Raw genomic sequence first — 118,129 nt, 5'->3', positions numbered from 1 at the left:
GGCAAGTCACTTAACTCTCATTTCCCTGCCCCCTCCAAAACATAAAAACAAAAAGATACCTTGGGGTAAGTATTTTTTTTTGTGGGGCAATGAGGGTTAAGTGACTTGCCCAGGGTCACACAGCTAGTGTCAAGTATCTGAGGCTGGATTTGAACTCAGGTCCTCCTGAATCCAAGGCCAGTGCTTTATCCACTGCATCACCTAGCTGCCCCTCCCTTGGGGCAAGTAGAGGAAGGGGGTATTAATGCCAGTGCCCTATTTCTCATTGATCCAAAAATGAGTGTGGGGAAAGGACACATTTGTGGAATTCAGCCCACATTCCTTCCATGTTAGAAGGGGCATGGTGACAATGGCTGGCATGAGATCCATCAGGATGGCCTATTGCTATCAATCACATCCATTTCATTCGATAAATATTTTGTGTGTGTGAGGCCCTGGGCTAGCCCCAGGGGAGGCAAAGATGACTAAGCCAGGGTCCCTGCCCTCATAGAGCTCATCATTTAAGAAGGAAGATGGGACACGGGTATGGTATCAATGCTCCAAATATTGGCCACGCCTCTATAAAAGGAGATCTCTTTGGAAAGAAAGAAATAGGAAGTGATTCTTGATCTCATAAGTCCGGGAAAGTTACATTGTAGTCTCACATCTAACACATACTCATTGGGTGACCCTAGGTAAGTCACTTGCATCCTCAGTGCTCTTGACCATGTAGAGAAGGTGCTGACCTATCACCCTAGGGGATACTCAAAAAGTTAGAAACAGCAGAATAGGCGCTGACCTCCATTGGTAAAGGGAGTTTCTGTATTGGGAGGTCCCAACGAAAGCACAGGATAGATCCAAAGCACAAATCTACCGGAAAATCACACCAGTTAGACTTCACATTTAGATAACTTAGGTTCAAATCTGAGTCCTGACCCATACCAACTGGGGGGGGGGGTCTCTGAGCAAGTAGTCATCTAGTGTCCCTTGAAAACCTGCAGTGAAGAGGTGCTACACTCCTTCTTGAAGTCGCCACTGGTGGTGGCTCAGACCGTTAGGAAGTCTTTTCTAACCTCAACTGTAAATCTTTCTCACATTTCTACTTGTTTGGCCCTTTGAGGCCAAGGAGAACAAATCAAATCATTCTTTCCTACATAAGACCTTCTCAAATAATTGAACACCTCACCATGTCTTCACTGAGTCATCTCTTCTCCAGGCTAAAAAGCCCTATGCCTTCAAGCTGTCTGCACAGGGCATAGACTGAAGGCCCTTCTAATTTCCCTACCAACTCTAGGGTTAGGCCCCTATGACTAGTTTATATTTGAGAACCTACAAAATGATGGGACATGAGGGAAGGGTCCAAGATGGTGCTGACGTTCTGAGGCCAAATGATTAAGAAGGATGAGAGAGGGGCAGCTAGGTGTCGCAGTGGATGGAGCACCAGCCCTGGAGTCAGGAGTGCCTGAATTCAAATCTGGCCTCAGACACTTAACACACACTTACTAGCTGTGTGACCCTGGGCAAGTCACTTAACCCCAATTACCTCACTAAAAAAAAAAAAAAAAAAAAAAAAGGATGAGAGGGAGACTGACAGAGAGTGGAACCTGAAGGAGAAATTGGTTTGGTTGAGGAAAGGTAATGTTGAATTGGATGGGATGGGATGAGATATCCAAGGGGAGTTGTCCAGAAGGCAGGAAGATATGTGAGTGTGGGATTGAGGAGACAGGACAAAGACAGATACATGAAGCAATGGGAGCCGATGAGTTCACCAAGGGAGGTCACACCAATGATTTCCTGTTTATCAATGTATTTAAACTCAAGTCCCAAATGGGACTCAATACTTTGGGTGTGGCCTGACCTGCTATCACCTCCCTACTCCTGGAAGCTCCATCCCTCAATGCAATTCTTTGGGTTGTCATGTCACACAACTAATGAGACCTGGGTTAAAATCCTGGCTTACATTTACTGTCAGAACTTGGGCAAATTATTTTCCCTCTTGGGGACTCAGTTTCCTTCTCAGATAGTCTGATTATATAGGACTTCTGAAGAGGGAGAATCTAATTGATGTTCAGATAACAGCAGACACACCAGTGTAGCTGAAACAGAAGGTTTGTGTAGGGGAGCCAAAATGCCCTCAGAGGGCATCTGTTTCAACTTTCTGCTTCATAGAGGAATCCCTTCTAAAGCAATCCTGGAAGGGTTATGCTTAGCCTCTGCTTGAATACTTTCAGTGACAGAGAGCTTACTACCTAAGAAGGAGCCTGTTTCCACTCAGATGACTTGAATTGGTAGATAGCTCTTCTTTCATATAGAGTCAACATCTATCCCTCCTCTTCTCACCATTGCTTCTCTTCAGTACAGCAGATGCATTTTAATGCTGCATGCTATATTGTACAGTCTTGGAGTGGGAGAGCACAGCGGATGACACAGAGTCTGTAATGCCAAATTGAGGAATTCAGGCTTTATGGGGAAATCACTAAAAGTAGTTGACCGTGTGAGTAATAGAATGGAATTATCTGAAGAAAATTAATCTGACAGTATGTGTGAAAGGCCAAGGGTTGGAGTTCAAGAGACTGAAGGCTGGAGATGTCAGATAGGAGTCTTTGGAAACAGTGCAGGTATGAGGCAATGAGTACCTGTACTTGGGTGGTGATGCCAGGAGTAGAGAGAAGGGGAGGGAGATGTGCTAGAAATAGTGGTGAGGTTGAACTGTTAAGACTTAGCCATTGAACAAATGCCAGCTCTTCCACTTACTTTGTTGCTGTTCAGTTGTTTTTCAGTTGTGTCTGACTCTTTGTGATCCAACTTGGGGTTTTCTTGGCAGAGATACTGCAGTAGTTTGCCATTTCCTTTTGGAGAAATGAGGAACCTGAGGTCAACAGGGTGAAGTGGCTTGTCCAAGGCCACACAGTTAATAAGTGTCTGAGGCCAGATTGGAACTCAGGAAGAGTAGCCTTCCTGACTCCAGGTCCAGTGTTCTGTACACCTAGCTGTCCCCTTCCACTTACTACTTACTACTGGTGTGATATTAGCATTAGACAAGTTGCTTCACCTCTGGGACTCAGTTTCCTTTTCTGTAAAAGGAAGGGGTTGGAATAGATGGCCTCTAAGTTCCCTACCAACTCTAGGGTTAGGCCCCTATGACTAGTTTATATTTGAGATCCTACAAAATGATTGGACATGAGGGAAGGGTCCAAGATGGTGCTGACGTTCTGAGGCCAAATGATTAAGAAGGATGAGAGGGAGACTGACAGAGAGTGGAGCCTGAAGGAGAAACTGGTTTGGTTGAGGAAAGGTGATGAGTTACATGTTGAATTGGATGGGATGGGGTGGGATATCAAAGGGGAGCTGTCCAGAAGGCAGGAAGATATGTGAGTGTGGGATTGAGGAGACAGGACAAAGACAGATGCACGAAGCCATTGAGTTCACCAAGGGAGAGAACACAGAGGACCACAGGCAGCTGAATGCTGAACCAAAGAGATCCTCATGGCTTCCTTCATATGCTATTTGACTCCCACTCTTCCACACTGCCCACCTTCTAGAAGGGCATCTCCCTCCCCCAAGAAGCAGGAGTTTATCTACTCTTCTTGGTTTATTTTTTATTTATTCATTTTGACAGGGCAATGAGGGTTAAGTGACTTGCCCAGGGTCACACAGCTAGTGTCAAGTGTCTGAGGCCGGATTTGAACTCAGATCCTCCTGACTCCAGGACTGGAGCTCTATCCACTGCGCCACCTAGCTGCCCCTACCTATTCTTCTTGACAGTGGCTCCAGAGTCATAACAAAGCAGGTGTGGAGGACTCTTCTCTTTCTAGCACTATCAGAGTTCTCTTGCAGGGTCAAAATGGCCAGTAGCACATAGTATTATAAGTCTAAAACTAGAAGGAATCCCAGAGGCGATCAATTCCAACTCCCTCATGTTATTCAGTCGTTATTCAGTCATGTCTGACTATTTATGACATTGTTTGGGGTTGGCTTGGCAAAGATACTGGAGTGGTTTCTATTTCCTTCTCCAGCTCATTTCATAGATGAGAAAATTGAGACAAACAGAATGAAATAACTTGCCCAGTCAGTAAGTATCTGAGGCCAGATTTGAACTCAAAGCCCGGTGCTTTATCCATTGCACCACCTAGTTGCCCCTCACTTTAGAGACAAGGAAACAGAGGCCTAGAGATCTGCAATGATTTGCACGAGGTAATATAGACACTTCTGTGTGTCTGAGGTGGGATTGTAATGTTCTAACCACTACACCATGCTATATAGCATACATTATATTAAGAAAGATTGTCGGGGCAGCTAGATGGCGCTGCAGCGGATAAAGCACCGGCCCTGGAGTCAGGAGTACCTGAGTTCAAATCTGGCCTCAGACACTTGACACTTACTAGCTGTGTGACCCTGGGCAAGTCACTTAACTTCCAATGCCCCGCAAAAAAAAAAGAAAGATTGCAAAAGACTGGTGAAAGATGTAGGTATGAGAGTGCAATAGTGCACTCCCAGTCTTCAGCAAGCTTTCACTGTTTTCCTTCTTCCCCTGTCTCTGTAGACTTCCCTCTACTCACCAACTTCCCAGGAACTGGTCCTTAAAATGAGCCTAAAATAGTTTTCTGAGAGGATGTTCCACCAATGACTTGCCATCTCTGGGTGTCAGTTTTTCCTTCTGGGTCAACATAAACTCAATCCCAAACCATACAAAGTAATGGAAATTATGAACTTTCGTGCCTAAGAGCCATAATAACAAAGAACAAAAACATTGTGGTGAGAGCTATACTTCCTGGCCCACAGCTTGACTTGTCAAGAATGGGAAGTAGGAGCATGAAACAGTCAAACACACACACACACACACACACACACACACACACACACACACACACACACACACAGTTAAACTAAGGGGCTGGGGCAGAATCTATTGTACTTCATCTGAATTACAAAAATCAGGGGTATCAATCATGATCTCAAAGCAACAACAAAAATAGATCTAATTAAAAGAGATAATTAGGGAAACTACATTTTGCTAAAAGGTACAATAGAAAACAAAGTAATATTTTTTTAAATTACAGTAGTTCCTCTGATAAAAGTCTTGTTTCTGAAATATATCAGGAACTGAGTCAAATTTATAAAATAAGAGCCATTTCCCCATTGATAAATAAATGGTCAAAGGGTATCAATAGGCAGTTTTTAGAAGAAGGAATCAAAGCAATTGATGTGTTGTTGTTCATTCCATCTGACTATTTGTGACCCCATGGCCACACCAGATACTTCTATCCTTCACTATCTCCTGAAGTCTAACCAAGCTCATCTTCATTGTTTCCATGACACCATCTATTCATATCATCCCCTGTCATCCCATTTTCTCTTTGCTTTCAATCTTTCCCAACATCAGGGTCTTTTCCAACGAGTCCCATCCTTTCATTCTGTAGCTAAAGTATTTAAGCTTCAGCTTTAGTATTTGAACTCCCAAGGAAATATTCTAAATTAATTTCTTTAAGTATTGACTGATTTGACCTCCTTTCTGTCTCAACAGTCTTCTTCAGCACCATGATTCTACAATGCTCATCTTTCCTTATAGTTCCAACTCTCACAGCCATATAGTGCTACTGGAAAAACCATAGCTTTGACTATATGGACCTTCCTCAGCATGGTGATGTCTCTGTCCAGATTTATCATATCTTTCCTTTCAAGGAGCAAGCATCTTTCAACGTCATGACTGTAGTTGCTGTCTGCAGTGATCTTTGAGCCCAAGACTATAAAATTTGACACTGCTTCCATTTCTTCTCCCTCTGTTTGCTAGGAAGTCAAGATCTTAGTTTGTTCAGTGTTGAGCTTCAAGTCAACTTTTTCAATCTTCTCTTTCTCCCACATCAAGAAGCTTCATAATATTCACTTTCTGCCATCAGAGTTGTATTGTCTACATATTTCAGGTTGTTGATTCTCCTGGCAACCTTAATTCCAGCTTTTGATTCCTCCAGTCTGGCGTTTCATATGAGGTACTCTGCATATAAAATTCCATGTTTAGTTCTAACTGTTGCTTCTTGACCCACATACAAGTTCCTCAGGAGACAAGTAAGGTGATCTAGTACCCCCATTTCTTTGAGGACTTGCCACATTTTGTTGTTATCCATGCAAAGACTTTAGTGTAGTCAATGAAGCAGAAGTAGATGTTTTTCTAGAACTCCCTTGCTTTCTCCATAATCCAGATAATGTTGGCAATTTGGTCTCTAGTTCCTTGTCCTTTCAAAAACCATCATGCTCTTCTGGTACTTCTTGGTTCACACACTGCTGAATCCTAGCCTGCAGAATCTTAAGCATAACCTTGTTGGAATAAGAAATGAGTGCAATTATTCAGTTATTTGAAAATTCTTTGGCATTTTCCTTCTATAGGATTGGGATATAAACTGATCTTTTCCTGTCCAGTGGTCACTGTTGAGTTTTCTAAGTTTGCTGGCATATTGAGTGCAGCATTTTGACAGCACCATCATTTAGGGTTTTAAATAGCTCAGCTTGAATTCCATCACCTCCACTAACTAGCCTTACTGTTTTTAAAAAGTTATTATTTTCCAGTTACATATAAGGATAGTTTTCAATATTTGTTTTCACAGGATTTTTAGTTCCAAATTTTTTTTCTCCCACCCTCCCTTCCCTTCCACCTCCCCAAGACGGAAAGCAGTCTGCTATAGGCTGTATATGTACAATCACATTAAACATATTTCTACATTAGTCATCTTGTGAAAGAAGAATCAGAGCAAACGGAAACTTCAAAGGAAAAAAACAGTCCAAAAGTAGAAACAGTGTGGTTCAATCTGCATTCATAATTCACGGTTCTTTTTTCTGGATGTTGAGAATATTTTCTATCATGAGTTCTTTGAAACTGTTTTGGATTGTTGCACTGCTTAGAAGAGCCAAGTCTATTGTTCATCACAAAATGTTGCTGCTACTATGTACAATGTTCTCCTGGTTCTGCTCCTCTCAGTCAGCATCAGTTCATGTAAGTCCTTCCAGGTTTCTCTGAACTCCTCCTGCTCATCGTTTCTTACAGCACAATAGTATTCCATTACATTCATATACCATAACTTGTTTAGCCTTTCCCCAATTGACGGGCATTCCCTCGATTTCCAATTCTTTGCCACTACAAAGAGAGCTGCTATAAATATTTTTGTACATTTTGGTCCTTTCCCCTTTTCTATCATCTCTCTGGGATACAGACCTAGCAGTGGTACCACTGGATCAAAGGGTATGAACAGTCCCATAGCCCTTTGGGCATAGTTCCAAATTGCTCTCCAGAATGGTTGGATCAGTTCACAACTCCACCAACAACGCATTAGTGTTCCAATTTTTCCACAGCTTCTCCAACATTTATTATTTTCCTTTTTTGTCATCTTAGCCAATCTGATACATGTCAGGTGGTACCTCAGAGTTGTTTCAATTTGCATTTCTCTGATCAATAGTCATTTAGAGCATTTTTTCATATGGCAATAGATAGCTTTGACTTCTTCATCAGAAAACTGCCTGTTCATATCCTTTGACCATTTCTCAATTGGGGAATGACTTGTAGTCTTACGAATTTGATTTAGTTCCCTACATATTTTAGAAATGAGGCCTTTATCAGAAATGCTGGCTGTAAAAATTGTTTCCCAGTTTTCTGCCACCCTTCTAATTTTGGCTGCATTGCTTCTGTTTGTACAAAAACTTTTAAATTTAATGTAATCAAAGTCTTCCATCTTGCATTTCATAATATTCTCTATCTCTTGTTTGGACATTAATTGTTTTCCTCTCCATAGATCTGAGAGGTAAACTATTCCTTCCCCTCCTAATTTATGGTATAACCCTTTATGTCTAAATCTTGAACCCATTTTGACTTTATTTTTGCTGGTCTATGCCTTAACTAGCCTTATTGTTAGCAGTGCTTCCTAAGGCTCACTTGACTACCTTCCCCAGGATGTCTGGCTCTAGATCAGTAACTACAGCACAGTGGTTATCAGTTATGTTAAAATCTTTCTTGTATAGTTCTTCCGTATATTCTTGCCACCTCTTCTTAATCTCTTCTGCTTCTCTTAAATTCCTATTATTTTTGTCTTTTATCATGCCCATTTTCTGTGATGTTTCTTGAAGAGCTCTTATCTTTCCCATATATTGTTTTCTTCTATTCCTTTGCATTGCTCATTTAAGAAAACCTTTTTATTGCTCCTTGCTATTGTCTGGAATTCTGCATTCAGTTGGGTCTATCTTTGCCTTTCTCCTTTCCCTTTCCTTCTTTCTTCATCTATTTGTAAAGCCTCATTCTTTGGAAGGCCTTTTGTCGATGTCTCCTCTACAACATTGTGAACCCCTATATATAGTTCTTCAGACACTCTGTCTACCAGATCTCATTCCTTAAATCTATTGGTCACTTCCACTTCATATTTATAAGGGATGTTATTTAGATCATACAGGCTGATTGTTTTCTTTACTTTCTTCAATTTAAGTCTGAATTTAGTAACAAGAAGCACATGATCTAAGCCACAGTCAGCTCTGGGTCTTGTGTGTGTGTGTGTGTGTGTGTGTGTTTTCTTTCTTTCTTTCTTTTTTGCTGGGCAGTGAGGGTTAAGTGACTTGCCCAGGATCACACAGCTAGCAAGTGTCAAGTGTCTGAGTCCAGATTTGAACTCAGGTCCTCCTGAATCCAGGGCCAGTGCCTTATCCTGTGCCACCTAGCTGCCCCCACAGGTCTTGTTTTAACTGACTGTATAGAGCTTGCCCACCTTTGGCTGCAGAGTATAGAATCAATTTGATTTTTTTTTCACCAAGGCCGACTTTATTCAATCAACCAACATGGAGTTCTGTGCTCTTTCTTTTAGTTACTTGGGTTTCCTGCCCCCCAGATGAGTCTATTGAGTCTATCAAGATGCCAAATGCAAAGTCTACCAACAGGGGAGGACAAGAGGCAATTTCCAAGGCTCACCTTTCCCTTCCTGTTTCTGGTGCCATTCTTTTTGAATCGAGTCATGGGGTCACCTGTGGATTCTGGCATTCAGACTTCTGCTCAGAGATGGCTGGTGTCCCACCAGGGATCACACACCCTTCAACTTCTAAAAGGTAGTTGAACCACTAGTCCATTTCTTTTTCTTTTTTTTTTTTTCCTCAGGGCAATAGGGGTTAAGTGACTTGCCCAGGGTCACACAGCTGGTAAGTGTCAAGTGTCTGAGGCCGGATTTGAACTCAGGTCCTCCTGAATCCAGGGCCGGTGCTCTATCCACTGCAGCGCCACCTAGCCGCCCCTTCGTCCATTTCATCAAAACCTCTCTCCTCCTCAAAGTAGTCATCTTCAACGTCACTGGAGTAGTAGTTGGGCCCAAAGCAGTGGCAGAAGCAGCAATCCTTGCAGGGCTGAAGGGCTTCTGTGTCAGGATCAGGGTCAGGGCCTCCACAGAGTCGCAGCCTTCTACACTCGGATATCAGAGAACCACAGGGGCAGTATAGAAGTGTGCAGATATCAGCGCCACAGAAGCAGCAGACTGACTTACGACTGGTTCATTTTCCTCAGGCAGGAGGATGAACTGCTATCAGCAACTGAAGAACTGCTGTTTTCTGACTCATTCTCTTCTTCCTTCTTTTCACTGAGACTCTCAGGCCTCTTCCCTGCCATAACCTTAACAAGTTGGACATTTTCACTCACTGGCAAAGGGAAGGAAGACTCTGAGCCTTCTATGTGCTGGTCTCCAAAGCAGTCTTTTTTTTCAATCAATTTGATTTTGATATTGACTATCTGGTGATGTTTTTTCATAGTCTGGGGTTGTAGAAAAGAAGTGTTTGCTATGGCCAGTGAATTATTTTGACAAAACCCTATTAATCTCTGTCCTGCTTCATTTCAAGGTCAAATTTGCCTATTATTCCAATTATCTTTTGATTTGCTACTTTAGCATTTCAATTCCCTATGATGAGTGTGACATCTTTTTGGGGGGCGGTTATTTCTAGAAGATGCTATAGGTCTTCATAGAACTGATCAACTTTGGCGTCTTTGGCATCGGTGGTTAGATTTGTACAGATTTGTATTAATGTTATGTTGAATGGGTTGCCTTGGATTAAAACTGATATCATTCTGTCATTTTTTGAGATTATACCCCATTACTGCTTTTCTCACCCTTTTATTGACTATGAGGGTTTCTTCATTTCTTCTTCTTCTTCTTCTTCTTCTTCTTCTTCTTCTTCTTCTTCTTCTTCTTCTTCTTCTTCTTCTTCGGGGCAATGAGGGTTAAGTGACTTGCCCAGGGTCACACAGCTAGTGTCAAGTGTCTGAGGCTGGATTTGAACTCAGGTCCTCCTGAGTCCAGGGCTGGTGCTTTATCCACTGCAGTGTCACCTAGCTGCCCCTCTTCATTTCTTCTAAGAGATTCTTGCCCTCATGTATATGTAATGATCACCTGAATTAAATTCACCTGTTTCCATCTAAGTTCACTGACTCCCAAAATGTCAATGTTTAATTTTTCCATCTCCTTTTTTTTTGGATCATATCCAGCTTATCTTAGTTCATAGATTTTATATTCCAAGTTCCTGCACAATGTAGATCTTTACAGCATCGAACTTGCCTTTTGTTACCAGAAGCATCCACAGCTGAGCCTCCTTTCAGCTTTGGCCCAGATACTTCATTGTTCCTAGAGCCAGTTGTCATTGTCCCCTGCTCTTCCCTAGCAGTGTATTGGACACCTTCCAACCCAAGGGGATTATTTTCCAGTGTCATATTTTTTAACATTTTAATACGACCCTTGGTGTTTTCTTTTTTTGTTAAGTGAGGCAATTGGGGTTAAGTGACTTGCCCAGGGTCACACAGCTAGTAAGTGTTAAGTGCCTGAGGCCGGATTTGAACTCAGGTACTCCTGACTCCAGGGCCGGTGCTCTATCCACTGCGCCATCTAGCTGCCCCTTCTTGGGGTTTTCTTGACAAAAATATTGGAATGGAGGGGCAGCTAGATGGCGCAGTGGATAGAGCACCGGCCCTGGAGTCAGGAGTACCTGAGTTCAAATCCGGCCTCAGGCACTTAACACTTACTAGCTGTGTGACCCTGGGCAAGTCACTTAACCCCAATTGCCTCACTAAAAAAAATATTGGAATGGTTTGCCATTTCCTTCTGCAATGGATCGCTTTTTGTCATAACTCTCCACTGTGACCTGTCTGTTTTGGGTAACCTAACATAGCATAGCTCATGGTTTCAATGAGCTATGTAGGCCCCTCTGCCACAATGAGGCAGTGATCCAGGAGACAATATGAAAAAAAATGCTCTAAATCACTAATAGTTAGAGAAATGCCGATTAAAACAACTCTGAGGAACTGCCTCATACCTGTCAGACTGGCTAATATGGCAGAAAAAGGAAATGACAAATGTTGCAGAGGATGTGGATAAATAGGGACACTAAGGCACTGTTGGTGGAGTTGTGAATAGTTCCAACTGTTCTGGAGAGTAATGTGGAACTACACCCAAAGGGCAATAAAGCTATGTATCTTTTTTTTTTTTTGCAGGGCAGTGGGGGGTAAGTGACTTGCCCAGGGTCACACAGCTAGTAAGTGTCAAGTGTTTGAGGCCGGATTTGACTTCAGGTCCTCCTGACTCCAGGGCCAGTGCTCTATCCACTGTGCCACCTAGCTGCCCCCTATGTATCTCCTTTGATCCAGCAATACCACTACTAGGTTTGTATCCCAAAGAAATTAAAGAAAAAGGAAAAGGAGCTCTCTCTATAAAAATATAGCAGCTCTTTTTGTGGTGGCAAAGAATTAGACATCAAGGGAATGCACATCAATTGGAAAATGGCTGAACAAGTTGTAGTATATGATTGCGATGGAATATAATTGTGCTGTGGGAAATAACAAGGTAGGTAGTTTCAGAAAATCATGGCAAGACCTATATGAATTGATACAGAATTAAATGAAAAGAACCGGGAGATCATTGTTCACAGTGACAGCAATGTTGTAAGGATTATCAACTGGGCAAGACTTGGCTACTCTGACCAATACAATGATCCAAAGCAATCCCAGAAGACTCAAGATGAAAAATGCTATCTACCTCCGAAGAGAACCAATGAACTCTGAGTACAAATTGCAGCATAATTTTCTCACTTTATTTTTCTTGCTTTTTTGTGATATGGCTAATATATTTTACATGATTTCACATGTATAATTGATGTCCTATTGCTTGCCTTCTCAGTGGGTAGGGGAGTGGTTGGAGGAAGGGAGAGAATTCAGAATTCAATTATTTTTTAAAAAATGTTAAAAACAAAAGAAAAGATGTGACCACAAAAAAGAATAGGAAGTAGGGCCAGGCATGGTGGTACTCCTCTGTAACCTCTGCTGCTGGGGAGACTGAGGCTAATGGATCTCTTGAGCTTAGCTGTTCTGAACTACAATGGGCTAAGCAGATTGGGTGTCCACAGTGAGTTTGACAGGGGCATCAGGCTGCCTAAGACGAGGTGAACCAGGACAGCTTGGAAATGGAGCAGGCCAAAGCTTCTGGGCCAATTTATGATGATGGTTATTACTATTCTGGCTTGCTCTACCTTGCTCCATTCCACATCTGGCCTTATGATCCACTCCCCACCATCTCCAGGTTCTACTCCACTTGTCCTAGAAGCTAGAATTCCAGTTAAGGATGGTACTTGGTTTCTGGTACCCTTGATCTCAGGGGTGTTCCCCAGGCACACCCCATTTGGGGGATGGGGAAGGGTGGCTGTGACCACTTTGAGGAAGGGTGACAGATTTCACGTCAGAATAAGGGAAGATTTCCTAACAATTTGAACCATCCAACAGCAGAACAGGTTGTCAGTGGTTTGGGTTCAAATAGAAGTCATCTTAAACTTGTCACCCATCAAGTAAATTCCCCTTAAAGCTTCTTCTATTTCATCTCTCTACCTAGCAATGACCTCTGTGCTCTTGGGACAAGAATGTGTCCCCAAAAGGAAGGGGAACCTTTTGGAGGGTAGCAGGGCCCAAGCTCTCATTACTGGTAGAGTGGGGAATGTTTGGCTAAATGAGACCCCAGCCCAGCTAGCTGGCTGCTGTGTTAGTAAACAGAGGCCTTGACAGGGTAACCATCACTAGCCATAGAGCATCACATGAGAAGCAGCGATCAGATCAGAACTAAAGATGGCTGTGGAATTTAAACCCTTCCTGGGACAGAGGAGGTCAAGAGGTCAGGGGACTTGCTCTGGGAACTGTAGAAGCACACATTGGAACCCAGATTTTCCTGATCCTGAGTCTAGCCCGCCACCCGTTAATGTGGTTGGGAGTATGAGGAACCTACTGGGGCTAAAGGGCCTGACTCCTGAGGAAAAAGAGGGGACAAGTGACAGCAGCACAAGGTGGAGTGGCTGGGGGCTACAGGGAAGAAGTCATGAAAGGTTTGCCTTATAGGCTTGGCTCCAGCTTAGGCTAGCAATGGGGCACTGGACAATTTACTGCCCTTCTCCAAACTCTGTTTTCCTCTTGTGTAAAGTGAAGGGACTGAATGAGATGATTCTTTTCTTTTCTTTTTTATTTTAATAAAGTATTTTATTTTTTTCCTGTTACATGTAAAGATAGTTCTCAACTTTTGTTTATACAAGCTTTCCAATTTCAGATTTTTCTCCCTCCCTCCCCTCCCTCCCCTCCCTCCCCTCTCCCCCCTCCCCTCAATAGCAGGTAATCTGATATAGGTTTTATGCATTAGTCATATTATAAGAGAAAAATCAGAGCAATGAGGAAAAACCTCAAAATAGCACCAAAAACAAAAGAAATGGTATAGTTCATTCAGCATCTCTACTCCACAGTTCTTTTTTTTTTTTTGAATGAGATGGTTCTTAAGGCCCCTCCAAGTCCTGACATTCTCTGTTCTCAGGCCCCTTCCAGCTTCTTCCATATTCTCTCTTCTAAAGACCTTCCCAGCTCTGACTGTCTGCCTAGCTTTCAAGTTCACAAGTTATCATTTCATTGTAACCTGTGGCTTCCTGGGAATAAGATTTGAATTCCTTGAAATTTGAGATGGGGCCTTCTCTGAATCTCCCAGAGTGTTGCCTAGCATAGGACTGGGCACGTAGGAACTACTCAGGCCAGGTTTTCAGGATTCTGCTGGAGCTCCACCCAGCCCAATACAGTTTTCCTCTGGCCGAGGCCAAGGCTGAGGGCACTCCCAGCTGGTCCTCCCTTCTCCCTTCTCCCTTCTCCCTTCTCCCTTCTCCCTTCTCCCTTCTCCCTTCTCCCTTCCCCCTTCCCTTCCCTTCCCTTCCCTTCCCTTCCCTTTCCTTTCCTTTTTTTGCACACACTGATAGATTTTCCCTCCTGAGGTACACTAGGTTATTGCCAATCAATATATCATCTCCCCTGGAAGAGAGAAGGTGATGCAGTGGATTGATGACTCAAGTTCTGGCCCTGAAGTCAGCAAGACTTGGGTTCAAATTCTGCCTCAGATACCTAATAGCTGTTTGATCCCATGAAAATTACTTAATCTGTCAAGCCTCAGTTTCCTTTTCTGTAAAATGGGGATAATAATAACACCCATGTCATAGAGTTGTTGCGAGGATGAAATGAAATATGATTTGTCAATCACTTTGCAAACATTAAAGGGCCATACATATATTCATTGTTCTTTTTATTATGACTTTTTTTGATTATTGGCTCCTGGCTTATCTCCTGTCTGTTCATACAACACAGCCATTCTCCCCTCTTCACATAATGCCTGCTTCTCCCAACCCTCCCAGCCAGGTTGGGCCTTGGCCATGAAGGGGATGAAGCCTACCAACCTGTGACCACTTTGGAATCCCATTTCCTTTGCCCTTTGGAATATCATATTCCATGCCCTCCTGTCCTTTAAGGTAGAAGCTGCTAGATCTTGTGCTATCCTGACTGGGCCTCGACAGTACTTGAATTCTTTCTTTTTGGCAGCTTGCAATATTTTCTCCTTGACCTAAGAGCTCTGGAATTTGGCTATAATATTCCTAGGAGTTTTCTTTTTGGGATCTCTTTCTGGAGGTGATCAGTGGATTCTTTCAATTTCTATTTTAGCTTCTTCTTCTAGAATTTCAGGGCAATTTTCCCTGAGAATATCTTGGAAGATGGTGTCTAAGCTCTTTCCTTGATCATGGTTTTCAGGTAGACCAATAATTTTCAAATTATCTCTCCTGGACCTATTTTCCAGGTCAGCAGTTTCCCCCAGAAGGTATTTCACATTGGCCTCTATTTTTTTATTCATTTGGATTGGCTTTATTGTGTCTTGGTTTCTCATAAAGTCACTGCCTTCCATTTGTTCAATCCTCATTCTTAGGCAATTATTTTCATCAGAGAGCTTTTGTGCCTCCTTTTCCATTTGGCCAATTTGACTTTTCAAGCTGTTGACATTTTTCTCATGTCTTTCCTGCATCACCCTCATTTCTCTTTCCATTTTTTCCTCTACCTCTCTAACTTTATCTTCAAAGTCCTTTTTGAGCACCTCTATGGCCTGAGACCAATTCGTATTTTTCTTGGAAATTTAGATATAGGGGCCCTGATGTTGACATCTTCCTCTGAGGGTGCCCCTTGATCTTCCTTGTTACTGAAGAAACTTTCTATGGTCCTCACCTTTCTCTGTTGGCTCATCTTGCCTTTCTTTTACTTGACTTTTAGCTCCTTAAAGTGGGGCACTGTTTCCAGGCTGCAGTATCCCAAGCTTCAGAAGTCCCAGGTGGTATGATTTAAGGAGAATCAGGTTCTTCACTCGCCCAGCCTGTTCCCTTGTCTGTAGATGACCCCAGACCAACTTGCTAATCAACCAGCTTTGTGTGTTGTGGTTGTCAGCTCTGACGAGCCTGTGCCCCTCCCCAACGTGGGCCACTGCTACTCAAGCCTACCTTCTGGTTCTCAGCAGGGGTGTAAAATCCAAGTTCTGCCTCAGCACCAGCATAGGCCCCTGTAGCCTCCCCCCTGCCCAGGGCTCAGCCCTCTCACCAGACTGTGAGCTTAGTTCCAGATGACACTGGTGCTTCAGCTGATTCAGAGGCTCTGGGGGTCTCCTTCTCTGGTGAGGCCTTCCTGGGACTGGATCTGTGTAAGGGTGACTGTGGGGTTGGGCTCAACTCCTGTATCAGCACAGCAGCTCCCTCCTTCTGACCTTCCAAGCCGTTCTTGGTTAGAAGATGATTTCAGCACATTTTTATGTGAGTTTTGCTGCTCCGGGCATTTTCCTATGGCGTTATTTGGATGTTTTTTGGAGTGATCGTGCCATGAGTTCAGGAGCTCACTCCTGTGACCACTTTGGAAAGGCTCTACCCTTTTGAGGAATCTCCTACCTTTGACTGATAAAGAGTCCATGCTGATTTTTCTCCCTTCTGAATTGGACACATTGATGGGACTACTCATTTGTCCCTTAGAAGTCAAAGAATCATAGAATGTCAGAGTCGGGAGGGATCTTAGAACAGGGAATGTCAGAGCAGCAAAGATGACCTCCTCCAACTCCTCATTTTATGGAGAAAGAAACTGAGGCCCAGAAAGGAGAAATCACTTGTCCAGGGTCTTACAGTGAGGTGAGGCTTGATACTCCTCCTCCCATCCCCTCTCTTTGTGCTCTGCTTTTTTTTTTTGGTGAGGCAATTGGGGTTAAGTGACTTGCCCAGGGTCACACAGCTAGTAAGTGTCAAGTGGCTGAGGCTGGATTTGAACTCAGGTACTCCTGAATCCAGGGCCGGTACTCTATCCACTGTCCCACCTAGCTGCCCCTGTGCTCTGCTTTTGACTTGAGTGAGGGGAAGGCCACACTGCCCCATCTCTTGGACTGAATTTTTACCCCATCTCTTCCTCTTATATTCACAAAGCTGCTGGTCACCATTGTATGCTTACCAGGCCTTTGGAGACTATTAATTGGATATTAAAGTGTTCTCGGGGGCAGCTAGGTGGCACAGTGGATAAAGCACTGGCCCTGGATTCAGGAAGACCTAAGTTCAAATCCAGCTTCAGACACTTGACACTTACATTGCGCACTCCCACCCCCCCCCAAAAGGTGTTCTTTTCCCTCTAACAAATAGCCCAAGTTATTAACCTTTACTAGTAGGTGGATTTTTTTCCATCAGCCTCATCACATTTTTCAGAACCATCTCTAGGTTTTCCAGTTGTCAGCAAATCTTAAAGAACAAATACATGATTACAACTGACCCCATGACTGTACCATTGGGAAATCCATGTACCCCAGGGAGTGGGCTAACCCAAATGGAGCAATGCTTTCATCATGGGACTGACACTGGCCACACCCCCTCCACCCTCATGGACAGCTTCCTTGTGTCATGGTAGAACTAGGGTGGGGCAGTCCAGACAGGGCACTGAAAGAGTAGGGGGTGGAATGGTTGGAACTAGAGGAAGTCTCCAAGAGGTATAGAGGACACAGGGAACCCTTTTCGCTGTACTCTTTCCTTGGCTTGAGCAGTGACCAGGGGGTAAAGAGGCCGGATCGAGGTTAGAGTTGGCACTCTCTATGGTCCCTGGGTAATGGTCATGGGACCTCAGAGTTGGATGGGACCTCAGAGCACCTAGGGAACTCTGGAGCCAAGCAGGAATCCCTTCCATGACATCAACAAGTAGTCATATACCTTTGATCAGAAGACGTACAGTGGTCCTAGGAAATTCACTGCCCCCACCCCCACCCCAAGGCAGCCTACCCCACTTTTGGGCCAATCTAAGTGTTAAGAAATTGTTGTTCTTTTCTAATACCTAGTTAACATTTGTCTCCCTGCAATTTTAGTGAACTGCTCTGAGTCCCACCAACCAGGATTAGTGGTGAGGAACCTGGATTTAGAGTCAAGAAGACCATTAAAATCTTGTCTTTATAGATACTGAGGAAGTTTGTGACCCTGGACAAGTCACTTCCCTCTGGGACCTTGACTTCCTCATCTATACTTGTAGATGACCACTCTTCACAGACCTACTGCTGGCTGCCATGTCCTCCCCTCGCCCTTATCTTTTCTCTTGGCATGTCCATTTCCTGTAACTGATCCTCTTCTTGAAGAGTCCTCACCATCTTGGTCCCCCTTGTCTCCAGCTCATGTGTCCTTTAATCAAAGGTACCCAAATGGGGCCTAAACAGGGCCAAGTTGGACCAGTTGGCCATGGCCTTTTAATTAGAGATCCTGTGGCTCCATGGCCCGTGAAGGGGTGACTTTGCTTACTTGGGATAATCTACATTCCTCTCTGCACTCTAAAATCATGCTGTAGTTCCTGGGTCAGGCCCCAGGTGTTAGAATTGGTTACTGGCTCTAAGTTACGATCACCGGGAAACTTCAGAGATGCCCAAGGCCCCCAAAAGTCCCTCCCTCTGGGCATTCCTATGCCCATCTTCTGCCCTATTCTCTGCTAGAGATCAACTCACCGAGATGCAGGATGACCGCTTGTTGGTGTGTTGGCCAGGTAAGGGTCAGGCTTCCTAAGGCCTCTGAGGTCCCTCTTTACAGGTCTAGATCCAGAAGTCTATGTGTGAACTTGGACAAGTCACTGCCCCACTTGGGGCCTCAGTATTCTCTTCTGCTACAGGGTTGGTCTAGCTGATGTCTAAGGGCCCGTCCTGTCAGGATATCTGTGATTGACTCAGGGCTCCTGACTCCAAACCCAGCTCTGCTTTGGCTACACAAGGCACAACTTTGAAGACAAAGAGAGCTTCCAAGGACTGGAGGATTAAAATTCTAATAGATAAATGAGTGATACTCAGGGACTGTGGCTCCTGCCTGGTACCCCATCGAGTAAGAACTATTTTTGAGGGGCAGCTAGGTGGCACAGTGGATAGAGCACCGGCCCTGGAGTCAGGAGTACCTGAGTTCAAATCTGGCCTCAGACACTTAACACTTACTAGCTGTGTGACCCTGGGCAAGTCACTTAACCCCAATTGCCTCACTAAAAAAAAACAAAGAACTATTTTTGAGGCATTTGATAGCATTTGAGTGGTTGTGAAGTCAGAAGCAGTCCCCCACCCCCACACCACCCCCCAGCTCTGCAGGCCTGGGAGTGGCACATTTCATACTGGAACACTCTCTCCCCTAGTCAATGTGGAATGGATGGATTCCTCTTTTTTTTTTAAATGGACAATTATAGTACAGCTCAAAGCAATAATTAACAGCTGGGGTTTCACCCCCAAGTGCTGCTATCTGAAGAATGCCTTTCCTCCCCCAGCCCCTTCTCCAGGTACTCAATGCCTTAAGCCTCTGAAGAGTTGGGGTAGTGGTGAGGTAGGCCCCAAAATAAGGAAATGGATCAGAGGAGACAGGACAGCCCCTCTCCTTTCATAAGTGAACTCCCAATCTGCCTCTTTCCAAGGGTGCTCCTGCATTCACTCACCCACAAACCACACTGGGGGTTAGAGAGCAGATCTGGACTTTCTGAGAGGTGGTGCCTCCCTTCCATCCCCTGCTCAGCTTAATTTGGCCAAGGCGCCAGGCCTCCAAGTTACAGATCTGGCACAGATGAAATGTTTATGTTAATTCAAATATTCACTCAACAAATATTTAGAGTGCCTGCTATGTACATAAATCTGGACCAGTTGCCTTGAGGCATACAAAGGGGAAAGTGTATGAATAGTGAAAGAGTGGAAAGAACACTGTATTTAATGTCAAAATACCAGGCTTAAACCCTGCCTCTGTAGCTTACTAGCTGTGTGGTCTTGGGCAAGTCACTTCCCCTCTGTGGGTAGAGGAAGGGAATAAACATGCATCTGTGCCTACTCAGTTCCAGGCACTGTGGTGAGCACTTTTCTAAACATTTTCTTACTTGATCCTCACAACATCTCTGGGAGGGAGGTGCTGTTATTATCCCCATTTAAATATTGGGGAAACTGAAGCAGACAGTGGTGAAGTGACTTGCCCAGGGTCACACAACTAAGGAAGTGACTGAGACAAGATTCAAACTCAGGTCTTCCTGACTCCAGGCTCAGCACTCTATCCACTGCAGTGCCACCTAGCTTCCTTTGTGGGCTTTAGTTTCCCCCTTACAGCAGTTCGACTAGATATCTGAATAGATTATAGACCATAGATTTAGAATTGGAGGACACCTCAGAGGTCATTTATTCCAACCCCCTGACTACAGAGATGAGAAAACTGAGGCACAGAGAAGTGATTTTCCCAAGGTCTCAAAGATGACAGAGGGGCTCATTGAGGAGACAAGGCCAACACATGAAAATATCACTCCACATATAATACAAAACAGCACAGCAAAGTACTAATGTGTGAGAAAGATTGTAAAGAAGTAAAAAAAGAAAGGGTGCTGGGCAAGGACATGAAGGTTGAGGCAGGATCATTTCTAAGCCTTAACTGACAGGCAGGATCCAGAGAGGCTGAGACCTCCAAGGCATTGAAAAGAGGGAAAAAACAGAGTCAGAGAAGAAGAATTGAATATGGTGGGTTGCATGGAAGGGGAAGCAAGGAGGAGACCCATCACCTAGAAGAAAAGGGTTTCCATTGGGAAGTAATGGAAGATTAGAAAAGGGTTGATGGGATCCTAGGTCTTAAGCTGGAAGGGACCTCTGAGGCTATTGAGCCCAACACTTTCATTTATAGATGAGGAAACTGAGGCGCAGAAATGGGAAGTGACTTGCCCAAGGTCTCACATACAGGAGCAGAGAGCAAGAACTGGCTTTTACTGATCACGTGACCTATGCTCTCAGGAAATTGGTTGATGAGGCAACATTTCTTAAGAGTTTACTCTGTGCAAAGCACTGGAGATACAAGTCTAGTAGCTCACATTCTAGTTGGGAGATATAACACATAAAGGAGATTTCAGTTCCTGGAGGATAGGATGGAAAGGCCCAGGGTCCAGCAGCAGAGAGAATGGCAAGTCCCAACTGTTCCTACTGAAAGCTCTCAACATTGGGGGCAGCTAGGTGGCACAGGGGATAAAGCACCAGTCCTGGATTCAGGAGGACCTGAGTTCAAATCTGGACTCAGACATTTGACACTTACTAGCTATGTGACCCTGGGCAAGTCACTTAACCCTTATTGCCCTGCCAAAAAAAAATTCTCAACATGAAAGTTCCAAGGAGATATAGATGAGAGAGAGAGAGAGAGAGAGAGACAGAGACAGAGACAGAGACAGAGACACAGAGAGACACAGAGAGACACAGAGAGACACAGAGAGACACACACACACACACACAGAGATATTCACTAAAGTCTGCTCTGATACCTCCTCATGGTGTGGAGGTGACCCTCTTTTTCCTTTTTTCTTTTCTTTAATCATAAAAGTATTTTATTATTTTCTAGTTACATGTAGAGATAGCTTTCAACATTTGTTTTCATAAGATTTTTAGTTCCAAATTTTTCTCCCTCCCTCCTCCCTCTCCCCCTAACCAAGACAGCAAGTAATCTGATATAGAATATATATATACAATCACATTAAACATATTTCTGCATTAGTCATGTAATAAGAGAAGAATCAAAGCAAAAAGGGAAAACCTCAAAAAAGAAAAAGAACAACAACAAAAACAATAGAAATAGTATGGTTCGATCTCCATCCAGATTCGACAGTTCTTTTTTTGGGGATTTGGAGAGCATTTTCCATCATGAATCCCTTGGAATTATCTTGGACCATTGTATTGTTGAGAATAATCAAGTCTACCACAGTTGATCAACAAATAATGTAGTTGATACTGTGTATAATGGTCTCCTGGTTCTGCTCATTTCATTCATCATCAGTTCATGCAAGTCCTTCCAGGTTTCTCTGAAATCTGCCTGCTCATCATATCTTACAGCACAATAGTATTCCATTACATTCATATACCACAACTTGTTCAGCCATTCCCCAACTGATGGGCAGCCCCTCAATTTCCAATTCTTTGCCACCACAAAAAGAGCAGCTATAAATATTTTTGTACACAAGGGTCCTTTTCCCTTTTTATGATCTCTTTGGGAAAAAGACCCAATAGTGATATTGCTGGGTCAAAGGGTATGCACAGTTTTATAGCCCTTTGGGCATAGTTCCAAATTGCTCTCCAGAATGGTTGGCTCAGTTCACAGCTCCACCAACAATGCATTAGTGTTCCAATTTTTCCACAGCTTCTCCAACATTTATTATTTTCCTTTTTTGTCATCTTAGCCAATCTGATACATGTCAGGTGGTACCTCAGAGTTGTTTTAATTTGCATTTCTCTAATCAATAGTGATTTAGAGCATTTTTTCATATGGGAATAGATAGCTTTGATTTCTTCATCAGAAAACTGCCTTTGACCATTTCTCAATTGGGGAATGACTTGTAGTCTTACGAATTTGATTTAGTTCCCTACATATTTTAGAAATGAGGCCTTTATGAGAAACGCTGGATGTAAAAATTGTTTCCCAGGATGCATTGCTTATGTTTGCATTTCATAATATCCTCTATCTCTTGTTCGGTCATAAACTGTTCTCCTTTCCATAAATCTGAGAGGTAGACTATTCCTTTCTCTACTAATTTACCTATGGTATCACCTTTTATGTCTAAATCATGTACCCATTTTGACCTTATTTTAGTATAAGGTGTAAGATGTTGGTCTATGCCTAGTTTCTGCTATACTATCTTCATTTCCCCAGAAGTTTTTGGGTTTATCAAGCAGTCCATTACTATAGTCATATTCTACTGTGTCTCCTGTGCCTAACCTATTCCATTGATCTATCACTCAGTACCAAATAATTCTGATGACTGCCGCTTCAGTAAAGCTTCAGATTTGGTACAGCTAGCCCACGTTCCAATGCATTTTTTTCATTAGTTCCCTTGATATTCTTGAACTTTTGTTCTTCTAGATTAATTTTGTTATTTTTCTAGCTCTATAAAATAATTTTTAGGTAGTCTGATTGGTATGGCACTGAATAAGTAAATTAATTTAGGTAGAATTGTCATATTTATTATATTAGCTCAGCCTATCCATGAGCAATTGATATTTTCCCAATTATTTAGATCTGATTTTATTTGTGCGAAAGGTGTTTTACAATTGTGTTCATAGAGTTCCTGGGTTTGTCTTGGCAAGTAGACTCCCAAGTATTTTATATTGTCTACTGTTGCTTTAAATGGAATTTCTCTTTCTATCTTTTGGTGCTGGATTTTGTTGGTCATGTATAGAAATGCTGATGATTAATGTGGATTTATTTCATATCCTGAAACTTTGCTAATGTTGTTGTTTCAAGCAGTTTTTAGTTGATTCTCTAGGATTCTCCACGACCCTCATTTTTCAAAGATTTGCTAATGGAATACAATCTTTGTTGGGTTCTACCAAGTTGGAAAGGCTTTGAGCACAGTCTTGTCAATAGACTATGTCTCCGGTCCTAGGGCCAGCCTAGGTAAGCACAGAGAGGCCCATCACCAGTAGGCCAAATTCCTTGGCCATTTCAAGTCATTAAGGAGACAGACACTGTGCAAATTCCAAGTAATAATTCAGTCTTATAAACAGCTACTTTCATGAAAGCCATGGCAAATTATTCAGAAAAGAATGAATGGCTTCATTCAGAGAACTTCTGAGTTGGAAAGGACCTCAGAGGGCCTCCAGTCCACCCTGGACCTGAACAGAAACTCCCTGTACAACATCCATGACAAGTAGTGATTGATTTTTACTAGGTATTTCATGGAGGGCATAACAAATCATCGGAAAGAGTGCAGCAGGAATGGGAACGCCTCTGAGGTTCCTTCCATCGAAGGGCTCAAGCAGATGGTGGAAATTCAGCTGCACTGGAGAAATCTGTCCAAGTGTCAACCAAAAATGATCATGCCAGGATTTGAAGGGGAAAAAGGCAATGTGATGGTCTAGGTAAAAATAAATGATGGGATAATTTGCCCCATGGTCTTTTCTTGGCTGTGAAAAGAATGGGAGGGTCTCAGGTCAACTGGAAAAGATGGAATAAAAAAAACCACTGCTGCTGTAGCAAAAAATAATAAAACTTGATGTTGCTCTAGAGTTTTAAGGTTTCTTTTCCTTATAACATTTGGGGAGGGGGGAGAATTCCAGTTTTATGATCCTCATTTTACTGATGAGGAAATGGAGGCTAAAAGAGGGGAAAATTCATAGTAGAACACAGCTAGGAAGTACTGAATCTCAGGCATGAACCCAGGTAACAAGATGTAGAGGTGGACCTGAGAGATCATAGGAGCATAGATTTATGGTTGAAAAGGATCTTGAAATTAGGGTTAGAGACCATCAAGGCCAACTCTCCCATTTTACAAAGGAATCCATGGAAGCTGATGAGGTCACCAAGAGAATGTATAGAGAGAGAAGGGGACCCAAGACTCAGTTGGGTGTTGTCCTGCATTCTCAAAGGGGACCAAAATGACATCACTATGCTGGAGTCAAGGTACAGTATGTTCAACTGTGGCTGATCAGACCAGTACAAGCTCAGAATGCTCTAACAGGTCGGGCACAAATAGTTCACGTGAACATTGGGAGTGGAGATGTCTTTAAATTTGTACATCTCACATTTCTTTTTTAAAAAATAAAAGTATTTTATGATTTTCCAGGTACATGTATGGATAGTTTTCAACCTTTGTTTTCATAGGATTTTTACTTCCAAATTTTTCTCCCACCCTCCCTTCCCTCCCACCTCCCCATGATGGAAAGCAATCTGATATAGGTTATATATGTACAATCACATTAAACATATTTCTGCATTAGTTATATTATGAAAGAAGAATCAGGGCACAAGGGGAAAACCTCAAAAAAGAAGGGAAAAAACAGCCCCAAAGTAGGAACCATATGGTTCAATCTGCATTCATAATCCACAGTTCTTTTTTCTGGATGTTGAGAACATCTTCTATCATGAGTTCTTTGAAATTGTTTTGGATCATTGCACTGCCGAGAAGAGCCAAATCTATCACAGTTGATCATCACACAATATTGCTGTTACTATGTATAATGTTCTCCTGGTTCTGCTCCTCTCAGTCAGCATCAGTTCATGTAAGTCTTTCCAGGTTTCTCTGAACTCCTCCTGCTCATCGTTTCTTACAACACAATAGTATTCCATTACATTCATATACCACAACTTGTTCAGTCATTCCCCAGTTGATGGGAATTCCCTCGATTCTCAATTATTTGCTACCACAAAGAGAGCTGCCATAAATATTTTTGTCCATGTGGGTCCTTTTCCCTCTTCTGTAATCTCTTTGGGATACAGACTTGGCAGTGATATTACTGGGTCAAAAGGTATGAATGAATTTGAATGTAAGTCATTCCCAAATTGAGAAATAGTCAAAGGATATGAACAGGTAGTTTTCAGATGAAGAAATCAAAGCTATCTATTGACATGAAAAAATGCTCTAAATCACTATTGATTAGAGAAATGCAAATTAAATGAATTAATTTGATTTAGTTCCCTATATATTTTAGAAATGAGGCCTTTATCAGAAATACTGGCTGTAAAAATTGTTTCCCAGTTTTCTTCCTCCATTCTAAACTAAAAATTAGAACTCAAAATCTTTCAAAAAATGAATGTTTAAAACCAAAAAAAAATGTAAATACCTACTACATAACAGGTACTGTGCAAATATCTCATTTTATCCTCATGACTACTCTAAGAACTTGTTGTTTAGTCATTTCAGTCATGTCCACCTTGTCGTGACCCCATTTGGGGTTTTCTTGGCAAAGATTCTGGACTGGTTTTCCATTTCCTTCTCCATAGCCCTTTGGGCATAGTTCCAAATTGCTCTCCAGAATGGTTGGATCAGTTCACAGCTCCACCAACAATGTATTAGTGTTCCAATTTTTCCACAGCTTCTCCAACATTTATTATTTTCCTTTTTTGTCATCTTAGCCAATCTGATAGTTGTGAGGTGGTACCTCAGAGTTGTTTTAATTTGCATTTCTCTAATCAATAATGATTTAGAGCATTTGTTCATATGGAAATAGATAGCTTTGATTTCTTCTTCTGAAAACTGCCTGTTCATATCCTTTGACTATCTCTCAATTGGGGAATGACTTACATTCTTATAAATTTGATTTAGTTCCCTATGTATTTTAGAAATGAGGCCTTTATCAGAAATACTGGCTATAAAAAATGTTTCCCAGCTTTCTTCCTCCCTTCTAATTTTGGCTGCATTGCTTCTGTTTGTACAAAAACTTTTTAACTTAATGCAACCAAATTCATCCATCTTGCATTTTATAATGTTCTCTATCTCTTGTTTGGCCATAAATTGTTTTCCTCTCCATAGATCTGACATCTCACATTATTTTGAGTTACTGCAATTCTGCTTTGCTCGTAGAGCACAGCACCTTCTTAGCATTCAAAATTTCTCCATTTGTTGTAACTGATGGCCCTGCATATGGATAGTGTGGAGTTGCTGGTAGAGCACTTTTGCTTTCTTGGTGTTCATTGTTAGGCCAAAATTAGCACAAGCATCAGAGAATCAATCCATACTTTGTCGCATCTCAGCTTCAGAGGCTACACTGAGTGTACAATCATCTGAGAGCAAAAAGTCATACACCAACTCTCCTTCCACTTTAGTCTTACCTTGTAGCCTTTTCAAGTTAAATAATTTACCATCAGTGTGATAGCTGTCCTTGATGCTGTTCTCATCTTCATTGAAGGCATCTGATGACATCAATGAAAACATCATGCTAAAAAACATGGGAGCAGGGGGCAGCTAGATAGCACAGTGGATAAAGCACCGGCCCTGGATTCAGGAGTACCTGAGTTCAAATACGGCCTCGGACACTTGACACTTACTAGCTGTGTGACCCTGGGCAAGTCACTTAACCCCCATTGCCCCACAAAAAAAAAAGAATTAAAAAAAAAACATGGGAGCAAGCATCTAACCCTGCTTCACTCCATTGGTGACTGAGAAAGCATAAGAGCATTGTCCATTATCCAGAACCCATGCAGTCATGCCATCATGAAATTGACATACAATACTGCTAAACTTCTCTGGGCAGCCAAATTTTGGACCTAAGACTGAGCCTTAGAGAACTCCCACAATGATGGGTTAAGTATATAGATGATATTCAGTCTCCTTTAGATGAGAAGTCAAGGGAGGGAGGCGGCTAGGTGGCTCGGAGGATAGAGCACGGCCCTGGAGTCAGGAGGACCTGAGTTCAAATCCGGCTTCAGACACTTAACACTTACTAGCTGTGTGACCCTGGGCAAGTCACTTAACCCCAATTTGCCTCACTAAAAAAAAAAAAAAGAAGTCAAGGGAGAAGTCAGATAGGTAGGAGAACCCAGAGAGTGAGCAGTGTCATTAAATCCCAGAGAGGAAAAAAATATTAAAGATAAGAGAATAATCAAGGAATGAAGGAAGGAAACAAACATTTATTAAATACTTCCTACAAGCAGAACCAGGAGAACATTGTACATAGTAACAGCAACATTGTGTGATGATCAACTGTGATAGACTTAGCTCTTCTCAGCAGTGCAATGATCCAAGACAATTCCGAAGGACTCATGAAGGTTAATGCTCCCCATATCCAAAGAAAGAAGTGATGGAGTCTGAATGCAGATTGAAGCATACTATTTTCACTTTTTTCATGGTTTTTCTCTTTTGTTCTGTTTTTTTTCTTTCACAACGTGACTAATGTTTAACATGATTGCATGCCTATGACCTAAATCAGACTGTCTGCCATCTTGGGGAGGGGGGATGAGAGAAAGAGAGGGAGAAAAAAAAAATTAGAACTCAAAGTCTTTAAAAAAATGAATGTTGAAAACAAAAAATTTTAAATCCCTACTACATGCCAGATACTGTGCACATATCTCATTTGATCTTCATGGCTACTCCAAGAATTTATTGTCGTTGTTGTTGTTGAGTCATTTCAGTTGTGTCCACCTTTTCATGATCCTATTTGGGGTTTTCTTGGCCAAGATACTAGATTGGTTTTCCATTTCCTTCTCCAGATCATTTTACAAATGAAGAAACCAAGGCAAACAGGGTAAAGTTACTTGTCCAGGGTCACACAGCAGAGCCTGAGATCCCATTTGAATGCAGATTTTCCTGACTCTGAGCTCAGCACCCTATCCACTGTGCCACCAAGCTGCTTCTGTCAATAATCAATTATGTCAAAGGTTGAAGAAAAGTCAAGGTGGATGAGGATTGAGAAAAAAAAAAAACTTTCATATTTGGCAATTAAGAGATAACTGGTGGGGCAGCTAGGTGGCGCAGTGGATAGAGCACCGGCCCTGGAGTCAGGAGTACCTGAGTTCAAATCCGGCCTCAGACACTTAACACTTACTAGCTGTGTGACCCTGGGCAAGTCACTTAACCCCAATTGCCTCACTAAAAAAAAAAAAAAGAGAGAGAGATAACTGGTAACTTTGGACAGAGCAGTTTCAGTTGATCAATTAAGTTGGAATTCAGATTGCAAGGGACTGAGGAGTGAGAGGGAGGGAAGAAGAAGCAGAACATAGACAGTTTTTTTTTTCAAAGTTTGACTGGGAAACTGAGGAGAGACACACACTAGCTTGACAAGATTGTAGGATTAAGTGAGGAATTTAAAGCATGGGGATGGTGGCAGCTAGGCGGTACAGTGGATAAAGCTCCAGCCCTGGATTCAGGAGGACCTTCAGACACTTTACACTTACTAGCTGTGTGACCCTGGGCAAGTCACTTAACCCTCATTGCCCGGCCAAAAAAAGCATGGGGATATCTTGAACATGGCTGCAGGCAGAGAGGTAGGAAACAAGGTGGTAAATAGGGAAGCACTGAAGATTAGGGGCAGAGAGGGGAACATGGCCAGAGCCATCTGTTGGAGGAGATGGGATCAAGGATACAAGTAGAAAGGTTGGCCTTGGCAAGGAGAGCACCTCTTTATTAGAGACTGGAGTTAAGGAGAGAATGGGAGATGATAGTATGAGGTTTTGAGTTACAAAGTAAGGAGGAGCAGATCATGTCCAATGGCCTCTGGAAAGTATAAGGTTAAAAGTCCTCTGAATTGTGGTATGGAAGGCATGAGTCTTCAGGTCAGGGTCAACAGGGAGTATAATAGAGAAGCATTTAGGGAAGAATATACAGATTGTTTGGCTGCAGTGAGAGCCCAGCTGAGATAAAAACCCATCAATCAGTAGTGAGCCATGACAACATGGTTATAGGACTTTCTCCACGATTGTCAAGCAGCACATGAGTAGAAGTGGGGGAGGTGGAAGTTAGGGTTAGGGTTAGGTGCACTGCAGGGTTGGAGTTTGCCAAGGCCTAAGTGTTGACAGGACAAAAGGCAAGGGAACTGGTTAATGGGTTTTACAGAGTGAAAATTGGTAAGGGAGGAAAGCAAACCTAGAGCTGGGGTGCTGATCTGGGAGGGGACAGAAGTGGGAGGGGGTGGCAACAATGAAGACCAAGAATAGGTTTAGGAGGATTGAGGCACAGAAAGGAGATGGGATGATAGGGTGGGAGAGAGGAATTTCGGAATTCTTGATCATCTAAGTGGGATAAGTGATTGGGAAATCCAGGGAGTGACCATAGCTGAGAGTGAGATGAACTGAGGCAACTGACAAGAGGCCAGGGATGCGGGTAGGCTCCTCTAACTGAATCCAGTGCCATTTGCTATCTCAAGTACCAGTGGCTCTAGTTCAAAAACTCTAAGTGGGGGCAGCTAGGTGGCGCAGTGGATAGAGCACCGTCCCTGGATTCCAGAGGACCTGAGTTCAAATCCAGCCTCAGACACTTAACACTTACTAGCTGTGTGACCCTGGGCAAGTCACTTAACCCCAATTGCCTCACTAAAAAAACAACAACAAAAAACCTCTAAGTGGTCCTTTCCCTAGGAGGGAAGCTCTCCCCAGCTCACCTCTCTTTACTTGCCCCACCACTGGCTATCCCCAATGGGAGGTGGCTGTGCTTCCTTGATCCTCCATATCATGGGGTCAGGAGGCCATGTTTGAATACTGAGTCCTTCCCTCCCCTTTGTCAACTGACAGAGAGGGCAGAGACCTCAGATCCAGACAGGTGGGTCGCTGGGGCACACACATGCCCACAGACCAAAGGGAAAAGCCATCTCTGTCCTCTTTCTGTGTGCAATCACTTTCACTCTATTTGCCAAGTCTTGTTCCTCTGCTGTTGCATCAGGGTTGCGGGAGCTAGCAAGACCTTCGGGTCATTTAAAAACTACCTTATAGATGGGAAAGTCCAGATCGAATGAGGTGTTTGGAAAGCATTTTGCAAACCTCAAAGCACTGTGTAAATGCCCCTATTATGATGATATGGTGATTAGTCAATCAGGATGTGGATTGCCCATGTCTTTGCCTTTTTCCTCTCTAATTTTAGATTTTCTAGTTCTCATTTTTGAAGAATGAGCCCCCTGTCCAAGAAAAGGAAGCGAAAGGAACAATGTGAAAGGGATTTGTGTCAAAGCTTTCTATTGTGATGGGACTTGGCCTTTGAAGTCATATGCAAATACCAGGGACAGTTGTTGACAACCTGAAGTTTCTCCGAAGATCAGGAGAACTGCCTGTCCTGGCAACCGTAAGCCCTGGCTTCAAAGCCCAACTCCGCCACTTACTGCCAGGGGGACATTTGGCAAGCCACTTCCTCCTCTGGGTCTCAGTTTCCTTATCTGTAAAATGAGAATTTTCCCTAGACGCTTGAAGTTCCCTTAAAGTTCTAACTCATATGGCCTGGCTTGGTATGTTCAGCCAGAAATGATCTCTTTCTTTGGCCTTCATGTAGGACTCAGTACTTTGTGGATCCCAAGCCTTAGAATCATAGTGGGCTTTTGAGGAAGCCCGGTGCAAAAACATTATTTTATTGATGGGGAAAGTAAGGCTTGGGTAGGGTCATTGATTTGCCCAAGGACACATTCAGGCAGGTAAATGGCAAGGCTGGGACCTGAAGCCAGGTCTCTTGACTCCAAATTCAGAGCTCCTCCCAACACACCTCTTATGAAACCCTATAGTTATTTTGCATCCCGCTCCTCCTAGACTGGAAGCTCTCTGAGGACAAGGCGTCACAGTCTTATGTATCTGTGCATCTCCCCTTGGGCCTGGTACAACTCCTTACACATACAGGAGCTTAATCAATGTTTGTTTAACACTACAGACCCTTTTCATGGCAGCTAGGTGGCGCTGCAGTGGCTAGAGTGCTGAGCTTCGGAGTCAAGAGGACTCATCTTCCTGAGCTCAAATCTGGCCTCAGACACTTCCTAGCTGTGTGACCCCGGGCAAGTCACTTCACCCTGTTTGCCTCAGTTTCTTCATCTGGAGAATGAGCTGGAGAAGGAAATGGCAAAAATCACTCCACTATCTCTGCCAAGAAAACCCTGAAAGGGGTCTTGAGGAGTTGGATATGACTGAAAACAAATCAAAACTGGCCAGATCCTTTCTTTTCTTTTTCTTTCTTTCTTTCTTTCTTTCTTTCTTTCTTTCTTTCTTTCTTTCTTTCTTTCTTTCTTTCTTTCTTTCTTTCTTTCTTTCTTTCTTTCTTTCTTTCTTTCTTTCTTTCTTTCTTTCTTTCTTTCTTTCTTTCTTTCTTTCTTTCTTTCTTTCTTTCCAACCTACCTGCCCAACCACTCATTCATTCATCTATTGCATGACTTTTTTTTTTTTTTTTTTTTTTTTTTTTTTTTTAGTGAGGCAATTGGGGTTAAGTGACTTGCCCAGGGTCACACAGCCAGTAAGTGTGTGTTAAGTGTCTGAGGCCGGATTTGAACTCAGGTACTCATGACTCCAGGGCCGGTGCTCTATGCACTGTGCCATCTAGCTGCCCCTATTGCATGCCTTTTTTTTTTTTTTTTTTTAGTGAGGCAATTGGGGTTAAGTGACTTGCCCAGGGTCACACAGCTAGTAAGTGTTAAGTGTCTGAGGCCGGATTTGAACTCAGGTACTCCTGACTCCAGGGTCGGTGCTCTATCCACTGCGCCATCTAGCTGCCCCCATATTACATGCCTTTTTAAAAATTTTTGAGTTCTAAATTCTCATCCTCTTGACAGCCCCTCTTGAGAAGGCAAGAAATATAATACCCATTATATGCATGAAGTCATGCAAAACATATTTCCACATCAGCCATGTTGCAAAAACAAAAAATAGTTAAAAAAGATGGAGTGAAAAAAAAAATCTGCTTCCATCTGCACTCAGTCCCCATCAGTTCTCTCTCTGGATATGGATAGCTTTTTTCATCGTGAGTCCTTTGGAATTGTCTACTATAGTAGCATGTGGCATCTCTCTTATATTAGTTTAGTTTTAGTCTGACTGAAACCCTTCTCAGTTTCTGTCACAGTGCTGACTGGATATCCCTCAAAAGCAAAAATGTGCCCTAATATTCTATCTCCCTCAGAATACTACGACTTAAGAAATGTTTCTTTGGATCCCAACCGAGATAGTGTGGGTGGGGGCCTGGGAGATGGCGTGCCTTAACTCCACCCCAAACTTTTTCTTCATCCTTCATACCCTACCCAGCCCACTCAACATTTATAATAATAATAACTAATATTTCTAGAACAATTATTAAGTGCTTTATAATGATCTCAGTTGACCCTCGAGACAACCGTGGGAGTGGTAGATGTTGTCATTATCCTCATTTTACAGATGGGGAAACTAAGGCAAACAGAGGTTAAAGTGACTTGCCCAGAGTCACACCACTATGGAGTGTCTGAAGTCAAATTTGAACCCAGGTTTTCCTGACTCTAGGGTGGTGCTTTTATATCTGGCTCTAAAACTGTCACCCCTGTAAGAACCTATCTCACCATCAAACAAAAAACCCAAAACAAAACAAAACATCTAGCCTAATAATTTATTATTTTCTTATTGAAGAATGAATTAGCCCTGAATCCTGATGTATCTGAGGAGAGGCCAAGGTTGGCCATTCTGCTGTGTACTCTGACATTCCATGTCTGTATGTGCTCAGGGGCATGCTAGCAAATGTTGCAAGAGCCTGGGGCACTGGGGGCCTCCAAGTAGTGAGTTCCCCTACTGGAAGGGGGTTTATCAGATTCAGCTGGGGAGGAAATGCATCACTCCCCTTCCTCCACCCCCAGTCCCCAAGTGTGCCCTGAATGGGTGTGTTGTTTAGAGAAATGATTCTCAGAGGTCCATTGGCATGTTTTTCCATTATCTTGATAACTTCGTTTCAATATATCTGGCTTCCTTTGTGACTGTATTATTCAAAACCTGATTCTGAAAAGAGCTCCTTTGGTCTCACAAGATTGACTTCCTAAGGATCCAGAACACAAAGAAAGGTTCAGAGCTCTGGGTCTACAGTCTGTTTATGAGATTATCTCAACCAGCATGTTGTCCCTTGGGAGTGACATTCAGGGCCTCTGGAGATGATCAACATATTGTCATTCTTAAAGGGCATCTTAGTGTGACAAATATGGGATTCTAGATCTACAAGGAACCTTAGAAGGCATCTAGTCTAGCCCCTTCATCTTGCAAAGAAGGAAACCAAGGTCCAGAGGTAGTTAGTGACCTGCCCAGGGTCATACCAATAGTCAGTGTCTGAGCTTTTCTTCTCCTGATAACTACTTTAGTGTTGGTTATTTGTATATGTCCCACATACATATATATCCCTTGATGGATCATTTTGCAATTTCCTGTTAAGCACCCTGTGGTTGATTCACTTGTCTTGAGGTCTCATTGGCTAGAAGGAGCTCAATGCTTCTTCTTCACTGGCCGATCTGCCTGGCCCACTGTTTGTGTTCAATTCTGAGCTCCTGAGGGGATCCAAACGAAGATAATGCTATTCATGCTAATGTAGAACTCAAGGAGTGGTGTGGAAGTTATTGATGCTTAATTGCTATCTGTAATTGAACGCCTCAAAATTCAGCAAACAAACTTTTACTAAACTCCAGGCAGGGTAGAGTTGTCCTTTATGTTCTGCTCCCTATACAGGTGACTGTGAACCATCTCACTCCCCAGTTTTTCTGTATCTCACAAGTATTCACACTCTATGCCCCTGAAATTACTTTGCATGTATTTGGCATCAACTATTCTGTGTAGGTTTCTGCACCAGAACAGCAGCTCCTTGAGGGCTACCGCCAATTTTGACTTGTCTTTGTATTCCTTGCCTGAACTCACAATTTTGCTGGTACAGACAATTTCAGATAAGGACATTCCCTCTCCCAGTACAGACTGGTGACTATTCCACAACTTTAGCTTAGAAAGTAGCCCAGGGGCATTCATGGTGACCTGCCCAGCATCACACAAGTTCCCTGGCTGCTAAATGAGTACTCGATGTTTTGTTGAGTTTTGCTAATCTAACCCACAGCTCAACAGAGGCCCTGCTCCCTCCTTTCACAACTGGCCATCCAGCCATGTCTTAAAGGCTTCCTGGGATGGCAAACTCAGTTGGGATACACATAAAATTTATCGATTTCATCATATTATCTTCTTTCTCCTTGAGGTCCTTCAGTAATTACCCACAAGGATGAATATAAATCCTCATCCACAAACTTGGAGGCACTACTCAACCCCATTCTTTTTTTATTCTATGCATCAGCTAAGCCCACCCACTGGCCATTACCTGAATATGGTTCTCCCTGTTAACTATCCAGTCTCAGGTTCCAAATTGATTTCCTCTAGGAAGTCTTCTCTAATTAATGCACTCCATTGGGCTTCATGGGGAGTAGGGCAGACCGATTTATTATGGATTTCAGATGAGGGAACTCATTTGACCAGTGCAGATTGGCACTTTCTCCATAACTAGTCTTGAGAGTTGCTTGCCTAGGATCACATAGTGAGTATGTGTCCGAAGTAGAACTTGGTCTTCTGACTCAGAGACCAGCCTTCTGGTTGCTTGTCTCATATGTGCTTATTCTTACTACATTTGGCACCAAGCCATGCACCCCACAGTTTCTGAATTGAGAGAAACCCTGTCTCATCAGTTACCCTAGGTGCTTGTGAGGGATGGGGAGTACACAGCAAGGTCAGAGGTAGTTTCTCTTTAAGGTTAGGGTGAAGGGAGGGTATGACCAATCATGACAGAAAGCAAACCATCCAATGTTGGTGAAATTCTTTATTAACCTCGTGTAAAAAAGGTGAAACAGCAATTAGAGCAACACAGCAAGAAACAATCATCTTATCATTGTGTGAATTGTGCCAACTGTACTGAGCCTAACTTTTCTGTGAATCAAAACCCATGGTCTTCGTTTAAGAAAGAAGACAACGTTAGCTTGTTGTGTATGTGTTGTAAGAGAACATGCCGTTTGGAAGGCGATGCAGCTGGAAACCCTAATATTTGCTAAAATACAATTTCCCCAACAGGCTATTATTTATGGGGAAGGCAGCAGAAGCACATGAAAGAGTGTATACAGAAAGCAGCAAGAGAGCTACAAAAACAAAGCAAACCAAAAAAACGGGACTAGAAGAGCAAAGCTAACAGGAAAAAAACGGGGTAGGGGAGGAGGTGGGGGGGACTATTCCCTAGAAAGTAGACACTGTTTGAAGCTTGTATTTCTCATAATGCACACTATGCAATATTTAAAATCTCTTAGATGTTGAAGAAATGTGCAAAATAAAAATGAGATCGTTTTCGAGTTTCATTTCACTACTGGCTTTTTGGTACTTGACCCTTTAGGTAAAGGAGAAAACAAACAGAAAAGTGGGGACAAGTGTTGCCCTCCTTCCCCTCCCACCTCTCCCCCCAACTTTTGAAGCACAATTGCCTGCAAAGGGAGCTACCCAACTGGCCTACACTGGAACACTGAGCCTGACTAAGGTGCTAGAGTGGAGGGTGTGGGCGGGTGGGCAGAACAAGTGGAACAGGGAGTTCGTGAAGCTTCATGCATGTCCTTTTCTCATCTGTCATCCCAGGGCACACTGTTCTGGGGCAATCAGCTTATGGAGAAATAGCGTGGGCTTCCTCAAGTACCCCAGATGCCCACCTTGGTTTTGGCCTGACTGCCAAGTCAGATGTGTAGGTGGGCTCAGCCCCCGGGGAAGGGGCACTTTCAGATTGTCAGGCAATGAATGGGGCAGCCCTATGTAAAAATAACACTTCGTATTAAAAGGTCCGTTTTCCATAGGAAAAGAAAATGGTAAATAACCGAACTAGATTGGAGTCTAAGAGTAGAAAAAGAGCAATACATGGCTATGCAAATAAACCTACTTGCAAACGAGGGGGGGGGGAAGCTTTGTTCCTTGTTTGAAGTACTAGAGAAATAACCTGCTTCTACGACAGACAGACCAAATGGGCCCAGGAGAATCCTGGGATGGGAGATCTCCCCGTGCACAAGCAAATGTTCTAGTCCCTGGATCACAAAAGAAAGAGCCCTATTTTATGACATCTTAGACACAGCTTTTGCACCTATACAAGAACAGCATACCCTAAAAATTGCAGGTTGGAACTTTGGCTTGGAATGAATGGGGGCTTCCCCTGCCTCCAGTGAGTGTAGTGTAAACCTTCCTCCTCATCTATTGCAGATGCTACGGGCCTCCTAGTAACCCACCCACAATACCAAGGGCCTGCCCTTTGGCCATGTGAGGAGGTTAGAGACTAACGGCCCCAGATGGTGATGGGGCCTCACAGACTTGAAGAGGAAGCTAGGCAGGGGGAATGTAAGCCCAGGGGCTCAGGTGGTGTTTTCGATTTCTGTGGCCTCCTCGATGAAGTTGGCGACAGGGCTGAGAAGCAACAGGGGGAAGAGCTTGTACTCCCCATTTGGGTCTTCTGAGAGCAGCGGGGACTGGAAAGGCTCAAGTGGACTCCCATAATGATCTGACAGGTTGTGCGCGACAAGGCAGAGAGGATCATCGGAGTCCTCCAAGTAGGTGGGTATGGCCTCCTCCTCCTCGTCGTCGAGGTCAGGCAGGAAGAAGTCACTGGCATCTTGGGGTCTGTCTTCAAAGGAAGGCAGCTCTTCAAATAACGAAAGCAGAGGGTTGCCCATGTATTGGACCAGCTTCAAGTCTATGGGGAGATAAGTTAAGTATTTGGTTATGCACGAGAGGCACTACTACAACAGACACGCCCTCACAAAGACTATAGGCTTTACCTAGAATACTGTGAGAAGCACTTGAAAGCCCTGGGCTTTTGCCATTGGGGCTAGGTAGGCTCTCTCAACTGATAGACATGCAAGTCAAGAGAATGCACCATGACTCATAGATCCCCAACTGAGGCCTGAAGGGTCCTTGGAGACCACAGTTCAACCTCCTCCTCATTCATAGGGGAGGAAATAGACCTATGGAGGGAAAGTGGCTTACCCCAGGTCATATAAGCGCTAAGTATCTAAGTATCATGGGTAAGATTTGAACCTAGGTCCTCTGATGCCAGTATTACACATTGCCTCCCAGATCAGAGGTCCCCAGTAGGGTCTTTGAGAGCTGCTGCAGCTCCAAATGTCACCCCCTTGGGGTTAAGCTGGTGACAAGCCTCTGAACTTGGCTGGGTTGGACAGAGAGGACTGAACTGAGAAAGTCCCCAAGAGAAAGTAATTTGTAATGATGCTGAACTTCCTCTACTGTCAAGTGACTTTGAGTCTTTAAGGAGCAGGGCATATCATCGCTTCCTTCTATCTGACTGAAGGCCAGCACAGGCTACAAGGCCTCTGAGATGAGACAAGGCGAGGCAAGGCAGAGCTAGCTCCATTTGACAGGTGACAAAATGGAAGCTCCCAGAGGGGCCATGACTTGCAAGGGGTGAACCTAGAAGCCCCAGGGATTCTGCTGCTCACCAGCCCAGGCCTTTCTCCTACCTTTATTTTCATCAGCTTCAAATTCACAGGGCATTCCACCTTCTTCAACACTCTTTATGGAAAGCAGGGTCTGGAGGGGAACAAAGGGCAGTCATGTGTTTAGTGGCTCCTTGCTCCTAGAGACAGAATGAAATTCCTAGGAGTAAAGAGCCCTTCTGTGGAGCCATTATGGGAGCAGAAGGAAGAATCGGTCCATTTTCTTCTCTCATTCCAAGGGTCTGGCTTTTTTGGCTTGTTGCTCCCCAGACAGGGGGAGAAATCAATCAGTGGCCTTGCTGAGCCAAGTATACCAAATGGTCCGGTTGCGATTCTGCCTGAGCTAATATTGACCAATATTTCTGTGAACGGACACCAGCAAACACTGAAAGGGGGACTGAAGTCCAAACAAGCTGACTTGTCAAACATGCCTGCTCTGTCTGACAGGAAAAGGAGAAGAAGGAGGCTTTCAAGTTCTCCTGGCCCGGTCACAACATGAGGTCCAATGCCCTGGGAGGGTCCTGCTACTTAGAGTTTGATCAATGCTATTCATTCCCTTTCCTGGCTGGGAAAAAACAGCTCTAGGGAAACAGGAGAGTGTATGTTGGGGGGAAAAACCCAAAACAAATGAATAATTTCCCAGGCAGAACAGACATTTGATGAGAAGGAAAAGTGGCAGCTTCTGCCCAGGAGCAGGGTCCTCCGGCTAGGCTTGGAAGGGGTGGCAGAATCAGGGGGATTCCCGGGGGTGGGGAGGGTCTCTTTGAGAAGTCCAGTCTTAACCATCACTACCTAGTTCATGTATCAATAGTTCAGGGCTGCTTCTTCCAGTGAACTGAGGTGGGTTTCCAGCCAGCTGGGACTGGGATTTACAGCCCCCAATACTCACAGTGAAATGTGACAGCTAAATGGGAAGAATAAAAAATAGGAGTACCAGAAGGGGAAACCGTGTTAGCGAGACTCAATCAGCTAATGCAGCACAATTTGTGCATGTGTCCTAACTCAGGGGCTGCTCACTTGTAGGAGACCTTCACCTACAACCTTCCTCCTTTGTAAAATGAAGGGGTTGAACTGGATAGTGTCTAAGATCCCTTCTGGATCAAGATAACATTTGGAGTTCTAGTTCTGACACTGTTCTAAGGCCTCTCTCCTGGTTCTAAGACTCTACAATTCCATTATAATATGAAAAGGAGCCCCTAGGTCAATAGAATCAAGTGCTGAAGACTATTTTGTTGTTCAAAATAATAACTACTGTAAAATCTCATTAATTCGAATAAAGACTGGATTAAAGGCCTCATTTGTACAGCCTGTGGAAGGCCTGCTAAGGAAATTATGTCACAGAGAAGAGTGCAGGGAGAATGGCAGGACTACTGAAGAGAAGAGCTTATTTTCAAGCAAACAGCAGCTAATGTTAATTACCAATGCTCAGGAAGTAGGTCCCCAAAGAATCATGACTTGGCAACTGTGTGATTGAGTCTGTGCAGACCTTAAGTTGGTAAAACCACACCTTGAGTTTCTTCAACTCCATTAGTGAAGTGCATCCAGGTATGTGAAATGAGTAAGCAATCTAGGTTCGGTCAGACACTGCCTGGCCCATGAAGACCAAGAAGTTGTTTTCATCATGGTCCTTCTTTGTTCAGAAAGAGGCAGTGCTTCCCTAAGAACTTCCCACCAAAGGCCCTGATGCCTCTACCCGACATTCAGGGACCTCTAAATTCTGTTGCCACATTACCAACTATCTGGCCTTATTTAGTGTTCCTCTCTGCCATGCCCTTTGTGCTCCAACCAGATGGATCTCTATGCCCACCCCCTCCCATCTCTGTTTTCACTCACACTGTTCCCTATGTCCCTCCTTTACCCACCACACCCCTAACCATCCCATGACACCACACTTCCTCTCCCTGCTCACCTCCACCTCCTGGTTTCTTCTTCCCCTCACCCAACCTCCCACCTTCTACAGGAGGCTCTTCCCAGTTCCCCATCCATGATAGTGCCTTCCCTCTGAGTCTGTCTCTAATGGATCCTGTCTAGATCTTGTTCAGACACAGTTGTTTGCATGTTGTCGCCCCCCATAAGACTGTGAGCTCCTCGAGGACAGAGCCTGTTTTTTGTCTCTTTGTATCCCCAGTGCTTAGCACGGGGCCCGATGCATCAATGCTTGTTATAGTGTAAGCTCCCCAGATACTTCATTTCCACAATGTTCCATATCTGGCAAGTACTTCTACCCCTGGTCAATGTGTTCACACCTGTGGACACAAATGGGATGGAATGACCAATGTGAGGAATGAAGAGAAGTCTGGGAAGATGTGCACGAAGTGAAGGTAGATGATCTAAAATGGCCAAAAGCTTCCATGAGCCGTGCCCAGAAGTGGGGCCTGGCAGCGTGGGAATCAGCATCTTCAGCTTGGTTTTGTAAACCTTTGAAATCTGTGTTACATGGCATGGCGGGCTGGGTAAGGGAGGCAGATACCCAGAAATGATGGTGATGCACAAAAGCCGACTCAAGACCAGAGGACTCGGGCACTGCCATCTCTGACTTCTCCATATTAAATCCCAACTTTCCCTTTCCCCTAGCAAATGTCAACTCTTCAGTGGATAAAGCACCGATCCTGGATTCAGGAGGACCTGAGTTCAAATCCGGCCTCAGACACTTGACACCTACTAGCTGTGTGACCCTGGGAAAGTCACTTAACCCTCATTGCCCCACCAAAAAAAAAAAACAACCCCAACGAAACGAAGTCAACACTTCTAGAACAAGGTTCCAAAGCCACTCATATGTGCTTTCTTACTTAACCATGTTAACTGGATGTTCTGGGGTTTGTAAGGATCATCTGATGAAGCAAAACAGATCAATAACTATTTTGTGTGAATAAGTAGATGTGTTCACACTGGACGTTTGCACTGGGTGAAATCCTTCCCTCTGCTCCTCGCCCTTCTCAAGGCTGCCCATGTGAAAGTGATCTCTGTGTGGGGAAGGAGGGGAAGCCTCTCCCTTCTCCAATCCCTCCTCCATCCAGCTGCCTGATTAAGCCAGGCCTGACCATATCACTCCCCGGCTCAAGATGCTCCAGGGCCTCCCTCTTGCCTCTCTGATAGAACAGAGGCTCCAGTCTCCCTCTCCAGAACACTCCAACATTCCCAGGGCATTCCCCTTTTCTGGCTCTGGGCATCAGGCCTGAAATGAGACTCAGTTCAAGTGCCACCCTCCCACCCACAATGGGATTTTGCTGATTCCACTGGCCCTCTGGAGGCCTCAGTTCCTTCAACTGTAAAATGAGAGATTGGACTTGGCAGCCTCCGAGGTCTCTTCTGGCTCCAGCGCCAGGGGCCTCAGATCCTACACAAGAAGCAGAAGTCACCCAGGGAGAGTCAACAAAGTGACCTGTGGGCCTCTTTTGGCCAGCTGGGCTCTAGGAAGCTTGTCTCTGCTCAAGCAGAGGATGCAGAGAAAACCGAGTGGTTTGTCACATACAGCAGTGCTTCCCAATCAGTGAGAGCCTGCTCAATGACGAGAGTCTTCTCTACTATACACTGCCCCCCAGGGGTGCGGGCCCCTCACCTTTAGGTCTCAAGCAGACAACCAGCACCCACCCCCTCCAACTTCTACAATTCCCTTGCTTGGAGCTGCAAGGCACCTCTGTAAGAATCCAGGCCAACTGGACCTGTGTTCAAATCCTCTCTACACTGTCCTTGACAGGTAGTTAGCCAGGCTCCCCAGGAAGAAGTGGAGACTAAGAATCCACAATGGGCAAGCACCTGGGGCCCCACCGATGGGCAATTCTAATCATGTAGGTTGAATTCTGCCTCCCTACAACTTCCCCGCCCCATCAGTGCTCCTAATCTTGAACACTGGAAAGTAGGACAAATCTACTAGTCCTTTTTCCATATCAAGACCCTTTGAACACCCAAGGACAGTTATCATCTTTCCCTCTCCTCCCCTCTGCAGTATTCTCTAAGCTAAAAGCCATCAGTTCCTTGGTCTCCAGTCTTCTGAAATATCCCTGGCTCCTCCCCTTTGGACATGATATCCCTCCCCAAAATGTGGCACCCAAACAATATGGTAGCCCTGCAAAAGACCATCCCTCCTGCCTCTTGTCTACTTGCATTCCAGACCCCAGGAGCTCTTTGGGCCACCACGTCACACTGAGGAATCTTAACAGAGTCCACCAAAACCCCTCAAGTTTTTCATATGGACTCTCAGCGAACCAGGCCTCCCCCATTCAGCTTGAACCCACATGTTCTCTCCCTCCAATCTGTTATCTTCCCCCATGTAGCCTAATAAGCGATAATGATCTTAATTTGTATGGATGTCATAGGGAATCAGGACAATACAGACAAAACATCTCATTCCAATTCTCTTGTTAGTAATCCCACCACTGGATGGAAATACTTCAGCAATGGTAACCAATACAAAGCATCGTAATTTGACAGTAAATACATATATAGAGACCGTCCGAGAGCTCTACCAGATTGCATTCACTCTTACGTCAGCCATGTTGGATGAGGTTCCGGCTTCATTCATGTTCAGGATTGGAAAGTCAAGAGGTGGAGTCTGAGGAGAGAAAAAAAGAATGTAAACACAATCCTTTAAATTCAAGAATTTATGTGCGATGCCCCTGATCCCTATGGTAAACAAAAGGCTTCTGATGGGAACGTTGGGAGGAGACACTGCTAGAGCCAGCTCTTACCAGCTCTCACCAGCTCTCGAGAGCTGAGTTTTCAATTTTCAGTGCGAGCACTTATACCTTGGAAATTGGCAAATGCTACAAATTAGGGCTTGATTTGCTGTTGTTGATTGTCTAGACTTAACAGAGTGAGGAAGAAAATGTTAATGATGCAGATTAAACTTTAAAAACTTGTCTTGCAAAAAACAAACAAACAAACAAGTTGTCTTGCTTGTACAATTTCCCCCTCCCCAAACCATGAGCCAGTTGTTAAATATTCACTCAGCATGCTACCCGCCCCCACCCCCAGCGTTTCACTTTTGGACACAGGTATCATGCCAGCAAGAAGGGAAACTCTGGACACTGGAATTAGAATGCCCACTTCATCATTCAGTCACCCCCTAGGCAATTCTCTAAGGCGCTAAATTACAAATGGGCTGTTGATAATGCAACAGTGAAGGGGCTTTCCATTCTGGGAGTTCCCTATCATGTAATCCGGTAACTGCACCAAGAAAAAGGTTGTGGTCTAGCGTCTATTGTTCACATGCAACTGTTGCTTTTACAAGGACTGTTTTAAGTGAATCAGATAACAGTGAGAACAATGATAATAAAGATTACACTGCCAAGACATGTACATTAGAATGGCTCAAAGAAGGTCTGTATCTTCTTTTGATTTTCTAGTTCAGAGACGGAAGATTAAAAGTCACCTTGCTGTGCCAGGAGCCAAGAAGCCTGGGCTTAGCTCCTCAGTTTTCTTGATTATCAGCTGTTTGTGCAGGACGGGGTTAGGAAAATGATCACGTGGAGAGAAGAGTCAGCGTGTTATTCTTCGAATATAAATGTTTGTGAATCCTAGGCCCAACATTATCTGTCCCTGTCCCAGAATAAATAGCCACCCTTACCTCGATCAGGAAATCAGAGTCCTGGTTCAGTTTCTTCCCAGATAGCATTGAGTGTAGCTCCTCCAGATTGGTTTCGATACAATTCAGAAAATCCTGCATTTCATTCCTTAAATGAAGAGAAGAGGGAAAGTTAAAACTCTGTGCTGAAAAGCAAATAAAAACCAGTGGAAAACATGGGGGTTCATAAGGCTTGAGCCCAACACCACAGGATATCCTTGGGCAAATACCACAAAACATAAATTTCACAGATTGTGGCACGTCCTAGAACATGAAACCACCAGCCATATGGCCTTCTCCAGTCAAAGGGATTTCATGTCTAGCCTACAAAGCCCACTGCTATTCAGGAGGATGGCAGCCCCATCACTCATTGGTTAGAACCGAGACATAGTGGGCCCCCCAACCCCCGACTCCAGGCAACATACCAGAATTCTGAAGTCTGAAAGAGGAAAGGGAAAATGTGTATGTATGTGTGTGTGTGTGTGTTCACACATGCATGTGGCGTGCATGTGTAGGCACATGGTGTCTGTTCCTTAAGAATTCTAAATGAGAAGCTGTGCTCAATCTCTTCCAAAGGGAGTCTTTATTCCCAGGTTACAGTTGAATCAAAGTATTGCACTGGCCTAAGAAGAAGGGAGGAAGGAGCTGCTAGGAATTTCAACAAGCCGGTCAATTTGGTAAAACAAATGAGATTTTGAAATGGCTATATTTCTTCCAGCAGCCAGTAATGTCTTATTTGTTCAGACTTTCTCTCATTAGATAATAGGCATTTAGTGTTTGCAGTCGAATGAATGAGTGACTTGTACTGGGCCTGAAATTTGTTAATAGATGGGAAACATGGCTTTCAGAGAAAAAATAATCAAGCCAATCTTATAAGCACAGAAATATTTACAGCACTTGACTTGGCCCCAAAGTGTAAGCAATTATTCATTCAATGAAGTCTGCTTTTAAAAAATGCTACCTATTTCAATTGGCTAGTTGTTAAGCACCTCTTCTCTATAGGCCCACTGTTTCCAGTACAAGGAACACAAAGTTTCACGAAGACCAAAATGGTCACCGTCCTCAAGTTTTCAATCTATTACTGGGAGGATCCCTTCTGTACACCAGCAAGTAGGACATGAGGGAGAAGCGAGATGGGGCATACTCTGGACATCTGTTCTCACTTAAAAGACTGCTCTGAAAGCCAGCTACCAAGGCGGCAATGCAAGGACCCCAAGCCGAATCTGTGTGTGCAGTGAGAGATGGCTAGGGAGAGCTTTGGACATCACCCATCTCAGTTCTCTCTCACCAGAAAGAAAACGAAGCACACATGTAGCATTGTATGACCTGTGGGACTTGCTGGACTTGATGGTTCATTTGGCCAAACTGCTTTTGTTCTGGTCCTCTTTCATTTTTATTCTTTGTTACAAGGGTTGGTTCAGTGAGTATGGGATGTGAAGGAAACAGAAAAAGCAACAAAAATGTTTCACAAGAATGCAGAAAGGAGGAAGCAGCTAGGTGGCGCTACAGTGGATAAAGCACCGGCCCTGGATTCAGGAGGACCTGAGTTCAAATCCAGCCTCAGCCACTTACTAGCTGTGTGACCCTGGGTAAGTCACTTAACCCTCATTGCCCCCCCAAAAAAATGCCAAAAAGAGATTACATTGAAGCTGGCCCACTCTAAGCCTCAGTTTACTTATCTGTAAAATGGGGGGCTAAGATTGGATGATCTCCAAGGTCCCTTCTGGTTATAAATTCTATACTCTATGATCCTACGTTAGGCTCTGTCCAAAAGATTTTGCAATAAATTTTAAAAAGAAAAAGAAAATCTACAGAAGGCTATGTATACTGCTGGGAAAACCATTCCTTTCCCTGGGCCTGGCAAAATTCACCGTGTGTGTTGGGGGCGGGGGTGGGATGGGGCAGACGAGGAGGGCAGTCAGGAGAACAGAGGCCCAAATCAAATGATAAAGTGCGCCAACACCGTCCAACTCTGCAAAGGCCTGCTGACGGGGCTGAAACCTGGCTGCCGCCTCCCCCTGGCCATTTTCAGCTTTTTCCTGGGTAGAGATCTGCTGACACCAGTGTCTTCACTGCTTCAATTTTGCTGAAGCGCACACAACCTTCTTGCTTCAGGAAATGAAGACATCCTTTTGGTTATTGTTCTGGGGCCAAGCCTCAAATAGCTACTTTCACATGTACGAATTCTGCCGCATATGAATGCCAGGCCCAATGGGATTCCTCTCTGCCTCTTCTGTACCTGCGTCTTCTTATTCCTTAAGCCTGGGATTCCCTCGTTCACTCCCCCTCTCCTCCTCTCTGTCTCTCCCTCCCCTCTCTTTTTCTGTCACTTTCTTTCTCCCTCCTTCCCCCACTGTCCCTCCTACTTTCTGTCTCTGTCTCTCTGTCTCTCTCTTGTTCTCTCTCTCTCTCTCTCTCTCTCTCTCTCTCTCTCTCTCTCTCTCTCTCTCTCTCTCCCATGACCTCCTCACTTAAAGTCCAACTCAAATACCACTTCTCTAATATCCACACCACCCCCTTACCAGCAATCATGTCCTTCCTTCTCCCTTGGAGGCCCAACATGTGAATTCGCTGTACCCCTTACTAGACACTAAGCTCTATGGGGGCAGGCACACAGGTATAGAACAAATAAACTGAAGGGAACACAGAGAGAGGAGTCCAAGAGCTTCCTCTGGGCATCCTTGCTGTTGGGGGTGTTTAGTTGTTATTCTTGTTGTTGGTTTTTTGTTATGGGTGGGGGGGTGAGAAGAAAGGGACAGTCATCTTCCTTAACTGCTTCTTATAACATCACCAAACTTTTTGTGGCCACAGGTAGTCAGACATGGTTTTTTTAGAAGACCTGAATATAGGGGCAGCTAGGTGGCGCTGCAGTGGATAAAGCACCAGCCCTGGATTCAGGAGGACCTGAGTTCAAATCCATCCTCAGACACTTGACACTTACTAGCTGTGTGACCCTGGGCAAGTCACTTAACCCTCATTGCCCCACAAAAAAGTATAAGAAGTCCTGAATCTAGAGCAGGAGGAGCTAGGATCAAATCCTCACCCTGCTATGAACCAGATGCATGACTTTGGGCATGTCACTCTTCCTCTCTGGGCCTCAGTTTTTCACCTTATAAAATGAGGGGGCTCTATGTAATGTTTACTTTGAAAAGGAAGCAATCTATGCATAAGGGAGATTCCAGTCTATACAAGTCCACCTTTCCTGTTCTGTGTGGGAAGGTTCACGTCTGTAACAGGGAAGGGGATGAGACTTGTGATTTTAATGGATACAAAGCATGCCCCCTATCAAATGGCAGTGTTAGAAAGGTGCCTGGGCTAGCATGGGTCAGTGGCAGGACTTAAAAACAGGGCTTTCAGGCCACATTGTCTCCAAAGTTGATAATAAAAAGAGATGATACAGCAAAACAAACACAAAACAATGGAAGGGGCTCAATGGATGAAACAGGCCTGAAGCAGTCTTTCTATAGCCTGTGAGCCCAAAAGGATTCAGGCCGTGAAAGTCTCACTGTCAACTATCCAAGCAGACTCTAAACCCTACCTACCCTAGAATGAGCTCAAGTGAGGAGGGTTCTGAGGTCACTGGTGATTCTAGACTTAACTACAGCGATATGGAAAGGGGGCAGACCCAACTGTGAATGGTGCCCATTCTTACCAGAGCCCCTCATCTCCCTCCTCCAATCTGAGGACTTCAACCCCTTCTTCAACCCTACCATGGTAGCCTTGAGGGCTTTGAAGGAGTGAGAAGGAGAGCCACTTCCTGAATGAGCTTCACCCTGCTAAGGCCTCCCAAGACCCCCACTCTCCCGGCCCTCCCTGATAGGAGCAGAGTACCTGTTGAAAAAGATGCTGCTCTGGCTAGACAGACAGCTGTCATTCAAGATGGAGTCAATAACGGCAGAAGGGTCTTCAGAGTCACTGGCCTGGGAGGAGTGGAAATCCAGAGGAAGGTCCCCAATCTCATCAGGCTCCAAGGAGTCTTCAGTGATCTGAAGTGGGCAGTCAGTCATATCCAAGTCCAACCCAAAGGATGGGATCATGTGCACTGGGGACAGAAGGCTGTTCCTAAGAAAAACCAGCATGCGGACATTGATCAGCTCAAATGCATTAAGGTTTCCTCAGTTATCACATATGCCAAGGCATTTAAAACAAGGCAAATGGTGTCACAAGTGTGTCCAACTGAGGGCATCTGTGACAGGGAACTCATCAGGGAGCAACAAATATTCACAACTACTTTCTGTGGTAGCCAAGAACCAGAAACTTCGAGGACACCCATCGACTGAGCATGTGAATGTCATGGAATGTTACTGTGAATAAGGAATGATGTTTTCAGAGAAACCGGGGAAGACTCAGATGAACTGATGCAAAGCAAAGTAAGATGAAGCAAGAGATTTACCAACAGCAACATTGTCAAGACAAATAACTCCAATCAATACAATGGACAATTGGGGCTCCAGAAGAGCTGTGTAGGTGCACAAGGAGAGTTGTGGGGAAGTTAGGGGGAGCAGTAGCAGTGATACAAAAACAAAGAAAGAAAAGATGATCGATGGCCCATTAAAAATCCACAGAGGAGACATGCAGCAGTAGATGCAGACAAGCAGAGCTGTTCAATCTAGTGTATTCAACTTTATACGCACATTTAAAAAACTGGTGAGAGAGAGACTCCACCTGAGCAGTGCCTCTAACATGTAGTAGGCCTGCAGTGAGGTCAGTCCTTTCTCCAGTACCCAGAGAGAAGTCTTCTTGATGCATTATTCAGCTCAGTACCACCACTGTGGACAGCCTGTCTTTTGCTCCCTCCCTCTACCTTGGTGCACTCTCTAGGGCTAGCATAAGACAAAGACAAGAACTACCAGGTCATGTGGTGGCAGGGGTGGGACAAGACCTGGCTGAGCAGAGAACACACCCACAATGGCAAGAGCCATCTATCAACATGGGAGTGTGGTCCAGGGGGAAAGGCAGTTGCTTTGGAATTTGACAACCTGGGATGTGGTGACATGGGAATCTCAGGTCTGCCATTCTGTACCCGCATGACCTTGGACACGTCTCTTGCCCTCCCCGAGACTCACTTTCCTTCTCTGGAAAATGAAGTATTAGACTAGAATGGTCTCTCACATCCCCTCCAGCTCCCGACCTAGGACACTATGGGTCATGCTGGGCCACTACATGGAAGGCCTAGATAATTATTTAATAGCTTTGGGTGGCTAGGGCACATAAGAGAAGGCAGCCCAGCAGCTGGCACGACAGCTTCCAGGGCTTGGTTTTCCTCTCCTCCTGCTCAGTCCTCCTGGAGGCCAGGCTCCCATCAGCCACCTTGGCTGCTGTCACCATCAGGCCATCCCACTGAAGCTTTAGGGACCACAAAGGGCTTTTCTCACAGCCTTGGGAGGAAGGATGCAAGAATTCTTCTTCCCATTTTTCCTAATGGGAAAAGTGAGGCTCAGGATGGAGAACTGGCTTATCCATGTTGAAGCTGAGATTCCAACCTTTTCCCTTTTCTTTTCCATCAGGAGGCCTTGGGGTTAGAAGGCCCTTCTCTTACAGGAAGTCCCCTGCTCCCCTTTCCCTCAAGGAAGTAGGAAAGGATGAGGAGCTGAAGACCAGAAGGGGAGCCCTTCAGCTGGGGAGGCAGGGGCTAATTTTCCCCAAGGATCAAATCTTCCTTTGTATGAGGCTAATGAAGCTGGACTTCCAAGGCTAATGAAGTTGCCTAAGTAAGTGTGATTTTCCATCTCCTTTCTTACTTGCTCGTTTGGAGAGCTGTCAGTACAGCAGAGCTGCCTAAAACCCAAAGTGGATAATTGGGGCTCCTCCAACTCCATTCACTGTAGACAGGCCCACTTAACAACCATCACTCACTCTATTATCTCCCAGGACATTTTAACAGCGAAGTTGGAACTCCACTTAAATCCTTGTTCTTGCTACTCTGTCTCTGTAGCTGAGCCCTGCTGTGGACAGCCAGTACGTGTTACCCCTCCACCTTCCTCTCCACCACCTACCCTCTGTTATCTGCCAGCACTAAGCACATTTTTTAGGTTGGCACTTTTAGCAGCAATCCCAGCAGACCCAAGTATCACCCTCTTCCTTTTTTACAGATGAAGCTACTGAGGCTCAGCTCAGTGAGATGAGCTGACTCATTTGGGCCCCTCCACAAGCTAGTCAAGGCAGGGTGGGAACCCGCCTCAGGCTCTTTCCACCACCCTGCTCTGCAGGTGGTATGGGAGCAAAAGCCTACCCAGCAGAGGCCAACATCTGGAGACCAGCACCAGGCACCCAGCCATTTTTGACTTATCCCAACCTCCCCAGTCCCTTACACAGGCAAAACTGTCTCCCCTCCTTGGCCCTCCCCCCAAACAATTCTATCCCTTGCCCAATGCCAACATCCTGAGGCTCCTTCTGGGGCCAGAAGCTCCTCCCTTGGAATGTCCTCCTTCCTGAGCCAGCCTCCGCTCAGACCACCCAGACCTCGCCCTTCCATCCCCAGGCCTCTTTGAGCTCCCCAGGCCCTGCTTCTGCCACCACAGACAAACCGGGAAAAGCCTCCCTATTTACGTCTGTGTTTGCTTTGGCCTCATATTCACCAACAGACTTCAGGGCCTTGCCTAGGAGGCCCAAGTTTCCATTTCAATTTAATGGCTCCCTTGAATGATAGTCTTTTAACAAGCCTGACATTTCTGTCCTCTGCAAGACTACTCTGAAACATTTCTTTCTCTGAGAGATTGTTCAATTGAGTTCTTCTTTGGTGTTAAGTGTCTCACCTGCATGCAGAGAGCTCTGCTGGCCCTCTGTGGGTCTCCCCCAGGCCAGCTAGCCGACTCAGGGGACACATCCTTGTGGGGAGGGGGCCCTGGGGGCTCAGAAAGGACTGAGAGGATCATGGGATATAGTGCTGAGCGATCAGAGAAATCCTAGTGCTAGAGGTGGCAGGGCCCTCTGAGAGGCCTTCTGGCTCGGCAGACTCCAGCTCTACCCAATGACTTTGAGAATGGCTTCTAGAATGGGCCTTGTGACTTCCATACTAGGAGAAGGCTCAAGAAAGAGAGGGGCTCAGCAGTGAAGACTCCACCAAGACCCAGGAAGGCTTTCAGTGACCCGGGGTGAGGAAAGAGCCATTCTCTAGAGAAATCCCCAATTGAAAGGCAGAATAACAGCAGCTCACATTCCCATAGCATCTTAAGGTTTGCAAAGCGCTTTTCATGTGTTAGTCCAATTAATCCTCAAAGCAACCCTGGGATGTAGGTGCTATCCTCATTTCACAGATGAGAAAACTGAGGCCCAAGGAAGGGAAGGAAAGGGACTTGCTCCAGGTCACCCAGATAGTAAGTGTCTAAGGCAGAAATTGAACCCAATGATATCTGTAAAGCACTTAGCACAGTTTCTGGTACACAGTAGGCTCTTAATAAATGCTTGTTCCCTTCCTCCTTCCCTAACTCCAAGGCCAGTGTTCTTTCCACTATGCCACTCGGTACTGAGAAAAGACAACAGGGTGGGAGAGTAGATGGACCAGTATAGAACCCATCACCCCCAACAGAGACAGTAATGAAAGATCTCTGTTCCGTTGGCCCCATGACCATCATAGTGAAAAGACTACTGAACTTGGAGTCAGGAAGACCTAGATTCCAATCCCATATTTCCTTCTCTGTAAAATGAGAGGGTTGGACTAAATAGCCATCTGAGGCTCCTGCTAGCTCTAGACCTAAGATCCCATGTATGACCTTAGGCAAGTCCCTTCCCCTTCCTGCAACTCAGTTTCTCCCTCTGTAAAATGAGGGGGTTGGGCTGGACGATGTCCAGGGTCCCTCCCAGCTCTAAAATCAAGGATCCCATGACTTTGGCATACATACAACTTGCCCTATTTATAAATGCCCAAAAGTCACTTGGCACCTTCACAGTACTCTTACTCTTGATCTCGAGCAGAGTTTCTTTACTACCTCTACTAGGCCCCCAAAAATTCCAAAAGGGAAATGTTCATGCTTACCCATCAATTAGGCTTGGCAGATCTCCAGAGAGAGTTGGAGATAAAATTAAAGTGGAAGGTGAAGATGGAACCCCAAACAAACTGGGGTCATCATCCAGAGAAGCTGTGATATCCTGAATCATGACACCATTGGAATCCTGGGTAGTTGGTGAACCAGGGTCTAAGACATCCACCTAAACAGAAGCAAAGGGGAGAGGAAGTAGGGGTAAATAGCCCGATTACTGGGACCTTTGGATAGCTGCATCTCCGACGGTACAAAAGGGACTGAAGAATTCACCAGCACTAACAGATGACCACAACTCAATCCTTCCCTCCCCACCATCACTCTCTCCACATCAAACTCACAGCTTCCCCATTCTCCACGGGGATCGGGACACATTGGCGGCTGAACTTCGAAGGTGGGGAACCAGACCCGTCTGGCAATGACCTGCAAAGACACCCCATTCCCACGTACCATTAGTGATAAGAATCACACAGACTCCAGAGCGAGTGAGCCTGGCCCCAGTTGGAGTAGATTTCATAGAGTTGAGGTGTCTGTCCAATAGATGACCTTCTGGAAGGGCTTACTCAAATTCCATACTCCAACCCTACAAGGGGGAATTCTTTTTTTTTTTTTAAGGTATTTAGGTTTAAATGACTCTAATATCGGGAACGGTCGTTTGTATCGACAGTCTGGGGGACCAGCCCTCCAGTCTGGCTCCAACCTCCTTTTGTCCAACCTTATCTCATGCAAGTCTCCTTCATGTGACAGGCAATATATCCTGGTTCAAAGGGCGATGGCCTTGGGAGTCAGCAGCCCCCTGGCTTTGGATCCCACCTCTGGCACCTACTAGATAAGGGACCATGGACCAAGTCACATGATCTCTCCGAGCTGGCATTTCCTCTCATCTGTGAAATGGGGAGGCTACTGGTGTGAAAAAAGCACCCTGTGATGCTTCAAAGCATTAGCAAAACACCCAGGAAGATCAATGCTCCACAATGGAGAGCTCTCCAACTGCCCCCCCTCCCCCCAGTGAGAGGGAGCCCTCTCCCCTTTCCCCTCTCAGGGCATCAGGCGGGACCCACCACGCCTTCTCACTGGGCCTTTCCTCACAGTTACTGTTGTACAAGCACAGTCTGTATCTTAGTTCTCTGCCTCCTCCGTGCTTACCATAGCGGCGCCTTCCACACAGTTGGTGCTTAATCAAAGCTTGCTGCCTCGAAGTGGAGAGTCAAGTCCCTGGCCTGGTACCAGGGGTCTGGTGAAAAGGGTGCCCTGTCGGGAAGCCCCATGCTCTCTCCTTTCAGGACTAACACAAGCATACCCATAGCCTTGGGGCACCACAGGCCAGGCTAGGGCTGAGGGACACAGACTGGATGTGGGAAGCCCTTGAGAAGGCCAAGGCGAATGCTCTCATGTGTCTCCAGGGTAGTTCCAGGACCGCCTCTGGGGGCTGTGGTGATCCTGGGGTGGGGCTGGGGAGAGGCCGTTTCTCTTTGGGCCTTACTTATTACTCTACCAATGTTCATATTTCTTAGAAGGTTTACCAAGCACTTTCCCCACAACAACCCTGTGAGGTAGGTGGTACACGGGCAGTGATCCCTGTAGGGTCAGAAGAGCAAAGAGGCTCCAAGAAGGTGGTCCTCGGGTAGCAAAGAGCTAGACAGTCTCAGAGCCGGAAAACAATCTTTTCCTGCTTCTCCATCATCCTCTTTGGAGCTAAGCGAAAGCCCTAGGGGGTCTGGCCACTCCCCAGGCTACCTCCAGGTCTGGGATATCCTAAAAGATAAACTGAGCGCCGGCAGGTGGGGCCTGGAGTCACCTTGCCATTACCCCACTAACCCATCTAGTGCCACCTTCAAAACCACGTACTGCTGTGGCCTGTGGCAACTCAGTAAGGGTCTGGGCAGCTCTCCTGGGAGGTGCCACTTCCCACCCACAAAGCACACGGGCCATGTGTGGCCTGACCAAACACTGAACCAAAAACTAAGCGGTACCCTTAGGAAGGCTCGAGGCTAGTGGGGAAATTCTGGCCGCTTACAGAGAGAATACTCGGAACCAACCAATAAGTTCACCTTTTTTTCTTGACGCCCATAATGTAGTTTCCTCTCATCAAACCAAGTAAGAAGTGGAAGATCTGAGAAGAACACAAAGTATATTTTGATCAGCACCCCATGCTTCCCTTGAACAGAGACTCTCCGAAGCACTCCGAGATACAACACATTCACTCCTAGATACCGACACGCTCTCCTCGCCTTCCGATGATGACAATTTGGTGGCAGCCCAAGGGCCCAAGGTTCTGGTAGGGTTACTCCTGCCAGAAAGACTTTGAGCATGGCTCCAGTGGCAGAGGGAGCCAATGGCCTCGGGGCCCAGCCTGACTGAGTCAGCACCCAGAGGCTCACTAGCAGTAGGCAGGCCACCGAGGGAGGGAAGGAAGGAGGGAGGGAAAGAGGGAGGGAAGAAGGGTTGAAGGATAGGAGGAGTTCTTTGGTTGGGGCAACCCAACCCATGAAATCATGACCACACCAAGCTCAGTGCTGATGGGTGCTTTCTGTCTTAACATCAAATCCGAGAAGAACAAAAAGGAGAAGCCTGCAGAGGCCAACTGCTACCTTTGATAATAGCTGCTGCTGTTGGCCGTGCTTCTGTCTTAGGCTGCCCAATTCCTTCCAGAGAGCTTTATTATTCCTGTAACATATAACAGACCCCCAAAGTGAAAAGGGGCAGGAGGAAGCTGGGCCTCTGGATGGGAAGCCTGCTGGCACCCTGGGTAGGTACATCATTGATGCTTGCCCTTGCCCTTGCCCTGACTGGTACCCGGGACCTTGTACTTGGGCCTCTCTTTACACAGAGTCCTGTCTATTCTCTCAGCCTCTCCTTCTCTCCCACCCCCTCTGCCCCCTTCATCATAAATGCCCTATCTTGGGGGGTTGCCATGTGCCACTCTGGATGGAAAACCCTCAACCAGGCATTCATATTTAGCTCCATTTGGCCTGACTACTTTAGGGGATTTGTGATCATCTTCCCTTATGAGTGGAGGTTTCCAAGGGGTTTTCTAAGACCAAGAAGACCAGGATCATCTCCCCAGTCTGGGGAGTGGAAAGAATGATGGAGTCAGAAGGCCTGGGTTCAAATCCTGTCTCTGCCACTCACTGGCTGTGTGACCTTGGACAAGTCTTTTCCCCTTTTCTGAGGTGGGCTTTCCCCTCCTCTCAGGGGTTGGACTAGATTCTACCTAAGGTCTCTTTCACGTCTCAAACCCCAGGTTTTTTGGGCATGTGTCACGTCTGGTGGCAATCCACAGAATGCCAAGACCACAGCAGAGAAAGGAGACTTTCTCGCTAGCCTTGTGGGCACACAAGCACAGACGCCCATTGCTCCAGTACCCTTAACGACTGGCCCAATTGGCAGGGAGGGAGGTAGGCAAGCAAAGGGGCAGGAAAGTCCCCTCTAGAGGACAAGGGGACAAAGTCAAGGCTGACTGTGAGCTACAGAACAGTCAACGAAGATTTTATTGGGGGTGGGCAAGGAGACTCTCAGTCAAAATAAAATGAGTGCCTGGATATTGATTTTCAAACACATCGAGCCATATAAATGTTGGGAGCAAGGGCCTAGAGAGCTCATGCTTTCCCCAAGTTCCCCAAAGCACAGAGGGCCTACTAATGACTGTCCTGTGGATAGAGGGCAGAGTACTTGTCTCCCTCTCTCATGTTGCTGAGTGTCCTTTCTATTCTGTGCTCAGGGCCAGCTGTGACTGCGGGGAAGGGATGACTCACAAACACCTAGGATATAGTTGGGAACCCAAGCAAAGCTCTCTGGGCCGACACCAGCCTCTCACTGGATCGCAGGCATCAGGGAAAAGAGCAGCCACATACTGGGCACTCTTAGGGGCAGAAGGCACTTCATGGCTGATATATGGATGGCTTCTCCAATTAGCCTGTGAGGTCAGGACCACAATCAGCTGTTATTGCATTCAGTTCAAGCCAACAAGGAATTCGAAAGGGTCTCTCAGGTGCCAAGCATCATAACAGGTGCCAGCGACCCGGAGACAAAAACCAACAGTCAGTCCCTGCCTTCGAGGGGCATACAATCCGTGAGGAAAAATAACATGGAAACACGGGAGTAAACGCAAAACATCAAGTCGACACGGAGGCGTTTCAGCAGGGGTAGCAGGAAGGGCCTGGGAAAGGTGGTTGCTAGAAGGCAGTATTTAAGCTGAGGCTTGAAGGTGGCTAAAGATGTCAAGAGCTGGAGATACAGAATGAGAGGGGAGAGATGGAGTGTTGCGTTGTGCCTGGGGAAGAGCAGGCAGCTCAGTTTGGCCAGAACAGAGACTACCTGCAAAGGGGATACTAGGAAATCAGTCTGGAAACTGAGCCAGGGTCTGTGATGAAAAACAATCTGAGGGCCACATTACTTATTATTCCCATTCCCCAGGAAAACATTGCAAAAAGTAGACTCATTCAAGAAGAGCAATCTGATCCGGTTTGTAAATGGGATTGTGGAGGGGGCAATTTTTCTGCTTGTTTTCTAGTTATGTGCCAAAGAGAAGACTTTGAATTTCATCCTAGGGGCCACGGGGAGTTATCGGAGCTTACCGAGCTAGAGGACGAGGCAGGAAGACTGACAGCTGAGGAATACCAATTTAGCTGTCAAGGGGACAACAGATGGGGAAGAGAAAAGCCTAGAGTCAGGGAAAACAATTAAAAGGCTATTGTGGCAGTGGGGGTGGGGGGCGGATCTTTGTGGCAGGTTTCTCTGATAAAGATCTAATTTCTAAGGGAACTGATTGAATTTTATAAGAATAAGGAGTATTCCTCAATTGATAGATGGTCAAAAGATGTGAAGAGACCATTCTCAAGGGAAGAAACCCAAGCTATCTATATAAATTAAATTGCAAATTAAAACAACGCTCAGGTACCATCTCATAGCCAGCAAATCAGCAAGGAAAAGGCCAAACAAATGCTGCAGAGCTATTCATGGGAATGGAATGTGAATTGGTCCAAGTCGTTCAGGACAGCAAGTTGGACCTAGGCCCCAGAAGTAACTAAGCTGGACTCAGGGATACCAACATTAGGTCTGAATCCCAAAGAGATCAAAGGAGGAAGAAAAGGATCCAGACGTACAGAAATATTTCCAGCAGCTCTTTTAGGGGTGGCAAAGTGTTGGAAACTGGGGAGGCGGTGTCTGCCCCTTGAGGAATAGCTAAACAGGTTCTGGCATCTGAATATGATAGAATACTAAGGGAGTCTAAGATATGGTGAAGGAGAAGGTTTCCGGAAGACTTGGATGAACTGAAGCAGAAGGAAGTGAGCAGAACCCAGACAACAATTTATACAGTTGTATTGGAAAGATGAGCAACTTTAAAAGATTTAGGAACTCTGATCAATGTAACAATCAACCATGATTCCAGAGGGCTTGTGAACATGTTACTTCCCTCCTGATAGAGAGGTGATAGATGAACTCAGGGTGTGGACTGAGGGAGAGGAGGTGGATCTTTGTTGATTCGAAAATAAAAATACAATTTTTAAAAAAGGCCATTGCAACAATTCAGGTGATGTGAGCATTGGCTAGGGTGGTGGCCTCCTGAGGGAGGATACGAGAGATGATTCTGTCAAGAAAGAAGTTACAAGATTGGCTGCTGTGATAATCCAGCTCATAGGTGCTGAGCAGCAAGGGTTGGAGGTGAGAGATGGTGTACTGACCAAGTAGATAGAGCTAGAGGAGGGATGGTCTTGGAGGAGAGAGAGTCAAGAAGTGAGAAGGCCTCTGGGGTTGTGAGCCTGGGCATCCAAGAGGATAGTGGCACCCTTGAAAGAAATAGGCAAGGTAGGAAGAAGAGGTAGTTTCCGAGGAAAGCCTGTGATAGAATGCAGGCCAAGGGTGGGGGGGGTTGGGGTAGGGGGACACAGAGGGAGTGGAGAGGGCAAAATATACAACTGCTAAAGCACAGACTAAGTCGTGAAGTTTGGGGACACCCTGTATAAATCTGGGAGCCATCTACTGGGGATAATTCAATTCACGGAACTGAAGAGATCACCGAGACGGGGTGGGGAGAGATACAATGAGGACCCAGTAAGATCCTGAGAAGGCAGAATTAGATAACTAAACGAAAACACCAAGAACAAGGGAAAGCACCGGATCCAGAGAGGAGAGTGGGATATTCAACAGAGACGCTAAGAAGGCAAGAAATGGTCACTGGTGACTTGGCGACATCATCTTCAGTCGAGTGCTGGGGTCTGAAGTCAGCATGCAAGGGCCTGAGAAGTGAGTGAAACGAAGGAGTAGAGTTGGCCCTTCTTCCTAGAGAAGGAAACTGAGGCTCGGCGAGATGTTTAGACTTCCCTACAGTCACACAGGCATTAAGTGGTAGAGGTAGAGATTTGAACCCAAGTATCTCCTGACTCCAAACCCAGAACTCTTTCCAACATGCTATAATTCTTCAACCAAATTGCAAATGCTGGAATATTCCTTCTAATTGTGATCGTCAGGCTTGCACACCGGTCACCTGGTCTGCTTGGCGCAGAATCTGGGAGGAACTTGAGAGCCAGCAGCTGACCAGAAAACCACAGTGCTGGGGAAGGCAAGGTCCAACCTGGCCCAGCGACTCCACAGCAGAGCCCAAATTGAGAACCCCCACCTTCTGAGTGCTCTTTTTACAAGTCTCCTCATCTCTGGCTTCCTCTCTGGCTTGCCAGAGCACACAGCAGGAAATGAGTTGAGACCAGTAAAAATTCCCATCCCTAGAGTCCCCTGGTGTTTCCTGAGAGTTTTGCTCGCAGTAACTGAGTATCATTATTCCCATTTCACAGATGGAGAAGCTGAGGCTCAGAGAGGTCAGGTGACTCACCCAAGGTCACAAAGCTATTGTGGAACAAGGCTGGGCCTGGAAGACCAGCCTCCTGATGCTGCCAGAATCTGGCATGTGATGTGAGGTGGGGTGGAGAAAAGGAAGAGGGAAGCAAAGGCAGAGGGTAGGCCATGGAAGGGGTAGCCCCTGGGCTCCAGCCTTGCACTCTGAGGGGCCTGGATCCATACCCACCTCTTCAGGCTTGCCAGCTTGTTTTCCATGCCAATATGCTGCTCCTTGATCTCCTGCACCTCAGCCAGGGCTTTCTGCACATCATCAGAGTAGCCTTTGAACTCCTCTGCTTTCCCAGATGACACCTAAAAGCAAAAGGGTTTGCCCATCAGGCCAGTCAGCCGCAAACGGGGCTCCATATGCTGCCCCTAAGGGTGCCTCATCTCTGCCCAAATCCAAACCCATAGCTTCACCCAGGCTCACAGCTTCCAGAATGTTGCTGTGCCCAGACGGAATGATGGGAGGAAACTACTGATGTTCAACATGGGCACTCCTGCAAATCAGAAGAGAGCCAAGAGGCTGAGCAAACAGGATGGGTATCTGGCTCGGCTTCAAGCCAAGACCCTCAGACTTAGCTTCCAGTGCTGACTCAGACACTCACATGTGATTCCTTATCTATCTCTCTAAGCCTTGGCCTCCTCTAAAAAAACCTGCCACTAATACACATTCTGCTCATCTTCACAGGCCTCTTGGGTCCTGTGAGCCAAATGCTATTGAAATGGGAGTCACTACTATTACCAGTGGGGAGAAGGACTGAGCTTCCACCAATGCAGATGGGCACCTGGCCTGTGGCTAAACATCTTAGCAAGAGTGGCCTTGGTGGGGGGGGGCAGCTAGGTGGAGCTGCAGTAGATAAAGCACCAGCCCTGGATTCAGCAGGACCTGAGTTCAAATCCTGCCTCAAACACTTGACAATTACTAGGTGTGTGACCCTTGGCAAGTCACTTAACACTCATTGCCCAACAAAACAAAAAAAAAAGAGTGGCCTGGGGCACTGAGAGGTTGTATGTTGGACCCAGGGACACACAGCTTGTCTGGGTTAGGGGTAGGGCTTCAACACAGGTTTTCCTGGCTCCAAGGTTGGCCCTCCATTCCCGATGACAGGCTGTTGCTCACTATTTCTGTTGTTGTCATCATTATTTACATATAAAATTGAAAAAGGAGAAAGCTGACAATACATATTCAGCAAGTTATATATCCCAGGATGTAGCTACAATATAAATGAGCAACAGGGCAGATACTCTGAATTTCACAGGAGCTGAAGCACAAGAATGGAACCAGCAATCAGCTCTGTAGCCTACCCATGTCTACCCACAAAGGTACAAAGTATGACAAACGATCAAAATAAACTAGAAATTCTAAGAGGCAAGGAGGCAAATTTGAGCTCAGAGATAACACTGAAACATGGTCTCACAGAGCTGAAATGTGGCTAGGGATGGGCATACCACTTTATTCAGAAGAAATGGGTTCAATAAGAGAGGAAAGACATTTTAGTCATATGAGGAAATCCAAGAACCAGAACAAGGAAAGCATAATGCAAAACCACTGAGTGATGATCAATCGAGAGAGAAATAGATGTGATTTTTTTTGGGGGGGGGGTCACTGACATATACTAAAGACCACTTGGACAGCAAGAGTAAATAGATGAGATAATTGGGAAACAGATTATAAGCCTGGCAACAGAGAAAGGGTAGAGTAATGATGAGGGCAGGAGTGAGGATGAGAGGTGGCTTCAATTATCCAGACAACTGCTTTCTGCCAAAAGAAAGACAGCTGATACTTCTTGCCTTGCCATAACAATAATTTCATCCTTCAAAAGGTAGAGGAACAAAATGAGGGTAATCCATTCTGAATACAATTCTCAACAACAGGGAGAAACCGGCTACCAAAGCAGAAATGAAGGGGACCTTGGGAAAACATGACCACTACCTTTTAGAGTCTGTAACATAAGATGGAAGAGCCAAGAACAGTCTGACGTGTACCTAATTTCTGGAGAGAACAGATTTCAAAGGGCTTAGAGGAAGGGCAGAAAGAATCCCACATAGTAAAAAGCGTCAAGGGAAGTCAACCCAGGAAGGATGAAGGATGGGAGATGTTCGAGAATAAAATTCTGAAGATATAAAGGGGAAGCCATTCCAATGAGAAAGGAAAAGGGGAATTGTTCAAAGAGACCAAGGTGGATTCACAGAAAACTCACTAAGCAACACAGAACATTGGAAGCAAGAACAGGCAAGAGGGGCATCTAGGTGGTGCAGTGGATAAAGCACTGGCCCTGGATTCAGGAGGACGCGAGTTAAAAATCCTGCCTCAGACACTTGACACTGAGTAGCTGTGTGACCCTGGATAAGTCACTTAACCCCAACTGCCTCACCAAAAAAAAAAAAAAAAAGAACAGGCAAGAGAGGAGCTCCAAGGCTCTGTATGGGCCTGCAGTGGTGTCAGGAATGCTAAAGCTCAGAATAAGTGGGAACAGACAGCCTAAAGGGGCCTGCTTTGCAACTCTACTGAGTAAAAGGAGGAGCATCTAAGAAAGCCTGGAGCCCCTCCTTTAGATTGATAGGGTGCTAACTCATTAATGGGGGAAGACAGATCTGCATAATTCTAATTTTGCTTACATTTTCTCTACCAAAGAAATTGATCTGTGGACTGAAAGAGAGAGAACAAAAGTGACTAATGGGGAGTTGACACCCAAGATCAAGCACAGAGATAAAGAGTGCCTAGTTGTCCATTTTGACTTCAAGTCACCTGACAAAGATAAAGTACAGCCTCAGAACTGCAAGAATCAGCATGAATGCTGAACCCCATCAGTGACCTTTGACAGGTAGTGGAGAACAGGACCAGAGAAGGACACTCCTGGTGACCCAATTTTCACAAAATGGAAGAGAATGAAGACTAGAAATCATGGGTCAGTGAGCTTAACATAAATTTCTGGCAAAATCCTGCAAGGTCTTATTAAAGGGATGGTTAGTAAACATCTGAAAAGGAGGCAGCGATTGTCAAGAGTCAGCCTGGCTTCATCTGGCCCAGGCCAATGCCAGGAGGGTCTGATTCCTCTTCTAACAACATCACGACTAAGTGGCGTGAGGGAGAGCCACAGGGACAGCTTTAGCACATTATTTGCTATAGTAACTCAAGCTCTTCTTGTGCAAAAGATTGGAGTGGCATGATGTGAGCCAGGTGAGAAGACAATTAGATGGCATCAGAATTGGCAGTTGGTCCAGGAAGTAGCAAACTGAAAGAAGAGCCATGAATGGCAATGGTTTGATGTCCAACTGGAAGGAGGCCTCCAGTGGCAGTCCCCAGGGATTGTGTTTGGCCCTGGCTGTTTAACTTTTCATGAATGATTTCAAGACTTAGATGGCATGCTTGTCAAATAAATCAGGGATACCAAACTGGGAGGGAGAACCAACACACTGGATGATAGCCCAGAAGATCTTGGCCGGCTGGCACACTGTAGTGAAGGCACTAAGATAAACTCAAGAGGGCTAAGTGTCGTTTTACACTTGGGTTCCAAAAATTACACCTCACAAAGACAAGAAGGTGGAGAAGGCCTTGTGAAAGGCTCATATGAAAAAGAGCTAGGGGCCGTAGTGGACTGCAAATTCTCTGGGGGTCAGGAGTGTTGAGGTGGCAGCTGCCAGGAAGGGGATCTGCCCTGGGCAAACCACAGGCCACTGTTCAGATGGAGAGGAGAAAGCAAGATGATAAAAGGCCCTTGTGCTCAGGTCATGAGAACTGAAAGACCCAAGGATGTTTGGCCTAAAGCATAAAAGACTCAGGATGGGGGAAGGAATCAGAGGTCTTCTCAAGTCTCTTCCAACACTATGTCTATCTCGGCTCCCATGACAAATGTCTTCAAGAATATGAAAGGCTAGTGGATAAGCACCAGCCCTGGATTCAGGAGGGCCTGAGTTCAAATCCAGCCTCAGACACTTGATACATACTAGCTATGTGACCCTGGGCAAGTCACTTAAACCCTCATTGCCCCACAAAAAAATTTTTAAAAATTTCAAAAAGAATATGAAAGGCTAAGTGGAAAAGAGATGAAGCCACCTGGGCCCCAGAGGACAGAACTGGGAGCAATGGGTGCAAGGTCTAAAGGGGGAAACTGAGGCTTGGCATAAGGGAAAACTTCCTATTAGAGCTGGCCAGAGTGGGATGGACTGCCTGCAGAGATGATGAGCTCCTCTTCTTTGGGGGACCCTTGGCTGGGCATGTTGTGAAATTCAGAGATTCTGTACCTTTGACCTGTGATCAGAAGAAGCTATTGAGTCAGAGATACACCCTCACTCACCCACACTATGTCACTCACATTGGCCTTGCCTAGTGTCCATTCCTTGGGCTTCTATTCTCTTTCCTACCATCTGCAACCTGAGATTCCGCTGAGAAATAGAGGCATAATACCTTGTATGTTGCCGGTGGTTCCATTTGAAGCCCAGAGACTTTCTGAGCCATGGGGCACATCTGAGATTAGCTCCTGTTCTCTTTCAGCCAAAGCTAGTGTCCACCTCCTACCCTCTTGCCCTGGACTGAGTTTGAATTTCTTCTCTTTATGTTTACTCCATGTAGTCTTTAATTTGTTTTGTTGTTGTTGTTTGTTTGCTTGTTTGTTTGGATTTTGGGGGTGGGGTGGGGCAATGAGGGTTAAGTGACTTGCCCAGGGTCACACAGCTAGTAAGTGTCAAGTGTCTGAGGCTGGATTTGAACTCAGGTCCTCCTGAATCCAAGACCGGTGCACTGCAACGCCACCTAGCTGCCCCCTCCATGTAGTCTTAGAGATGTGCATACAGTCCCTCCCTGAAGAGCATCAGCTCCTTGGGAACATCTCCCTAGTGCCCAGCACAGTGGCTGACACATAGCAGCTGTTTCATGGCTCTGGTCCTGCCCTCTCACCCGACAGACAAGGAAACTGAGACCAGCCAACATACAAAGTAATTTTCCCAACTTCAAGCAGTAGGTGACCAGCATACGTGGCCTGGAGCCCTGCCCTCTGACTTCACCGCCCAGTCCGCCCACACCATAAGCCCCCTCCCACCTCACCCCACCCAGATGTCTCTGGTTCCCCACCCCCCATGAGTTTCTAAGAACATTTATTGGAGACTGAATACAAATTCAAATTGTTCCTGTTTACTAAGCATTGCAATGTTTACAAAGCAGGTCATACAAGCAAAATTATCCTGCAGGTAGTGAGGGGGCAGTGCCCTGGCCACAGTGGCACCAAGGCAGGGCACAGCCCCTTTGCTTTTAGGAGAACAAGGCTGGCGGCGGGAGGCAGCCAGCGTGACGGGCTGAGCTGCCATCTGCATTAGCCCTGCTGATTTCAAAGAGCCTTAAAGTGGATGCCTTCCCTCGGAACCCCATGGCACCATTCCTTACCCACAGCGGTAATAAGCCAGGTAAAAAGCGAACTGTGTAAAACAACATGATGGACTTACCGCCTCTTCATGTACCCACATTTCTGTATTACACTGAGTCATTAATAGAAACAAGCGTGGGCTGGAACAGTCAGGCAGCTGCAGCTGCAGCCACAGGGCCTGAGCTTGGGCCTCGCACTGCCCTCAGCACAAAGTTGGGGCCTGGCAGCACCAAAGGGTCTCCTGGCCTCATTCCCTGAGCCCTCCTGGGCCCGGTATGGACTCCAGGGGGAGGGGCCCCACACTTGCAGAATTGACAACAGGAAGACTAGGGGCATACCCAGCGTAGCCTGTGGGGCTTTTCTAGGAGGGTGGCCGAGTCACCCCTAGACCACCGACCACCCTGGGGTAAGACACTTCCACAGGACAGATTCAAGTCAGCACCTCCTCTGACCCAAGATGCACCCAAGAGAGCTGCCTCTGACTTGAACCCAGGTCTTTCAGAGGGAACCAGAGTCCCTGTGGATACAGACTTGGCCACTCAGTAACTTTTGTCTTTTTAACACTGAGCAAATGATTTCATCTGTGTGAGCCTGTCTCCTCATTGGTCAAAGGGGGATAAGAAGACTCTTTTCTACTATTTCCTGTTCACAGAGGCATTGTGGGAATCAAACAGGCTCAGAGGGTCCTTCCATAGCTGGAGATGACCTAATCTAATGCCCTCATTTCATATAGGAGTGAGAAAGTAATAAAGGCAGGATTTGAACCCAGGGCTTTGAACACTAAAGCCAGTGCTCCCTCTACTACGTGATACTGTACCATTGGGACCAACACATGCTCCAGAAGGGTCAAGTGGAGTCATTTAAATCATGAAGAGCCACTTGCATGCCTACTGTGTACCCCAGGCCCCATCCCTGCTGCCCTCCAGCAGAGGAGACATACCTCATCCAAACTTTTTCCCTCCCCTACAGTTTTTTCACTCTCATACTTTGCACAGAGTAGGGAGACAGGACAAGGGCATTGTGTGATTTAGGATCAAATGAATATGTTCTGATGGGTGAGTCAGCAGGAGGAAGTACATACTGGAATCCTCAATGACTTCCACATGCAGTGTGCTGACCCACCAAATGATGGTTACATTGGGTAACCCCGAAGCCGCTTTGGGGAGTGGCACCCATTACTGGAGTCTTTTATGGTCCCATTGCTACTTCTGCCAAAGAACCCCAAGAGGTCTCAAAGGGAAGGGACACTGTGTACAGGCCTGAACCCTGGCTAACACTTCCCCAAGTTTTCCTTCTCCCATCTTCCAAATGACCTAACAGGAGAGCATCCCCAGACCTCCAGATGCCCACAAATCCCATTTGGGCTGCCTTTTCCAGAGCGGGCCAGGAGTTAACCTAACTGAGGCAACATTCCCAAGTTTTCTGGCCATGCTGGGATACGTATTTCAGTCAAGTCAGGGACCGTGGCATCCACGTACACTGTTGATGACATCAGCAGATATCTCTAACTCATACCCTATCCACAAAGGTAGAAAAATCAGACTGGCAATTATGTGGCCTGCCTTGGCCATCAGGAAACTGTGGGGATCTGGAGAGACAGGGAGCAGACTCAACCCAGAAGCTGCCGCTCAACCACATGTGGGGCTCATTGGGCAAACAACAAAATCCAGTTTCTCCTCTGGCCTCTTCCTAAGACTTACGGAGGATTCATGGGTCTGAGAGCCAGCCATCAGAAGTGGAAGGGGCTACCAGCTGATGAAGATGTCTCCTGATGGAGAACCTCAAGTGGGGGCAGCCCTCTTCCCCCTGGGGCCCCACATGGCCACTGTGAAAATGTCCAGGAGGTTCCTCCAAAACCAAGGCCGGCACTGGGTGGCCTACCTTACGCTTGATGTTCTCCAGAAGGTTGGCTTCCCCTTGTTTGAAGAACATATGCTGGAACTCAATCATTGGATTCTTCTCCGGGGCAACCATTCCATTCTCCACTGTGACCACCTTTCGAAAACCATCTGGCAAAGAGACAGCAAAGGTCACTGGGATGGGGCTTAGTACAAGGTGGAAAATCACTCAAATAACTAAGCAACAACTGCCAAACATTTTCACATCCTGAGGACTGTAATGAGTTCTAATAACCAGGCTGCCTTTTAAATGTAGGGATTGGGAGCTCAAAAGCCTGGCTTTTTGCATGGTATTGTTTTTTTTAATAGCACATAATGACCAATTTCAGGATAATGGGCCACAGGGAGAGCAGAGACAATTGAAATCCATAGATGGTCCTCAAAGCTCCTTCAACCAATAGCGTCAACTTTGGCCAACCCCCACCCACTCTTTCTTCAGTGTTGCCTGGCAGGAAAACAGACAGGCTTGAATTGTGTTTCTTTTCTGTCTCTTGTCCTGCCCCTGGAAATGACTAAAAAAGAGGCAGGAAGAGGAAGGACAACCCCCAGCAAGCTATGGCACCTGGTTTATGATGGGCAGCCTGCACATAGAGAAGCTGGCCAGGGCCAAGGGAAGGCTGGGAGTCCTTGGAGGGCCAGAGTGAGTGAGGGCTTGGCTACTGAGTCCCTCGGGCAGGCTACTGATATCTTCAGAGAGCCTTTCTCAGAGGAAAGTTTTGTAAGAAATCTATAACTCACTGAAAGACATGCTAACTTCAGGTAGAGGTTAGTGAATGGAAGATGTCTTTTCCTTCCTGTTCAAGTTCACGGGCCCCCAGGTAAATAGCCCCTGCTCTAAGTGCCCATAGGAGATCTGACCCTTGGAATTCCCCTGCCAAGGCCAGAGGACAAATTCAAGGAGGAAGGAGAAAGGTATCCAGGTGACAAGGGGTAGGAGAATTACTCTATGTACCTATGCCAATATAGACCAGTTTCCAAAACTGTACTTCTTCGTCATGTGTTCAAGAGCTTACTTACCCTGCCCCCCACAACCACATGCACACGTGTATGCAGCGACCTAGTCTCTGCCCTTGAGTAACTTACGCTCTGCTATAAAAATGTGAGATATTTTTGTCTTTCTTGATGAGGTCAAAACTTCTGAAGTGAATGTGGCACTGGGGTGGATCAAGGGCTCACCCAAGCCAGTATCTGGTCTGCCTCTGGCACCAAGGCCACGAGGCATATGGGGGTGGAAAGCATGGGAAGGGCTTCTCCAGACAAACCATTTTCAAAGCCAGGGTTCAGCAGAGACCCAGGATGGTGCAATGTTCACAGCCCAATAAGAAATTCCACAGGAATTCTTCCAAAGGCCCCCTGAGGCTGAGGGGGAAGCCTCCTGGGATGACTCAGGGCCCAGGGGCAACCTTGTGTTCTTGAGTGCTTTGCTAGCAGAGCCCAACAGTGGGCCTGGCCTACTAAGCCACAGAGGCTTGAAGACCGGCCCGGCCACTGGATGGCCATGAGGCTCGTCCAAAGGACGGGTTGGCTGAGTGAGCCAAGCCGAGTCTCATCCCCGACACTGGCAAGCCCTCAGCTCCTATCCTGCCCAAAGTAGCAGCTCCTCAGTCTCTAAAAGCCTGGTCATGTGGGTCTTGGGCAAAGGAAGGCCCTGGCCTTCTGGTCCCCAACATGGACCAAAATTTGCCATTGGCTTGGCAGTCTGGCTTCTGCCCGTGGGCAGAGGTTGCACAGTCTGGTGCTGCGGGAGAACTCTGGAGCAAACTCACTCAGAGAGGCAAAAACTTCCCTTTCTAGAATGAGCTTTGAAAGTATTACTTCCCCCTCATGTGGCCAGAAGTCTAACTTGCCATTTTATTTTAATTCCTTCTCCCTTCACCAAAATCCCAGAGAGCAGCACACTCTTGCAGCCCGGCTTTTGTTCCCTCAAAAGTTGACATCAAAGGGCAGCTAGGTGGCGCAGTGGATAGAGCACCGGCCCTGGAGTCAGGAGGACCTTGGGTTCAAATCTGACCTCAGACACTTAACACTTACTAGCTGTGTGACCCTGGGCAAGTCAACCCCAATTTCCTCAAAAAAACAAACAAACAAACAAAAAAAGTTGATGTCAGCTCCTGAGAATCAACCATGGCCCTCGGACCCAGAGCAGACAGGCTTCATGACTGACTGATTTCCTGTCCTGCCAACACAGCCCACTGCACTTAGGGAGGCTCATTGTACCGCATGGGCTGTGGCCAGGCCCTACTCACAGGGTTCCCAGCCTGGCCTGTGGGCCCTGCTTTCCAAGAGGATCACCTCCTTCATCCCCCCATGAGGCATGAGAGGCTCTTCCCATAGGCCCTCCATCCAAACTCCAGCCCTCCTGTCCCCCTGCCCCCTCCCTGATTCCTCTACCTCATACTGACTAGGGGATACCCTCACGGGGTGCCCAAGTAACTCTCCCAGACAATGAGCTGCAGAGAAGGCATTGGGAGATGGAGCTTCCTCTAAGTTTTCTAGCCTCTCCTTAAAGTGGAAAATTCGCCAACAAGTGGCCATCCAACCTCCCTCTACTTAAGTACTTTCAGTGGCAGAGGCAGCCATACTATCCCTTTAAGTGCAACAGATTCAATAGATGGAATCCTGCCCCATTGTTCTGAGGTCTGCCCTCTGTGGTATATTGAGGCCCTCTGGTCCAGATGGGTGTATTTACTCCTCTTCAGAAAGATAAGCCTGGTTTTCCTATTCTGGGGCCATGCAAGACACACACACACACACACACACACACACACACACACACACAAAATCTACCCCTTGAACTAATTCACTGGCTCCTTGTTCTCCCAACAGTAAAGTGTTTAGACCCAACATAGGGATGAGGGATGGGCCCTGGAGATATAGGTTTTACTCCTCTAAGAATCAGAAACTTGGGCCCTGACCCTTAAAGGTCCAAAAAGTTTACTGCGGCAAGGTTTGGACTTAGAACAGGAGGACCTGGGATGAGAGAAACTCTAGTCTTTGAATGGTGATGTAATGGTGACTGTAAATTGGGATGGCAACCATCCAGCCTGGAGTGAGGGTGCACATGTTAATGGCACCTGTGTAAATTAAGGAGCCCAGCCCAGAGTGGGAAGCATCATACTTACACATATTGAGTTGGCGGATGAAGCTGGAGAGATTGTTATGTTTAAAGTATTTGGGAAGTAGCTCTTTGGAAAACTTCTGCTCGTCCAAGATGCTGAAGCTCTGGCCATTCTAGAAAGAAGGTAAGAATGAAAGGTCACATGCTGAAGACAAATGTATACCATGAAGAAAGGCGTGTCCGGAGGATGGATGAGCACATCCTGTTCAATGCCAGGCACCCGTGGAAACCTATAGCCCAAAGTCATGGGCCAAAGCCCCATGATCCCCTTTAAAGGGGCACAGGTAACTTAGTCACAATCCCTTTGTCCCTCATGTATACGCAGTGAACTTTAAACCCATGCCTATAGCGGCGGAGCTAGAGGGAAGAGAGAAAAACTGTAAAGATATAATATTAAAAATTTAATTCTATATATATTTTTGAGTATTCACTATATGCAAGATATTATATACCAGCTAAAAAGAATCTTCCCAAGGAGCTTATATTCTATTGAAAATACAGAAAGTGGGGGCAGCTAGGTGGCGCAGTGGATAAAGCACTGGCCCTGGAGTCAGGAGGACCTGAGTTCAAATCTGACCTCAGACACTTGACACTTACTAGCTGTGTGACCCTGGGCAAGTCATTTAACCCCCAATGCCCTGCAAAACAAACAAACAAAAAAGAAAATACAGAAAGTAAAAAGACATGAAGTCAATCCAAGACTGCAGATTTCTCTTCAGTGAAGACAGGAAAGCCTGCTTCTTTCCCACGAGTGGTAGTGGTTGAACTTCTCAAAGTTCTAGATGGAAATGCATGCTGTGGTGTGTCATGAAAGTGGCTCATCAATATTGTGGTTGGCCTGGGTCTAGGCTAGATAGGATGAATGTGCATCTTTCGGCAGCCCAGGGTTCCAGGGTGGAACCAAATCAAGAGACTGGATTGAAGAGCCATAGGAGGTCTTCAAGCAAGGCTAGGTGAAGTATATTATAGTGAGGGTTCTTTATCAGGTGTGGGTTGGAACAGGTAGGTGGTCCTTTATAACTCTCCAATTCGGTGACTGCTCTAGAATCTATCTGACTTGGCCAATGATTGGATACAGTGGGGGTGGAGTGGGGAAGGGAAGAAATTCAAGAAGGATCCCAAGGTTGTAGACCTAAAAGGATGGCAAGGTCTAAACTAATCCTAAAGTGAAATGAGGAAGGTTGGAGGAAATTTGGGTCTAGAAAGGACATGTGGAGTTTGCCAACTAATAGCCACAACTTTGAATTCTATGGCCCATGGTCACTAGAGAGTGTTTTAGTCATCATATCACACAAAGCTCACAATGACCATGGAAGGCAGGGAGCGCAAGCATTATCAGCTCCATTGTACAGATTATAACCTCCACTTTCTCTTCATCTTGGCATAAAAATAGCCCTGGGTTTGCAAAGTATGGAGTAGTAGAGCACAAATTCTGGCTGACCTTAGTCAATTTGGAAGGGCTCAAAGCCCGGGCCTACGGAGGGGCTGTACACCTGCCAAAAGACAGCCAATCATCCCTCAGCACAAAAAGCCTCATCATCAAGCTGATCGCGGGGCAATCAATTTTTTGACCACAGCAATTCTTTTTTTTTTTTTTTGGTGAGGCAATTGGGGTTAAGTGACTTGCCCAAGGTCACACAGCTAGTAAGTGTTCAGTGTCTGAGGCCTGGATTTGAACTCAGGTCCTCCTGAATCCAGGGCCGGTACTCTGTCTACTGCGCCACCTAGCCGCCCCCACAGCAATTCTTGAAGCCTGCTTACTAAATCATCTAACGGTTGGGTCACCAGTGGGTGCTCCAATGGGATCACCAAGCTCAGAAGTAAACAAGTGGCCAGTCCAAGTTTACAAGCCTGCTTTCCCTTCAAAGTCCCTGTCAGGAGCAGAGCCAAGATGGATTAGGAAAGACATTAAACGCTCAGAGCTCCTGACACAACTGCTCCAAAGACCCTGTCAAGTAGGTATTCCCATTCCTTGTCCATAAGGAAACTGACCAGGAATGGGCAGTTACCATTTGAACCTTTGTCTTTAGACAAATCGACTGATGAAACAAAAATGTCTGCTTCTTTCCCCATTGGGAAAAGGGATTATCCCCTCCCTCACAAGAGAACTTAAGATCTTTAAGTTTAGGAATTTTAAATGGCTTAATAAGAAAACTAGAAATGCTAGAGTTCATTTCTTTATTTTACAAATTTTAAAAAGGGAAAAAATGAAAAATGAAAAATGATCAAAACTGAGATATTTGGCAGTTTGTTCCAGGCCACAAGCTAAGTCAGTTGCAGAGTTAAGACTAGAACACGAGTCTCCCAACCTCCAGAATAAAATGTTCTTTCCAACAAACCAGACTTATCCATTTCAGGGGGTAACATTGAGTCCAATTTCTAAAATCTCTTACCTGCCCAGTAATTGACTGCAAAAGCATTGAATATCAATACCAACAGGGACCTCAGATATTATCTAGTCATACACCCTCATTTTACAGTTGGGGAAAAAGAGGTGCAGAAAGAAGAAATTTGCCCACCATAAAATACCTAGTCAGTGGCAGAGGTAGGTGTGCCTAATTCAATTCTTTTTTGGTTTTATTTTGGTGAGGCAATTGGGGTTAAGTGACTTGCCCAGGGTCATATAGCTAGTAAGGGTCAAGTGTCTGAGTGTTTGAACTCAGGTCCTCCTGAATCCAGGGCTGGTGCTCTATCCACTGCAGTGCCACTTAGCTGCCTCCACCTAATTCAATTCTGAAGAAATGTTCTGAGATCTGGAAATTCCCCCCTTTCACATCCTTCACCCCTACCCCCAGTCCCACTCCCACCCCTACAAAATCCAAACCGGCTCCCAGAGGAACAAAAAAATCATCCATCCTGAGTAGCTGGGTCCAGTCTGGGTTGGCTTTGTCTGGTAATACACTAAAAAAAGTAAGTCTGAAATCCCTGGGTGGTTGATGAATTGGGAGCTCCAGGTGGGTGTTCTGCTGCGGGGTGGGGGGTGGCGGCACTGGATTGGGAATTAGTCAAGTTCAGGCTTTCTTTTACCTCCCGCTGGTAAAATCTTTCGCAGGGGCTTACATCTGGGTTCCCGAAGTTAAGCTAGATTTGGCTGTTCTGAAAGACAAGGAGGACCCCCAGGAAATGGAAATTCTATCCAAGGTCTTTTTAGCCTCTCCTTTCCTTTGTTTGCCCTTTGAAAGACATCAAATAGCCTATCCAGGGAGGAGAGAGAAAAAAGGCTAAAGAAACAAGGAACTTGGATCAGTCAACAAATTGGATAATTGGCACCTGGCTTCACCTCAGGCAGGAGAGAGAGTTAAATCAAATTGGGCCATTTCCTTTCCAATTTCCTCCGTCTAATATTTTGGCTTATACACTAACCCAAGTGTGCAGGTGTGCTAGCCTTTAAGAAAAATGTAACAATAGATGGTAGAAAGCCCAACTTACCAAATGAATTGGGGAGTACCTGCCCATTGAATGAGCAAGAGGATTCACCTCCAGCCCATTTAAAGAGCAAGCCCCTCCTCAGGAATTCGAAAATGTCGCTTGATTTCCACATTCCACATCAAAACAGGAACACCTGTTGATGGCTGCCTTTGATTCGGGGCTCAGATGGATGATTTCATCGGTGTTAGGAAGTGCTCCCCCACCAATCCAGATGGGCCCCTTCTCTACCACTTTTTTTTTTCAGGGCAATGAGGGTTAAGTGACTTGCCCAGGGTCACACAGCTAGTAAATGTCAAGTCCCAGATTTTAACTCAGGTCCTCCTGAATCCAGGGCCGGTGCTTTATCCACGAGGATTTTTATCAATTAACAAATCTGTGTATTAGAAGATGTTTTGTGGGGCAGCTAGGTGGCGCAGTGGATAGAGTACCGGCCCTGGGGTCAGGAGGACCTGAGTTCAAATCCGACCTCAGACACTTAATACTAGCTGTGTGACCCTGGGCAAGTCACTTAACCCCAATTGCCCCCCCACACACACACACACGATGTTTTGTGTCATAAAGTGCTAACACATTCTGATTTTTATTGGAATTAAAATAGGATCTGAGAAATATATTTACACGGGGAGTTATGCAAAATAGCCGAGGGCAAGCCAATTCTTTAGTTTCCCCCGCCCCAAGAAGGCTCCGATCTGCTCCTCTGTAAGAGGGGCCTGGCCGCCCATCCCCATGGCCCCCATTCTGTGTGAAGCAGCCTTGCTCTGAGCCCCACTAGATGGCAGCATTCTCCAGGCTGCCACTTCCCGCCAGTCCCCCTTGTCTTCTACTTAACCTCCTGCTATAAATACCTAAATCTAATCACCCAGATACAGGAACTGTGGAGAGAGAGTACATCACTTCAAGGAAAATCGTTTTGTTTTTCACTAGCCTGCAACCGGGCTCAGTCTATCCCAGAGAAAACAATTTGACAGACATTTCCCCATTGGCCAGGGCTCAACGTTCCCTCACTCAGGGGATGGAGAGAAAGCAGAATGTCTGCCCAATTAATTAGAGCAGTCTAAATGCCTCTAACAGTGGGGACTGAATTCTCGGTTCCTGGAAGGGCCTTTGGGGGATGTGAGAGAGGGTGTGTGTGCTGTGGTGGGATCATTCTGTTTGGGGGCATTTGCACTTGGGCACTACACACTGGTTACCACCCCCCCCCCCCGCCCCCGGCCAACGCAGAAGCCAGTGATGAAAGCCATGGATGGTGGTGGACCACCAGGTGCCCAGGGGCTACCCAGGCTTCCTGCCATCTGCCCTGCTGTTGGATCCTTCTCACCTGAAACAGCCACCCTATGGACCTAGGACCTAGCCTCCAGTGACCATTCCCTACCTTCATCCCCATTTAGGGAAGATGGGAATTTACAAGGTGAATTTTCTAATATCATAGATGTAGAGCTGACAGGGACCTTGGATAATGACAGGGCAGCTAGGTGGCGCAGTGGATAAAGCACTGGCCCTGGATTCAGGAGGACTTGAGTTCAAATCTGGTTTCAGACATTTGACACTCACTAGCTGAGTGACCCTGGGCAAGTCACTTAACACTCACTGCCCTGCAAAAAGAAAAGAAAAGAAAAGAAAAGAAAAGAAAAGAAAAAATAATGACAGATTTAGAGCTGACAAGGATAATGGAGTACAACTCACTCATTTTACAGACAGGTAAACTAAGACAAAGGTTAAGTGACTTGTCCAGGGTCCCAATAATAAGTGTCTGAGAAAGAATTTGAACCCAGATCTTTCTCACTCCAAGCCCAACACCCTATCCATTATAAGAAATCTTTGCATAATCAGTAGGTATCTTAATGTAGTAAACATAGCCAGTGAGACACTATTTCCATTTGGAGCTACAAAGCTTTTTGAAGGATCTTTTTTTTAGAGCTATAATAGCAATTAAAACCAATAACCAAAATAACTAAACCTAAGATCAGACTGTTGTATTGCTGTATCAAGTCTTTAATTAATTTTAAAGAAATAATGAGGCATATTTAATCATGCTTCTCTCATTCCAAAAAATCTCATTTTAACTGAGAATGGAAGGGTTTTTACCCTTAGTAAATAAAGTTTTTATAAATACTGTTTGTCATCTTTATCATGTCCTTTTTTGGGGGGGGGTGAGGCAATTGGGGTTAAGTGACTTGCCCAGGGTCACATAGCTAGTAAGTGTCTTTTTGGGATCTCTTTCTGGAGGTGATTGGTAGATTCTTTCAATTTCTATTTTAGCTTCTACTTCTAGAATTTCAGGGCAATTTTCCCTGAGAATATCTTGGAAGATGGTGTCTAAGCTCTTTCCTTGATCATGGTTTTCAGGTAGACTAATAATTTTCAAATGATCTCTCCTGGACCTATTTTCCAGGTCAGCAGTTTTTCCCAGAAGATATTTCACATTGCCCTCTACTTTTTTATTCATTTGGATTTGCTTTGTTGTATCTTGGTTTCTCATAAAGTCACTGGCTTCCATTTGTTCAATCCTAATTCTTAGGCAATTATTTTCAACAGAGAGCTTTTGTGCCTCCTTTTCCATTTGGCCAATTTGGCTTTTCAAGCTATTGACTTTTTTCTCATGTCTTTCCTGCATCACCCTCATTTCTCTTTCCATTTTTTTCCTCTACCTCTCTAATTTTATCTTCAAAGTCCTTTTTGAGCGCCTCCATGGCCCGAGACCAATTCATATTTTTCTTGGAAGCTTTAGATATAGGAGCCCTGACATTGACATCTTCCTCTGAGGGTGCCCCTTGCTCTCCCTTGTCACTAAAGAAACTTCCTATGGTCCTCACCTTTTCCTGTCTGCTCATCTTGCCTTTCTTTTACTTGACTTTTAGCTCCTTAAAGTGGGGCACTGTTTCCAGGCTGCAGTATCCCAAGCTTAAGAAGTCCCAGGTGGTATGATTTAAGGAGGATCAGGTTCTTCACTTGCCTGGCCTGTTCCCTTGTCTGTAGATGACCCCAGACCAACTTGCCAATCAACCAGCTTTGTGTGTTGTGGTTGTCAGCTCTGACGAGCCTGTGCCCCTCCCCAACATGGGCCACTGCTACTCAAGCCTACCTCCTGGTTCCCAGCAGGGGTGAAAAACCCAAGTTCTGCCTCAGCACCAGCATAGACCCCTGTAGTCTCCCCCCTGCCCAGGGCTCAGCCCTCTCACTAGACTGTGAGCTTAGTTCCAGATGACACTGGTGCTTTAGCTGATTCAGAGGCTCTGGGGGGGTCTCCTTCTCTGGTGAGGCTTTCCTGGGACTGGATCTGTGTCAGGGTGACTGTGAGGTTGGGCTCTACTCCTGTCTAAGCACAGCAGCTCCCTCCTTCTGACCTTCCAAGCCTTTCTTGGTTAGAAGATGATTTCAGCACATTCTTCTGTGGGTTTTGCTGCTCCAGGCATTGTCCTATGGCATTATTTGGATGTTTTTTGGAGTGATCGTGTCATGAGTTCGAGAGCTCACTGCCTTTCCTCTGCCATCTTGGCTCTGCCCCGGAAGTCCAACAGCTAGTAAGTGTCTGAGACAGGATTTTAACCCAGATCTTTCTCACTCCAAACCCAACACCCTATCCATTACACTACATTGCTTCTCAACAGAAGTCTTTGCATAATCAGTGGGTATCTTGATGTAGTAAACATAGCCAGTGAGACACTATTTCCATTTGGAGCTACAAAGCTTTTTGACAGATATTTTTTTAGAGCTATAATAGCAATTAAAACCAATAACCAAAATAACTAAACCTAAGACCTTTGTATTGCTGTATCAAGTCTTAAATTAATTTTAAAGAAATAATGAGGCATATTTAATCATGCTTCTCTCATTCCAAAGAAATCTCATTTTAACTGAGAATGGGAGGGTTTTTACCCTTAGTAAATAAAGTTTTTATAAATACTGTTTGTCATCTTTATCATGTCCTTTTTTGGGGAGGGGTTGAGGCAATTGGGGTTAAGTGACTTGCCCAGCTAGTAAGTGTCAAATGTCTGAGGCCTGATTTGAACTCAGGTCCTCCTGAATCCAGGGCCAGTGCTTCATTCACTGTGCCACCTAGCTGCCCCATCATGTCCTTTTAACTTTGATTATTTTGCTCTTAGTATAGTAATTTATGTGTGATATATATATATATATATATATATATATATATATATATATATATATATATATATATATATATATATATGTGGAGTGCCGGCTTGGATATTATTTCCTAATGGGGTGAATCATCACAAGTGTTTAGGGCTGGGCTGCTTCTATCCTATGTCCCTCAAGGCAAAGGTCAACCACCACACTTGCTTCTACAATATGCCTACAATATAGATCCCAAAGCTTTCACCCTCCTGGTTTCTCTCCTCCCAATGCTCTCCCACTTACTGATAAGCCTTCCTCAAGCTTGAAATGGAAAAAGCTCAAGACCTGGGTTCAAATGTCACCTCAGATGCTCAGTGTATCACCCTGGGCCGATATGTAACGTCCCTTGAATTGAGTGTCCTCATCTCTAAAATGAGGGTTGGACTAGACAATTATGAGATCCTTTACACTGGACAGAATAAAAATACAACTTGCCATAGATAATTCCAATTGGTGGTTTTCTAAGTCAGTGATTTTTAGTTGGATTTGCTACCACTATTCTCCACAGCTCTACATCAATCACGGCAGACAGAGCACATGAGAGCCTCATTACCACGGTCAGCTTGCCTTAATGTAGCCTAAGATGGCAACAACAGTTTTCTGGCTGCCTTATCACTCCATTTACTATGATTCAATTGTATCTGCCCAAAGCCCTCGGGTTTTTTTCTTCCCATGACCTTCCCCATCTCGTATTTGGTTTTTTTTTCTTTTGCAGGGCAATGAGGATTGAGTGACTTGCCCAGGGTCACACAGCTAGTAAGTGTCAAGTGTCTGAGGCCGGATTTGAACTCAGGTCCTCCTGAATCCAGGGCCGGTGCTTTATCCAGTGCAGCGCCACCTAGCTGCCCCCCCCCACCATCTCATATTTGTGAAGTTGATCTTTTGAATCCAGGTATAAGCCTTTCCATTTGTCCTCCTTTAATTCACCCTCCATTTTGTTTCAGTTTCCACTTAATGTTCTCTGTCAAGATCTGTCCCTCCCACCATTGTGTCATCTGCAGATGTGACAGTGGGGGCATATGCAGCTTTATCCAAGTCACCCATGAGTGTATCATGCAGCCTATCTCACTATCTCCAAACAAGAACCCCAGCAGAAAGATCCATCTTTAAGTAGTTCTAATAGAATTAGAAAGAGGCAACATAGAGGCTCCAAAGGCAATGGGAGGTAGAGGGTGGACACTGGAAGGACCAGAAAATAAAGGGGGAAAGTCTTATTGCGGGCCCTGTTCCACACTCAGCCTGGGACCCCGGCTGCCCAGGGGGAGCTCACTGTCTAGTTGGGGACTCCAGGCTAATAGAATTCATCCAGTGCCCTAAATGCCCTATCTCTTTGGGGGCTTATTTTCTTTTTTAAGCTCAATTTTATTTTTGCTATCAACAAAATCCACCTTGTCTCCTTCCTATCCTACCCCCAAATTGAAAAGAGGGGAAAACTCTCCTGCTACAAATGTGCATAGTAAAGCAAAAGGAACTGCCTCGTTGGCCATGGCAAAGAGTACCTATCTGCTAAGAGTAACTAAGGAAATTTCCTCCTTAGGCCTCCAGAATGGTGGTTTGTCATTAGACAGATCAGAGCTCCTAAAACTGCCTAAGTTGTTTCTGTTTATAGATCAGATCACTGCCCCCCCCCTCCAGGGCCCATGTCAACCTCGACAGGAAAAAAGATTCACTGTGATTTTCTTGAATTTCCTGACCAGAATTCCGTCTGGTATCTTTTTTCTAGGTCTGGAAGAGGGGGTTTGTTTTTGTTGGGGTTTTTTTTGGGGGGGGCACTAGGCCATCATGCCAATTCTGCCTTATGACTCACTTTAAAAGGATTCTCCACACAATATCCCCAGGATATTGTGTGCAAGTAGGATTATCACATTTTACAAATGAGAATACAAATGACCTGGCCATGGCCAATGCTAATGAGAGACTGAGCTGAGACTTGATGCCAAGTCTTCTAACTCCAAGTCTAGTAGCACTCTCTGCCCTAAGTGGCAATCAGGAAATGGGCAGAATCCCCATGTGGCACCATGTTGGCACTGTGGGCCATCAGACAACCCAGAGCTTTCAGAATAAATGAAATTGACTGTGGGGAAATGTGACAAACTTTCACAAATGTTGACTGCTTTCTCCTTACGGGAGTATGTAACATGGGATCCTCTCATTGACTTCACAGTAGGGCTGTTTCATAGCAGGCAAAGAAGGCCGAATGAGAGACAACAGTTTCAGTCTCTGCCGGCTTTTCTCCCTCCCTCATCGGGTGCTAAATCAATCAACCAAGTAATCGATGGGCATTTCTGAAGTATTTGCAATGGGATTAGTGCCAGCTAGTAGGAAGGCAGACTAGGAGGCAGGCATAGCTAATGGAATAAGATGATCTCATTCAATTAGATAAATCTCTGCTATAAAAAACCATAACAACAACTGCTTTCTTTAAAGGCATCCCTTGGGGCAGCTAGGTGGCATAGTGGATAGAGCACCAGCCCTGGATTCAGGAGGAATTGAGTTCAAATCTGGCCTCAGATACTTGACACTTACTAGCTGTGTGACCCTGGGCAAGTCACTTAACCCCAATTGCCTCACCAAAAAAAAATAAAATAAAATAAAAGCATCCTGCTAGGTACCAGACATGTTCCTGGCAATGTACACTCAATGAGAGGTAAGGTGGGGGAGGGGAAGTGGTGAGACAACTGGATTTGGTAGCAGCACACTCGGATTCAGGCTCTGGTTCTTCCACTTCCTATGTGACCAAGTCCAAATCCCTTCTCAGAGCCTCAGGCCTCTGCCCTATAAAGTTATACCACCTCCACCGGGCCAGCTTGAAGCAGATGACTATTGGAAGGGAATGGATAATACTACTAAAACCCAGCAGGACAACACAGAAAAAGAAATTTTCTTCAAATATGTTTATGTGTATGCATAAAACAGACACACAGGCATATATGCCTATTTATACCTGAGAGGTAAGACATATAGAGCCCTTGTATGAGTGTCACTATATGAAAAAAACATTTTTGCAAAAATAAAGGAAGAAATGGAAACAACAACAAAACAAGTGAAATTGAATGCTGTGCAATAGTGGCCAAGTTTGGCCCCAAAGAGGAGATTAAAAAGGCATCACCTCTCCTTTTTTGCAGAAGTAAGGGACTAGGAGTATGAAAAACTGAACAGGATATCTGATTTTTTTCAATGAGTTGTTGAGTTTTGTTGACTTGGTTTCCAGACAAAATGGCTGTCTGAAGAGATGTAGACTGCTCCCAATTCTATATGGGAATATGCCCACTCCAGTAAAAATCTGAAATTTGAACCACACCAAATAACTACCAAGAAACCCAATGAGAAACTACATCTTATTTCTACTCTGAAACTGTACAGTTAACCATTAGCCCAAGGGCAATAGGAAGGAGGATCACCACCAGAGAAGCTGGCACCAGCACCAGGGCAGACAACTAAGAGGGCAGCTTAGCAGTATGACCCCAAACTGCCCAGAGGAGGGCAGGAGACACTGGAAATGTATGCGGCACTGTAAGAGTCTAATTCTAGGAGGAAGAAATCAGCACAAGATGGAGGGAAAGACCAAGCAGAGCCAAAAACCATATCTAAAAACTCAACAGATTGAAGGAACCTATCTCTGGCACATGCCCCAATTCAATAACTAAACTTAGAGAGATGAGGAAAGCAAGCAAGCAAACTACTGACTAGTATCCAAAATTGTTCTAGATCTGGAGATGCCCCAAAATTCATCCTAGATAGAGACAGTTTCTGATAACTCCAAGCAGAGACTCAAAGGAAAAATGGATTTTCTAAAAAGACTATATGAAGAACCTAGAAATGAAGGGATTTTGAAAATGAAATAAAATCTCTGGAGGAAAGAACTGGAAAGAGAATAAGTTGCTTAAATCAGAAAGTGGTAAACCTTGCCTAAGAAATTCACTCCTTGGGGCAGTTAGGTAGAGGAGTAGATAGAGCACCAGCAGGGGAGTCAGGAAGACCTGAGTTCAAATCTGCCCTCAGACACTTACTAGCTATATAACCTTGGGCAAGATACTTAGCCCCATTTACCTTTTTTTTAAAAGACAGATTAAACTTTTAAAAAATAAAAGAAATACACACCCTGAAAACTAGAAGAGACAAAACAGAAACCAGTGACTCCATGAAAAAGCAAGAAGTATTGGAACAAAATCAAAGACTGAAGAAATAGAGAAGGAAAATGTATGCTATTTAATATCAAACACAACTGACTTGGAAACTATGCCAAGGAAAAAATAATTTATCATTAGACTCTCTGAAAACCATGATTTTTTAAAAAGCCTGGAAAGTTCAAGAAATTGTAAATGAAAACAATCCAGATGTATTAGAAACAGAAGGCAAAGTCAAGATGGAAATTGTCCACCAATCACCTCCTGAAATAAACCACAAAAGGAAAAATCCCAGGAATATCATAGCCCAAATCCAGAGCTCCTACATCAAGGAAAAAATACTGCAAGGAGCCTAAAAGGAAAATATGGAAAGAGTCACAAGCAGGATCACCCAAGTCTGGAAGCTTCTATCATAAACAAGCGATCTAAAGACTAAAAATATAGGTGTACCCCCTCCTACCCCCAAAACCCCAACATTGCAAAGCTGAGTATTATCCTAGAGATAAAAAATCCTGAAATTAAATGTAATAGAGGACTGTAGACCAGAGCTGAATAGGAACTCTGAAATACAAACATAAGAGTCCAGAGAAATCCAGAAAGGGAAATGTATTTGATCAACTGGAAGGAGCTGAATGATGATGCAGTGCTAACATTCTAATTGGGGGAGAAGAAACAAGGGTCCTTTCAGAACCTTAATGCCTTCAATGGCTACTGAAGGAGTTCAACAAGAAAGCCAGAGGACCTCTGGGTGAATTGGTTCTGTTCTGAGGGTTTGACAAAGGGAAACAAGGGAGGGCCAAAGGAGGAATACACTAGTATAGAGGAGGAAGAGTGAGGCTAGAACAGTTTCATATCTTCAGCGTACATGAGAAAAGCATGCAAATATGGAGGACAGAGTGGAGAGAAAGTACCAGATGAACCTCAAAAAGGACTGCATGCACACACTGGTTGAGAAAAACATCCAACTTAACAGTCAAACAAATGAGGATGGGAGAGTTAAGGGTGAGGGATGCTCAGGTTGGGGAAAGCAAAACCAACTCCCTGATCCTTAAAGGAGGATGAAAAAGAAAGAACAGAACAGGGACCTAAGGGGAAACTCTGAAGTGGGGAATGACTGAACAAACTGGGTTACATGAATGTAATGGAATAAAGAAATGACAATAAATGATTTCAAAGAATCCCAGGCAGTAGGAACCTTGAGAGCAACTTCTACAAGGACAACACTGTAAAGAAAAACAACTTTGAAAGCTGATTAATGTCGTGACGGCTCCCCTTTCTCAGAATATGATGAAGCGTGTTCTCCACCTCATGACAGAGAGGCCATGGACTCGAGATGTAGGGTGTCACAAGAGGCACACGTTTTTGGACATGGCCTCTAATGGATTTATGTTGCTTAACTATGCTTAGTTGTTACAAGGGTCTGCTTGTTTGATTCGCTAAGTTTTTATTGGTGGGGGGGTGGGGGAAGGAAGTTGGCAGTAGTGATGCCCCCCAAAAGTCATAGAAACAGTTTTTTTTAAATATACACAGAATATATATACAGGAGGGGCAGCTAGGTGGTGCAGTAGATAAAGCACCAGCCCTAAATTCAGGAGGACCTGAGTTCAAATCCAAACTCAGACACTTGACACTTACTAGCTGTATGACCTTGGACAAGTCATTTAACCCTCATTGCCCCACAAAAAAAAAAGGAAAAAAATATATATATATACATACACAGGAAAGAAGTTCAGAAGGAAACACAAACAAAACAGTTTGGAAAGTAATGTGTGGAATTTATCATATATATAATAACAAATAATTATTAATAGTTAATAAAGATATAACATGTGTTAAATAATATATAATATATTATGTATAATATCTATATTAAAGTAAGAGTAGTGAAATAGAATTTCACATACAAGCCTCCTTTTTTGTCCAACTGGGTATATGAAAATGTTCAAGGTTTATTTGGTATTTAAATTCAGAATAAAAAATATTAATTTAATTTGAAAATGTAAGTGATGTAAAAGATATCAGTAAAATTATTTTTAAAAGTAAAGACGTAAAAATGAGGGATGGGGGCGGCTAGGTGGCACAGGAGATAAAGCACCAGCCCTGGATTCAGGAGGACCTGAGTTCAAATCTGGGCTCAGACACTTGATACTTACTAGCTGTGTGACCCTGGGCAAGTCACTTAACCCCCACTGCCCTGCAGAAAAAAAAAAAAAAAAACAAACAACAAAAACAAAACAAAAAAAATGAGGGATAGTAATTGTTCATGGTCATGCTAAGATAATAAAAATGACAACACTAGCTAAATTCATTTTTTTCCTTTTTGTTCTGGTTCTTTCACAACATGACTAATGCAGAAATATGTTTAATGTGATGGTACATATATAACCTATATCAGATTGCTTTCTGTCTTGGGGAGGGGGGGAGGGAAGGAGAAAAATCTGGAACTAAAAATATTATGAAAACAAATGTTGCAAACTAGCTTTACATATAACTGGAAAATAATAAAATACTTTTATGATTTAAAAAATGTAATGGTATCTGTGTTTTATTGTCTTTTTCTTTATTTTCTTAAATATTTTCCAACTCTATTTGAGTCTGGTTCTCTACTCAGAAGTGCCAGTGTCTGACACCTTAGGGAACCAGACAAAATCACAACAAAATTCATCTGGAGGAAGAGGTCAGAAATCTCAAAGGAGAAATGAAAAAAGGAACGATCGAGACCCAGTAGTACCAGATCTCAAGTTACACAGCAAAGGAGTCATTGTCAAAATCATTTGGTATTGGCCAAAGAATGGAAAAATGTGTCAGTGGAAAAGATTAGGCCCACAGAACCTAGACTGTACCTAGGGACAATCAAACACAGCAGCACGGTGTTCAATAAACCCAAATACACCAGTTACCGCAGTAAGGGCCCCTTCCTATTCCACAAAAAACTACTGGACAAACTAGAAAGCAGTCTAGAAGAAATTAGGTTTAGACCAAACCCTCTCACCATATGCCACTATAAACTCCAAATGAATATATGATTTAAACACAAAAGCTCTTCGAGTTAAGAAGTAAACTTTTGATTTCACTGGGATGGGGAACTTGAAAGTCCTAAAGAGTTGCCCAGAACACTGAGGCCTAATGGAACTGGCCTAGAGTCACGCAGCCAGCATGGGTTGGTTGGAGTAAGTCTTCCTTATTTCGAGGATGGCTCTCCATTCTTGATACCATGCTGCTATTCTATGAAAGCCTCTCATATCATCAACAAATTAGAGGGGAAGGGAAGGAGATATCTTTCCCAATTATGGATATTGGAGAAGATGTGACTAAACAAGAGAATGAGGTAAACATAAAAGATCAAATGGACAATTCTGATCACATAAAACTGAAAAGCTTTGGCACCAACAAAAAATCAATGCAATTATATTCAGAGGGAAACAGCTAATTGGTTAAAAAAATCTTTAAAGTAAATTTCTCTAATAAAGGTTTGCTATCCAAGAGAACACAAGCAATTGATACAAATATGTAAGAGACATTTCCCAAGAGGCCACAGGATTACGAACAGGCCATTTTTAAAAGAACTGCGATCAATACTACATGAAAAAAATGTTCCAAATGGCTAGCAGTAAGACAAATGCAAATCAAAGCACCTCTGAGGTTCCACCTGACAGCCATGAGACTGGGAAGGATAATCCAATGGCTGGAGGAGCTGAGTGAGACGAGAGGCACACACAGGCCCTGTTGATCACACCAAGAATTGATTAGACCATTCTGGAAAGCAATTTGGCTCTTTTGCCCAAAAGTCACTCAGCTGTGTGTACTCTTTGACCCAGCATAAACTTCAAAGAGGTCAGAGACAGAAAGGAAAGGTTCTGTGTGTTCAAGAGGAAGGACAGAATAAGGCCATAAAGCGGCCTTTATGTTGTAGATAGAGTGTGCTCATCACTTGGGGAATGGCTTAATAAACACACTGTGTTCTCTGAATGGAATGGAGTGTTGTCTAAGTAATGATAAAAGGACAAATTCAGAGAACTCATGGGAAGGGAGGTAGAGTGAAGCGAGCAGAACCAGAAGCGCCATTTAAATGAAAACATTAAATAAGTGCTTGCTGTATACAAAGCACTGGGAAACAGAAAAGGCAGACAGCCCCTGCTGTCACAGAGGTCATGTTCTAATGGGGGGAGATGATGCCCAGGGGAGGGTTTTGGCTACAAATAAGACAGAAAGCTCCCGTAGGGGGCAGTGGCAAAGTAGATGCTAATGCCTCTTCTTTTTTCTTTTTTTTGTTTTTGTTTTTGCAGGGCAATGAGGGTTAAGTGACTTGCCCAGGGTCACACAGCTAGTTAAGAGTCAGGTGTCTGAGGCTGGATTTGAACTCAAGTCCTCCTGAATCCAAGGCCAGTGCTTTATCCACTGTGCCACCTAGCTGCCCACACTAATGCCTCTTCTTCAATGTCATTTCCACTGATATGATTAGATGTGTTTCTGATGGTGGCCCATTTGTCAGGGCCCGGGACTTTGGTGGCAAAAACAGACATACAGGTGGGTAATACAGTAGGTGAAAGCTAACTATGAATGGCCCTTTCTCCTTCTGGGACCACCCATGCTTTGCCAGGTAATGTTTTTATCTCAAAACAAATAGAAATGTCTATTAAAAAAAAGTCGTGACTGGTTGTTTAAACTTTGTTAGTTGGTTATTTGCAGATGATAAGCTTTATTAGCACCTATTGATGGATCCCCTTCAGGATTCTTCTGGACCTGCCACTTTGGCCTCTGGAGGCTGGATGAAGGGCCCTGCTGATGACCTGTGAGGTAGGCCATGGAGAAAAAGCACATCATTCATTCTCCTGTGCTACCAACACTGCCCCCCCACCCCAGATATTGCTAACTCAGCTTCTGATATTTACGGACAACCACTTGGAAAGACTCAAAATGGTGGAGCAATGTGATGGTCAAGTCCAACTTCAGAAGGCCGAAGAAGAAGCCTGCTTCCTGGCCGTCAGCAGAGAGGGAGAGGGTGGGGGCACAAAGCTAGATCCACTTTCAGTCATGCTTCATTCACTCTGCTGGATGAGACTTCCTGGCTACAAGAGAGCTTCCAGTTGTTGTAGGGCCTAAACAAGATAAGGCCATGTGTAAAATGCTTTGAAAACCTTCAAGGGCAGGGACATGTTACCTATTATTGTTGGAAGGAGTTGGTGGGTGGTGGGAAGGATGTCAAAGAGGGCCCAAGAAGCATTTTAATAAGACACAGAAGAGAGCAAGAAGTTGTTCAATTCTGTCACCACCATGATGGACATTTGAAAAAAAATACCAACCTGGACAGAAGGGAGGACACGGGTTTTTGTCCTTTGTATATTGAAATGTTGATGGTTGTTAAATTCATGATTTAAAAAAAAGACATTAAAAAAGAGAGAGAATGAGACAAAGATTGTTCCAGAGTTTTATGAACTTACTTTCATCCATGAATCTGTGGTTTCAAACTTCTCGGGTGGCTGAGGCTGAAAACAAAATTCCCTACCTGATGGCCACCCTTGGGATGAACCAGGCCCCAGCTCCAAGCCTCTCCAGCTCGGCCGGCCCTGCCAGACAGGGCCAATGCCCCACTGGCTTAAGCCATCTGGAGGCCCAGGCACTGATGGAGGACTTAAGTGAAAAACAGAAATGTAATTTGGTGGAATTAATAGAGTGACAAAATTGGACTGATATGAATGGCCCAGATTTGATTTGCTATTCATTTTACTCTTCAATACTTGGATTCATTCTAGAGTTAATTTCATTAACTGACAAGACAGAAGGAACATAGTTTTTCTCCTACAAATAAATATTTTTTTCCCCCAGCTCTATGCCTTCATCCCCTCCCCTCACCAAGAACAAGGAGCAATTCTAACCTATGGAATGTCAGACATTTTTAGGTGGTGTTCCACAGTGGCTTAGCAGTGTGTGCCCTAACGGTAACTAGGGAAACACCAGCAGGGTTATAACACGGTGTTTGTGGACAGGGGAGTCATTCTGGCCTAAACCCCAAAAGGAAATGGTTTGCGTGTAGTGTGGTAATAGGCGTGAGGTGGGTGACTGCCGAGAGCACACACACACACACACACACACACACACACACACACACGCCCGCCCACACCCATGGCAGAGCTTCCAATAACTCGGCAGCAGGCAGCAGAGAGGCACTGGGACATAGGGGGAAAGCACGAGATTTCAAGTCCCAGGTTATGGGTTCAAATCTCTACTTTGTCTTCCCTGAGCCTGTTTCGAAATATGTGAAATGAGGGAGGGAGCTGAATTGAATGGTCCCTTCTTTTTTTGTGAGGCAATTGGAGTTAAGTGACTTGCCCAAGGTCACACAGCTAGTAAGTGTCAAGTGTCTGAGGCCAGATTTGAACTCAGGTCCTCCTGACTCCAGGGCTGGTGCTCTATTCACTGTGCCACCTAGCTGCCCCCTCTCCCATGGTCCCTTCTAACAAGGAGGTTCTGCTGATCCTTCTGGCTAAGTCCCAATGAAGGCTAATGAGTACATACATTGGAAACATCACCAGACCGCCATGCTACTGAACATGGGGGCCTAACAGTTGTGATTCAACCAGCAAGTATGTACTAAGAACCTTCTTCTTTGTGGCTGGAAACACCGAGACAAAATGCACAGTCCCCACTCTTGAGAAGCTTACACCGTCTCTTGCCTCTTGCGGGAGACACACATATCAACAAGGACGTGCAAAATTCTACAAGGGATGAGGGGGCAGGAGGGAAGGGTGCAGTTGATTTTTTAGACTCCAAGGGCTTGTCATTGATCCCTATGAAATTCCATCTGGGAAGGTACCACCAGCTGGGAGAGATCACAAATGGCCTTGGGAAGAAGATGGCTCTTGGACTGGGCTTTCAAGTTCCCTAGAGGTTTCCAAGAGGAATTGCGGCTGGCCCTGGCAGCCATCTGGCTCTGGGATCTTCAGGGCCGGCTATATCACATTACAGACGCTCCTGCCCTACCTAGGTCTTGGGGGATTCTTGCTTGGTTCTTGGACTGAGAGTTTCCCAGGGCACTCATCCATGTGTTAGTTAACACATGCAAACTGACCCAATGCAGGCCCCTTGGGACTGCAAGAAGACTTAACCCCTGGGGTTAGATTGGCCACAGATGAGATGAGGCATGTCGGTTGCATAGCCTCTACAGGGAGGTATGTTGTGATTTGGTTTCTGTTTCCACTTTGGCCACCCACTCCCAAGTAAGACCTTAAGCAAATCCCTTCCACACCCCGGGCCTGTTTCCTCATCTGTAAAACAAAGGGGTGAGGCTAGCTTGTCTTCAGGTCCAGTCTAGCTCTAATAATATTCCATGCTCTATGGTAAAGGTCCCCTCTAATTCCATGACTTTTTTTTGTGAGGCAATTGGGGTTAAGTGACTTGCCCAGGGTCACACAGCTAGTAAGTGTCAAGTGTCTGAGGCTGGATTTGAGCTCAGGTCCTCCTGAATCCAGGGCCGGTGGTCTATCCACTGCTCCACCTAGCTGCCCCAAACTTTTCTTTTTCTCACCTCTCCCTCCATAGTCCCAAAGCCAATATACTTAATAGGCTAGGCTTAGTCAATGTTAAATTGGGTTCTGGTGTCAACTGACATTCAGATGGGCAGACAAACAGAGAGTGAGTCTGAAACAGAGTTCAATACCAGGTAAACAGACCATCCAGAAGGGTCGATTATTGATTACCAAGCCTGTGAGGCCCCAGCCAGCTCTAGCGGGCCCTCCTCCTCATTTCTGTGTGTGCCCAAGCTGTTGGCCTGGCACCTGCCTGTGGTTAACCTTGAAGAAGGGGCCTAATTCCTGTGGGTTTTTTTTTTTGCCGGGCAATGAGGGTTAAGTGACTTGCCCAGGGTCACACAGCTAGTAAGTGTCAAGTGTCTGAGGTCACATTTGAACTCAGGTCCTCCTGACTCCAGGGTTGTCCACTGTGCCACCTAGCTGTCCCGAGGGGCCTAATTCCTGCTCATGTAGGGGCTAGGCTGGGCTGGGTAGTCTCTGAGGTCCAGGCCAGCTGGAGGTTTGGTATTATCAGAAGCTGAGAACAATGTCTCACTGGACAGAGGTGTTTGGGGATCATCAAGAAGAGATAGCAATGAGAAAGAAGCCTTGAGGTCCTTTCTGGTTCTGTAATTCCTAGTTTTCCAATGAACAGGGGCTCCAAAAAGCCCCTGGGGAGGGGAGGGATTTCTGCAGAATGAGCCCAAAGTCAGACCTCGGTGCAGAAGAGAAGCCTTTGGCAGGGGTGGGGGGGGGGTGGAATAGGGAAGAGGGGAAATAACTGTCTTCAAATATTTGAATGATTCAGACCTGGGCTTGGCCCCAGAGGGCAGAACCCTTAGAGGTAGACTTAAACTCTAGAAAGAAGATTAGCAATGTCGAGAAGCAGAACAGGCTGCACACTTCAGGGGTGACTGAGTTTCAAGGCAATCAATTTGCCAGGCACTGTGCTAAGCTTGGGTTGGGGGGGAGCTAGCTGGTCACTCAACAAACACCATTCGACAAGTGTTTATTAAGCACTTCCCCAAGTTCCAAATCTGGGGGCAAAAAGCAACAAGGGGGCAGCTAGGTGGCACAGTGGATAGAGAACCAGCTCTGGATTCAGGAGGACCTGAGTTCAAATTCAGCCTCAGACACTTAACACTTACTAGCTGTGTGACCCTGGGCAAGTCACTTAACCCCAATTGCCTCACTAAAAAAAAAAAAAAAAAGCAACAAGGAAACCAGTCCCTGACCTCAGGGAGCTTACTTTAGGTAAAAACCAGTTATCCATGGAGCATCAGACTGAGCAGGAGGGCAATTGAAATCCCTTCAATTCACTTCAACAAACTTGTTATGGACAGAGGTTGTTCAGTTCCAATGGGGAGAAACAGTTCCTGCCCTCATACTGCTTATATTCTACTGGAAGGATACATCCTATATAGAGGTAAGTAAATATGTACCAAACAATCTGAAGAGAGAAATGCTACTAATGACTGGAGGGCTCAGGAAAGGTTTTCCATAGTATCCTAGGTCTAGAACTGGAAGGGATCTCCTCAAAGACCATTTAGTAAAGCCCTATTGTTTTACAGTTGGAGAAACTGAGGCACAGAGAAGTGAGGAGACTTGCCCAAGTTCAACCTTAACATAGAACTGGAAGGGACTCCAGAGAGCTCATCTAAATCTAATCCAACTTCCTCATTTTACAGAGGAGGAAACTGAGGTAGAGGGTGTAAAAGTGACTTAGCAGGGCAGCTAGGTGGTGCAGTGGATAGAGCACCCGCCCTGGATTCAGGAGGACCTGAGTTCAAATACAGCCTCAGACCCTTGACACTTACTAGCTGTGTGACCCTGGGCAAGTCACTTAACCCCCATTGCCTCACACACACACAAAAAAAGGAATTCTATAATTGTAAGCCCACTGGGATGACAGGGAACAAACAGGCATTCGAAGAAGGAGAAAAGCAAACTCTTGTGGGCAATAAACTGGGAGGGGGGAAGGGGTGAAGGGGTGAAAGAAGGAAGGCCGCTTCAAATGCAACAACATCTTTGAGGCAAGAGTAGCGGGCTGACTTCTCCAAGCAAGGAGTGTCCAGAAAACTTTCCCGCCCTGCAAAATCTTCTTGGCAAGAGTGACCCCTTGCATGCTCCCACCCAACAAACTTTTATCCCAGTTTTCAGGCAGGAGAGGAGCAAAATTTGCAGGGCAAGAGAAGTCTTCCCCCGAAACTCTTGAGCCCCCCAACTCTTCCCAGCTGGAGAAGAGTCTTCGCCATACAAATTCACGCAAGTAATAGCCACTTCAAAACTCTTGCCCCCCGCCCAACCCCAGATTCTCCCCACCAGAAGAAGTCTCCTTGCAAACTTTTGCAGGTAAGAACACCGCCCCCCCAAAAAACACACACACGCCCCCTGCGGGAGGAGTAGTCCTTTTAAAAATTCTCCAGCCCTGGAAATTCTTGCAGACAGGAATAATCACCCCCAAATTCCTGACACCAGAAGCCACTTCTGGGAGCATGAATAGCGCCCACAAATGCTTCTGCCCCGCTAATTCTTTGGGGTAGTAGTTCCCAAACTCTCCAGCCCCATGATCCTTGGGGCAAGAGTAGCCCCTCTCTAACTGTCCCATCCTGTAAACTCTTTGGGGTAGAGTAGTCCCCCCACCAACTCTCCTGTCTTGTAAACTCCTTAGGGCAAGAGTAGTTACCCCCCCCCCAAAAGAGCATACCCACTCTGCAAAATTCCTGGGAGCAGGAGCTTCCCATTTCTCCTTTCCTGTAAACTTACGGGGGGAAAAGTAGCTCCCCCAAAGTTTCTCCGTCCTCGTAAAACTTCTTGGGGAATGATAAGCCCCCCCAATTCTCCCATTCTGTAAACTTTGTAAGGCAAGAGTAAGCCCCCCCCCCCCCCCCCCCCCCGCCAAACAATTCCGCCCTGGAAAAAACTCTTTAGAGTAGGAGCTTTCCAATTCTCCCGTCCTGTAAACCCGCTGGGGGCAAGAGTCCCCCCCCTCCCATTCTGTAAACTACTTAAGGCAAAAATAATCCCCCCTCGTCCCCCGCCCAGCAAAACTCCTGGTAGTAGCTTCCCAATTCTCCCGTCCCGAAAACCCCTTGAGGGAATATAGGCCCCCCAACTCTTCCACCCCGCAAACTCCTTAGTGCAAGAATAGCCCCCCAAAACTCTCCAGCCTTGCAAAACTCCTTGGGGCGCCACCCCACCACCACTCTCCCGTCCTGCAAGTTCCTCGGGGCAAGAGTAGCCCCCCAAAAAGTTCTCTAGTCCAGTCAACCCCCCCAAAAGTTCTCTAGTTCAGTCACCCCCCCCCCCCAAAAAAAGTTCTCTAGTCCAGTCAAAACTTCTTGGAGCAGGGGTAGCCTCCGCTAATGGTCCCACCCCGCAGATCTCTGGGGCGGAAGCAGACCCCCCCCAAACCCTTTGCTCTTTGGGGCAGGGGCCCCCACTTAGAAGCTCTATGGGGCAAGCGCCACTCAGCCTCGCCACCTTGTGCGCAACCAGAGATGCCCGGGGCCCCTGATGGTCGCCTACGGGCGCTCCAGGCAGCACGAGGGACAACGCCCCCGCCCCCGGGGCCCGGGGCCCCGAACTGTGGCGCCCCCGTGGGGATCGCAGGAGGCAGGGAGCAGAGGGCGCCGGAGCGCAGGAGGAGGGGCGCATGCGTGCTCCGGGGCGCCGGAGCGCGGCCCCCTCCTCACGCACCCCCGGCTGCAAGGCGAGGCGTCGGGTGGCAAGTCCTATCTCTGGGCCGGAGCCCCATCTCCGGGCTCGCGCCCCAACCCACTCGCTGCGCACGCGCAGCCTCCCCGGCCCTTACCCGGCTCCAACCGATCACGTCGTCGGTGGTCGAGTCGTCGACCAGAGCCCAGAGCTTGGCCAGGAAGCCAGGCACCGCCGATGAAGCCCCCTCCATGATGCCGAGAGACCGAGCAAGCAAGCGAGCTGAGAAGCTGACAAGGCGCACCTCAGTTCAGAGCCGAACTCTGACAACTGCCTAAGAAGCCCCGAGCTGTCCGGGGCTGGCCAGCCTCCGGACCCGCCCACTGACGAGAGGCGGGGCCCCGAGCCCGAAGGGGGGCTCCCATTGGCCGCAGGGACGGCGGGGGGCCACGTGACCTCGAGGCACGCGTTGGGGGGGCTCCTAGGACAGGACAAGATGCGCACGAGGGGAGGGGATGGGGGGGGGGAGGAGGAGGGGTGCCCTTGCCCTCGGCTTTGCTGCGCCCGGGGGCGGGGGGGGGTGCAATCTGAAGCCTTCAGCTGTCGTCCCCTCGGTGGGTTTAGCGACTCCCCAGACGAGTTGTAACTGTAAGAGCTGGGTGGCAAGCCTGCCTTTCAGACTTAGAGACCCACCTCGTCTAATTGTCCTTATTTTTGCCGAGGAAAGCACAGGAGGCCTTAGAGCTGAAAGGACTTGACCAAGGTCACACAGGTTGTACTAGAGGTAGATTTGGAATACAGGGCCTCTGCCAACAAATCCATCCCAGAAGACAGTCAGCAGGAACCTTAGAGATACATCTATCAAGTCCACACATCCCCCATCTTTTCCAACCTACGCCACTCTTTGCCTTGATTTCAGTCAACCTCTGAACACCCCCTACCTACTCAATATGAAATGAAATAAAGTTGAGAGCTCAGCACAGAAAGAATAACAGAGATCACTCCGTAGTAGGTGCTTAATCCAATGCCTGTTGACAAATATTCTTATGAACACTTGAGAGACTTCGCCTACCCACTCCATACTTGCTCCAGGTTGGAGAGCTCCAATCTGACCCAACTCTTCCTCTTTTTTACAAAGGGGGAGGAATAAGCCTAAGGAAAGGCTATGTCCCCCAAACCATAAAATGTCAGAGCAAGGGGATCTTTAGAACTTAATAAATGGTCTTCTAACTTTACAATTCAACCCCCAGGGATACTCCCTTGGCCTTTCTGTGTCCCCTACCTCACCTTCCAGGCTTGGAATACTCTCTTTCCCAGATTCCCTGTCTTCCTTTAAATCCCAACTAAAATCCCCTCTTCTACAGGAAGCCTTCCCCAACGCCTCTGAATTCCAGTGCCTTCTTTCTGTTCATTATTTCCTATTCATCTTGTATACAGTTTGCTTTGTATATATTTATATGTATTTGTGCGCATGGTATGCAGTAAGCACTTGATCCATGTTGACTGATTTGGTTGATGTTGTCCCTGGGCTCTACCAGGTGTCTGGATCTAGTCGGGTTTGGCCCTGGGTTGGAGGGGAAGAAGCCCCGGGCTTAGCTGGGAAGACAAAACCATACACAGAAGGGCAGCAGCGTTAGAAAGACGGTGTCAAATTCAAGGTTGTGTGTAGGGTTGCAGACTGTGAGGGCGCTGGAGACCATTCAGTGAAGCAGCAAGGCTTAGGGGATGGATGCAAGACTGGTGTTGGAGTAAAAAAGTTCTCTGTTCAGGCAGTTTTCAGATGAAGAAATTAAAGCTCTCTATAGTCGTATGAAAAAAAAATGTTCTCAATCACTATTGATTAAACAAAATGCAAATTACAACTACTCTGAGGTACTACCTCACACCTAGCAGATTGGCAAATAGAACAAAACAAAACAAAAAGAGGAAAATGATAAACGTCGGAAAAGATGTAAGAAAAGTGGAATGCTGATGCATTGTTGATGGAGTTGAGAACTGATCCAAACATTCTGGAGAGCAATCTGGAACTATGTCCAAAGGGTTATAAAATTGTGCATACCCTTTGATCCAGCAATACCACTACTAGATCTGTACCCAAAAAAAGATCATAAAAAGGGAAAAAGACCCACATGTACAAAAATATTTATAGCAGCCCTTTTTGTGGTGGCTAAGAATTGGAAATTGAGGGAATGCCCATCAACTGGGGAATGGCTGAACAAGTTGTGGCATATGAATGTAATGGAATACTATTGTAAAGGAATATTATCGCTATAAGAAATGATGAGCAGGTGGATTCCAGAAAACCCTGGAAATAAACTGATACTGAGTGAAGTGAGCAGAACTAAGAACATTGAGCACAGGAACAGCAACATTGTACAGTGATCGACTGTGATAGATTTAACTCTTCTCAGCAATACAATGATCCAAGATAATTCCAAAGGATTCATGAAGGAAAATGCTCTCCACATCCAAAAAAAAAAAAAAAAAAAGAACTATGGAGTCTGAATACAGATTGAAGCCGACTACTCTAAGGAGGGTGTTGTTTGTTGTTTGTTTGTTTCTTGTGTTTTTCCCTTTTGTTCTGATTCTTCTTTCACAAAATGACTAATGTAGAAATGTTTAACATAATTGTACATATTGAACCTCTATCAGATTGCTTGCTGTCTTGGGGAGGGGAGGGAGGTAGGGAAGGAGGAAGAAAATTTTGGAACTTAGAATCTTACAAAAATGAATGTTTATGGGTAATTGGAAAAAAATGAAATACTAGTAATTAAAAAAAAAGATCTGGATTCAAGTCCTACCTTTGACAGCCTATAGGAGTTGTGAGTCTGTGGGCAAGTTCCTTGACTCTCTCCATGTGGCAGACAAATCAGTGAAGGGTTTTTTTCCATTCTGAGAGTTCTCTATAGGGATAAAAATCGAAGAATGGCAAGGAGTAGGGAGGTGATTGTCTCAGTAGCACTTCAGGGCCTTTTCTATGCCAAACCACCTGCCCTTTTCTAGCTTTACCTCTGAGAAGAGTAATCAAATCAACACTCCCATTCCTGCAATAATAGTAGTAGTAACAATATAATGTTAGTGGTCAGCACCGTCTGATTCTTTGTGACCCTGTGGACCGTGCTATTCTTGGGATTTTCTTGGCCAAAGATGCTGGAGTGGTTTGTCATTTCCTTCTCCAGTGGGTTATGGCAAAAAGAAGTTAAATGAGGGACAGCTAGGTGGCGCAGTGGATAGAACACCGGACCTGGATTCAGGAGGACCTGAGTTCAAATCCAGTCTCAGACCCTTGACACTTACTAGCTGTGTGGCCCTGGACAAGTCACTTAACCCCAACTGCCTCAGGAAAAAAAGGAAGTTAAATGACTTGCCCACGGTCATACAGCTAGTAAGTATCTAGGGCTGGATTTGAAGCTAGGTCTATCCTGACTGCAGTGTTCTATCCACTGAGCCACCTGTCTCCAGCAACAACATAATAGCTAACATGTAATAGTTCTTTAAAGTTTACAAAATGCTTTATAAACATCTCATTTCTCTTCATAACATCCCAGGGAAGTTGGTGGTATTATAAGTCCCATTGTACAAATGAAGAAATTGAGGCAGATAGAGTTTAAGTGACTAGCCCAAGGTCACAGAGTTGGTGTCTGAGGCTGGATTTGAACCCAAGACTTCCTGACTCCAGACCCGGTGCTGTGAATTGTCGTCTGACTCTAATCACCTTTCTCTCTGACTTCCCTGCCCAAAACACTCTTCCCAAGCTGGCACACCTCTCTATGTGTTCTCTTACTCTATTAGAATCCATGCCCTCTGAGGTAGGGGCAGCCTTGTTTGCTTGTATGGGCTGAGGAGAGGCCCATGGCCGCTCCCATCTCCCAGTTCTTATGACCAAGGCATTTCCTCTATCTAGCACATCCTCCCCTCCTGTCCCCAGTGGAGAATCTCGCCTCCTCCCCACCACATATCTTAGCACTTGCCAAGGTCTCTGCTTTGCCCTATCTCTCTGACCACTGGGAACAGGGTTATATTGTATACTTGTGTTTCTCCCTTAGATGTTCTTTGGGCCTCTCCCACCTCAGGCTTCTGTGACCAGAACTCCCCAGCCTAAGGGAAGGAAGAGTTTTTGTTTTTAATTTGCCTCCCCTCCTCAACTCCTAGTATAATGCTTGTAACATAAGACTTACTTAAATACTTGTTGATTCTTTCATTTTCTTGTATCCTTGGGGCCTACTACAGAGCCTTGAATACGAAACTAAATATCTGCATGTAATCGAAGTTCACAGTGTCCTATATACTCTTCTTTTCTTTGTATTTTGCACGTAATCCTCTGTATTCTGAAATGCTTGTGACAGCTAGGGCAGTTGGTCAGTCAACAAGCATTTTTGAGCACTGGAGATAGAAAGATGAGACCTGGGGGTCCTCAGGGAGCTCATGTTCTAAAGGGGGAGATGATATGCAAAAACATACTACGCAGACAGGATAAATCGAGACTAAATTGGAGATAATATCAGAGGGAAAGCACTAGTATTGAATAGGGTTGAGAAAAGTTTCTTGAATACAGGACATTAGTAAAGACTTGATGGAAGCCAAGAAATGAGGATGAGGGGGAGAGGATTCTAAGCATGGGAAACAGCCAGTGAAAAAGCAAAATGCACAATGTTTCCATCCTGCAGATGGATCAAGGAGATCAGTGCCCCAGGGTTGTGGAGTACAAGGAGAGGGGCAAAGTAGGAGAGGGCAGCTCATGAAGGCCCTTGAATGTCGGGCTAAGGACTATGGTAGGTCATGAGGAACCACTGGGGTGGATCAGCTGGTGACAGTGGGCCACTCTTACCTTCTCGAGGGAGTGTGGCACAGTTGGGAGAGCACTGAGCTTAGAGTCAGGAGAGGTGATGTCAAATCCCAGTTCCAGAAGATTTGGAGGTGATAGGGAGCCAATGAAGATTATTGAGAGGGGAGGGAGGGAGTGACATGATCAGACTTGTGCCTTAGGAAAATCACTTTGGAGGCTAAAAATGGAGGATGAGCTGGAGCAGGCAGGCTGACCCTCCCTGAAGACTATTGCAGTAGACTAGGCATAAGATAATGAGGGTTGGGGCAGCTAGATGGCACAGTGGATAAAGCGCCAGCCCTGGATTCAGGAGGACCTAAGTTCAAAATCCGGCTCCAAACACTTAACACTTATTAGCTGTGTGACCCTGGGCAAGTCACTTAAACCCCATTGCCCTACATAAAAGAAAACAACAAAATCCTCCCCCCCCCCAAATAAGGTAATGAGGGTCAGGATAATAGCCATGTCAGAGGAGAGAAGGGAATATATATGAGAAATATTACACAGGTAGATATGAGGGGTGAAGGATAACACCTAGGCTGTGAGCTTCAGTGACTGGGAGGATGACAGTACCTTCAACAGTAAATAAAATGTTAGGAAGAGAGGAGGGTTTTGTTGTTCAGTTGTTTTCAGTCATGTCTGACTCTTCGTGACCCCATTTGAGGTTTTCTTGGCAAATATACTGGAGTGGTTTGCCATTTCCTTCTCCAGCTCATTTGACATATGGCAAAACTGAGGCAAACATGGTGAAGTGACTTGCCCAGGATCACACAACTAGTAAATGTCTGAGGCTGGATTTGAACTCATGAAGATGAGTTTCCCTGACTCTAAGCCTGGCACTCTGTCTACTGCAGCACCACCTCCTTCCCAAGGGGAGGATTTGAGGGAAAACTAATGGGTTCAATTGAGTTTAAGATAATTATGAGGGGCAGCTAGGTGGCACAGTGGATAGAGCACCGGCCCTGGAGTCAGGAGGACCTGAGTTCAAATCCAACCTCAGCCACTTGACACTTACTAGCTGTGTGACAGTGGGCAAGTCACTTAACCCCAATTGCCTCACCAAAAAAAGAGATAACTATGAGAAATTCAGTTTGAAATATCTAACAGGCAGTTGGAGATTTGACTCTGGAGATCAGGAGAGACATTTGGGTTGGATAAATAGATCAGAAAAAGGAGCTGATGAGAATGCCAAGCAAAATAGTATAGAGGCAAGGAAAGGAGAGGGCCCAGGGCATAACCCTGTGGAGGCAGCCATATTGAGGAAGTGAAATCCAAATGAAGATCAGGCAAGGAACACCAAGAAGGAAAGAGGTCAGACAGAGGACACAGGAGAAGATAGTGACCTGGTGTCAAAGGTCGCAGAGGGCAATGTTGTTGTTGCCATGGTGATATCATGACTTGCAGTGAACTGGATTTAAGTGAGGGAGGACTGTGCAAGGTCACCAACTTCACTCTCTCCTCCAGGCAGGGGTGGCCCATTGTGACCAATGGATCCACCCCCGTGGATCCTCATAACCTGCCAAAGAAAGTCCCAAGTCCTTAGCCTGGCATTCAAGGCCCTCTGAGATCTGGTTCCCATCTGTCTTTCCAGCTTTATTGCCCACTACTTTCCTTATTGTGGTCTGTCCTCTTAGGCAAGCTGGATTATGCACTGTCTCCTAGGCATACTATATGGAATGCCATGTGACACCATATCCCTCTGCTCTTACCCCAGTCTACCCATTCTCCAAGACTGGCCTCAGAGGCCCCCTCATCCAGGAAGCCTTCCTGGATTCCCTTGGTTGGACGTCAGTCTCTGAACTCTTGTCAAAGCTCTCCTTAAAATTATTAGTGTGTGAAAAAATCTCCAGGGCGAGATGAGTTTACAGGTGAATTTTACCAAACATTTAAAGAACAATTAATTCCAATATTATACAAATTATTTAGAAAAATAGGTGAAGAAGGAGTTCTACCAAATTTGTTCTATGATACAAATATGGTGGTGATACCAAAACCAAGCAAAGCAAAAACAGAGAAAGAAAATTATAGACCAATTTCCCTAATGAATATTGATGCTAAAATCTTAAATAAGATATTAGCAAGGAGATTACAGCAAGTGATCACCAGGATAATACACTATGACCAGGTGGGATTTATACCAGGAGTGTAAGGCTGGTTCAACATTAGGAAAACTATTAACATAATCAACCACATCAATAAGAAAACTAACAAAAATCATATGATTATCTCAATAAGACTAAGAGAAAGCTTTTGACAAAATACAGCACCCATTCCTAATAAAAACACTAGAGAGCTTAGGAATCGGTGGAGCTTTCCTTAAAATAATAAGCAGTATCTACCTAAAACCAGCAGCAAGCATTATATGCAATGGAGATAAGTTAGAGGCCTTCCCAATAAGATCAGGGGTGAAACAGGGATGTCCATTATCACCCCTATTATTTAATATTCTACTAGAAATGTTAGCTTTAGCAATCAGAGAAGAAAAAGGAATTAGAATAGGCAAGGAAGAAAGAAAACTATCACTCTTTGCAGATGATATGCTGTTATACTTAGAGAATCCTAGAGAATCAGCTCAAAAATTACTTGAAACAATTACCAACTTTAGCAAAGTAGCAGGATATAAAATAAATCCACATAAATCATCAGCATTTCTATACATGACCAACAAAGTACAGCAGCAAGAGATAGAAAGAGAAATTCCATTTAAAGTAATGGTAGATAATATAAAATACTTGGGAGTCTACTTGCCAAGACAAACCCAGGAACTCTATGAACACAACTACCAAACACTCTTCACACAAATCAAATCAGATCTAAATAATTGGAAAGATATCAATTGCTCATGGATAGGCAGAGCTAATATAGTAAAAATGAGAATACTGCCTAAATTAATTTACTTATCCAGTGCCATACCATTCAGACTACCTAAAAATTATTTTATAGAGCTAGAAAAAATAATAACAAAATACATCTGGAAAAACAAAAAGTCAAGAACATCAAGGGAAATAATGAAAAAAAAATGCACAGGAAGGTGGGTTAGCTGTACCAAATCTGGAACTTTACTATAATAAAGTGGCAGTCATCAAAACTATCTGGTACTGGCTAAGAAATAGAGTGGTAGATCAATGGAATAGGCTAGGCTCAGGAAATGCAGTAGTAAATGACACTAGTAATGTAGTGTTTGATAAACCCAAAGACTCCAGCTTCTGGGATAGGAACTCAGTATTTGACAAAAACTTCTGAGAAAACTGGAAGATAGTATGGCAGAAATTAGGCATAGACCAACATCTTACACCTTATACTAAAATAAGGTCAAAATGGATACATGATTTAGACATAAGAGGTGATACCATAGGTAAATTAGGAGAGAAAGGAATAGTCTACCTATCAGATCTTTGGAAAGGAAAACAGTTTATGACCAAACAAGAGATAGAGTATATTGTAAAATGCAAAATGGATGATTTTGATTATATTAAATTAAAAATTTTTGTACAAACAGAAGCAATGCATCCAAAATTAGAAGGGAGGCAGAAAGCTGGGAAACAATTTTTCAGGCCAGTACTTCTGATAAAGGCCTCATCTCTAAAATATATAGGGAACTAAATCAAATTTATAAGAATCCAAGTCATTCCCCAGTTGAGAAATGGTCAAAGGATATGAACAGGCAGTTTTCTGATGAAGAAACCAAAGCTATCTATTCCCATATGAAAAAATGCTCTAAATCTCTAATGATTAGAGAGATGCAAATTAAACCAACTCTGAGGTACCACCTGACACCTATCAGATTGGCTAAAATGACAAAAAAGGAAAATAATAAATGTTGGAGAAGCTGTGGAAAATTGGAACACTAATGCATCGTTGGTAGAGCTGTGAACTGATCCAACCATTCTGGAGAGCAATTTGGAATTATGCCCAAAGGGCGATAAAGCTGTGCATACCCTTTGACCCAGCAACACCACTTTTGGGTCTTTTTCCCAAAGAGATCTTAGAAAAATGAAAAGGACCCACATGTACAAAAATATTTATAGCTGCTCTTTATGTGGTAGCAAGGAATTGGAAGCTGAGGGGATGCCCATCAATTGGGGAATGGCTGGACAAGTTGTGGTATATGAATGTAATGGAATACTATTGTGCTGTAAGAAACGATGAGCAGGAGTTCAGAGAAACCTGGAAGATCCTGCGTGGGCTGATGATGAGTGAGATGAGCAGAACCAGAAGAACATTGTACACAGTATCATCAACATTGTGTGTTGATCTACTGTGATGGACTATATTCTTCTCACCAATGTAATGGTACAGAAGAGTTCTAGGGGACTCATGATGGAAGAGACTCTCCAAATCCAGGAAAAAAAAGAATGGTGGAGTATAGATGCTGAATGAACCATACTATTTCTTTTGTTTTTGGTGCTGTTGTTTTTTCTATTTTGAGGTTTTTCATCGTTGCTCTGATTTTTCTCTTATAACATGACTAATGCAGAAATATGTTTAATGTTTTATATATATATACATATATATGTGTATATACATATACATATACATATACATATATATATATATATATATATATATATATATATATATATATATAACCTATATCGGATTACCTGCTGTCTAGGGGAGGGGGGAGGGAGGGGAGGGAGGGAGAAAAATCTGAAATTGGAAAGCTTGTATAAACAAAAGTTGAGAACTATATTTACATGTAACTGGAAAAAAATAAAATACTTTTATCAGAAAAAATAGTTACATTGTTAGGCTGCTTACTTTATTACTACTGTAAAACTAATATCTGTTTTCCTGTACTATAATATTAATCAAATCTAATTTTCTTCAAAAAACAAAACAAAACAAAAATTATTTGTGTGTTATGTTATATATATAATAAATATAAAGAGAGTATATAATAGTATTATAGTAAGCATATAATTGTATTATAGTATATATGTATATAGAGAGTATATAATAGTATTATAGTATATATGTGTATATATAGAGTATATAATAGTATTATAGTATATATGTGTATACATAGAGTATATAATTGTATTATAGTATATAGAGAGCATATAATTGTATTATAGTATATATGTATATAGAGAGTATATAATAGTATTATAGTATATATGTGTATATAGAGAGTATACAATGGTATTATAGTATATATATGTATATAGAGAGAGTATATAATAGTATTATAGTATATATAGAGTATATAATAGTATTATAGTATATATAGAGTATATAATAGTATTATAGTATGTATGTGTATGTATAGAGTATATAATAGTATTATAGTATATATGTGTATATAGGAGTATATAATAGTATTATAGTATATATGTATATATAGAGAGTATATAATAGTATTATAGTATGTATATACACACACATATATAAATATTAGCCTATATCCCACAACTTGAATGCAAGCTGGGAAACTATAATGTAATATGATAGACTGCACTGAGAGCCCTGGCAAAGGCCGTCCTTGCCACCATCCTAGACTGGAGCAATGGCATCCTAAAAAGCTTGACCCCCCCTTCACTCCCTCTCCTCTTCTGCTCCTCCCCCCACAATACTGGCAGGCTGGATGTTATGCCCAGAGCTGCCCATGCCACTCTTCTCAAAGTTTGCCAGTGGTCCCTATTGGCTCCCAGGGAAATTTCAAGTTCTTTTGTCTGTTACTCAAGGTTCTCTATAACCTGGTACCATTCAACCTTAGCTCCTAAAAACTTCCCTTCATGAATTTTACCCTCCACAACTCTCTATCCTGTATTCTCAGACCTCTGTGCCTTTGTCCAGGCACTGCCCTTTGCCCGGAATGCCCTCCCTGATCTCCTTGCAATCCTTTTGAATTTCCTGTTACTTTACTGTAGAGTGCACCACCACCTTCCCAGTCCCTCAGGTTCACAACCTAGGCATCATCCTGGATGCCTCTCTCTTTCTCATCCCCCAGATCCAATCTGTTGCCAAGGCCTGGCAATTGCCCCTTTGCAACTTTTCTCTAACACACCCCTTCCTCTCCTCTGACTCAGCTGCTGCCCTGGTGTGGTCTCTCATGACTTCATCACCTGGACTATTGCAATAGCTGCTGGGGGGGGGGACCCTGGGCAAGTCACTCAACTCCAATTGCCTTAAACATTTGGGGCCATCTCCAGTCATCACGATGTCTATCTTGTCACTGGACCTAGATGGCTCTGGAGGAGAGATCAAGGTTGTTGACTTTACACAGCCCTCCCTTACTTCAATCCAATTCACTGCAAGTTATGACATCACCTCCCGATGACATGGTCCTCTTTGAGAACAAAGGACAAACAAGAACAAGAACAAATTTGATAATCATACCAAAAAAGCCTCTGAGCCTTAGGTCTTTCCGCCTTCAAAGATGTGTCTCTCTTCACTACCACACAATACTTTTCTATACATGAATACCATTTAGAAATAATGACATGTATACAGGCTCAAAACCTTTTTATTGATAGAGAAGAATGTTAAAAAAAAAAGTCTGAAGAACTCTGGCCTAGAGTGAACGTTCAGTGCCCAAAGTTGGTCATGGTCTCTTGTCTACTGGCTTCCCTTCTTTTGTCCAGGCTACCTGGCTCCCCTCTCTCCCCAGACATCTTCAAATATTTCCTGAGATATGTAACTCAGGGATTCACAAAGGTTTTAATTTATTTGCTGATACAGATTGTAGTCCCTACATACCTCATGAGATCATTATTTCTTCATGAGTCCCTATGAACAAAAGAAATTCATCCTCTTGGTGACCAACCTTCTGACACTGGGAACCGGGCACTTACCAAAGCTGATCCTGGGATGACAAGACAAACAGCTCAGCACCAGGGAGCATCCTGGAAGATTTTCTAGCTATGGCTAGGTTGTTCTGAGGGAGACATCAGAGGGAGGATTTTCATGGGAGCCCCAAGGCCCCTAGCAGTTGCTGTCTGCTCTTAGTAGACCAATGAGATGCAGATTTGGGACCTTTGGGGAATTACTAGCAGTAGCTTCTTGTTGGGAAATGGTGTGGTCGTCAGCTGGAAATAACTCATTCAAGTCTGCTTCCATCATGGTAGACAGCATCTATCCTTGGACCCTTAATCTGGAGGCAGCTGCATTAGCTAAGATGAGGCGCAATACTGCTAATAGGCTGTGAGAGGTTTTCAAAATTCAAAAGTAACAGATACCAATGGATGTGTCTGGAGCTTGATTGAAAGGACCCTAAGAGATAATATAATTTGAGACTGATTCTTTATATTTGGAACACAGACTGTCAGACCTATGCCCCACCTTAGGATGTTCCATACAGAACATTCTAATGGTCTTCCCAACTGACTCCCCACTCCAATCCATTCTCTATTCAAGCTGCCAATTCAATTCAATTCAATAAACATTTATTAAGTGCCTACTGTGTCCCAAGCTCTGAGGATACACATATGAAAAAGAAAACCAGGGAGGTTACATTTCCCAGAGTTCAACACTCTTTTCCTTCCTTGTGTGTGGCTGCCATTGAGGCTACAATTGCACCGCAGCCATGGCCATCCGCTACCCCATGGCCGTGGGCCTCAACAAGGGCCACAAAATTACCAAGAATGTTTTGAAGCTGCGATACTGCCGCTGCCATGGGCACCTGACCAAACACACCAAATTTGTGAGAGATATGATCCAGGAAGTGTGTGGGTTTGCCCCTTATGAGAGGCGGGTCATGGAATGGTTAGAAGTCTCTAAGGATAAGGAAGCCCTAAAGTTCATCAAAAAAATGGAACTCAGGGCAGCTAGGTAGCGTAGTGGATAGAGCACTAGCCCTGGAGTCAGGAGGACCTGAGTTCAAATCTGGCCTCAGATGCTTGACACTTACTAGCTGTGTGACCCTGGGCAAGTCACTTAACTCCAATTGCCTCACCAAAAAAAAAAAAAGAAAAGAAAAGAAAAAGAAAAAAATGGAACTCACATCTGAGCCAAGAGGAAGAGAGAGGAGCTCAGCAACGTCCTGGCTGCCGTGAGGAAGGCCACTGTCAAGAAGGACTAAACTGGACCCTGCCTACCTTTCCCCACTTATCCAATAAAGATTGAACAAACAGAAAAAAAAAGAAAACCAGCCCTTACCCTCAAGGAGCTTACAATCTAAAGGGGAAGACAACACACAAAATAAAGGTGAAAAGGGGGTGGGGGCACCAGGAGGTACTTGGCTCAGGGGCATGATGTTCTCTGGAACAGGAACCAAGCAGAGCTGCTCATGGAAAATGGAGAGTTACTTAGAAAGTTCTGAGCCCTCTACAAAGGAAGTCTTTGGGAGTTTATTGCTTTATCCTCCAGTCCTCAAAAATGAGTCATCTGGGGGGCAGCTAGGTGGTGCAGTGGATAGAGCACCAGCTCTGGAGTCAGGAGGACCTGAGTTCAAATCTGCCCTCAAACACTTGACACTTACTAGCTGTGTGACCCTGGGCAAGTCACTTAACTCCAATTGCCTCACCAAAACAAACAAACAAACAAAAATGAGTCATCTGCATGGTGAAGAAATTTCAGGTGGTCAGTTTATCCTAGGGGAGGCATGATAGTTTTTGTGGAGCTGCTAATGAAAAATGGTGTTACCCTGAACCACCTCAGTCTCTGGGAAAAGGAAGGGCATTAGGTTCATGGCTTAGCCCGGTTCCCATAGAGCCCAGTCCCAGTTCCAAGTCCAAAATCTCTCTCAGGCTTGAGTCCCTGGTGCCCTGGTTTCTCAGGGCTTTCATGCTGGGTTGGCTGGCTGCATCATTCTGCCTGCAATCCTGCCTCTAAGGTCTCCATGACACCAACTCCCAGTGCCTGAGAGATAACTGCCAACCCCTAAAACCAAGGACAAATAGCACAAAACAGAAACAACCTCCCTGGGGCCATTTTTCAGAACCAGAGGTAAAAGAAAGGGATCAGGGGAAGGAGGGACCTTCTTCCTTTATGATTCAGTTCATGGCATATGCAAGGCACAGATTACCAAAAAGAGTGGTTGTTTCAGTCTCCCATTTTTAAAAACAAAGGCAGTCAGTCAAAGGTAGCTATCCTTACCTACATGGCCTCCATGTTAGGCAATGCAGACATGCTCTATAGGCTCCTCATAAACTGGGCATGCCCAGATCAGCCCAGGTTATACATTTCCCCCATTTGAAATTGGTCATCCCCCGAAATAAGTGCTTCCCCCCTTCCTTCCTTCCTTCCTCTCTCTTTCTTTCTTCCTTCCTCTCTGTTTCTTTCTTTTTTCTTTCTTTCTTTATTCTCTCTTTCTTTCTTCCTTCCTCTCTGTTTCTTTCTTTTTTCTTTCTTTCTTTATTCTCTCTGTTTCTTTCTTTCTTTCTCTCTGTCTCTCTTCCTTCCTTCCTCTCTTTCTTTCTCTTTCTTTCTTTCTCTCTGTCTCTTTCTTTCTTTCTTTCTTTCTTTCTTTCTTTCTTTCTTTCTTTCTTTCTTTCTTTCTTTCTTTCTTTCTTTCTTTCTTTCTTCCCTTAGTACTAGTCCCCAATTCAGATCAGTTCACTACAGTCTCTCTATAAATGATCTTTATCCACTTGCTTTCCCAGTGTCTTAGAGTTGGGTCTCTAACTCAAATTTACATTATCATGTAACTCAATATTGCATTATAATATGCAATCTCACATGTAAAAAATGCAGTTATCTCTAAATATAAAATTTTGCAGACTCGGGGAACAAATAACATTTCACAAAATTCCCCAAATCAGTCAAGAAAAGAAGAGTTGTGTTTTGTTTTGTTTTGTTTTGTTTTTTACAGAGTTTACCGAATATACCAAATCAATACCACAATTACCAAATAAAGCTTGCTTAGACTGATTAGCCCTACTGGACCTCTCTCAATCTATAAGCGAAAGAGCAAAGATAAAGAAAATTGGCTTCTGTCTCACACAGCAACTGGTCTACCCTGAGCTTTCCAAGCCACATGGCACTCACCCCACAGGGATTTGTGGTCAACTTTCTCAAATGCGAAAACTGTCCTAAGTAGAAACTCTTCCGTGATTCCCTCAATGCATAAACAAAGTGTCTCTTTCAACACAGGGTACGTGAAAATTCTTTAGGGGTCCCTTTTTCATAGGCGATCCCCATAGAAGTCCAGATAGTTTCCTCTGGGTCCTTTATCCTGAAGGGCACCCGAAATTCCCTCATGGAACCTTGCTGCTGCTAGGGGTAAACCAAGTGGAATTGCAAACTTACCCAGCAGTCAAGAAGACAAGTAGGCTCACTTAGAGAAGTAGCAAAGGATTTGAGCTACCTGTGGGTGTTAGGCACGAGCTTTCTCACCCCAAGAAGTTGTAGGGCATTATGCTTTCATAAAAGGCAAGCATTTTAGGTCCGGTTAAATGCAAAAAAGAACAATATGAAGTTTTCTACTAGTAATTCAAAATTTCTTGCATTGAACTCAGTACAAGTACTTATACATGACTCTATACTACAGAACATAGCAGTATCCAATCCTTATTCATTCTTTATTTAGCAAATGCTTTTATTTATGTATTCATTCATCTATCTATGTAATTAATTAATGTGTTCATTCATTCACTTTTTTTTTTTTGCGGGACAATGAGGGTTAAGTGACTTGCCCAGGGTCACACAGCTAGTAAGTGTCAAGTGTCTGAGGCCGGATTTGAACTCAGGTCCTCCTGAATCCAGGGCCGGTGCTTTATCCACTGCACCACCTAGCTGCCCCAGTATTCAATCTTTATACAGAATTCAATAATACAAAAAGTACCAATATTGAAATAGTCAAACAACTGATAAATGAAAAGTATGCAAAATTATACTACCTGCTCACATCCCTATTTAAGGATTTCCAGTGGCTCCCTATGACCTCTAAGATGACAATCTAAAATCCCACATTTGACATTTAAAGCTCTTGAGAAACTGGCCCCTGGGGCAGCTAGATAGAGTACTGGCCCTGGATTCAGGAGGACCTGAGTTCAAATACGGCCTCAGACACTTAACACTCACTAGCTGTGTGACCCTAGGCAAGTCACTTAACCCCAATTGCCTCACCAAAAAAAAAAAAAAAAAAAAGAGAAACTGGCCCCTTCCTCTTTCTAGTCTTCCTTCACCTCAATCCCCTCCACCTACGATGTGATAGAGCCACATTAGGCCACTTAGAACCAGGGCATTCCAAAGGCCATTTCCAGGTCTTTGCATTGGTTGTGCCAGTGCCTGGAATGCTCTGCCCCTTTTTGCTTTCCTTTAGTTTCCTTTGCTTACTCCAGGGCTCAGTTCATATCCTACCTTCTACAAGAGGCCTTTCCTGGTCCACCCCAAGCTGCCAATGCCTTCCCTTCTCAGATTACTTTCATATAACTGTATGTATTTTGTACATACTTAGGATATTGCTGCCCCCCCCCAACCCCGGAATGCAAACCCCTTCAGAGAGGGAACTGTGGCTGTTGGGTTTTTTTGGGGGGAGTGCTTTTCTTTGTATTTCCAAAGAAATATGTGCACCCGTCCCGGTACATAATTAACACTTAATGGATGCTTGTTAAAGGCACACTAGTTCACTGTTCGTGGAAGCTGTGACTTGGCCCAGCCATTCTGGAAAAAGTTTGGAATGATGCCCAGAAAGTGAGTAAACTGTGCATGTTCCCTTTGACCAAGCTCTACCACTACCTTGGCCTATACCCCAAAGGAATTTGAGAAAGAAGAAAAGAATCAATTAGTACAAGGATACTGACAGTCCCTCTTTGGACAGTGGCAAAGAATTGGAAACTAATGGACAGCTCTCCTATTGAAGAATGGCTAAACCAATTGTGGACCATGAGTGTGATTGGTCATGTGTCATAAGAAATGATAAAACAGCTCCAGAGGCAACTGGGGGGACCTCTCTAAACTGATTTATGCAGAGTGAAATGACTAGAACTAGGAAAATAATTTCTACAGTGAAAACATGAAGGAAAAAGGCTCCTGTGACCGATTTTAGAACTCTGATCAACACAATAATAAGCCATAAGTATTTCAGAAAACCCAGGAAAGACTTATATGAATTGATGCTGAGTGAAATGAGCAGAACCAAGAGAACATTGTACGCACTATCAACAACATTTTGTGATCCTCAGCTGTGATGGACTTGACCCTTCTCAGCAATGCAGTGATCCAAAGCAATGATGGAAAATGCTCCCCACATTCAGAAAAAGAACTATGGAGTCTGAATGCAGATGGAAGCATACTATTTTCACTTTTGTTGTTGTTCTTTTTTTTTGTTATTGTTCCTGTTTATTTTTTCTTGCGGTTTTTCTTTCTTTTTGTTCTGATTAATATGGAAATATGTTTAAGATGATTGTAATGTATAACCTATATCAAATGGTTTACTGGCTTCAGGAGCAGGGAGGAAAGGGAGGGTGGGAGAAAAATTTGGAACTCAAAAAATATCTTTACATGTAATTGAGAAAAATTAAAATAAAAAAGATCAAAAGCAAAAACAATCTATAAGTTTGCTAGCTTCAAGCCACTCAAGTTCTGTCCAGAGAGGCAAAAACTTGAGATTCAGAAAGAGATATCTATTTTTGGACAAGGTTAATGTGGGGATTTGTCTTTCAGGGTGCTGGAGGTATGCATTAAGGAGTTTTAAAAAATTCAATCAATGTGTAGAAGGGAAAGCATAGATCAGTAGACACAATTAAAATATTTGTTAGTTTACAATGAAAAATAACCAATTTTGTTTCAAGAAAAAAATGCTTGACTGAATGGGAAGATAATATAATAGATCATTAATAGATTAATTAATTAATAGATCATTAAGTCCAAGGATCTCTAAACATTTTTTGATTATACACCCCACATCAGTAAAATAATTTTGAGTATATTCCCCCAATATTCTTATTCTATAAACTATATTCTATATTTATAATTATGTTTACAAACTATATAAACAGTATTCTTATTTTATAAACTATATTCCTGCACCATGATACCATTAAGTACAGTATAAATTATACACAAAAATAAAAAGGATGAAAGACAGATAAAATAAACAGTATTTCTTAAATGCTTTTATGTCATTTATTAACAGTACAAGGGGCAGCTAGGTAGCACAGTGGATAGAGCACTGGCCCTGGAGTCAAGAGGACCTGAGTTCAAATCCAGCCTTAGACACTTAACACTTACTGGCTGTATGACCCTGGGCAAGTCACTTAACCCCAATTGCCTCACCCCCCCAAAAAAAAACCCCTCCAACTCCCCCCCAAAATTACAAAACCTTTTTTGTTCTCCCTCTGAGAGCAATGTTATTTAAATAGAATTCAAAATTTTTGAAAAATCATTGTATATGTCCTAGGAGATTGAGGTAGATTTGTAAATAATAATTACTTGTTAGTAATGAATCATTCAGTTAATCTGATCTGTGGCTAGCCAAAAAGGTGATTTTTTTAAAGGATACTTTTTGAGGAGGGAAAGACATAATCTGTGTAAAATTCAAACCACAATCGAAGGCACTATTTTCTGGTTTGAACTGGTTACCATTATCAATGCAAAACCAGCCCAAAGTGGATGGTCTCCGCTGTTTTCAGAAAGTTTTCAGTATAAATCCATTCCCCTTTTGTCCATGGTTCTAATGCATGGCTTCCTGACTTCTTCCTGTCTCTGAATCCCTTGGCTTTTGGTAAATTTCCTTGTACCTATTATTCCATGTAAAAAGAAAAATCATTTCTACAGTTTACCATTCATATGCATGGAAGAAATGAACTAAAGACATTATTTTTATTTTTTTTTTGTGGGACAATGAGGGTTAAGTGACTAGCCCAGGGTCACACAGCTAGTAAGTGTCAAGTGTCTGAGTTCGGATTTGAACTCAGGTCCTCCTGAATCCAGGGCTGGTGCTCTATCCACTGTGCTACCTAGCTGCTCTGACTTTATTTTTTTTTTATTTTTATTTTTTAAGTGAGGCAATTGGGGTTAAGTGACTTGCCCAGGGTCACACAGCCAACAAGTGTCAAGTGTCTGAGGCCGGATTTGAACTCAGGTACTCCCAACTCCAGGGCCGGTGCTCTATCCACTGCGCCACCTAGATGCCCCTCTGACTTTATTTTTTAATCAAGAAGACTATTTTGTGAGCATAGCAACATTTTTAGTATCAGAATTACTCTTTCTCCAACCCACACTTTTTGTCATGAGCATGACTACTTCTGGACTATTTCAAAAGGCCAAGTTATTTACCAATTCTTGTACACTGCGGACAAGCCACACTGGGGCCTAATGAATGAGATAACTTAATTTCCTATTTATATTTGGATATTTTAGTTATACTTTTTGTATGTGTTGGGGGAACAATCTATCAACAAACATTTATTAAGTGCTCCCTATGTGCCACTCACTTTGCTAAGCATGGGGATTCAAAAAGAGGTAAATGTTAGTCCCTTCCTTTAAGGAGATCACAATCTAATGACAAGGAGTCTAGACTCACTGGATTGGGGAGTATGTGAGGGAGAGAAAAGTTTAAGAATACTAGAAAAGAGGGGGCAGCTAGGTGGCGCTGCAGTGGATAAAGCACTGGCCCTGGATTCAGGAGTACCTGAGTTCAAATCTGGCCTCAGACACTTACTAGCTGTGTGACCCTGGGCAAGTCACTTAACCCCCATTGCCCTGCAAAAATTAAAAATTAAATAAAAAAAAAGAACACTAGAAAAGGGGCAGCTAGGTGTGCAGTGGATAGAGTGTGGGCCTTGGAATCAGGAGGAGCTGAGTTAAGATCTCAGCCTCAGACATTTACTAGCTGTGTGACCCTGAGCAAGTCACTTAACCTTGTTTACCCTGGTTTCCTCATCTGTAAAAGTAGCTGGAGAGGGGTCAGCTAGGTGGTGCAGCAGATAAAGCACCAGCCCTGGATTCAGAAGGACCTGAGTTCAAGTCCGGCCTCAGACACTTGACACTTACTAGCTGTGTGACCCTGGGCAAGTCACTTAACCCTCATTGCCCCACAAAAAAAGTAGCTGGAGAAAGAAATGGCAAACCACTCCAGTATCTTTGCTAAGAAAACCCCAAATGTGGTCACAAAATGTTGGACATGATTAAACAACAACAACAACAACAGTGACAAGGAAGTTAAGGCCCAGAGAAAGATGATATATAGTATAAAGCAGAAGGGGAAAAAATCACAGATTTTTATACAGTTGTCTGTGCTCCTCTTTTTTTTTTTTTTTTTTTTGTATCTGTGCTCCTTTTGTCAAGGCCAGCCACTTGGCTAATGTAAGTACAACTTTCTACCTTCATGAAAATGATGGGTGTGTATGTGTGAGTGTGTGTGAAAAGATAATACAGATATACCTCAGAGATATTGTGGGTTTCCTTCCAGACACCCGCAATACAGCAAAAATCACAATAAAACAAGTCACATGGATTTTTTGCACATGGATTTTTTGATTTCCCAGTGCATATAAAAGTTATATTTACCCTATGCTGTAGTCTATTAAGTGTGCAGTAGTATCATGTGTAAAAACAAACAAACAAAAACAATGTATATACCTTAATTTAAAAATACTTAATTGCTAAAAAAATACTAACGGTCATCTGAGGCTTCAGTGAGTTACAATCTATTTGCTGGTGGAAGGTCTTGCCTTGATGTCAATGGCTTGTACCTGGTCAAGCCAGTGGTTTCTGAAGGTTGATGTACCTGTGGCAATTTCTTTCTTTTTTTTTTTTTGTGAGGAAATCGGGGTTAAGTGACTTGCCCAGGGTCACACAGCTAGTAAGTGTTAAGTGTCTGAGGACAGATTTGAACTCAGGTCCTCCTGACTCCAGGGCCAGTGCTCTATCCACTGTGCCACCTAGCTGCCCGCAATTTCTTAAAATAAAACAACAATGAAGTTTGCCCCATCCATTAGCCTTTCTTTTTACTTAAATACTTAGAGACCATAGTAGGGTCATTAACTGGCCCAATTTCAATATTATTGTGTCTCAGGGAATAGAGAGGCCCGAGGAGAGGGAGAGAGATGGGGGAACAACTGGTAGGTAGAACAGTTAGAACACACACAATGTTTATCCTTTAAATTCACTGTCTTATATGGGCACTGTTTGTAGCACCCAAAAACAATTGCAGTAGTAACATCGAGGGTCACTGATCACAAATAACCATACAAAATGTAACAATGATGAAAACGTTTGAAATACTGCAAGAATTACCAAAATGGGACAAGGAGACACAATGTGAAAAATGGTACCTGTAGGCTTGCTCCACACAGAGTTGCCACAAACTTTCAATTTGTGGGGCAGCTAGGGGGCATAGCAGATGGATAGAGTACTGGCCCTGGAGTCAGGGGGATCTAAGTTCAAATCCAGATTCAGACACTTGATGCTTACTAGCTGTTTGATACTTGGCAAGTCACTTAACCCCCAATTGCTTCACCAAAAAACAAAACAAAAACACCTTTAAAAAACCCTTTCAATTTGTAAAAAAAATAAAAATCAATATCTGAAAAGTGCAATAAAATGAGGTATGCCTGTAATGCTTTGAATGGCCACAAGTGTGTGTAAATCTTATGCCCTGCATTTCCCCAGCCCCATAGGACTCTGGCTTCAATTCAATTCAATAAAATATTTCTGAAAGCTATTATGAACAAAGTACCATTTCAAGACTCCAGGGACAAAAGGGGGCAACCCACAAGTACTCATAGGTTCAGAGATCTAGAATAGGAATGTGCCTCAGAGACCAGTTAAACCAACTCCTTAAGTTTATAGAGGGGGAAACTGAGGCCCAGGGAGGAGAAGGGACCTGTCCAAAGTTACAGGATCCTAGAGTGAGATCTGGTCATGCCTCAGAGACCAGCTGGTCCCCTGGTCCAATCCCCTTATTTTCACAGAGAGAAAATGAAGGCTTGGGGAAGTTTAAGTCATGCCTTGTGGCCTTCAGGCCACACAGGTAGTTGAATGGAAGGGGTGGGATTCCACATTGGTTCCAAGTCCACGTTTAGCCATCTTTACCCTGTGCCACACTGAAAAGCTAGGCCTTGCACTCGAGGGCCTTACATTCTGCATTATTATTGCCCTTGTGACACAGAATCATTGCACTTTGAGTCCCATGGGTGTTCTCCATGCCTGTCAATTGGTTCCCTAGGTGAGCAATAAAAAACCCACACAAGTCAACTGTGCAATTCATGAGGCCCAAAAAATAGAAGAATGAACTAGGACAAATTCAGTTTCAGGAAGAGAGGATAAGTTAGCTTAGTGGCTTAGGGACAAGGTGCTTAGAGTAGACTCCAAGGGCATCCCGTCCAACTCCCAGGGTTTGGAGTCCCATGATCCTTCTGTTCTAACAGAGAGGCCCCAGAAAGGCTCTTTCTTTCTTTTTTTTTTAAATTTCTTTTTTATTTATTTATTTTTTCAGAAAGGCTCTTTCACACAGAGCATGTGCGAGGAAAAGAATGATTGCTACCATTTATTAAGCACCTACTATGTGCAAAGGCACTGTGCTCAGCACCTCACAAATATTATCTTATTTGAGCTTCACAAGAACCCTGAGAGGTAGGTGCTATTATGATTTTCATTTTACAGATGAGGAAACTGAGGCAGACAGAAATGAAGTGGCTTACCCAGGGTGTCTGAGGTTGAGGTTAAACTCAAAAGTTCCCTATTTCAGGTCCCGAGTGCTATTCACTGTTATTTATTTTATTATTTTATTTTTTTAAATTTTGGATAAAAAACATCTCCATTTAAAGTTTTGAATTCCAAATTCTATCTCTCCTTCCCTCCCTCCCCTATCTGTACTTTAGCTAGATATGACCCTATGATCCCTCCCCCCAATTGTGGGGACAAACACCCCTGATTATTGAGGGCAGGTAGGCAAGAGGCTGGTGTGGCTGAGTGGGAAATGTATTTGTGGAACTGAAAGGGAATTTAAAGACTCCGTTGCCCCCCCAACCTCCTGAAACCCCTGCTTTATTCCTTAGCCACCACCCCCAACCTACTCTTGCCCTCACTTACTTAGACTCTGCCTAAGGACTGGACACCCTACACCATGGCATGAAGGGAGACTGAGCCCAAGGCCCACCAAACTCAGAAACAAAGGGCAACGCTCCCAGCAGCTGCCCTACTATCCCCTTAGGCCTCTGCAGCTGTCCTCTGCAACGACAGAGATCCCATCTAATGCCTTTCCCTTGCTGCGAAAACTGGAAAGTTCCACCCAGTTAGTGTCACAAACACCAGCAGCAATAAGCCCCCCATTCCCTGGTTTTATGGGCTGCCTGGTACCCTCCTTAGGACAATTGACCACAGCTGCTGCCTTCTTAGCCTCCCAGGTCAATTTCAGTGCTTTCTTTGTTCTGCTAACACCCAGGTTTAGACCTTAATAATAACAACCTTACTGAAGGCCCCTCTTACCCAATGACTGCTTCTCCCACCTGCCAGCTAATGCCAAAATTTCTTTCACAGCAGAGAAAGCCTCTAATTCCACGATTACAAGTCAAGCTGAAAATTCGAACATTCCCTAGTGGCTAGAGTTTCGTTTTTTTAATTAGATTTTATTTTATTTCCACATCTCCATTCTCCCTCCCACCCACCGTCCCATTGTGAAGCCCAATTTCTGACAAGCCAATTGCCCCCTGCTTGATGGGTTTTTTTTTGTTATTTTTACAATTAAAAGCAGAAAGAATACGATGAATTGTGAATCAACCTTTCCCACTCTCCCCCTGGCCCGACCTTTCTAAGCTCTTAGACCCAAAGTTACCCCCTTAATGAGATAGAAGCTTATTCTTAGCGCTTCATCTCTTCTTCTCTTTAAAAATTATTTATTTATTTGCTTCATCTCTTCTTGGTACTTCTCACAAAATCAGAAAAGGGAAGTCGAGATTCGTTTCTTTGCAGCCCATCACTAAATAAGAATCCCCTTCTACAAACACCTGACAAGCCATCAGCCAACTTTTGTTTGCAGACTCTCAGGGAAGGGGAGCTTCCCGTTTATTTCCCAAGGCAGCCCATGCCACTTTGGAGGACAGCCCTCATTGTGTTAGGAAGGTCTTGTGACGTCAAGTCTCTATTTGCTGCTCCTGGTTCGGCTCTTGGGGGATAAACAGAGCAAATCTAATTCCTTTTCCACATGACAGTTTTTCGATGATTAAGAAAGAAACCATGTCCCCCCAGAGCTCTATCTTTAGGCTAAACCTGTCCAGTGCCGTCAGCCTCTTTTCAGACGGCAAAGGCCCTAGGCCTTTCTCCATTTTGCTTTCCCTCCATCTTTAGACTTTCCTTCAAGAACCTCCATTTGGGGTAAGGGCCCATACCAGCCAGCCATCCTTCTCCAGACCTAGCCACCATGCCCGCCACCTCCTTCTACCATTTCCCTAACTTCTTATTGGTTCCCCTTTCACGTGTTATCTCCCCTCTTTAGAATATAAGCTCCTTGAGTGTTAGAATTGTCTTTAAAAAAAACAACAACTATTTGAAGGGCAGCTAGGTGGTACAGTGGATAGAGCACTGGCCCTGGATTCAGGAGGACCTGAGTTCAAATCCGGCCTCAGACACTTGACACTTACTAGCTGTGTGACTGTAGGCGAGTCACTTAACCCTCATCGGCCCACAAACGACAACAACAACAACAAACCTATTTGTGTCGCCAATACTTAGCACAATTCCTTCCATGTTTGTTATTGTTGTCATTGAACTGTCTGTGATGCCATTTGGAACTTTCTGTGACACCATTTGGGGTTTTGGTTTGCAATTTCCTTCTCTAGCTCATTTTACAGACGCCAAAACTGAAGCAAACAGGGTGACGTGACCTGCCCAGGGTCACATCCTTCCAGATAGTAAGCGCCTAATAAATACCTGTTGAATGACTGACTAGATGTTCTTTAGTTTGTCAGTGTCCTTTTTAAAATGTGGTACCCAGAACTGAACAAAATATTGCAAATGAGATCTGACCTGGGCTGAGTAGAGTGGGACTGTCACCTCCTCATTCTCTGAATCCAGCCTAAGATTGGATCAGCTTCTTTGGTTGCCACATCCTATTGTTGAGTCCCATTGGGCTTGTGGTCTGCTATAACCCCTAAATCTTTTTCAGACAAATTGTTGACCATTCCATGGAACTCATGATGGAAGGTGTTCTCCACAACCAGAGAAGATAACTGTGGGTTCTGAATGCAGATTGAACCATACTGTTTCTACTTTTTTGTTGTTGTTTTTTCTCTTTTTTGAGGTTTTTCCCTTTTGTTCTGATTCTTCTTTCACAACATGACTAATGCAGAAATGTGTTTGATGTGATTGTACATATATAGCTTATATCGGATTGCTTTAGGTCTTGGGGAGGGGGAGGCAAGGGAGAGTGGGAGAGGGATTTGGAACTGAGAATCTTATGAAAATGAATGTTGGAAACTATTTTTACATGTAGCTGGAAATGATAAAATGCTTTCAAGATTAAACAAATATATAAATGAATGAACAAAAATGAATGAATGAATAAATAAATAAATGAGTGAATAAAAATAAATAAATGGATGAATGAACAAATAAATAAATAAGTAAATAAATGAAAAAAGAAAGAAAGAAAAAAGAAAGAAAGAAAGAAAGAAAGAAAGAAAGAAAGAAAGAAAGAAAGAAAGAAAGAAAGAAAGAAAGAAAGAAAAAGAAAGCAAGCAAGCAGACAAGCTGCTGACCTATCCACCAGGTTTTCCTGATCGGCTACTTGTGAAGTCTATTTCCTGAACCCAAGACTTGTTATTGATCCCTGTTCAATTCCATTTTATTAGATTCAGCCCAGTGTTTTAGTCCATCAAGGTCTTCTTAGCTTCAGGATCTCAGCTATCCTTCCTGACTTGGTGGCATCTGAAAATTGGATAAGTGTTGGATGGACTATCCCTTTCATATTCTAAATATTGACATCCCGGTTATATCTCTACATAGTTTGGCATATTCTTTCATAACTTCTGTTTTTTACTTCAGACTATTCCTGTTGCATTAGATTCTAGAGGGGGAATGGTCACGTGCCTCTGTCAAAAATGGGATCAATGGTTTCTCCTAGATGCTAGTTACAACCAGGCTATTAGAAGTGATAGGGATGGGGCAGATAGCTGGTACAGTGGATAGAGCTCTGACCCTACAGTCAGGAGGACCTGAGTTCAAATTCAGTCTCAGATACTAGCTGTGTGACCCTGGACAAGTCAAGTTAACCCTGATTCCCTCCAAAGAAAAAAGGATTATCGCCTGAAACTTGAAATGGCCAAGAAGATGACCCCCTTGGAATCTGGAGCATGGAGTGGAAGTAGAACTGAATACAGAGGGGGCAGCTAGGTGGCACAGTGGATAAAGTACCAGCCCTGGATTCAGGAGGACCTGAGTTCAAATCTGGCCTCAGACACTTAACACTTACTAGCTGTGTGACCCTGGAGAAGTCACTTAACCCTCATTGCCCTGCCCTCCCCCCCCCCCCCGAAAAAAAGAACTGAATACAGAATGGATTTCTGTTGTAATGGGAGGTGTGATGAGGGAAACCATGCATCAATGTGATGAATCCTCCCCCTTCCCTCCAATCAACTGGAGGAGATTACAGGGTGTGGAGTTTTGTTGGAAGGGGTCATCTTTCATGGAGGTCTAATGCTGAGAGGACAAAATGAATTCATCTGATTGGTCCCCAGTGATGGAGCTGCCTCTAAGATGACTGGTGACAAAGAATCGTTAACGGAGGCAGCTTTGGCATTGCTTTACTTTTCCCCCTGTCTCTCTCCCTTGTTCCTTTATGTCCCCAAGAACCAAAAATAACAGCTTGCTGAAAAAGTGCACCCATTTGGATAACTGAAGGCCACTTTCCATGTGCCTTCCTTTTTTTCTGAGCACAGGTTAGAGGCTACGGTTTCTGAGAACAGATCTCAAGGGGTCACCTGATTGGCGAACCCAAGTCTTCAAGTTCTAAAGAACAGATTTCCTGCTCCATCCAAGGATTATCTTGAACCTGAAAAACTCAGAGCAGCCTCTGAGGCCAAGAGAGCTGAGCCTTGCCAATCCTCTATGATCTTGCTATGGGTTGTGCAAAGGGGACTGTTCCATGTGAAGGGGAATGTTTGCTTACAAGTCCCAAAGGTGGTTTTATCTTCCAGGGGAAGCCGAATGAATGGAATGGGAGGCTTAGAGTTCATGTAGCTGTATTTGTTCACGGGTATCTATCTGTAAGTCTTTTGCATCTTGTGCATTTTCTGAGGTGGATGAAGTAAAAGCTATCCCATCCTCAGTCGCCATACTGTACATTGGGTTGTGGGGGACTTGGTGGCCCTGGGGAAACTTCATCCTTTTGTTTTTCTTAGATTTCCCCAGAGGT

At 44.5% G+C, this 118,129-nt stretch overlaps 1 protein-coding gene and 1 pseudogene across 2 annotated transcripts; one reads left to right on the top strand and one right to left on the bottom strand.

Annotated features, from left to right (window-relative positions):
- Positions 1-34,783: 34,783 nt before the first annotated feature.
- Positions 34,784-91,440, bottom strand: LOC122733816 (heat shock factor protein 3-like). 2 transcript variants are annotated; one of them, XM_043974518.1, is made up of 13 exons: positions 91,222-91,440; positions 68,211-68,319; positions 65,072-65,199; positions 58,015-58,139; positions 53,585-53,660; positions 53,045-53,106; positions 51,335-51,416; positions 50,990-51,162; positions 46,846-47,076; positions 43,018-43,123; positions 41,938-42,003; positions 37,476-37,545; positions 34,784-36,691 (listed from the first exon to the last, which is right to left on the bottom strand). In XM_043974518.1, exons 1-13 carry the CDS (start codon positions 91,315-91,317, stop codon positions 36,354-36,356), a joined length of 1,662 nt encoding a protein of 553 aa, XP_043830453.1. In that variant the 5' UTR covers positions 91,318-91,440; the 3' UTR covers positions 34,784-36,353. The 2 variants fall into 2 exon arrangements, with proteins under 2 accessions (XP_043830453.1, XP_043830454.1); XM_043974519.1 differs by lacking the exons at positions 53,045-53,106; positions 53,585-53,660.
- An 11,977-nt stretch (positions 91,441-103,417) lies between these two features.
- On the top strand, positions 103,418-103,912 carry LOC122734090 (annotated as a pseudogene).
- The last annotated feature ends 14,217 nt before the right edge of the window (positions 103,913-118,129 follow it).

The sequence above is a fragment of the Dromiciops gliroides genome, chromosome X (genome assembly GCF_019393635.1).
Source record: "Dromiciops gliroides isolate mDroGli1 chromosome X, mDroGli1.pri, whole genome shotgun sequence".
Taxonomy (NCBI): domain Eukaryota; kingdom Metazoa; phylum Chordata; class Mammalia; order Microbiotheria; family Microbiotheriidae; genus Dromiciops; species Dromiciops gliroides.
This window is presented reverse-complemented; position numbering and strand designations above follow the sequence as displayed.

Excerpts from the sequence above, each read along its gene's own strand:
- LOC122733816 (XM_043974518.1), bottom strand. The coding sequence starts at position 91,317 with ATGGAGGGGGCTTCATCGGCGGTGCCTGGCTTCCTGGCCAAGCTCTGG. Across the intron at positions 42,004-43,017 it reads ACTCTGATTTCCTGATCGAG|ACTCCACCTCTTGACTTTCC; the intron begins GTAAGGGTGGCT and ends TTCTCTCCTCAG. Across the intron at positions 37,546-41,937 it reads CCTCATCCAACATGGCTGAC|ACCCTGCTTTCCATAAAGAG; the intron begins GTAAGAGTGAAT and ends GTTCCCCTCCAG.